The sequence below is a fragment of the Antennarius striatus genome, chromosome 13 (genome assembly GCF_040054535.1).
Source record: "Antennarius striatus isolate MH-2024 chromosome 13, ASM4005453v1, whole genome shotgun sequence".
NCBI lineage: Eukaryota > Metazoa > Chordata > Actinopteri > Lophiiformes > Antennariidae > Antennarius > Antennarius striatus.
Window position 1 is genome coordinate 4,443,209 of NC_090788.1, and position 144,179 is coordinate 4,587,387.

The 144,179-nt window shown below is 42.6% G+C and overlaps 4 protein-coding genes across 4 annotated transcripts; 3 read left to right on the forward strand and 1 right to left on the reverse strand.

The window, feature by feature from the left end:
* Positions 1-281: 281 nt before the first annotated feature.
* On the reverse strand, positions 282-11,465 carry map6a (microtubule-associated protein 6a). The gene is made up of 5 exons (XM_068331448.1): positions 10,496-11,465; positions 5,428-5,641; positions 5,030-5,247; positions 1,795-1,905; positions 282-696 (listed from the first exon to the last, which is right to left on the reverse strand). Exons 1-5 carry the CDS (start codon positions 11,200-11,202, stop codon positions 549-551), a joined length of 1,398 nt encoding a protein of 465 aa, XP_068187549.1. The 5' UTR covers positions 11,203-11,465; the 3' UTR covers positions 282-548.
* A 2,319-nt stretch (positions 11,466-13,784) lies between these two features.
* mogat2 (monoacylglycerol O-acyltransferase 2) lies at positions 13,785-21,651 on the forward strand. The gene is made up of 6 exons (XM_068331703.1): positions 13,785-13,962; positions 14,906-15,084; positions 19,935-20,139; positions 20,224-20,398; positions 20,670-20,869; positions 20,960-21,651. Exons 1-6 carry the CDS (start codon positions 13,869-13,871, stop codon positions 21,112-21,114), a joined length of 1,008 nt encoding a protein of 335 aa, XP_068187804.1. The 5' UTR covers positions 13,785-13,868; the 3' UTR covers positions 21,115-21,651.
* Positions 21,652-25,267: 3,616 nt separating this feature from the next.
* On the forward strand, positions 25,268-34,773 carry dgat2 (diacylglycerol O-acyltransferase 2). Its single transcript, XM_068331218.1, has 8 exons — positions 25,268-25,569; positions 27,067-27,195; positions 27,401-27,508; positions 28,232-28,302; positions 30,310-30,514; positions 31,593-31,767; positions 32,924-33,126; positions 33,244-34,773. The coding sequence occupies exons 1-8, from the start codon at positions 25,530-25,532 to the stop codon at positions 33,396-33,398; spliced, it is 1,086 nt and encodes a 361-aa protein (XP_068187319.1). The 5' UTR covers positions 25,268-25,529; the 3' UTR covers positions 33,399-34,773.
* Positions 34,774-36,156: 1,383 nt separating this feature from the next.
* On the forward strand, positions 36,157-106,294 carry uvrag (UV radiation resistance associated gene). The gene is made up of 15 exons (XM_068331336.1): positions 36,157-36,466; positions 38,963-39,080; positions 39,237-39,271; positions 40,182-40,343; positions 41,873-41,947; positions 42,082-42,167; positions 46,717-46,822; positions 49,810-49,936; positions 54,902-54,986; positions 56,806-56,893; positions 57,275-57,335; positions 60,157-60,322; positions 72,243-72,318; positions 94,158-94,249; positions 104,070-106,294. The coding sequence occupies exons 1-15, from the start codon at positions 36,362-36,364 to the stop codon at positions 104,845-104,847; spliced, it is 2,160 nt and encodes a 719-aa protein (XP_068187437.1). The 5' UTR covers positions 36,157-36,361; the 3' UTR covers positions 104,848-106,294.
* The last annotated feature ends 37,885 nt before the right edge of the window (positions 106,295-144,179 follow it).

Genomic DNA, 144,179 nt, shown 5'->3' on the forward strand with positions numbered 1-144,179 from the left:
CTTGTTCTCTATTTTTCTTCCACCCTCAGCTGGGAATGAGTTTGAGTCTGAACAACTGGGATCTTCTCTTAAGTGAATAAAGATATCTGTACAAAACTTTAGATACATAACTCCAGGCGTCTTCTTGGTTCTCCTAGTGAAAAATGATGATTCTAGTCTTGCTATTCTGACTCCAACTGATGCTAAATTCTACACCCAGTTTAAAAATGACTGATGACAATACGGCGATCCGCATGTTATTCTTATTTATTTACACTAAAACCAATCAATGAACAGTACATCTTTATGTATTTGCAGTGTAAGGACTTAATGGTGTGGTATTTCTACTAAATATGACACATCCTTTCAAAATAAATTGCATGAAACCAGAGAAAATGATGTAGCACCTTTGCCATCAACAGCTGTGACTTCAGAGCCAAAACCTGTCTCAAACATGCATTTCAAAAATTGTGAAGAACCTTTTCCTAAATCCAACTTATTTGCAAATATTAAAATTTTTTTCACAGCACAGAGCTGACGTCTCTGTGTAGCTGCCTCTGCAGGACGGACTAATCCGTCTGGTTGCCGTCTAGAGCGAAGCGAACGACTCCCCCGCTCTTCCGAGGTCCGGCTCTCTCCAGCGGTGGTTGTGGTTCTCCTCCAGCAGCACCCTGGGAATGATGATGACTGGGTCGGAGAACCTCGTCTTTAGCATCTCTAGGAGGCAGCACATGGTTAAGACACCAGAGCAGAAGGAGACAGAGAAGAGACACAGGATGAGGCATTTCTGTCGTTGGGGTTGAGCTGAGCTGAACGCCCTGTGACCACTCATTTCAGGGTTGTTGTTCAGGCTGAAAACGCAAAGTTGTGTGTTTTACGCCACAATGTGTTGTATAGATTTGAATATTTTACAGAACTATAAATCTGTTGGGACAAAAGTGGATATAATGAATGTTTCCTGCATTAATTCTTATGATTTATTGGATGTTTTAGATCCATACAGGCCATTGAAGTAAATCTATGCTTTGGCCTTTTCAATCAGTCAAAGTGGTTTTACAAACAGGATGGAAATAGTCCAATGAGGGTCTCGGGGTGTTCTGTGAACTAATGGATCGATCCAAAAATCACATCCGGATTGGATTTAATTGACAAAATAAAAGAGAAGATCGTTAACATGCACTTACAATTTCATCCGAGCTCTCTCTGAAACAGAGCCGCTTCCTTCATTCCATTCATACTCACCCGTCATCTTACAGCCAAGCTAACACACTAGATCAAAGTAAGCATAGCATCAGATTGCAGGTCCAACAGAAAACAGTGGCAGCATGCTTCTACAAACTAAAGCACACAATGACACTTTTTATCCTGACATAATCAACTGAAATGCTTCGATTTACAAATCAATCCAAGTAGAGATCTCCGCCTCTCCTCCTGGATAACTCGACATGCAGTTTGTCTTAATTCATGGAGAGAGTGCATCACAGCAGATGGCTGGAGATGATTGGACAAAACCCGAGGCCTCCTTAAGAAAAAGCCTTCTTAAGGAACCTCTCGTGTGGGATGCGACAGCAGCCGGTCGGACGGCCGCCCCCTCACCCGTCCGATCCTGCTACTCTAGCGTCCATATGGAAGAGAAATACAGAAGAGCTGTGACCCGAGGAGTCGATCGGAGATAATGTGGTGGTTCACCAGAAAAAGAACAAAACAAAACTGTGCCACTGGAATTGAAAACAAAAAGGAAGTCACAAGTATGTATGAATGGTGATGAGTGGCGTTCGTGGCCTACTTCCTGTCACCTCGGTGGTGATTGATTACCTGGGATTGGGTAGCGCACAGCCCCACAGGTGTTGCTTTAGAGTCTGCACCCAGCCAATATCTCGGATTGGCTGGCAGAGTTGTATGTAGTGGTACTGTTTTAGCACAACCCTTCAAATAAATCAGAATGTCACTCATTAGCACACGACAAACTGGACACAAATGAGAGATCCTTAAATACTCTAACCAAGACTAGGTGTGAGAAACAACAGCGTGGTCTCTGTAAATCTAATATCACACATTTGTGGGGGTTTTTTCTTTTTTTTTTTTGCAGGAAGGAGCATCATTTGTACAATAAATAAAAAAAATCAAGGAAGCACATGACATCATATTCTGGAATAAATCTCTGGACATCCTTTGACATGCATATCGCTCAGGAAGTCGGAGGGGTTCATGGAATATATTAGAGGAAGGATGCAAAAAATAATATATTCTTCCATTCTCACATGCATGACCTTGCAGAGGATGTCGAGACTCGTGCCAGAATGTGTTGCGATATTTGGGAAAAACATACAAATAAGTTGTAAGAGCGCAATTCTCTTCCATGTGGATTTATTTCATGTCGACTGGGACAGGAGAAATGTCGACAGATACCTGCAACCGCTAATCTTTCAACATTTGTTTTTCTTCTTTTACACAAAAAAGCAAGAAGACACTGCTTTTTTCTGCTTTTGGCATTTATTTGTAATGTTTCATTAAATATGAGCAAGCAAATAGAAACACAAGCACGTCACAAGTCAGTTTGAACTTTGCCCAAGACAGAACTTTCTTTACCACACTTTCATATTTCTATCCGTATTTGCCTAATAATCACAGATATAATACAGGGTGTGTGAGGTGTGATATGCACCATTTATAGCTAAGACACCCCCCCTCCCTAGAGTTACATAGAAAATGCCCCCCCCCCCACCAAAGGCTGCAAAATGCTAATGAGTTGGGCCCTGATCCCTGATGGAGCAGCTCGGATAGACGTGGCAGGCACGGCGATGGAGTCGACCACTCAGAGTGGAGGGTAGGATGCTGGGTAGCACAGCTAATGAAAGTGATGGTGTGTGTGTGTGTGTGTGTGTGTGTGTGTGTGTGTGTGTGTGTGTGTGTGTGTGTGTGTGCGTGTGCAAGGGTGTGGGGATGGGGCAGGACGATAGGTCGACCCATGACAAGACAGTGATCTACTAATGCAAAAAAAAGAAGTGTCTCCCTCGTTTTCAAGTTAAAAGTCATATTGTAACGCTATTTCTTTACCCTTTCAAAAATTAAACTTCGATGTTTCTGTGTATATTTCCAATTTGCAGCTACGTTATGTAGAATGAGGGTGGCAAAATTTTGTTATGTAGCAAAACTTGTGAGCAAAATGTGAACGCTAGGAGTTGTCTATTAAAGGTTTTTGCAAAAGTTGATGCAAAAGGTAAAAATATACTAGTGTGTACGTCCCTGCTGTGCACTGACATTATAGGGCCACTTGCAATAATGAATGAAAACATGAAGCTAGTTGCTATGTAGCCTGAGCTTTAGCTTTTAGTCTGTGTAGCAGAGCATGTGTTCTCTATTTTTTCCTTCCTTTTGTCTTTCAGGTTAAATATACAGATAATTTGCTCCAAAGTGTGTTATTTATTATCGAGTAATAAATAACCTCTGACCCACCCTCAGTCCAACATCATCGTTTGACCTGCTGACCTGAACTAACTCAACTCCTCAACCTGCACAAACCAACACAAGGGAGGTTATAATATAATAACAACATACTAGTTCCCTTTAAGTTCATAGGCTTAAACCACAATTTAAACATTAAACACACACACACACGTGCCCACACACACACACACACACACACACACACACACACACACACACACACACACACACACACACACACACGCACACATTATCAACAATCAAACGTTCCTCTTTTGAATTTGATCTAGAATGTTGGCAAATCTGGACTGAGAAAAACTAAAACACAATAAATACTGATGGATTAACAGAGGAAACTGAAGTAGTTACTTTACTATTATGTGTCATATTAGAAGAAAATTATCCTTATTTCTAAAGAAGTCTCTTTTCCTAATTTTGTTTCAGATCTCGGCCATGAATTCTTCATTGCAGTATTTATCTGAAAATATTCTTCTTCCATCTTTAAAGGTAGCACCACATGTGTTACTGAACCACATGTGTTACTGAACACACCAGGAGTGTGTTGAGTGTGTGTTTCTATAGCAGGATCGCTGTGGGTTTTAAACCCAAACCACTCAGCACAACGTTTTCCAACTCATCTGAATTAATCCCGTTTTAATTCTGAGGACTATTTTAACTCTACTGTTGAATGTCTTTATGATATTACTTAATTCAGTGGGACGACTCATCTGCTTTGCTAATGACCGATGTCTAATGCATGATCAGTGTAGTGTGACCCAGATTTTTGGTCGGCATCTAATTGCGTGTTACAAACTCGTGGGCTTCACACGTCAAACGGAGCGAATGAGAGAACAAGCTGTTAAGGAACATTTTTAAGTGGTTTTACAACAGTTTAAAAATAAAATCGACACTGCATGGAAAATCACATTTAACAAAGCAGATATTGTTAAGTTGCATCATGAACAGAGAACACCAGCAGAGATGGCAGAGCAGGTACAGAACAAGCCGTGGATGGGACGCTCATTTATCAAAGATGATGTCCCAAAAAATAAACCGTATCCAAAGTGCCAATTTAATTTGAAAAAATAAATAAATAAAAGAGGGGGAACAAAATCCTTGATAAACTCAACAAACAATCTGCTCAGCTGAACGACAACCCTTTCAGATTTGTTTGTCGGTGGGCTCATGCAACCAGAGCCATCTATTGGACGGCTGACGGTAGCTATGGCAACCTGGAGATGGAGGCGAGCAGAGTGGGGGTGGTGGACGGCATCGAATGGCGGAGGAAGAGGATTCTCCCTCCCACTCATTAGCAGTGGCGATTTGACACAGCGTGACATGAGGGGAGCGCCGGGGTGCCGTCTCTAAAACCCGTCTTTCATTTTCATTATTATCGTACAAATGGAGCCAAGAGGTAGTGAAAGAGGACGGAGAGGAGGGACGAGTGGAAGGAGAGACTGAAAGGAGAGAAGAAGAAGAAGAAGAAGAAGAGCGAAGCCGGAGGAAAAGATGAGAATAAAGACGAGAATTAATTTTGCAGCCTCTGTCTCTGATCTCCCCCAAAAGATAAGAAAGAAAAGAAGTAGTGCTAAATGATTTTTACTCTTTTGCCTCAGCCAGTTTGTTGTTCATCTCTTTACTTTTCTCCTTGTCCCCCACCGCCGCCGGCCGGTTCTCGGACTGGTTCTCCGAGGTCGTCTTCCTGGAGCCCTTGAGTGCGGCGCTCTGCTTATCTTTGGCTTTCCTGGGGGGTTTACCCTGGGCCGATCCGGTGGCTCCAGACTTTTTGGGTTTAGAGCGAGGGACGCTATACCTGTCAACCTACGGATGTCGGATAGCGGAGATGGGATTACTGAGATGAAATGCGTCTGATTTCTAAAAAACTTAAATGTAATGAGATGAGAATGACAGGAAATTCATGATATCACAGTGAGATGAAGGTGAGTTCACCTCCCCTTTAATCTGAAACCATAAAAACCAAGTTGGTGCGCTCCAGTTCACCTGTTTGGAGGGGTCTATGTAAGGCTCGCTGTACAAACTGCGTATCCTCCTCCTCTCCAGGGCCTTGTTGTTGGTCGGCTGCAGCGGCGCCTGACCCTTGAAGTTGGCGCTGTAGCTGGTTTCTAGACTGGTCTTCTCATCTGGAGGGAGGTACTGGGACTTGGCCCGGATCATCTTCGCCGGCTTCACGTCTCTGTAAGCCTTGTACTCGGTTCTGATGAGGACAAAAGGGACGCCGGTTACCACGGGAACAGACATTATGATGTATAGATTTTTAAATAAAACGGTTGGTAATGGGAGCAAAGGTAAAACTGATGAGTAATTACTTTTTGTCAATGCTTCTGATAAAAAGAGTTAAGAACCAATAAATAGGAAGCTGAAAACTAAAGTTAATCTCCTGCAGTTGCTTCTGGTTGCCCGGCAACCTTCAAGGCGAAACAAGAAGGTCACAGCAAGTAAATAAAACAAAATCTGGCTCATAAATCATAAATAATTCCTTCAACAACTCATAAATAATTAGTTTTCTGTTCACAACGAGAACAATAGATGGATAAGTAATGAAATGTAGAGAAGAAACTGAACCCGCATGACACGGCTGCTTTAGAATCAAGGTGTTTTAGAGGTGGGTGGGAGGCGGCACGCGCCATAATCTGCTGGCGTGACATTCTGTAGTACCCCCCCCCCCCCACAGCAGCTCTGAAGAAGGTCAGCGGTGTGACATTCACACAGAGCGGACCGGCCTGCAGCGTTAAAAACACAACTGAACCACACAGAACCAACGGCAGCAGCTTTAGTTGAGAACATCACAGCTTCCATCATCACCATAAGCCCAAAGCTGCAAATCTGCCTCCGAGGCCTCGGTCAGGAGTCTCCCTCCTCTGCAGAAGATGAGGCAGCATCTCTAAGCGTGGCCTGGGAAACGAAGGGGGTGGGGGGGCTGATCTGGAGCCTCATTAGAACAACGTGACAGACAGAGTCATGCGAAAAGACTCAGGATCAATAACTTGCAGCTACCGGACAAAGTGGGTGTAGCTGCATGTCAGACGCCCATGTCAGATGGTTACTGTTAGGTTAGGAATGGGTTAACACTGGCGACAGCTACAGAGTGAAGAACACGGAATCATCTGTAATAATTCAGGATGATGATACAAAGTGGGCCAAAACGGTTTGGACCTGACCTCTGAAGTCATGGACGTGTAAATGTCTTCATCTTCCAACGGATTTCAATCATCTGTGAATTCTCCTGACGTCTGACATCATTCCACCGATTCACATCAGTCTGAGCCTAAATTGGCCGTCAGCAAACCGAGGCCTAATCGGTGTGTTTACCACAGCATGAAAAAAAAAATCTATTCACGACACGCTGCTGGTGACAGTGACATGATGACTGAATACACAAACCCCTCCAGCGGCGCAGACGAGGGGCAAAAATTAAGATGATTACATAACAAGACGTCCAAGTTCCCCTACTGGACCGGAACCGGGGAGCTGCGATGGAGAAGGGTTATACAAACATCATCCAAGAGCACTTAGATGACATCACAGCCTGAATGCATGTGAGGAGGACATGCACACAATGTGCAATCACACCGGTATGGTCGGTAACGTCGCTGTTATTCATATGACTGAGTAACAGTAAGGCTTGTGTCTCAGCAGCCGGAGCGTACTGTACTAGTTCAACATGAGTTCTCACAAAGCGTCCTTTGCTTCAGCTGTTGTCATGGCAGGGAGCTGCGTGGTGAAAACACAACAGTGTGGCGTTCACACGAGGTCGTTCCCTTCCAGTTCTGGAGGTACTGGAGAATAATAAACACTGACTGTATTGAAATGTATTTGAAATCGTAGGAGATGTTGTCATCTTTCTTATATTGTAAATATAACCACGCAACCAAATTATCATCTTTGAGAATAGTTCACCTAAAAATCTCATCAAATACAAAATGAACCAATAGTAAATACATCTACAAGACAAATATGAATCATCATAAATATTTAAAAAAATCAACTACAAACAGATAAAGGGCGCTGAGGGGAAGCTTGTAATTATCAGTCTGACCTGCAGGGGTCAGGGTTTCACCCTTTTGTTTCGTTTATTTGCTGGTCAGCACAGATTCCAAGAAACTTCCATGACTTTGGTACGGATGAAGGAAGACAGGAAGAATTTTATATTTCAAATTTATCTTTACAAAATGAATGGATCATAAATACAAAACCTTTCTCCTATTAGTCTCCATGCTAACAGAAAAACAAACCAAACAGATTACAAATAATATCCACAATATTTTGTGCCACAGCTGAACTCTCAATAATACATGTTAAATAAACAGCCTCCTCTTCCACTGACACTTTCTCTTTTTGTGTTTGTGCTGGTTGTGAGTCACTCAGACCCACAGCTGACTGTTCTGACCCGCTGTGGTGCAGTGAAAGCCTCCATCACTACGACCGAACACTGGCACTGACTGGGATGGAACCACGCCAATGCACAGCGCCGCTAAGCTTCCTGCAAACCCGGTCTAACTCGCCGCAATCTGGACCGCACTGCAAGAGCCACAAAACACAGAAAAACAAAAAGTTCAAATGATGTTTCTATGGTTTCCTAAGTTAAAGCTGCAGATTTAAATGAACCGTTCTCAAGAAATGATGCATCCTTCACTAAGAATAGTTTGTACAAAGGTTCAAAACACATTTTTCTTAAAAAAAAAAAAAAAAGCATTATGTAACCTACTTGGTTCCTCAACCAGTCAGAATCCAGATTATTCAAAAACCAGGACAGAAAAACTAGCCCAGAATAATTAAAATCAAAATGATTCCTATTCCTAGTATCAACATAAATATTTGTAATTTCTCTGCAATGTGACTTACTGATTATTTCCTGAGAACTTAAGGAAAGTTGACCTAAGAGAACAGAAAGATTCTCCGTAATTGTAATTTCTTAATAAAAAGGTTTATTCTCCTCTGTGTTTACGTCACGTGATTTGAAATCCAGAATGTGAACCTCTATCCTGATTCACACTGGATTCATATTCAAACATCATGTAAATAAAAGTAAATAAACTAATAATTACACAACTGGCTCTCCTGTCTGTGGTCACATCAGTGGAAACACGTGAGAGAAACTCCTTTTCACTTCTTTTAGTGAAGGAATGAAGGAAATTCACCTCAGCATTTTTTATTTTTACAATATCGATGGAGTCAGTTTGTCCCACAGAGAGGATTTCCTGTAATATTATTCAGTTACAGTCACAACTGTTTGAAGGGGCCTCTCTTACATAACTCATTCACATCCTGAAGACATTTGCTCTGCGTTTAATGTAATCAGATATAACATAGATTACATAAGAGTCGTTAGCTTTAACCGGAGCCCTGCACCGATGCAGCAGATTAATCCGGAATATCAGCTGATATATTTTAGTCTAAACTCACAAAAGAAAATGAGTTTGGGATGTATCTTATGAAAGAAATTGTGCTGCAGAATGGATATCTATGCAAAACACTTCAGACTCTGTTGAAGGTTAAATCTTGTAGGGTGATGGAGCGTCGTCGCCTGGGAGACGGGAGGTTTAATGCTTTTAGGTGAGACACAGGAGGAGAGAAAGAAGCTCCTGGCGTTCAGCCGTGACGTGACACATTAAAAATTCAGTCTCTCCCTCTTGAACTCATTGAACCTGCCCGACTGCCGGCAAAGCAACTCCGCTCACGTTCCCTTAATCTTCACTCCTGCTTTATTCCTTTCAAGAGACGCCAAATGTCTCATGATGGAAGAAACAAAGCTGCCAGAATGAAGAACGTCTTTTGTCTTTTACAGTAGTGAAGAAACAAAGACTCTGGCAGCTTCTGTCTGACACTCATTCTCATGCAAACAGCGGCATTTTGAACATAATGCAGGGAGTCGGCGTTGAGATGGAGGCTGGATGGATGGAGGATGATGGCTGCAGATGATGCACCGATTCAAACAGAGGAGCAGAGAACAGCTCCAAACTTGGTGGAAGATTAGTGTTTCTGCTGCTGTGTGTGTGTGTGTGTGTGTGTGTGTGTGTGTGTGTGTGTGTGTGTGTGTGTGTGTGTGCTGTTTAACCCACAGACAACCTGCTCGGAGTCGTCAGGGGGCTTCTGCTGGTTTCATCATGCGGGATGAAGGCGCCCCAGGCTGCACCCCGCTGACTGCTCAGCAACACCAACACAACAGCGACGCACCAGGAAGTAGTCAGACCCGCTGATCTAACCTCTGCTGGACTAATCACATGACAGCCAGGCTTCCTTCATCAACACAGTCCTGCTCTCTGTGACAACAGTGAGATGTAATATAATAACCTGCGTCTAAACACACACACACACACACACACACACATCACAGATGATGAGCACAAAAGCAACTAAACACACTAGAGACGTGTGTGACTCCATGCTCATCCATCCACCAGACCCTCATCATCCTCAGGAACGTTGCATAACAGGACAGAGATTAGCCTCGTGGACCTTGACATCACGCCGCCGCCGCCGACCTTCACGTTTGATTTTGACTACCTTCTGCTGGGTTAATATGACTTCTCCTTCCTGTGTGGCGAATTCAGGCCTGCATTGTGAGAAAATTCACACTTTTCTCCAAGCAATAATAAAGAAGAATACAATAAAATAGAAAAATTATTAATTCTGCTTATTCATATATACTGTATATATATACACATATATACATAGTTTTTATATATAGTTTACCTATCACTCATCTCCTTCATTATTTAATCAATTCATTTCATAGTAGTTAATTACATTTTTTAACATTTTATTTGTGTATCTGTTGCCTTTTTATGCTTTTATTTATAACTATTGTGGGGAGGGGGTAGCAGTTTCATAAATAGGAGGGTCCAAAAGAAAATCCTGTAACACTAATGGGAGAGAAAACTCTCCCACCACCACAATAAATGTGAACAAAATGAATTATTTGCCTTCTTTAACATTAATGATCGTGATCTTTATGACTGTTACCTTTCCCTATATCCATTAATTCAGCTGTAACGACCCCCCCTACCCCCACACCCCCCACCAGGTGGCTGGGGGGCCCTGAACTCACTTGTAAGAGCTTCCGGACGTGATCTCCTCTCTGATCTGCCGGTTCACCGCGTCCGCCGCCGCCCTCCCTTTGCCGTCTCCTTCCACCTTCAGGACTACTTTCTTGACCCCCTCCTGCCTGCTGGCCTTGTGTTTCCTCTCCTGCTCCTGCAGGAGGTCTTTCTCCTGCACCTTATCAGCAATCGCGCTCTTCTCCACACCAGGATCCGCGTCGGACAGCGTCACCTGCTTCCTAGCCCGCCTGGAGCGCTCCGGTGCGCGGCTGTCGGCTGCAGGTTTGGGGATCCACGGGTGGTCGTACCTTTTGGGGATGGGCCAGGGCTTGAAGTCCTTCTGGTACTGGGTCTCGCTGTTGAACGGTGTTTCCGGTCCGTGGTACTGGTTCTTGGGTTTACAGCTCGGTTCAGGCCGCACTTTCCAGTGCTTGAAGTCCTCCCGCATCACCGAGCTGCAGACGCGCTCCTCGGACACGCACCTTCGCGGCGCGCGTGTCGCGGTGGTAGTAGCGCGGGATTCGGCGCGAGACGGTTGCGTTTCTATGGCGACTCGGGCCTGGGGAGGATGGAGAGGAGGCTGCAGCTGGATGTGCTGCATCTCAGAGACGTCCGTGTACTTGGTGAACACCAGAGGCACCGCAATGTCAGCCTTGTCCAGCTGGTTCCAGAAGCGGGCCATGCAGCACGCCCTGCTGATGCAGGGCCACGCCATGGTGAGCTGAGGGAGCCCCGGTAAATTACAACCTGGGCCCGAAATAAATATAAATAAATAATTCTATGCACTCCGGAGATAATTACAAAAACAAGATGTCAGGCTGCACGAAAGGTTCCGGTAGTCCGCTGCTGGCGTTAGATTTGAGGCTCAGAGAAATCCATGTTGCGTCTAAGCAAATTGTAAAGAGTTGATGGATTAAAACCCAACCGGACCGAGGTTCGCTCCGTTCCCCTCCGTACTCCGTAGGTCCCGTAGGTCCTGCTTCATCACTACACGGCAGGGTGCTGCAAGGAAGACGGCCCCGCCCTCCTGCTCAGCATCCCGGAAACGCTGAAAAATAAAATAAAAGACGAGTCCGAAAGAATTGTTCTTCTGTATCCGAAAGACGCTCTTTGGAGGGAGAAGATTAAAAGACAACACTCTTCATAGAGTTCAAATATACAAATAAATTCTCTTCACGGTCTGTATCCATAAACTCAGACACTCAAAGAGGGTTTATGCTTTTATTTTGAAATGTGAACATTAATTTCCGATGTACGGCCAATAAACATTTGACGCAAACGACTTTGTTTACGTACAACAGTGGAATCTGTCGTACGAGAAAAGTCTCTTTATGTTTGTCTGGACATTTTGATATCTGTTAATTTTGCTAACCTTGATCACAGATGAGCTTTAACGTCTGCAGATGAACTAAAAACTGTTAGTTACAAGAGAATAAAGGAAATGACACCAGATTATTATGCTCAAAAATTAAAAAAAAAAAAAAAGTCAAGGATTTACTTTATAAAAGCCATGAAAAGCTTTTAAATGTCATCTATGATTCATGCAAAATTGTCATTCAGGGAAAAGAAAAAGCCTGACTGGCAGATTGGGCCAACAAATAATGAATAATGCCAACTCATTAAACACCCCGAGGGCCCGTTTCACATGAGACGACAAGACATCTGAGAGTGGAGAATATTCTATAAATGGAGGCTTTAATAATGAAGATTTTCAGCTCCTACTAGAAGAAATCATGAATTTAAAGCATAATAATCCCCTTATGTACTACGATGGCTTTAAATATTAGTATTATAATGTTATCCTCTTAGTTTGTGTGTAAAACATGAACTGAATGCCTGTGAAGAGATCGAGGTGTTAATGAGGTCATCATCCTTGAATGAAGCAATAATTTATATATAAGTAATCAAAAGGCAGTTGAATTTTATGGCTTTGGAAAATATCACACTAGCTAATGAGGAAACAGATTAAAGTAGAAGGGTCCTTAGGGAGGGCATTCCCCCCATGAGGCCAGTAATTCCCTCTTCCATGCAAATGTGTGTGTGGATGGTTTCCAAAAGTCTCACAATCATGTCATAATGTTATGTGTAGTTGAAGCATCAAATTCTAGGAATCTCCCATGATGCATTGGAGTGTGTGGATCCATCTGCAGTGTCTTTATGTAGCTCTTATTCCTGTTTTTGTGCGTCTGCATGAACTAGTGTGCATCTCTTGCCCCTGTTGGCTGATCTGTTGTCGCTGCCTGCTGCCTGTTTGTGCTTGTTTACAGTCAGGGGAGATGTTAAATTAAATTACCCTTTAAGGATGAATAAAATTGTACTTTTATTTACTGTCTTGGGGACATTTCCTTGCTGCAGGTTTTTCTGTGGAGATTTTTGTTCATCAGTTTTATCCATCTACACACAGCAACAAGATTCAAATTGGAAAGCTACACATCAGGATTGAAACCCCAGAACCTTCCAGCAGTGAGACAACACTGCTAACTATGCTAACAGGTAACTGCAACAACTAACTCCACGCCTGCTGAGAATGCAGCTATGATGGAAGAGTCAGAAAGTTTGATTTTAGTTTGACTTATTGTTTACATATAGCATCTGATGAGGAAGAGGAAGGAGTATGATGTAAATTTGAGGGATTAATTGCTTAATACAACTTGAATGATGAGGAAGAGAAAGGTGAATGTGAGTTAAGTATTAAGGATGAAGCTCATGACAGTCCTGTGAGCATTTCTTCTGAGGAAAAAGAGGGAGGTATGATAAAGGAATAGATGAGATGACAACATCCTCCTGTAGATGTGTTCTGATGTGGAAGAGGAGGGTAAGTATGAGGTACACATCAGAGATGAAGATGAGCACATTCTTCCATAGATATCTTCAGATGAGTAAGATGAGGGTGAGTGTGAAGCTACAAAGTAATGAATAAGTTGAAAAAAATATTGAATTTAAATTAATGAATGTTTCATGATGAAGTCATTTGTATTGTTTTTTTTAAACAAATATCTAAAACGTTTCCCGGATGCTGTTCTATTGTTTCTCCACCAGATGGCGGTGCCTTCACACCACATATAACACACTAACGTCACTAACTTACTAACTATACTAACTTACCACAGATTCTTCCATGCAGGGTAGAAAAAAACACAGGAAAATGAAAAGCGCCATTCACATTTAATTTTGCACTAAATTATTATTAATTTTCAATGCTACGCTGTGCAGTTCAGCTAAGGTCAAAGGTCAAATGTGCTGATATGACTCAACTTTATATTGAGTATGGAGATAAGATCTGGTGACTGTAGGGAGGTGAGACAGACAGACTTCGAACCCCCTGCATTTGCCCTTCTTCTTCTCCACCGACGGCTTCGTTTCTCTTCCCTTTGGTACAAAATGAAGATTGCTTTCGCGCCGCTGAACACACCCTTGCACAGGAGGCTGCAGACGGCTGCCGTGCTGCAGTGGGTCTTCTCCTTCCTTGCCCTGGGTGAGTGTGCATTATGCTAATGTTTCATGTGTTCCTGAGAAACGGTGGTGTGAATGGGATAGCACCATGATTAATGTACAACTATTTATAATTTATTTTACAGTAGTTGTTTAAAGTCATGGGATTTTGCTGTGTAACAGAAACTACTGAATTTGAGAGCTGATGTGATGCGGACCGTTGAATGACCAGAGGAGGGTGCTAAAGAGCTTCTTCTTGACTCCTTGACTTATTCTGTATTTAATTTGCACGACAACCAAATGAAGACTAAGAAGATTCTGTGCATTACCTATCCACACCTGGATTAAACATTCTGCTCTTTGCTACTTTAAAAAAGCTCTTAAATGTAGCACGATGCGTTCAGGTGTAATGAATGAGTTCAGTTGACGGGAGGTGTGTCCCAAATTTTCAGTTCTGTGATGATAAAAATCACCCTCACATCATAGTTATTGATAGTTATTGAGCCACAAAAGGCTCAATTGGACTCAAACTGTTCAGCTATGAGGGAAATTCACTTCCTGTCTACTCAAAGAAATCCTGATTGAAGGTCTGGTGAAATTTCTTTGTATAGAATCGGATGGGTAATTGTCTTTAAATGTAAAGCAACAACTTGTAGACTTACACTTGTAGTGTAAATAATTTATATACAAATCAATTTAGAATCTTTAAATTAATGTGGAGAGAAACCAGTCGCAGCTAGCCAGTCCGTTTCATCCTTGCAGTGTTGGACTGTTCTGAAACGAGCCACAGGTCACCTCTGCTGTCACCAACCACAAAACCCACTCATGATGAAATCTGCAGCAGAACTGATGCTAAACAGACCCCACTATTCGTAAAATGACTGAATCCACCGAGGCACATGATCCTCTTGTGAGGATTGGCGTAGAATCCGTGGTGATGTGTGTGGTCGACTCGTTCATAGCGTGTTCTGTCTTTCTCTCCTCAGCCCCCACCTGCATCCTCTTGTTCTTTTACCTGCTGTTCACTCGCTTCTGGCTGGTCAGCGTGCTCTACGCCGTCTGGTGGTTCTTTGACTATGACACTCCTTCTCGGGGAGGTCGCAAGTTACCCTACCTGTGTGGCCTCAAAGTCTGGGAATACATGCGGGACTACTTCCCCATCAAGGTGAGCTTTGGGACGATGTGTGTGTTTCACATATCAGTCCCTGCGTGTAGTCTGAGCATGAATCTTAAGGTCCAACCATGATAAATACATATCATATCCCCCATATCCGTCACATGCACACCCAAGCTTTACACATGTTTTTTTATTACACAGTATTTTTCATTAAGATTTTCACATAAAAGTCAACGGCAAGGCATTTGACAGCCATTTGAATTGGTCACAGGCACTCACAAGATGCTGCTGCGAAACGGAAATACTTAAATGTGTGGAAGAACTGATCAGTGAAACACAGAAGTCTGTTCAAAATGGACATGAAAAAGCCGTTTGTTCCAGATGTGTGTTAATGATGAAGTGCACACCACGCTGACGATGAAGAAGAATCTCTACAAATCTTATGATTGCGAAGTCTGACTGGCTGTCGCTGGTTTCACAGACAGCGAGTCAAGGTCGGCGTGGATAATACAGTTAATACAGGGATTAAAACTATTTACTCAGTAAGATCCTTTTTGGAATTGCTTTTACCACTGTCAGATTCAGCTGAAATCATTTCAATGACAGGAATTTCCGTGGAATTTTATCATAGAAAATTACTTTAATGGGTCACATTCAATGAAATCCCATCTTGTCATGTTGAGTAAGAGTTTAATATCTTCAGTGTGACAGAATAAAGCATTTTAAATGTGTTCTTTTAGGTTTTATGCTACTTAAGTTTATTTCGAGATTCCCCTTAATATGTAATACCAGAAAAATCAATTAGTATTTATGATTGGAAAAACATAATTATATTTCCATTTATACCAGGTGGAGGTATTAGACTAATATGCAAATGTATATTTAATCAAACAGCTTTTTTCTATTAATTAGGCAACTTTTTTTCAGCATAGCAGAAAACATTGCCTCTGAGCAACTTAACCTTTGGACTGTGCTGATAAACCAGAGTGCAACAACAACATCAACACGAGAAACTGAACATTTTACACTGATTGCTAAAGTGACACTTGTTACATATGTATTTATTATAACCTTGTATTCAAAGGCTTGTATAATGAAAAAAGTAGACGTGCAAATGAACAGAAGGAAAATGTCTGGACATGTAGGACCATGTAAGCAGAATTTACAGCTTCAAACGAGCTTAGAACGGATCAGAAATCTTACCCCCGATTGGCTCCACGGCCTGATTTGAGTTATTCCGTCTCATATGTAACTCTGGGTAATCTGTCTTTACATAAATTAGTCCTTATAGCCACAAAATAACAGTACAAGAGTCTGTATTATCCACTTAAGGAAAACTAGATGATCTAATTTACTTTAATTCATTAATATACGTTTTATTGCAGAGAATAAAAGCTTCTTAAATTATATTTTAATAACAGACATGACATTAAAGCTGCATCATTGGACTTTATTTACGTTGGTGGCTTTAACACACCGCACATGTTCCTGCTGGACAGCAGCAGTGAAACAAAAAATAGATCATAAAAAAAGAGCAATGGCAGGTTAACAACAGTGAGAACCATAAAAATAGCACCATAAAAGTAAAAGACAGGAGCAGACAGGTACAGAAGTAATAACGCTGGAACAACAGCTATAATAAATGAAGAGAAATTAATATTAATCACATGATAAAACGTAAGAAAAAGACGTGAAACAACCACAAACAGGGGAAACGACTCGCATCAAATGAATGTTCAGGATACTAATAATATGTGAATTTCCCAGTTTGGGATCAGTAGAGTATAATGATCTATTATCTATCCATCTATAAAGTAACTTCTTGGAATCATCCGGTGTGTTGTCGAGTCTCGCTCCGGGTGGCTGAGTCACATCCGAATGTGAAAACTTAAACCTTCCTGTTTCCTCCTGATGTGACATTCTCTTACCTTCAACAAAGTGAACCACTTCCATTATCATCTGACTGTACGCCGCATTAAGCCTCAAGAGAGGAGCCAGTGTTGGCCTAAAGAGGAACTCTGTCCTCTGCAGAACCCAATTAGTTTCATTGGTGCATTTTTACCCACTGTTGCTAATTACAGTATCATGAACCAAACGGACATCCAGCAGCTGATGGTTCCTGCTGTTCAGGAGGCTACGCTGCACATGCAGGAAGGACACCAAGAAACGAGCATGCAGTATGAGATTAATGGACTCCTATTCATAAGGCTGGGCTGTGACAAATACTTTATATAGAGAGTACTTTTCTTGATAAAGAGTCCTCATAAGGGAAAGATGAGGAAATTACTGACTTTGAGCAGAAGTCTTAGAAGGAATTAAATGCTGGTGTGGGAGTTATGTGGAGGTCATGATTTATTTATGCTAAAAATAAAGTTTAACCACAAGATATTGTTGTGTACTATGTGAATTTAATTATTAATGGTGCAATACATGTGGGAAGTATTCATAGCGCTTCATTTTTTTTATGTTAGTCTCATTTCAATAATGGAATATGTAAAAAAATTTTTTATCAAATTTCTGCACACATCCCTCTATAATGACAACCTGAAATATTTTTAAACACAGTATTTTCTGCACTATAAGGTGCACCTAAAAGCCTGTAATTTTTTTCAAAAAACCAACAGTGCGCCTTATAATCTAACGCGCCTTACAGGTATATATGGAAAAAGTTTTAGAATAGGCCATTCGTTGAAGGCACGGCTTATAGTCCAGTGCGCCTTGTAGTGCGGAAAAATATTGTACTTGTAAATTTATTCAAAATAAAAATGTATGTAAGTATTCACAGCCTTTGCCACAAAGCTCACTTTTGAGCTCCTGGTTCCACTCATCATCCACATGTAAAAAAATAAATACTTTTTTCATGTTGTCATTATGATGGTTGAGTAAAAATGGGAATTTATTCCATTTTGTATAGCAGCAGAAACAAATAGCAGCAGAAACAATATGTACTGCAAAACAAACAGGTTCATATGACATGCGACCCCTGATCCCCGGAAGTGACCTTTAGCTCCTCTCACTCTCTCCTCCATCCCTGTTTTGGGCAGGAGGAGGTGAGCAAACAACACTCCTCTGGTGAGATAACATATCGGGCTTTTACAGCTGATGATCTCAGATGATTATTTCTGACATAGTGGATAAACACCGAACAGAAAAGCACCGGTTTTGACTGTTTTAACTATTCCTAGAAGTCAGTGTCAGTAGAGTTCAGTTTGCAGGTGAAAAGGGATCCTAATTGATTTACAGACTTTAATTGTGTAAACAGTTGTTTTTGCTGTATTTTGCATTTCCTCACAGTTCACCGTCCTCAAACGAAACACCCGACACAGCCTGTTGTGTTTCCACATCCAATCCCTTCTTGCATCCACATCTCATCCACATGCAAAACCTGCACTTTGACCTCTGCGACCGGCCGTCTCGCCACAGGAGCTGATAAACAGGAAATGTTCATCACAAAAACAGATTTAGAGAAACAAAAAAACAAAAAACAAAACAAAACAAAAACCAAGATATTAGGAAACCAAACCAAAACAATTAAAATAAAAAGCAGGAGATGTGAGTTTTCTGATTTATTTTATATGACCTCATCAATATGTTGATATGATGCATTCATGGAGGAAGGCTGAACTCGGAGCTACTGTTGACTACTTTATGTGTTTAGATGGTTCAGTCAGGTAACTCCTAACCTAGATGCTGACAATTTTAGCTCCACAAATATTTGATAGTTTGTGATCCTCAGACAGTTTTGCCAATGATTTAAAGGTCAATACTAACAATTCTTTTAGCTGTTCATGTGTTTTGTGTGCATAATGGTCATCTGAAAAGTAGCCAGGATAATACAGAATTAGAGGTTTACCTCCGAAATCTAGTGGAGTTGAAGGATTAAGTAACATAAAATGGAAATGTTTTAAAATATCTCAAATTGTACTCAATTATTATCAATGGTGGATTATCAATCCACCGATGACGCTATCTCCTCTGTGGTCCACACTTCCCTCTCCCATCTGGAGAGCAGGGACTCATACATCCGCCTGCTCTTCCTGGATTTCACCTCTGCTTTTAACACCATTATCCCACAGACCCTGGTGCAGAAACTGTTAGAGCTGGGTGCTCAGCCCCCTCCTGTTCGCCCTACTGACATATGACTGCTCGGCGAAACACCCGAGCTGTCATGTAGTAAAGTTCGCAGACGACACAGTCGTGGTGGGACGCATCCAGTACGATGATGAATCCAATACAGAGAGGAGGTGGAGCACCTGGTGCACTGGTGCAGACACAACAACCTCTGCATCGACGTGGGGAAGACCAAGGAGATGGTGGTGGACATCAGGAGGAAAAGGCATTCCCCCCCCCCCCCCCAATGCACATTGGAGGAGCAGCTATGGAGGTGGTCTCCAGCTAGAGGTACTTGGGGGTTCATCTCACTGAGGGCCTCACCTGGAGCTGTAACACCTCCTACCTGCTCAGGAAGGCCTCAGGCAGGAGACTACGGAGCATCTGGAGCAGGACCACCAAGCTGAGAAACAGCTTCTTTCCATATATATCTTACTTTTTTTAAAAACTTTTCTCTGTTGTCTTTTCTTATTTATCTTACATTTGAAACTTTTTTTTTCTTGTTTTTCTTAACTTATCTTATTTATCTTATTTATCGACCGGGCTTACTGGGACCTTCAGAGACGTATTTTGTATTGTCAAATGTGAAAACGTGTGTCAGCATGACAAATAAAGACTCTGATTCTGATTCTGATTCTCTGATGATGCTACAACCAAGAGAAATGAACATGAAAGTATAGTTGAAACTGGGATATGGAGACACAGCACATCACTGCCTGCATCTCCAGAGGAATCCACATCAGATAATTTAGTAATTTTCCTGTTGTTCTTTTACTTTCTTCCTCCAGCTGGTGAAGACGGCCGATCTGAACCCGAAGCACAACTACATCCTGGGCTTCCATCCTCACGGCGTCCTGGTGGCGGGAGCCTTCACCAACTTCTGCAGCTTCGCTACAGGCTTCACACATCTGTATCCTGGCATCAAGAGCTACCTGCTCATGTTGCCCCTTTGGTTCAGGGCCCCGTTCTTCAGAGACTACATCATGTTTGCAGGTTGGATCCATCTCTACCTTCTTGAATTTAAAGCTGCGCTCGATCATTTTATTTTCATCGATTATGAACGTTTCCTGTTTGCAGGTTTGATTCCGTCTGACAAAGAGAGTGCCAGCTACCCGCTCTCCCAAAGGGGTGGTGGCAACGCCGTGGTGATAGCAGTCGGTGGGGCCCCGGAGGCCCTTGATGCACACCCTGGGACCTACAATGTTCTTTTAGCCAAGAAGAAAGGCTTCATCAAAATGGCCATGGAGCACGGGTGAGAGACCCCTGAGGGGAGGAGGGAAGTCTCCTGTTAAGTTCGACTCTGACGTCTTGTGACTTCCCGAGATTTTTGTGTTTATCTGCTCATTTTATGTTTCATGCAACTTAAAAGTGGCCGGTTGAAACAGAGCCTCATTCAAGGCCTAACCATGGAGTTTCCTAGGAAAGCACCCGGTTGATTATGAGATCGATTTAGAAAATGAAGTCATCATAAAAAGCACAAGAGTTTGAAACACGTGGATGACGCTATTTCCTGATTGTTTCAGCGCTCATCTGGTGCCAGTTTTCTCCTTCGGAGAGAACGAAGTGTTTGATCAAGTGGAAAACCCACGAGGAACGTGGCTTCGATGGACACAGGAACGACTGCAAAGCATCATGGGTATCTCCCTGCCCCTCTTCCATGCACGTGGGATTTTTCAGTACTCCTTTGGCCTCATGCCTTACAGAAAACCCATCAGCACAGTCGGTGAGATGTCAAGCAGTTTGATGCCTATAATTTAGAGATAAAAATGTATTAAATCTATGTGCCGTCCTAAATTTCCTCATCTCTTGGCAGTCGGACGCCCTATTAAGGTTGAGAAGAAGGAGAAGCCGACCACCGAGGAGCTGGACGCCCTCCACCAGCTCTACATGGACGAGCTCAGCGATCTGTTTGAGGAGCACAAAGGGAACTATGGAGTGAACAAGGACACACACCTGAACTTTGTCTGAAGTGCCACTGGAGCGGATTTCGATGCCCATCTATTAGTAAAGTGCTAGCGCTGCAGATTTCAGCTGTTTGATTGGCTCTGTACGTCTGACTCAACAGGCTGCTGTATTAGTACCAGACACACTGTACTTTATATAAGTCATGATTCAGCGTCTGTATTTTAAGAGTGGAGTTTGAATGTTCCATGTAAATACTGAATCGTGTCGATTTTCATGGCTGTGTGGGACAAAATTACACAAGTGGATGTTTGATTTTCTGAATCTCCATCTGTCTGGGTTTTTTTTTTTTTTTTTTTGCAATACTGGAATCTTTTGGAGAGGCTGACAGAACACCAAATATGTCAATATCAAGTAACTTTGTTATAAACATGGAAAATAAAATTCTTTATACATAATTTGTGTTTTTTTAAAGAATAATTCAATTTTATACTGATGAAGTAACTTGCACGAAAGAATACTACAGCAAAGCTCATTTATAAGGTACTTTATTAGCGTTAGCTTCTAATACTACAGAAGATGGCTTACATTTTTAATTTTTTTATAAAGAATGTTACTGGAAATGTCCAAAATTAAATCAACTTATGTACATATACAATGAAAAAAAATCCACATGTTGGAAATAAAAAACAAATAAATAAAAATAATACATTATAATTTACATTTATCATCCAATATAACCCGCTTCAACTTGCCTGATCACTTGTCAAATCCAAATGATCAATATTCATGACGATCCACTGTAGATAAAATTAATACAGTACACAAAAGCTTCCAATTTCTATACAACAAGAGCAACCCTGACAACAACCAGCAAAAACTACTGCACAAATTATTTTTCATTAATTTAATTTAATCTTTAGTTTTAATTGCAGGTGTTTATTTTTATGCAAAATTAGATGTGGCTCTACACTGACAAGGAATAATGTTGGCTGGATATATTTATTTTATTTTGTAAAGTGGTTGCACAAAATAACCTGTAAGTTTAGAGAGTTTAACTTGCTTATATCTTTCTTAGGTAACTGTATTAATAATATTGGCACACCTCCAGAACAAAGTGGCTGCATGTTTCTGCAGACATGAGGTGGGGAAACACTATTGGATCATATCATCATTCAAATGACTTTTAAATGGGTGAAATGAATTTGTTTCGGCAAAGGCAGGACATTTATTTATTTTATTTCCCCCCCCAAAAAACCATCTATTAGAATAAAACAGATTAAAATATTAATCAGTAGGGGGTTTTTTTTGGACAGAAAGAATGAGCTGAGTCCTTGTATTTTCGAAAATTACACGGTATTAATTAACATCTACTTAAAACAAAATATTAGATTTCGCTAAATTCTGAAATCAATTGCAAAGATGACATCTGATGAAACCCAGTGAAATGAGTCTGTGCATGAACTCAGCCGGGGTTGAGAGTGGACTGGGTTACATGTTCTTCACGTTCTACACTGTGTGTCCAAACTTGGGTCGTTTCCAAATGATAAGCCTCTGTTTGAGCTTTGGCAGACATTTTTACTTCTGAAATTTGAAATGGACTCAACCCAATCCTTTTATCACCACCTGGATCTGATAGAATGCAGACTAAGAGCAAAACCTACCAGTGGACACGTGATTCAACTGAGACAGTTCAAATATTCTATTTATTAATGCAAAAAAAAAAAGAAAAAGCAGGCAGTGAAATGTAACCTTCCAGCCCCATAGATTCAGGCTGAATCTATCTATCTTTCCGAATAAATTCACACAATCCCCATCATGAAGTTGAAATTGAAATTATTTTGATGGACCTTTGATAACAATTACAGCCTCAAGCCTTTTTGAATATGATGCCACAGACTTGACACGCCTGTGAGTTTCCCAGTTTGGGAGCCGGTTTTGGATCTGCAGAAATGTTCCATCAGATTCTGGTCTGGGGTCTGACTGGACCACTCAAGGACTTCCACAGATTTGTACTGAAGCTCCTCCTTCGATATCTTGACTGTGTGCGTGGGGTCGTTGTCCCACTGAAAGATGAACTCTCAATCGTGATGACTAACATCCCCATAGCGTGATGCGTCCACCACCATGCTTCACCGTAGACCAGCTGATGAGCGTTGCCTGGTTTCCGTCAAATGTGACGCCTGGAATCCACACCAAAGAGTTCAATATTTGTCTCATCAGACCAGAGAATTGTCTTACTCATGGTCTGGTTGTCCTTCTGGATGATTCTCCTCTTTCCATATACGTATATATATATTATGGACGCACTGGTGACAATGCAGCTGAAAGGTGACAACTGCAGAAGAGGTCTGAGTAACAACAATATTGATTATTATTTTAGATTAGTGTGGTCAAAGTACAAAAGAATCAATGCCCTTTGGTCTATGAATCCTTATCTTTAAATTACTTTAAAATAAAAAAAAATGTTAAAGGTATAAACTTATTGTTGACATGTTGATATTTTTTTAAAAATAAATTGGATATTTCAGTAAAGCAAATACAGAGAGGAAGCTTGATGATAAGAAAGTCATATAGTTGTAGATGATTTGGCATCAGCTCTACGAATACAGTAGTTCGGTGCAGTATTATATAAGGATGTGGAAAACTGAGAAACACACAGATAAATAATAGATAATAGATAAATTGTGAGATAAATTGAAGTATTACATCACACCTACAGAAGGAACACCTGAACTTTTCAAATTATTACATAATCGGAGGATAATGAGGAATTAGTGATAAAAAATATATAGTTTAAACAAAATTTACAAAAAAAGTAAAGCATTTTAGAAGTGGGTCACTGAGTCTACAGTGTAATATTGCATAATCACAGGATTGATGCGCCAAATTAATATGAGTTTACATTTCTCAACAACAGTCTTGTGTCAAGGACCGTATGATTAATTCTATCCAAAGCTAGTTTTCATTGGGCCTGGTTCCATTTCATAGATCGGTTTCATGTTTTTGGGACAAATTGCAGCAGGTAAAGTACGAAAAGTCAAGTCCAGGAATCTACAGCTGGGAAATAATATTTAGTTTGATGAAATGTGGGACGTGAACATAAACTGGGTCTGGCGCTGAAAGATTCTGGGAATCATCTGGAGAATCTTTACTCCAAATAAACACACAAGCTTATATTTGTTAATTAAACTGGGAACTGAATTAATTCATTTGGGGCCATTTTGGAATCTGGGCATTACATTGAAACTGGTTGTTTTTAGGGTCAGAGCGCTGAATTTTAAATTCAGATCTGGGCCTGACTTAAACATGACTTTAATCTCAAGACTTGAGTTTTATTCAATACAAAGATGAATTGACTAGAACCAGGAGAACACAGCCTACAAGCACTACTTGTACTGGACTTTCTAATTAATTTCATGTCAAAGGAAAACATTTTGCTTTCTACTCAGCAATAATCACCCAACAGCTGCAGATAAATATTTCTACCCTAGTCTAGTGGTTCACAAACATTTTGACCTGTGCCCTATTTCTAAGGTTTCAGGGTTTTTTAACCACACACCAAGACCCTATAAACCTCTGGCCAACAACCAATTAATCAATAATCCTCCAATGTATTTCATAATAAACCAAATATTACAAACCTTTCAAATGCATCCAGCTGATTCTTGTCTTATTTCCTTGCTCATTAATCATCCAACCAGCCCACCAGCACCACCACCAGTTGTGTAAAATAACTCCAGAGACACAGATGTGACTTACCAGCATCAATAATGTTATTTAAAATAGTGAAATTATCTTTTTTCCCCCCAAAAGAATGAAATATTTTTGCTGTTACTTGAGTGCTGTTGCTCAAAGTAGTTGAATGCAGAAGCAGAACAGTATCATCTGATTGAAATTTGTGCTGTTTTTTCAGTTATTGCCATTCAAATTTCAACGAAAGATGATAAATATAAAATTTTACCAATAAAACCTGCAGAAAACAGATTTTCTTTCAGTTGTAAAAATGAAAGAAAAGTGTAAATCTGGATGCCCCCTTTTGGATAAATAGCAGATTTCTCTCTGACATGTGGGATGTGTGATCACAGGTCACAACACGCCCTTTGACCCTGACCTTCACCTGGAGCAGAGGTGAGGCAGGTTGATGGTCAACGTGGATTTGGTGTTTTTCAAAAATAGCGCGCCCACGTGACTTCACCAATAAAAACACAAGGAGGAGCGCAGGGGTAGATCACTTTCTCTCCCGTCCACAGTCCGTGGTGTAGTAGATGCGTGGGTTTCCTGCACCGGTCTCCGTGTTCGAGGCTCCTCCCCGCACCGATTAAATGCGCGCAGGGCGCAGCAGCCGGCTGCAGTAGGAGGCGGTGGAGACAGAAGAGTTGGACGGGGTCCGGGTTTCTGTCATCCCCACGTCAAACCAGCATCCCACTTCTCTTTCTCGGGCCACCCCCGCCCCCCACGCCACCCGACAAGCCCCAGCCATGAAGACCATCCTCGCTGCGTACTCGGGTGTCCTGAAAGGTAAGATCGGTGGAGATGGATCAGGTCCAGCATGTCAAACAAATCCAGAGTCGATCTAATAGATGGGAAGAAACCTAAAATAAAACGAGTTTCTGTAATAAAAAAGTCTAATGGTTTCTTTATAATATATTATTACAGGTGACAGCAAAGAGTGTGAAATGTTCTTTCTTGGATTTACAAAATCTTAGCACCAGTTGTGGCTGTTAATACCACCTTCCCCATGCTGGTTCTAAGAAAACTGAAAGTGAATTTTATTTTATTGATTACTTTACAATCCTTAGGGAATTGCTTTCCAATAAAATTACTTCTATTGAGGAAAAAATACAAGAAACTTCTACACATACAGAACTACCAACAAAGAACATCTCGGTTGCATATAATCTAAATTATGACATAGAAACCAGCCTTTATTGTAGATCCAGGGGTTTCACTTTGTATGCTGGATTTTTTTTTTCATTTCTCTGCAGTTATTTAAGCAAAATGAACTTTATCCAACATAGATATGAGGTCTGCATTGAACATAATCGTCAGCAGGAGAAGCTGCAGACTATGTCCACAAGTTGTCTCCAAACTACTGCGTCTCTCCCTTCCCTGTTCTTGTTTTTAGGGGCGTCAGATTGTTCAGGATGTGTTTTCTGTTGTTGAATTGATGGTTATAATGTGGTTGTCAAATGTCAGCCGACGTATTTAATGTCAACATGTGGACTTGACATCTTATCCTTGAAGACGGGTGCAGTGGGGTCAGAGATCATTGACCAACATTCCCTTAAGCCGGACCTTTTTAAGTCGTGCTCTGCTGTCCGAACACGAGCCAGAAATGAACCCGACGTCCACCTGGTGGCTTCAGCTGCTGGAGCTAATGGTGTTTGATCACCTCTGACCAGCTCACAGTGGGGCTCAGAGAGCACACACACACACACACACACACACACTGGAAGCAGGCAGAATTAGCCGTCGCCAATTGTATCCTGTCTCTGTTCATCCATCAGCGGTGCTGATCCATGCAGTGATATCTTTCAGGTGGTCATAGCATCATAGTTTAGCGCTAACACCCCCCCCCCCCTCTACTCAGCTTTGTGTTGGGTTATTTTCAGAATGCACCCACAGGATTAGACGACCTCGTTCTCCTGGACGGGGGATCTTCCTCCTTATTGGCTTTCAGCAGTATGAGCTGGACTAGCTTTAGTGGTTCTTAGTATTTCTGTTTCTGTACGCCCTCCTCTGCTCTCCTGGAGCCGGGTGTCTTCTCTCAGGAGACTGGAAGGAGCTGGCGAGAAGCAGGTGGAAACCCGGTAGGTCGCAGGTTTAGATTGCGTTCTAGGAAATCATTAATCCCTTTGTTTTGTTTGTCCACCTTCAGGTCGGTTGAGCTCAGGACTAGGAGCTCTCTAACGGCATCATTTTCATTTTTGAGGCTTCTCCTCTCCATCTATTAAAGCCTCGGACCGATATCTGAATGTCGTTTCTGTCTCCTCTCCCAAACCTTCTCGTCTCCAGGCACTGGCTCCAGCATCCTCTCTGCCCTGCAGGACGTCCCCTCGGCATTCTGGCCCTGCAGGTCCAAGATGGAGAAACATCTGCAGGCCATCTCTGTGCTTCAGTGGGTCATTTCCTTCTTAGCCATGGGTGAGTGTGTGTTTCTCTACTTTCTTTTTAAGCCTCAAGGAAGCAGAGAAATGCAGAGGAGTGAGTTTGTCCTCTCATTAGTCCCATAAGGAGGTCAGGTCTTTTTTTTAAATCCTGATTATGCTCCAAGTGTTGAACTGGGTTTGTTAGACAGTGAATAATTCCAGTCATGCTTGATCGCAGTGAGTTTCTTCTCCCATCGCAGGCGCTGCTTGTACCGTCCTCCTGATTTACATGTTCTGCACCGACTGCTGGCTTATCGCCGCCATGTACACCGCGTGGCTCATCGTCGACTGGAACACGCCGAAGCGAGGCAAGATATGAAGGACGTCCTTCTTCACTTTCATCCCCATGTGGAGGAGGAATGACTGGTCTGATGATGGCGTTGAAAAATAATGTTCAGGCTGCGTGTTTGAAAACTTCTTAAAAAAAAAATAAATTAAAAAAAGATGAAGTTTTTTCCCCTCTAAATCTGATTACGCATTAAAATAATAAACCAGTTCTAGTTTTCAAATAGTGTGGCAGCAGATAAAAGAATGTCCTGAGACTTACTTCTGTGCTACGTAAGCACGATTAGCACGAACAATGACTGCTTTATATTTTAGAGGGAGTTCCATTCATTTCTTTCCAACCCAACAAAAAGGATGGAGGCAGTTTTCAACCACATCTCTCATTTTCATTTGCGCCGACTGTTCCTGAACACTTCATCCAAAAATTTGATTCAGACGTTTGTGATTCCCACAGGCGGAATATCATCGATTAGAGCGACCAAGATTATTCTAATTTAGAGTTAGAATAAACTAATTCAGGCTAATGTTAGCACACCTGCTAACATTAGCCTGCTAGCCCCTTGATGGCCATTTCACATTCTGCTCTCCAACGGGGGAATACTTGAACTTTCCATAGTTTTTATTACTTTTTAATATTTTGTGAATCTAAAGCACATTTTACCAGATACTGCACTTTGGTTTTGTATAGCAGTGCCGTAATCACATTAATGGATCATGATTTTTCTGATGTGTGATGTTCTCCTCAGGTGGAAGGAGGTCCTCCTGGGTGAGGAGCTGGACCGTGTGGACGTACTTCAGAGATTACTTCCCAATCAGGGTAGGTGATGTCATTTCCGGGTCTATTTCTAATATATCAAACTTCAGTAAACTAGAGGAATAATGTCCAGTCAGAACCAGTAGAAACCAGCGTGAACTTGTCTGATTTAGTTTCTTTTTCGCTCATTGTGGATCTCATAACCAGTTAGTCCAGCCATCTACTTTTGAGATAACTTATCTGGGGTGGACCTGACTGCTTTCAGCTGCTCCTTGTCTCATGTTGATTATGATGACCCCTTAAGATGTTGGTGTTGAATATTAGACTTTGTCCCATCTGATAGGTTGAGAGCTTGTTTTGCCAAGCTCAGGTATTTCCCACTGCATTTAGTGGTGAGAGGACTGTGTAAGACTGGCACACGCATGGCTGCACACACACTCTGCATGCAAGGGTAGAAGGTGTGTGGCTGAACGGCTGGTGAAGAAACCAGAAGTCAAGGTCGGGCAGGGTGTGTTCAAATGGAGAATGTGTGTCTGACTGATTTTGGGACTTCACTGAATCTTCACGTTTGTTCAAACCAGAGCTGCACCAGCTGGTAATCGATCAGCGGGTGGCTGCAAAAATAAGCTTTTGATAATGAAAAGCTTGATTTCCCTTCAAACCACCGTTTCGGTTCTAACAAACAGATCAGCTGATCTCATACAAGAACCAGTCTCAATAGATGTCAGTACTTGAAATAATGTCATGAATTTAAAATCAATATGGAAATAAAGGGGAGCGGCCAGAATTGACATCATGTGAAAATTTTCTCTTGGTTCAGGTGATTTTTATCCTGTGATGTTCATGCACAGAAATTATGGTGCAAAATCTCAAAGAACAAGAAATGGGATCTTGTTTTTATTAACTTCAGCGGGTAGAAACTCGACGGAACAATCAGAAGTAGGCTGGCAGTTCGCTTGCAGGGCTCTGATACTGAAGGCTGTAAATTTCTTGTGAACCTGGGAGGTCAACGTGGCCCCAATTCAACAAAATCAATCTGGCAACACTAAATATACAGATAACACACAGCTCCGTGTCTACTGAAGAAGAGGAGGTGCTTTCCAGTTTGTGGTTGAAGTTTGAAGCCTTCATTGAACAGAGAAGTTAATTTATGTTAAAAAAAACCACCACGGGAATGCATCGAATTCCTGTCTGATCCGCTCAGGTGTTGATGATCTTATCTACTGTACGTTGTTCAGTCCCAACAGCTGAACTTTGGTCACATTGATCCGTGTGCACTGTGTTTACCAGAGGTTGATCAGACTGATCGTTTCAGACGTGTCTCTGGTTTTATCAGACTGTTGACCAGGGTGATGGTTTTTGATTGCAGTCCTTGACCAGATCATCCAAAGTGATCTTTTCCTTCTCTGTTCCTCAAAATACATCCGCAGGAGCCTTTTTATTCATCGTAGGACACGTGTTCCTGTCTGGCGCTAACATACTTTACAACTTTTATAATCGAGTATTAGTTACCAAATGTTCAACAGTCAAACCAACCTTGAAATTAGGACTAGTCAGAAGTCTGACTGTTTTGAGAACAGTTATGTGAACATCCATGTAAATCTGTTTTGAAGCCAGAAACAAAGCCTCCTGTGTTCCGTTGGTGCTCGCCGTCACCAGTCGGTTTGGTCCCAGTCTAGCCGCATTACGTCCGCCATGCCAACCACCCGAAGACCAGCGACGCCGTTTGGGATCATGAATGTGATGTTCCCTTTGCTAATGCGCTTATGCAACTGCAGTGTTTGACCAGCTACTAATTGTGCGTTGTGTCCACATCGAGATGAAGCTAAGCTACGGCACGGAGGCCGTGCAGTCGGCCTCTGCAGACATTTATGGCCGCCAGCCTGAACATGTGGTCAGCTGGGTCATTATTTTATGGCCATGCATGAACAGTCGTGTTTGATTTACGATTCGATTATGAAGCTCTGCTGCAGTTTTACTAAAATATAGACAGACTTCAATGTGTGCAACAGGCTAATTGTTACAATCAGGCTGTTTACTATGTTTCCTCTCTGTGTTCTCTTCATCCAGCTAATTAAAACCCACAACCTGCTGCCCAGCCGGAACTACATTTTCGGCTACCACCCCCACGGCATCTTTTGTTTCGGCGCCTTTTGTAACTTCGGGACCGAGGCAACGGGCTTCTCCAAGAAATTCCCAGGCATCAAGCCCTCCCTGGCAACGCTGGCAGGAAACTTCCGCCTGCCCGTACTTCGTGACTACCTGATGTCTGGAGGTCAGATGATTTGAGAAACTATGGAGTTGTGCAATGAGTGATCAAATTGATGTATTTCTGTAAGAGAGAAGACCTTTGCTCTATTGTACAGCCGAAATAGCTTCTGTTTACTCAAACCTATTGATAGAACTTTAACTGTACAGGAAGAATGTTTGCTGTCCTAGACCTCATCTTTGCCCATCCATGGTTAATGTGGGTTGTTTGGGTTGGGTGCATGGAGTGCAGGGGTGTTAAACTCATTTTCACCAAGGGCCACATCAGCAGAACGGCTGTCCTCAAAGGGCCAGATGTAACTTATAAATGTAACTCAATGTAATGTAAAATGAATCTAACTACCGGTACTCCCTAATGTTAAATAACTCTTAATTTATTACCTATTTAAGTTACAAGCATTACAGTTAGACAGGAAAAAATATGTTTACTTGTTTCTCTGTTATAACCTAGATTCTTTTAATTTATCAGGTTATTAAACCCACAGAACTCCATTAATCAAGGATCAAACTATCCAAGAGAATAAAGACAAATAACATCAAACACAAGTTAGAAAATTGACTTTGTTTTCTGTCAAAGTTAAAATGGGCTTCATTACTGCATTGTGGGAAATGTGGTTTTTGGTCAAAGCACACTTTTGACCTGTTTTTTTAGACGGCAGCCTTTTATGCTCTTGCGTGCCACATTAAATGATGTGGTGGGCCACATTTGGCCCCCGGGCCTTGAGTTTGACACATGTGATGTAGCGTGTTTTCAGGATGTTTCGTTAATATTTAATATAAGCAAATTCTTGCTGCAAAGTATTGAAACAATTCTTCTGATTTCAGCTGCATGTTTTACTTTTTTTTTTTTTAATTTTGAAGACAATGACGCACATCAGAAGGATTAGTGACTTGTAAATATGTAGAATTAGAATCTTTGCCGTCAGTATTTTCACTAAACCCGTTCGAAAAACGTTTGAAAATTTCTTTTGCACATTACAAAAGAAATTACACATAGCAGGTCTCCCTCCTGTACTCAAGTTCTTCAAATCAATTTTAAAAACCAGACTATATCTTTTTTTCCTTCCTCTTTTTTACCCTTTCAGGCATCTGTCCAGTGAACAAGAACTCCATCGACTACCTGCTGTCACGAAACGGGACAGGAAACGCTGTGATCATCGTTGTCGGAGGAGCTGCTGAGTCCCTGCAGTGTGCCCCGGGCATGAATTCCGTCACTCTGAAGAACCGTAAAGGTTTCGTCAGGCTGGCCCTGCAGAAAGGGTGAGCTGGCTGTGTGACATTCAAACAATGCTTGGAACAAAGCTGTTTGGAACGTGAACATCTTATTCTCAGGGCTTACATGACTCATTGAAATAAATCCTGGATTAATACTGGCAGAAATAACCCTTTTATTAATGTGCATTGTTGAACCTCATAAAGCTTTATGGCCTTTCTGCAGATCGGAGCCGCTCTATAACAAACAGACACGTAAAACGAAACAAACATCATCACCCAAATAAGCCATAAATGTCACAGGGTTCAGGGGCACCTCTTCCAAAGAAGCTTAGGGTTAGAAAAGACATCAAGTTATGCAGTTATTCACTCAAAACAACTCATAACATTCCAGCTTAGCTAAACCAGGACTGTGGATTGACAGAGGTTTCAATTCTCTCTCTGGAACCTTCACAGATAAATAAAGAATAAAGAATTTTTCTTTCCTGTTTTCCAAGGAAAATGGTTTAAAGTTCAGTTAGATTCCTTTGAAAATTTCAAATTTATTTTTAAAAAGTGATTTGATTTCGACAAAGTGGTGGAAATGCGTTATTGAACAATGGTGCTAAGAGGTCACATGACTATCAGTAAGCTCAGTCATTTAAGATATAATCAAAGTGTATGTTGTTTTATCTTCTTTGACATTCTTTTTGGAAAAAATCAAATGACACAGCTTGAGACGGCAATTCTGGAAATTTGCAATGGTACAGTTATATCAGTTCATGGAATTTCAACTAAATCAGGAACATACTTGCTATTTTGTCCAAATCATTTCAGCTTAAAATCTGTCACTCATCTAAGTTTTAGCAGAATTTAAGCCACCACAGGTTGCATGGGTAAATATCTAACTTGTTTTCATGTGTCCTGTAAAAAAAAGTCGACAATCAAACATTAGACTTAAAGCTTGGATACAACTCCAGGTAGATTTGAATAATATTTATCTAACAGCCGAGACAAAAACATGGCTGTTTCAGTAACGGTGGGTGTAGATACAGAAATGCATCTATGACCCTTGACTGATTCCTATTTGGCACACAAAGCAGCAACAAAAGCAACGCCCTCTGGTAGAAAACTCACATAAGAGATTTAGTTTTCCGAGACATACATTACTTGTTTGCATTTTTCTGTTGCAACATTGCTGAAGTGACCTCCTACGTTCCCTCAGGTCAGACCTGGTTCCAGTGTACTCCTTTGGGGAGAACGACGCCTACAAGCAGGTGATCTTTGACGAGGGAAGCTACTGGTCAAATCTCCAAAAGAGGTTTCAGAAGATACTTGGCTTCGCCCCGTGCCTTTTTCATGGATGTGGCCTCTTCTTCGGCAACTCATGGGGCTTTGTGCCTTATGGCAAGCCGATCACTACTATAGGCAAGTTTGTGTGCTAATGTTTAGTATGATGGTGATAGGTGCAGATTGAGGAGTGCATTAATGTTTAGCTCTGGTGGTTCTGGCTCACTGAATTAATTTCTTCCTCTCCTGGTATAGTTGGGGAGCCAATCACAGTCCCAAAGATTGAGGATCCAACTGAGGAGATGGTGGATCTGTATCATGCAATGTACATCAAGGCCCTCAACTGCCTCTTCGATAAGTACAAGACCCGCTTTGGGCTGAAAGAGAACGATGTCCTCCACATTCTGTGAATCAGGACGCTATGGAGCGCGGCAGCATCGTTAGAACCCTTCGCCACCGTGTCCCTGAACAATCTTGGTGCCTGGTTTGGATTATCTCAGGACTTCATCATACATACACATGAGCATGTTTGCAGAAGGAACCTTTGCTCTTTGTATCATTACACACACACACACACACACACACACACACACACACACACACACACACACACACACACACACACACACACACACACACACACACACACACACACACACACACACACAGTTCCCTTTTAGGAAATGGCAGGTTTGAGAGTAGCCACCTCTCCTTCGCTGCTGCTGTTTGAAAGTCAAAAACTCTCAGTTGGACCAAATCCCTCACCGAAAAACGTGCCTTTGCTTTGTTTTGTTTTTGTTTTTTTTATATTCACATTTCCCACTGAAGGAGATTAACTCTTGATCGGTGCAGATGGGGGTAAATTCCACAAGATGGAGGTGGAGTGTACCATGCAGGGACCAAAAGTGCCAACATATTCTTTCACTTGTGCATCAATGCAGTACCTCCAAAGCTCTTAAAAATCCTCCTGAATGCACAAACAATGCAGATAGAAGGTACCTCTTTATTATTGGGATAAAAAAACCCAACGATTAGTTCAACCAAAGACCAATGAGGCCCCCCCACATATACAGTATATGTATTATACTGTATATGTATTTCTACTCTATGAAAGCTAAAAGTGAAGCAATTCTGCCTGTCGAATTGATGGTGTAAATGCACATTATAAATGTGCCAATATTTGTTTGATGCCATAAAGTATTAATTCAAAAGAGGAAAATGCCTTTTAGAGTGCCTGTCCCTCAATGAATTCAATTTTTTGTATTTCTGATTAAATATGAGGTTTTCGTCTGAAGAAAATTGCCTTTATTAGAATTTTCCAAGATGGTGACGTGGTCCCTTTGTTCTACAGGTATCCAGATCTGGGTGATTGGGATTATTTTTATGTCTATGCAAAAAGAAAAACCTCTTGTGGCATAAGGAACCTTAAGAATTCTGTAAATTTTTGGGCTGCAGTTATGGAAGAGTAGGTTATAGAGATGAAACTGGTCTGACTATGGTATTACGTTATTGTTGAGGGTATCACTTGTACTTTTGTTTAATAGGAGTATGTGAGTGTACTGTGTGTTCTGGGATTCATGAAAATAAGTACAGTTGTTTCATGTTGATGGTGGGTAAATTATAAAATTGTCATTTAAAGAATGATTTCCTATTTTCATTATTGTGACTCATTAAGAGCAGAGTAATCCATGTGCAATAAATTTGCCGGCAATAAGCAGAGAGCTGTTTATAATGCAAAGGCATCATCCCTTAATATTTAAATAAAACTTTTATATGTTTTCAGAAGGAGACGTGTGTATGTGTCATTTTTGACATTTTTATAGCTTAATAAATTTACTCCTCAGTTATTACTTCTGTTGTATAGATTTGTCCAAGTTAATACAATAATGTGTCCATTTTCCTGATTCAGCACTAAGCACTGATTTGCTAAAAAGTTCCAGAAACATTCTATCATCGTGGAGATGAACAGGTAGTCTCTGGATTTTAATTTTCTTTTTGGTGTGAACTGTTCCTTTAATTGGCTTCAACACTCATTTATAATTATAAATAATTTAGAAAAATAGCATTTTGCTTTGAATCTGCAGTACTTTATATTACACAGGCTTTAAACTTCCATCTTGCTGACTGGTTTGATAAATGTTTAACAAATCCAGGATTTTATAACATTTCCCAGTTCTACAATGTTATGCTTCACATTCAGGCTACTTAAAGTGTTAAAAATTTAAGTCAATATTATAAACGACCTAGAGAGCACCAAACCAAACTTGCAGGACCTGTTAACCCAACACAAGACAGCTTATTTTCAGCAGTGATCAGTAGTTTTTGTTCATGTTCAATGACCCTGTAGAAACAGAGGGCGTCTGTAGGTAGGCTGCTGCCCCCTAATGGTTATTTATTTTAATGCAGTCAGGGGGACAGATGGACGGAATGTAATAAAGCTAAGAACAATAAAATGTATTTGACATCTGACATCGTAGATCCAAATTTTAATTAAGGTAGATATATACATTTCATGCATTTTGAGTATTAACCATCAAACAACATTACATGTTCCCTAGATTGCTGTACTGTATGTCAAACACCCCCTAATTACAGTATTGTAATGCTTTTATTGCATCAGCATAACTAGTAATCCAACAATATAGCCTAATTCACATTACATGTTTACAACTATTAGCCATGACTTATCTTGTAGTTGTCGTTCTCCTCCATTAACTGATCAGATTTTTTCACACTAGAATTGAACATAAGTACTTGCTATTCATTGTCAATGAAGGTTTAAACTTTAATGCTTGTATAGTTGGATGAAAGGAACATACAGTAAATACGAGTCACATTGACTCTCCATACGTCTGAGTTTGGAAGATGAAGAAAAGTTTTGAATTATTTACATGTATTTGTTAACGTTTTGAGAAAACTGAACCGGACTGTGTAAATAAGAAATGGCCTGCAGCTCACCGTCCTGGTCACCTGCACGTCACGTTGTGCGCTGCAAGCCTGCAACTTCCTCATATTTCGCAGCTCCGATATATCACAATGACACCCGCCCCATCCGGGAAGTTTAGCAGCTAAATCAACCAATAGCAACACGTATCCTCAACATTAAGTCCCGCCTTTACATAACATACGTTTCTTTCAACCAATCAGCAGCCGAGGTGTATCGCCCTCTTTCCGGAGACGGTGTGTAGCTCTACTTTGTTTACGTCCTGTTGGTTAGCTGACAGCTGTTCTAGCCCTTTAACCACGCATCTAATTGCGTCTACATGCGCCTGAGGGTTCCCTGCAACTTCGTAAACTTCAAACAGATTATCCTGGGAGTCCTGGACGGGTTGTTTTGTTGAATGAAGGGGAACCGCTAAATGCCGACGGGAGGATGAACTCCATCAACGGTCGGGTTCTCGCCATCCCCGCCGCTTCTGTCACTAACTCTGGAGCTTCATCCTCTCGAGCTTTACATGTCGAGCTCACATCCCAGCAGGTAAACCTTTACCCTTCCAACTCATGTCAATAAGAACCGAGTTTCAAGGAAAACTTACCTCTGTTCGATGTTATGCACAAGTTTCCAGCGTCTGTTTCGGCTGCTGTCATGATGAAACACGTCAGGCCCGTAAGGGCTAGCTAGTTAGCTTGCATCTGCTAGCTTACTTTTAGCTAGTTTGCTAGATAATAATGGAACGGACTGACAACACAGACACTTAAAAACAAGTTAGAGCATAGACAGGCATTTTCAGTCCCAGCTGTTCCGCACTACCGTTCAATTTTATGGCATTTAAAATAATCTGCGTTTAATTGGGTGCCATGGCAATAAGCCGCTAATGGTCATGTCAGAACGCAAATGACAGCTCAAGCGGTCGTTAAGGGAAGGGCGGCATGCGTTTTTACTGATGTTATATTGTCTCGTTTTGCTATTTTACTCTGATTTAAAAACGTCTAGACCGTGACAACCATGCAAAATAAAACTAAAGATTCTTTGGAGGTCTAAAAAAAAACCCACACAACTCCATCCATCTATCCGTTCATTCATTCTTTTGGAAACATGTACAAGTGTCGACCCGCCAATGGAGCAAAAGGTGATTCAAAGTCAAACGCGACAGATTTCAATACAGACGGAGAATCAGATGGATGTGGTGTAGCTTCAAGGGACACAAACATCCACAGCTGGGGTTTCCTGAAGTTGTGCGGTTTGACATTAAATCACCCCAGAGTTCACATCAGGGATCGATGTGCAGCAGATGCTCACAATATGTTGCTCCACATTCCACAATACATCACAATGTGATGCTGTCTTAGATTCTTGAACTGTTTTTGAGTGACTGAATGTGACAGGTTTTCTGTTCATGTGTTATTTTTTAGAATTAAATTAAATACTTAGTTGTGTAACTTTTGTTCTCATTGGAGACAACTTTGTTTCTCTAGAGAGTAACTCTCGTCGAATCTGTTTCCTTACACTAAAGAATGATGGCACTATTTTCCAGATGTTGAGACAAATATTTGATTAACTCAACACAGGTATAAGGGATTTAGGCAGATCCCCACATGCTGATATTGTTGTTAGACCTGAAATAAAAAAGGAGCTCTTTTGGTAATTTGCTGACATTCTTCTTACCTAAAAAACCCTGAACAGATGGGGTCTGTAGGTGCACACAGTTTCAGATCTGTGTTGAGATGGAACTTTTACTTCTGACTCATCTGCAGCTGTACCAATTCCCTGAGAGCGTCTATTTCTCTTCCTCAAAATATTCAAAACCTTCATAAATTGCATTTACACCTTGTATTTGCTTTACAAATACAAAACATTAGCAGCTGAAATAAAACTGAAATATGATCACTGTGGATAAATACAAAACATGTCCCAAATATCCTTTGTCTTTGCCTCTTATGTCATTGAATTGATTTGTGGCCATATAGATATTATAAACGGCTGTTGGCTATTAGTGATTTATGTTTGGGTTTTTTTGCAACAGCAATCCAGACACGCCAGCTGTGAAACAGGATTTCCAGATTTTAAATGACTGATTTTGATCTTGTGTTTTTTCACGCTGGCTTCAGTTTTACGAAACATTCCTGAGCCCAAGATATAACACAATTTATAAAATAATGACTTTCACCGAGTGGGTGACCTCACATGTCTGTTGTGTCACCGATTCAATATGGAGTCACTTTTGTTGGTCCATGCGTCACTAAATCACAGGGTATGGTTTGATCTACATCTAAAAAGCTGCTGGACTGAATTCAGTGAAATCTGCCCTCTAGTTAGAACATTCTGTCTGCCTGTGCTCCACATTAGCCTGTTCAGGTATGTGCATGGTGGGGGTTAAACATCCCCTAAAAAACAATCAGCGTTTTTGTTTCTGAAACCCTTAATCTTATAGGTCAACCCATGACTGTGTTTTACTCTGTGTGGCTGCAGGAGAGACGCCTGCTGGTTAAGACAGAGTTTGTGCAACAATGATGTGTTTGCAGGTTGTGGGAATTTGCCAAATAGTCTGTTTGTGGCCTTGTGTTAAGTTAATATTCAGGCCATGCATCCAGATGTGAACTGTCTCTGGATTCCTGGCGCACCGACTGTTACTTTGTGTGGAAAGTCACATGTTTCATAAACGCTTTTCCATCGTGGGGTTTGTCATGTGACCGATTATGCCTGGTGAGTTCACAGCCCGTGCAGCTCCACCGTATACATGTCAGGCCTCTGTTACGTGATTGGCCGATATCTACGAGACTGTCGCTTCTGGTGTCGCTTCTGTTCTTGTGAAATAAACTCAATTTGGGGCTGTTTAAATAACGGCTAGACATAACGTCATTTTACGTAATAAAGTTAGTGTTTTCAATCTTCAGAACAGCCTTGATGCCGTTTGCCAACTCCGATCATGTGACGGGGATGAAGTGGAATAGAACAGCTCTGAGGTCTGTCCTTTGCTCTCGCTCTATCCGTGGTCGACCTCCAACTCTTTCTGTGTTTTCCTCCACCAAACAGAGACGATTGCGTCATCTCCGGAGCATCGCTGCCAGGAACATTGTCAACAAGAATGGTTCCCCGTTGCTGGACACTTACTTCACCCTCCACCTCTGCTTAGGAGAACGCATATCTAGAGGTCAGCGTCCACACCTCCCACCCACAGTCGCCTTCCCTGCCTTGAATACCATTTTGACTATTTAGAATTGTTGTTTTTTTAATGTTTGACTCAATGTTTGATTCTATTTAAGTGTTTTCTACCTTTTTTAATCACCTTTTTCTGATGTTTTCTTAGACTTTTACAAGAGTGAAGTCATACGAGACTCCCTGGTGAGTACAGACCTCCTTGCGTTTCATCATGTCTGCCTCTGGGTCGAGGTTCAGGTTCTTATTACCTGCAACCGTGCTATTTAACTGTCATTAAATGCAGCGGTGGGATGACGACCGGCTTTCTGCACGTCGCCGCCGCCATTCCCCGTCACCGGCACTAATCCCTCAATGCTCCATTGATACACGGCGTATATTAAACCGGCCGTCTTTGCTCTTATTCGCCTGGCAGATGCAGCTCTGCAGAAGCAGCTGACGACAGCGAGCCGCTGAGACGTTAGCTGACCTAAGCTGCTGAGCAGACGGGCTCTATAACGCACTGCAGGAATCATGACTCCTGTCATCTCTGAGCCCAACTCCCTCCTGTTGAACTTAACATCCTTACTGACATTCTACCCCCCTCCTCCCTTTTCCTTTGTGATTCTTCTAGAGAAATGCTTCCTGATGGTCTTCCTGTTTTCATTCTACTTGTGCTTCCGGCTCTCACTAGTTTTTTTTTTTTTTCTTTAACCCCTCCCCTCGCTGTGCATTGTGCTTCTGCTTCTGCTTTTCCTACCCGTCCTTGAAAGTTGACCCAGCGACCCACAGATTTTCTCTCTGATGAAGGGAAATAGTAGATAATTGAATACTCGGTGCTGTCAGTCTGGAGGTTCAAGGACAGAGAACTAACTTTAGCTCAGATCAGACTTTGAGGTTAATGTCGAGCAGGATGATTCAATTACTCTGCAGAGAATACGGATCACATATTGGCTTTGATTTGACGGGGCTACCGCGTGGAGTTTGATTCAAGTTGTCCAGCATAAAAAGCACGCATGCTTCCCTGACAGAAGTTTAAGTTTGATTGTTACTGAACCCAATGAAGGTATTAATGTGTGTGTGTGTGCGTGCATGTGTGTGTGTGTGTGCTTGTCAGAATCCAACCTGGCGGAGCCTGGACTTTGGCATGCTGCCGGACCTGCTGGACACCTCGGTGTCCTGCTTCGTGGTGAGGATCTGGGGTGGACAGGAGGAGCAATACCAGCTCCTCATCGAGTGGAAGGTCAATCTGGACGGCCTCAGATACACAGGACAGCAGGTCAGAGCATGAAACCCACAGATATGGAGCAGATTATTGTATGACTGTCAGCGATGAATCATTTCCATGCAAAACTGATCAAATCCCAACATTTGACCCTAATTCCTTCCCGTAATTCGAGCAATAGTGACTGTGACTTTCTCTGATCTGTTAATCAGCAGGTTTTGCTTCAGATACATCCTGATGGAAGATTTAGATCAAACTTATGCATAATATTGCAGAGATAAGCTGCCTTTCCCCCAAAAGCACAATGAGTCTGAGTCATTTTCGATCCTGCTTATAATATGATGGCGGCTCTGGAGCAGATGCTTCTATGTAGGCCACGTTATACTGAGGGGAATCACACCGATCCTCCCAGACAGTTGGAGTTCAACTCTTGAACTGGTAAAGTGTTTGTTGTGCAAACCTCATCTGAACATGACTGGTTGGCAAAGTTTGAAACACAACCGGAGCCACGCAATTATATTGACTAACCTAATTACATTTTTTAAAATCCACAGCCAGGACTAGAATCTCGTCAACCTAATTTCGCAACAATTTTATCAAGTTTTTAACACAGGAAATGGAACATTCCTGATTTGAACCCATAAACTAACAGTCAATGAAAATTTCTTTTACATAACTGACTCAAATTTGGTGCACTGGAAACACAGAAAGAACAGCAACAGGTTTTCTTTATTTATTGAATGCTGTTCTGGTGTCATGTGACACTACGGCCGCTCAGGTGTCAATACTTCCAAACTGCTTGGAGGTGGAGTCACTGGTGGAATGAATTTTCCGTCAGGTATTCGTCCCACTGAGCCTGTAAAAGGGGGGCGTACCGACGTCACGATCCATCAGAACCAGTGGGACACATCGTGTTTTTATTACCACCATTCAAGTTCACCTTTCTTTTTCTGAAGTTTACCATCAAAATAATAAATAAAGACTATAACCTTTTCTGTAAGGAAACCTTTATGAGTCAAGTTTTCCACCAGACGTTCCAGCAAGTGTGTCATAGTCAGAACCTGGTTGAGAAATGAGGTTCTGTTCACTGACATGCTTTTTTTTTTTGTACTGGAAGCCGCACTTAAAGGTGAAATGAAGTGACTTTACTGCATCAGTTTGGCGTTTCTATTTTATCCTCAAAGATGCAGCAATATGCTGACCTGTAAAATTACATAAAATGACACTTTCCTCTGCTGCAACACACATTCCAACCTTTTAGTAGTAATAGAGGCTAGAAATGAAAATTTTCATTCATTTTCTGTTTGTTTGATGTTAAAATGAGGAGAAATGTTTGTAAGTGTTCGTCACGCTTCAGTGTGAGTGTTTAAACTCGACTCGAACATGTGATTCTGTCTTAAAACGATCCGAGTTTTGAGCCAAAACAGCGCGTAACATTTCAACATGATTGTCTTCCTTCCACAGCGACGCTGCTGAGGCTAACCGATAATGAGTCCGGGCTCGTACGCATCCAGCTGCTCGCTGTCCTTTTGTTCTGTCCATCTCTGATTCTACAACGAGCCATTGCTTGCTTTGTTTTGCAGATCCGATCCAGGAATCCAAATGAGATCATATTTGGGTTGAATGATGGCTACTATGCAGCTGACTTTGATCATAAGGTACGGCCCTTTGTACATTTTCCACAGCTGTTTCTTCATAACAGAATAACCAATCCTAATCTCATTAGCTTCATTTGGACACCGTTTGGCGTCTACAGCGTCCGTATTGAAACGATGTCATGTGTCTGTTCCAGGATCAGTCGGACCACAAGAAAAACAATCTGCTTCAGGTCGACCAGAGTTCAGTCAGGAACTCCTACAGTGTTTTCTCTTTGCTCAGGTAAGGCGCAGCACCTGTCGCAGAGCATCAAGCACATTCAGGTGATTGATGATAGTGTTTTGGGTTTTTTTTTTGAAAGAGAGCATGAGAAAATAATTTTACTTTCGCATGTTTAGACTTTTTTACTGAAGATTCACCTTTCAAATTTTACTACTGGCTTTTGTGTTGAGACTTCTTTCCCTGCCAAATACTTACATTTTATGTTCTGTCTCTAAAGTCAGTTATCAAATATGTGATGGGCATATATTGGAAGCTTTTGCTGTGGTTTTTTTTTTTTTGGAACTCTCTTCTGCTTTAATTGTGGCTATAGTCGTAGTTGGTGATTCCAGTAGATGGTGCCACAGGAGAGCTCACAACTTGTTCCACAATTATAGAAGCGCTTATGGCTTCTAGTTTAAGTCACAACTCCTGTGGTCTCCATGTAAAAAGATGCAACGTTAGTAGTGGTCTATTTAATGAAGGCTCTTTATGATTAGGACGATTGTATTGGAATTAAATCCTGATTTTGATTGTGATGTTGACTGGACACATGGATGCAGTACAAGCTCCAGCCACAAGAGGGAGACAGAAACGTGTGGAGTCAGTTTGCTTGGACGGGAAACCCTGGAACAGTCGTTAAGTTAAGAGCTTTGAGACGACACATGGCGGTTCTGGCATCTGTTGACAAACACTTGGTTGTTGTTTTCCATTTATATTTAAATGTGGTGGGACGTAAACGCCACTTTCAGCCTCGCTAGGGTTTCCCTCGAGGGAAACCCTCGTAATTACAATCGTTTTTTTGCTAAATGAGCCTGTATTTAGAAAGCTTAGTCAGTCGATTCCAAAAGAATCCTTTCATTAGGAGCATTTTTGAAGGCTTCCACTGGTATTTTCCAACTATAAGAATTAAATAGGGGTTCATAAATGTGTCACGGGCCTTTACTAGGTCAAGAAAAAGAATCCTGCTCCCTCGTCTAGAAGTTCTCCTGGTGAGAGCCGAACATCGCCTCCCCCAAAAAAAAACTCGCAGCAGAGAAGTCCCAGTTTGAATCATAATGTTTATGACCTCTGCTCTTGCTTCTTCTATTATTGCAGCCTTCTTCCACATCCTCTTCTTCTATGTATATCCAATGGGACTCGGTAGAGTTTAATACGGTTACATTCACCCCCCCCAACCCCCCCACAATTCCCACTCACTTCTCTGCCTGCAGCTCCTCACCCCTGTCACATTTTTGTTTTGTTTTTTTTTGCTTGGCTCAATGGACTCATATGCACATAGTTTATGATTATGCACTCCAGAATGATTCATCAGATACCCTACACTCCAACAGGGATTATCCTACCCCCCCGATATATACATATATATATACTACTCAGTTTCTGACCTGCAGAATGCAATCCTTTTCAAAATGCATCAACTTTGTTTGGTGCTTCACAGCAAAGGGGGGAGAGAAGGGGGGGGACACCCACAGTGTCAGATACTCTTTAGAACAATCTTGTAAGGACGCACTGATCTTGATTAATGGCGACTATTTGTCAGCAGATCCACTGTGGGCTTTTCAGGCCGATGCTGGTTGACAACAGCCGTCGCCTGCGTGAGTAGCAGAGTGATGATGAGGGCTCTGAGATGGAGAGATGAAGAGGGGAGAGTACAGGTCATCAATCAGCAAGTCTTTTCTCTTCCAGAGAGTCTTCCGAGCTCAGATAGAGGCTTAGCCACATCCTATGAGGAGCTGGGGCCCCCGCCTGGATGCGACGAAAGCCAAGAAAACAGTGATGAAGATAAACCAGCTGTTCAACAAAGTAGTTTCCCCCCCCCCATTGTAGAGACTTTTAAGACAGGTTGAGACATCTCTCAACCTCCCAACACACTCCTTACCAGGGGAGAGGTTTTATGTGCGAGCGGCGAGAGGGGAAGGACAACCTGAGGGGTCTCACGGTGGAACCGACAGACGGTGATCACATGACTTGTTTTATGGTATCAAAAAGAGGAAAAGCTGAATGGGTTTAGGGATAAGAGTCAGAGGCCTTGAAAAATGGCCCCTGTGTGTTCTCCAATGTCACACTCAAGTGGCGTGTAAGAGGAAGTGTGAGAGGCTGCTGCTTCTAAATGTCGGCGTCATGACAGTCAATGTTGCTGATGCTGGATGTTGAAGTCTGAGGTTCTGCTGTGACATCATCCCCATAACGCAGCTGTCTGGGCTGTATTTTTAGCCAATCGGTTTTATTCCCAAGCTGTAAATGTTCTTCTTCCCATCATCAGAGTCACATGGTGCTCGTGTTTCTGGATTTGCTTTGACATGTTGTTGTGCGGCGTACGCACGCACGCACGTACTGTACGTACCGTACGATGGTGTTAATGCTTTCCTGCAGGTGGCCCTTCAGCCTCCGGTCTGCTGATCAGAAGCCGCTGACGCAAAACACATCGGAGGAACGCCGTTGTGTTCCTGCTTCAACCGGGCGGGAAGCATCGAGAAAGTTCCATCGCAGATGAAGCAGACTGTCTTTTATTTAGGCTCTGCAGTTTACCATAAAAGGAGCGTTTAGTGCTCCTCCTTACTAAATGTTCAGGTTTGGGTCGCTCATTTAATGCGATGTGAAAGTCATGACCCCAATTTCAAAATTCATGCAACCTTGTAAATTAGATTAAGAAAGGAAAAACAACTCTCTGGTTTTCAATGTGGCCTTCTTGTGGTTTCCTGCTTATTGTCTCTGAGAGGAACGGCAGATCTTCTTCATATCCCATGTCTATCACTGGCTTATTTATCTTTGCGAGCCAGATGATTCATGCCGATTCCTTGTCTGCCCTGATTGCAAAAATTGCCCACTCTGGAACACAAAACAACGTGTAAACCGTGGCAAATATTTATTTCAATATAATCAGAAATGAACAGAAAACAAAAGACTTGAGTCAAAGAGTCTGCCAGGGCTTCTGTCCTCCAGCTGCACCGGAGGAAAGATTTAAAAGGGGTCATCATTTTTAATCCGTTTGTGTTAACGTGATTGCACATCTTAACATTTACCACTTGAACTTTGTTTTACTACACTCAAACGCCCGTAGTAAAGATTTCTCCACAAGATGTTTTTCTGTTTATCAAAAAAATCTGCATGTTTCAAACGCTCAAGTTTCATATGACACTCCTGTAGGATCTAGAGCTACGCTCAAAGGAGAAAATGTTTTTCTGATGTTTATCAGTATCAAGGGTTTCTTGCACAGACTCAGTCATAACTTCCTGCAAATAGCATGTGGCAAAGTGCTAAGTTACCCCTCTCGCCTCGGCTGCGGAAGGTTGCCGCGGCTTCGTGAGAAGGAATTCTCCGGATCGTCGTCTGCAGGTTAAACCGCTGCGTTGTCCGTGCTTCCTTCTGGTCCACATGCTGTGATGGAGCCTGATGGGCAGGCATTAGGCCAAGACTCAGGCAAGTGATAAGGGGGCAGACATGCGTGAAAAGGAGCGAGGAGATAAGTATTCTCACCTGGGGGGGGGGGGGGGGGGCATATCAGATTCAACCATCGCAATCACCAAAACAGATGAAGCTGTCAAAACACATTTGCCCCGATGTTCCAAAGGAACATCAACAACTGCCATCGCCGCCTCGCCTCAGACAGATTGAACACGGGGGCAGAAAATCTGAAATCATTTTTCAGAAGCTGTAACATCATGGAGTATATTCAAAGGAATTTAATTTCCCTGAGGATTTGTAAAATGACCCCACCTAGCTGGAAGCCTGTTAAAAAGATCCTCTTACACTAAACCCACTCAAGAGGCAATTTTTTTTTTTTTTTTTGAAGACTGAAAGCAAGTGCATACCGAAAGAAAACCCCATTCAGTGCAGCTCAAACCACAGGGTTAAGAGGCAAAGAAGCATGCTAGCAAGGACTAATTACGTCTTAACTGAGGCCCAGACGGTTCAGCCACAATTACTGTGCAATCCAACTGTCAAGCAGCGTGATTGGCATCCAGACATTTAGTGACGGCGATGGTCTTACTCCAGTCTGGACAGTGCGATGGTTAACTACTAGTTCTCATGTTAGTCTGATCCCTTAGCGGGATGGGCTAATCCTGCTAACGTCCTAGTGTTTTATGAACCTTTGATCTCGTATTGTGGTTACGTGATATATATTAAAAGTAACTGGGATCAAACCTTTGATATGTTTTTTGTAGTGTTTAAGAAAATTGGACCATCTGGTCCAATGAAGTGTAGAATCCAAGGTTGTAAATATTGTTTTTGTCCTTTTGTTTACAGTCAGAACTCGACAGTAACCTCTCATAGTCCGGGAGCAGCAGGCGAGCTGGAATTAAATTAGTTTAAAAAAAAAAAAGCCACAATGAACAAACTGTTCGACAACTCCTCCACATGTGGACAATCATAACTCACGCTGATCTCCAAACAGCCGTCGTAAACATCCACGCCAAAGTGAAACGAACGGCTGCTGTCGTCATCGCTCTCACACGGTTTCTGGAAGCGGGGGTTTCATTTTTTGTGGTTTGAGTGTGTGTGTGGTTAAGGAACAATGATCCAGACTGTGACTTTGTGTTTCCTCCTCCTTTTTTTTTTTTTTTTGCAGACTCCACACGGCCCAGAGAGCCATCAAGCAGACCCAAGTCACTGTGCAGAAGATCGGGAAGGAGATCGAGGAAAAGCTCAGGACGACGGCGGCGTGCACGGAGCGGGTGAGAGCAGGCGACGTTTTCCAACACGGCTTGAATTAAACGCATCACAAAAGTTTGTGAAGATATGAGCGGTTTAAATAAAGGTTCATTTACACTACCGAATAGTATTTCTACCTTGATAAACTTCTGCAGGTTGTGTGCGTTTTATTTAAGGTAAGAGAATAAAAAGATTCAACAAGATGCCTGAACTAATGCATCAAGAGCAGGAGGAAATCAGAAATCCTCCTTACTGAGTTCATCTCCAACGCTTCTGATGCTTTTGACGAAACTACTTTTGGAATACATACAGGTTATTATTGTTAATTAACATAAGCCAAATCAGTAATTATTTATCTGGGCAGCTCTATGTTGCTTTTTTTTTTTCTGTTCTCGATGACTGAGAATTAGAGCAACATCCCAAGTGACGACGTCACTGGCATCCGTGGTAAACTGCAAGAAAGCATATTTAACATTTTTGGAATGTGCAGCTCCCCAGTTGTGACAACCGGGTGCTGACCCCAGGTTTGACTTGATGTTTACAGTAAACGCTCCCTTCAAAGGCATCCTCTCTCCTCTGGTGTCTCAAAGGCCCCTGGAAACGACACTCCAGTCATTTTTATCTTCCTGGAAAAGCTTTATTCTGCTTGTAGGATGACACTCCTCACATGTCCGGTTGGGTTATCTTTACATCCAAGTGTTGTTACGAGTCTCAGGGATGTTTTCTGGCAATGATGCAAAATGAAACTTTTTCAAGTGTCTCTTCAGAGCACCTCTTTTAGCCAGCTGTTCCAGCTGTTTCTCTCCATTCTTCTCCACATCAGTTTTGGTTATGACTTTTTTTTTTTTGTTTCTTTCCCAGACCCTCACCCGGCCTATTAAAGCAGCTCCTCTGTAGCCTTCCTACAAAAACACTGAGGCTCCATTCTTTACCACAAAGGATCCCTTTCAAAAACCTGTCTCTGATATTTCCCCCACAGCGAAACATTCCTTAAAACCCCATTCAGGGCTCCCATCAGCTAATAAATCACATAATCCTTGTCCTCTACCTTTCTGCAAATCCCGGCAACTTGTAGTAAGTAGAGCATTGTGTGGTTCCTCTGAGGGTTCCCCCTCTTTGCCTTCAGAGAACTCTGTACTATCCTTCTCTGAGCATCATAGAGTACAGATCAAAGGGGGGGGACAGAGCAGAGGCCACCAACCTCAATGCATGGCCCCTTCACCCCCCCCCCCCACATGCTGCCATTAATCTGCTGGGTTATAACACGCTCCCACTCCAACCCAGCCCTGCTGCTTATTGACTCAGCTGACCCCAGTTGATGTTTGATGTTCAGTCGGAGTCAGACAGGGCCCCGGCGGTGGGTGTAAGGCCCTTCCCCAATGCCAAATGCGGCGCTAAGTGAAAGTGGAGGAGCCTGGCGGTTCGTGCCAAAAGCCGGTCGCGATCAGCATAGAGAGGGAGGCGCTATCAGCCCTCTCTCTGCCGCTGATATCCCTCTCTGTTATTCCCACAAACCTCTCAGAACTCTCCCAGAAGAATCCTATCTGTGTTTTCTCTGATCCAGGTCCCGATCGGTATCTGAATGCATGAGAGATTTCCCCCCCCAGTTACTGTTTGCAAACTGCAGGATGAATTTTAAAAAAAAAGGAAAAAAGAAGAAGAAGCAGAATCTCTCTAATCCTGCCAACAATCTCCCTCCATTATCGATGTCGTCCGCTGTCGCATCTCAAATATTTTCCTCTCCCAACTCAAATTACTTGCACATCATCCATGTCTTAATCTCTTAAAATCTCTCTTTGCGTGTTTTTTGAAGTTACCCCATCCCAGCTTATCATTCATGCATGTTTCTGTTTCTCCAATCTCTTCATCGACTGTACGCCGCATCCACATCCATCAGTCCCTGAGTCCCTGCTGCTGTTCCTCATTAGACAGTTAGCTCACTGCAGGCACAAAGCCTGATGAAGGGACACCCTATAGAGAGGGCAGCATGTTGATGAATGACTCGCTCCGCTGCTGCTTCTGGTCAGGGAGCATGTGGCGAGAGAGACACCGGCCAAGACCTGTGTGTACAGAGACGCTCATCTGGATGTGATGGGCTTCAATTCACAGTTTGTGTTTTTGGGTTTGTGCACATCTCCTTATAATGTTTTCTTCTGGATGTTACTGGGAGAGTTATTTCAAAACTCTCCCCAGTGAAAGATGATCAGAGACTCTCCATCCAGGAAACCACGGCGCTGAACCGACTTGCACAATACCAGGGCGGAAAAGGCTCCGCTAAAAGGGCACTTTACTATTCACACACGCCGTGTCAAAAAGGATTACAATGTTTAAAGTCGTATTAGGAAGATACCTGTGAAGCAACGTCTGAACACATCCTCACAGTCTGTTTCGAACTGGAAACCCCTGACGTGCCTTACACGTCTCTGTAAGGCGCGATCATGGCGCCTTACAGAGACATGCATTGTTAGATGTCTTTCTAAAGGACGCCCACGCTTCAAACGATCAGGCTAGGATGTTTAGCTGCAGCTTGTTTTTCAGAGGACTCCTGCTTGAACATGTGAATGTACTGTTGTGGGTGCGGCCATTTTTGACCTCCTGAGGTCCTCAGCAACTCACATGCAAAGTGAGAAAGATCAGATGAACTGTCGTCCAGGTAAACTCAGTGGACAGGGGGGGTGTAAGAAAACAGCGCTTCTCTTCATCTCCACTTATTACCATAACTGGAACTCATTTCTAAACTTTTCCCCTACACAGTCGATCCCAGGGCTCAGTGAGATGCATCTTTCTCCTTGTTAGCTGTTGAAAGTGCTTTATGAAATATTGACAGTGAGTTTTGGATCACTCCATGTACATTAAATTAATGCAACATGCGATCAGCCTGGGAAAACATGGTTTGCTTTTGCAGGAGCGAGTTGAGATTTCTGTTACAGAATAATAATATAATTTAGGGGTTTTATCATATTTTACTTCATCCTCTTTCCGTTTTCTTTCTGTATCGTTGTCTGTGCAGAAGAAAGAGCGAGAGTGCATGCAGCTGCGTATCGCCGTGCTGCACAGCGAACTGCATCGACAGCGGAAAGCTCTCGGTAGGGAGATGGACCTGCGGCAGAAGGAAAGGATGCAGCTTCACAAGAAAGGTAAATCTGATGAGAGCACGTGCATTAAGTGCCCCCACAAAAAAGATGGAATACAAAATGGGCCTTAATGATTATTAATGTTTATTATAGTAGCTCAGATTTAAATCTTCGAGGGTTTTACATTAGCTGTTTTTTAGATGGATAAACCGTATCTCAGTTCTGGTAGGTGACTAATTCCTCTAGGAATCCAGGGTTCGAAAGATCAGCTTGCTTTAACCGAAGAGCATCTTGCATAGGCATCCTCCTGTAGAAGGGCGTGGAAGTAATTAGCATGTCGTCTGTACATGCATGCAGGTACACACACTCACACAAAGAGAGAGAGCAGGTAAAAAGGGTTCAAGGTAAAGCCTCTTTTGTAGTGCGATCCTTTAAAAAAAACAGCCGTAATCCTCTGCCTCTTTACCTGTCACCACTCGGTCTGCAGCCAAAAAGAACCCGCCGCTCTCCTCCTGTGCACCTCATTGATGGCTTCTTTCCAGGGTGGACAAGTGCTTATTAAGAAACAGAAGAAGAAAAAAAATCCTTCAGCTGTTTTAAAAAGGGAAAAGGTATTTTGGGATAATTTGAAACGCTGCGACTGAATAGGCTGGTGCTGAAAAATCTTGTTGTTTTTTCCCAGACTCATAACTCAAAAGCCAAAAACCATATGCTGCAGAGTTCTGCCTTACTTCCAGCTTGTTGTTTAACTCTTGTAATTAGGCTGCACTTATTCATTTGTTTCACCGTCGGAAAAAACCCTGCATTAATTACAGACAGGATACCGTCGGAGACAGGTGTTTACAGCGTTTCATACAGCAGCTGATTTTGTGTCTTGATTATATTTAGATTGGCAGCACAACATGTTTTTTTTTTAATCCGATCTACTCTTCCATTTTGGAAACGCGTGATTTTTATCAGCTACAGCTTACATTTCGTTTTGAAACTCGCCTTCAGACGCCATTCATCTGCAGTCGTGCAGTTTTACGAGAATAAATTAGGATATGAATAATATAAAGAAAGATATAGTTATTTATACACCCTGAAAATAATTGCGTGCATTGTGTAGCCCTTGTGTCTGGGTGAAGGTGAACTGAGGCAGCAGGATAGCTGCAGCGCTACGGCCGCCGTCTTCGCGTTCGTTCTGTCGAGCTCAACATCTGGGAAACATTGTGCGTCAACTTTGACTGTGTTTGAGCACCAAGGATCATTGGTGTAAATACAGACCACTCCTCCCATCATCCTGCCGGAATCCTGTCTGGAGTATTGCACTCCATCAGCCGACACAGCAGTCTTTGATTTTATTTTTTTTTCCATTGCTTGAGTCCCATTTCAGCTATTTAATATTCCCGTAACCGGACATAAACCAACGAGCGTTGCGTTCATCCTGGATCGATTTTCTTCTCCTTGCGGGGCGATCAGGGTCATCTCATTTGAGCTAAAAAAAAACAAAAAACAAATAAGAAATTATGTCTCTCATAGGTAAAACATGTCTCAGCAAGACGGTTGAAACATATATAAATAAAACAGTGGCCTGTTTGAAGGTTCCACCGGCTACCCGATCCGTCTGCTTTGCTTTTTTCCCCAACATGGTGGATTATCTTGTTGTAACACACACACACATAATGTCAGTGCTGTTTCAGCTACAAACGCCTCCAGCGCTTATAAGCTACAGGTTTCATCCTACATGTTATTGACACTTTAACAGAGTGTGTGTATTTACATTGCTCTGCAGCATCGCCAGAGGACATCCCGCATAGGCGCTTAATCTCCATTCTTCGTCACACTCTCCAGGATCTCATCTGTGGCTGGCACTGTGGTCTGCCCATCTCTCACACACTCGTCGGGCCCATTAGGAAATAACTCTTATCAACCTGTTATTCCAGGAAACCGGGCCTCTTTCAAAACAAAAGGACCCAGAAAACCCAAACATACAGTCCAGGTTTCTGCAGGTGTGTGTGCTTCTTACACGTGAGCGAAGAGATAAAGACGAGATGAAAGTCGGAGCGTCTGCATTTTTTTTTTTGTAACGTTCCCATTAGAACGCTGTTGCAGACTTACCGGGGGCCTTTGTTCACATGTACAGGTATGCGTTTTCTTCGCCACCTTGGGCAGCGTTAGCATAATAAGCCATGAAAAACATCAGTGGTCGATATCATGCTGATGACAGGTTAACGACTGGCTGTTCAATGCGCTCTGATTTACTGTAATAGTCATGAAATCATAGCAGTAGTGTAGAGTAAAGCACGTATCCTGCTAAAGTATACATAGTCACACTAAGTCCACTTTTGTACAGTTCATAACACAGGGCATGTGAGCACGACCACAGGTTTTCTTTTTCGTCTTTACAGCTGTGAATTCAAAATAAAAGTCTTTCTTTCCTCCCCCTAGAATTAATGGCGTTGGTTTTCCTGGGGTCACACTCTTGTCACAATTTCCTCCTGTCTAATTTCCCTTCTTTCACCTTGTGTAGACGACATAAATCAAATCTGTGAAGGGCATTTATTGTACTAAAGTAACAGTAGTTATTCTCGTGCTCTGTAACATAGCCAGGACTCCCAACCAATAAATGTCAGTGGTTGGGTTTCTGAAGTGTTAGGAACACAGAATTTCTTCAAGGTATTTGTCACCATGGAGAAAAGGTCTCATATTGAAACTATCATCATTAAGTTGTTCAGCAGCACTTCAGTTTAACGTATTTTCAGCGCCGCGAATGAGTTTGTGACCCCCCTCATTTTTTTTATGCGTTTATCTAAAAAAAAAACTTTTATGTGAAACAAATTCAGCCAGAAAGAACACAGATTTAAATCTTTGAATATGTTATTTAATAAGAAAATGAGGTTATCCATTATCTGGATCGCCAGTGTGAAGAGGTGCTTTTGAAACTAAATCTAAACTTTGTTAATAACTGGCTCCAGCTGGACTAGACACACCCATGCCTGATTGCTACCAACCCTTATTTAATCACATCGTCTTCGAAATAAAAAATTTTCAGAAGCTGGAAGTTAGCTCGTAGCTCTCAGCGCTAACACACTTTGAAAAAATATAAAGAAAGATGGTTGAAATAAATAACTCTGAGTTTTAAAGCTATTTTAAAGGCTCTGGGACTCTTAAGATCATCACTCATGAGACACTTTCTCTGCAAAATGTACACTTGGAACAGTAGTGAAGCTTCCCAGAAATGGCCAACCTTCCAAAATTACTCATAGGTCATGATGGAAGTTTGTTCAGGAAGTCACAGAAGACCCAATCTGAGGAACTGCAGTATAGCAGTTAGTTACCAAAGTTTAACTAATTATAGCTGCATGAATAAGGAAATAAGAGCTCATATTGGTCAATATTTTATTGTGGTACACATCAGGTGTAATTACAAATGCCATATTTTCCTCATATTCTGCAGGTTTAGAAATAATCTGTCTTCAACCTTTGCAGCTTTTTGACGACACACATGGGACCTGCCCTCAGGAAACCGTTCAGTCAAAATGGGTTTTCCTGTCTGTTTAAATTGATCTAGTGGTGTTATTGTATATATCATCAAATGTCCATGAGTCACTGTACGTTAGCTGATGTTAATATTTTACGTCATTGTGAGTGAAGACCTTCTTGTGAATCAGCGTCACTGTTTATTTCGGCAGCATCTGTTCCAGACCTCACCACATCCACACCGGTATGAACACATCCCAATACCTGCGTGGTGGTTGTCCGTTTTGGAATCCCACAAACCTGCTGTCTGCTGTCAGAGAGACCACACTGTACATCATCTCATGTCCAAAATCAGATCAGCTCGCTGACTGATTTAGGGTCAGATCAGGATTTTTCTCATCAGGTTCACCAGCATTTTTATAGCCTTATAAAGACACGCCAAGTTTTTGGATCCCACAGCGATCACTCTTGTTTAGTTTGAAAGATAATGTATTGGTATTCGCTGACATTCGTCTGTCTGTATCATGATAGAAATGGGAACCAGTCAAAGGGATGAAAGACTGAGGAGATTGATGACGTGAACAGATACGACAGAGCTGGGCACAACATGAAAGCAAAGAGTGCAAACCAGGCGCACGGAGTGGGTGTTAAGATAATTTGTCATGTCGTCTGTCTCGCCCCGTCTGTCTTCCCAGCTCATCTGATAGAGATAGCTGCGAGTGGCTGTATGTTCTCCCTCCTGCTGTCTCTGTTAAGATATATCTTCATTCGCCCTCATGTCAGCGAATGTGAGTGGAAATATGTGATGGAAAGCAGCTCATCTGATCCAACGGATCACGAATGATTGGATTAATTTGCACAAAATACACTTTTCTTTCAGCGACTCCTCCCTTTTGACTGACAGTTGAAGTCATGGCTACTGGAATTTAAACCACCGCTTTTCCAAAGAGCTGCACATTTGAATCCCAATGCTCATTTGATTTATTCTGCCTTTTGAATAAAAATAATAATAATAGCATTATTCTCCTTGGTTATTTTTATCTGGTAATAGAGTTGTGTTGTTTACCGAATAAAAGAACAAAGGTGGTATTTTGTTGAATCATCAGTTTATCTATTCCTTTACGACCCATTACAATATTCGACCTCTTGCTTATTGGAATAACATTTGTACTTGCTTTTTGACCTTTTAGTAAAGTTTGTGACGCTTTATGAACACAGGAGTTTCTGCCAACACTAAACATTACTTTGCTTCTTTCTGGCAGTGCTGTTGTATTGTGCGTTTGCCAGTTCCAGCAATTCCACCAGCTCTTCAGTGTCCCTTCCATATTTGATTTTATGGATCTGCTCAACTCTGTATTTAAAGAGTCTGACAAAATTCCTGTAATTTGAATACATGTGTTGTTTGGTTTTATGTGGTGTCAAAAGGAAGCGCTTTTGGCCTGATCAAAAGAGCCGTTTGATCTCGCTGGAGTTTGAACCCAACACGAGCCCACCTGGATGTTCAGATAGAACGGAGAGCGCTCACGCCTCATAATTTACTGTTTTTTCTCTTTCTGTCCCCGTCAGAGGAAACGTTCTCCGCTCAGCACGAGAGTCTGAAGGAGGAGAAAGAATCTTTAACCAAGCTGCAGAAGGAATGCACTGCCAAAAGGTATGCACCAGCCTGTAATTAGCCATTGATGTATTTCTGCACAGAAAACACGCTTTTTAAATGCATTTCCTGTCAGCTAGACATTACACCAATCCCGCTGAAGGATGTGAGTCAAGGTGAATTAGACTCCCTCTCGCCACGCTCTTGCGAAACGTTGGGGATGTTTTAGTGTCTGGCACTCTCTGGGTGTTTTCAATGGGGATGTTGTACGTAGTGGATTTGTGCTGGCCTGCTGCGAGACGTGTGGTGGGTGCTGATCCAGGATGCGACTCTGCTTGAAAACCACCCAGCAGTTTGGGTGTAAACCAGAGCTCCAAGGAAGGCCAGTATGGATTAAGGGAGAAAACACACAGGAAATGAACGCTGGCTCTTGGTAAACGTTACGCTGAACAGACACGCCATTTTTCAGCCTTTTCCTCATTCTTGTTAAATATGTTACCTCCTGTTGTTGTTTATTAGTTTATTCCACAAACCTGGGGATACGTGGAGCCCTTCGCCCCTTCAGGGCGACATCAGTCCTTGTGTCTTTATTAATTTAATCAATTTCAACTGTTCACTCAAGATAACCACATTTTTATGGTACGATTCAACGCACTTTGCTTGAGTTTAAGAATGAAAACGAGGGCTTCGTCCCCCTCGTGGATGCTAACCTGAAGATCAATACTGCTTTCATATCTTTTACATGTAAAGCTAAATGTTAACTTAATTCTAAAACCCAGTGGGAAACCCGGTGAACAGCAGCAGCCTAACCTTTATTCATATTCTGTGAAATCTGCCCATCAGCGTCCTTTAAACTCACTCATTAGCGCATTCATTTTTACTTAGCATGTTTAATCCGTTAATGCGCTTTTTTTTTTTTTTTTTTTCTAAATTGTGCTAAGCTCTTAGTGCTGATTATACTTATGAGGCAGAATGAATCTGAATTGTATTTCTTTCACTGCTGCTGGTCACACGCCAGCATGAGTACATTAAGAAGTGAAGCTAATGGATGAATGAATAGCTTGAGCATTTTTATGGCACTAATAATATGGGGGGGTGGGGGGGGGGCTTCTGGATAGATGATCAATCTGCTCTTTCAAGCTGGGGGTAAAACAGATGTACCATTAATGACTAGATCAATGCTACATGTACAGCGTATAAATCCACTTGTGCTGTAAAGATTCAACAGGGCTTTTTTATATTAAAACACTGTGATTAAAATCATATATATATACAGCTTCAAAATCCATTTTTATGAGCAAGACTTTAATTAATTCACTGTTTTTAAAATCTCAATAATGATGGCAGTTTATCATTTTCTCCGCGGGCATCTGAATCTGTATCTGAAAAGTATTACTTTCGTCTGTTGCGGTTCTTGACATCTGTGGATGGAACAGTAATTGACCTCTTGGGTTTTATAGCCCAGCTGCAGATAAAAATCGCTGTCATATTATTATGGTTATAAATGAATGTTTATTTATTGTTATAAATAGTTAGGTTGCTCTCTTCCATGCGAGTCTGACAGAAAAGCAGATCGGCCTAATCCTCTGCTTGGAGCAGCACTAACCTTCTCTCACACATCATTACTCTGCATGAATACACTCTCCTCTCTGTTTCCACTGAATGTAATTACCTGTATGCCATCCAGTTGGTCCCTGTGGAGGGGTAAGTGGGCCTGAATGACTTCCACCACTCACTACCTCTTTCTCCACCTCCTCCGGCTACACTTACACTCTCATCCTCTTCTCTTCCTCTGGTGGCTCTCTGTACCTTACAGCTCTTTACGTCTGCCAGCCGCTAACCAAACGTGTCATCCTCACGTCTGCTTTTGTCTCTCCAGAGAGCAGTTCCTCAAGTCCAACGCCCAGCTCACCTTCCGCTGTCGTCAGCTCCTGTCTGAGCTTTCCTACATTTACCCCATTGATGTGGTGAGTAGGACATGTTGGAGCGCTGCTCAACTACACGCCGTTTCAAGGCAACTATATAGAATTATATGGATAAAAAAACAACAACCCAGAGCTTTGGTCAAACAGAATAATGTACATAGAATCCATTTCATTAGTGTGCAACAGTTCTGTTTATTCAGAAAAATAAGTACACAAGTTGTTTGGTCAGATCCAAAGATGAACTTCATGGGTTTTAAAGTATTTGGCATATGATGCTAAGTATTTCAAACCCTGACCCAAGTAGACAATGATGGAGTTATTTAAAGCGACTACCTCCGCCAGCGGCAAATTGGTTTTTCATGGGTTGCATCTTGTGTCAGTTTGTTTCTGCTGTTTGATCACTGTCTTAATGTAACTCCGCAGGCGAATCAGTCCGATTATGTCATCTGTGGAGTCAAGCTGCCAAACTCGGAAGACTTTCAAGGTAATTGTTGTCATCGCCACGGCGATTGTTTTCAACCGTTGTCTGTGAGTTTGTTTTCTGTTTGTTTGCTTTTTGATTATTAGCAGGATTAAACAAAATGCACTGAAACAATGAGCTGAAAACTTAGTGGGTGTTGGGCAGAACGTGCCGTGGCAACATACCATTAAAATTTTTGCGTGAGTATGATTAGACGGGCGGATCCAGACGTTATTATAATATTCCGACATGATGTAATTTTTAACTTTCTCCCTAATTATTCCTCAGGAAATAGTGCAAATAAATATGAATAAAAACCAAATAATAATGATAAAACCTAAAAGATAAAGTGAGTGTGTGTGTTGTGGTGGATAAAAATCTGTGCTTGATAAAGATTCTTTTTAATAATCAGGAGTGATCTGATCACCCCCAAACACATAGCGGCCACCACGGGGAGCTGAGATAACAGGGTGTGAGTCGTCTCCTACAGTTTTGGAAATTCATCCAGATGAGGATGAATCATTTTATGGGTTTTGGTGGAGCTCCAGACCTGGTTTATGTAAGACATGTGTAGGACTGTTGGGCCCCAGGGGAGTTATGCTCTTTTAATCAGTGCCATTCTCCTTTATTATGTGCCTGCTTGTGCGTTTCATGGTTACCAGAGGATACGTTGCGGTAAGTTATGCAGAACAAATGCTTTGGGCTTAACTTTAAACCCTTGTGGTCACCTGTAGCAAAGCAATTTGACATTTTAAATTTGATGGCTGATTTTGTTGGTACAGAGCCCATAAAACACATTTGGTGACTTCAGATGGCGGTTTGGCATCACTGTAGTAATAAAGTCTTCAACGTGCAGAGTGAGCAGACAGAACTAGACTGAATTGTGTGGATTTGTCTTTCTTTTTAATCTTTTTCATTTCTTTTCGGGTGTTGCGGGGGGTCTTTCAGTGTAACTGTCGTGACGGATGAGGAACACAATGACCTCATGACCCGTCAGAAGCTCAGACGAACAGGTCCGATTGAATAAACTGGTCTGTGTGCAGAGAACATACTGCTTCTCTTCATCCGAACCCATGATTCTAAAAGTCCACTCCCAACCTTTTTCTCCATGAATTATCCAGAAGTGACAGCCAGCCCATTTGTGTTTGCAGCAATCTCTTGTTCCCAAAAGGTGGAGGCCTGTTTCTGCTTCTGCCTCCCTGTTCTACGTAGGTGGACGTCCAGCAGTGAGTAAACTACTTAGCATGTGGCAGAAGATCAGAGGCCTAACAGAGTGCATCCTAATGCATTCACCGCTAACCACCTCTTCATGTATGCACGCCCTACTGGTCAGGAGGTTTATGAAAGGAAGAGGTACAATCCAATGACAATGTTCAACTTTAAACGTTAAAACGAGACTAGAATGCGCCCTGTCCGATCGCAGCTTGCCCCACGCTGGCAGATCACGACCAATTCTTCATAGTTTTGAATGGGGAGAAGAGGAAAAGCCATGAACTGATGTCTTTGCTCTTTGATTAATTGAAATGGAGCAAATATTTAACAACAATAAAAGTACAGAAGCTTCCTGCACCCTGTAGAGAAGATAAACTGTCTCGTCAAATTGAGCTGGTTTTAACTTGCAGGATTTCAGTGTCGAAGTTTCATCTCTCAGTTCTTGATTCTTAACAGAGTTTAGAGAGAGACGTTTCACAACGGGCAGTACAGTAGACACCTTAGAAAGAGAGGATGGAGAACCACACCTTTTACGCCTCCATTTCACCCCTTTGTCGACCCCCGTCCTCACGCTTGTGGTCTGCCTCGGAGAAAAGTGTGTGTCAAAGTCAGTTTAAATGGGCCCATGGGGCAGGATGTTCCATGTTAGAGACCAGGGTCAGGGTTAGTTAAAGTCCTAATCCAGTTCAGGGTCAAAGTGGAACAGGGCAGCTCTCTGCTGAGGCCTTTCAATTCTTTAAATTTAACTCAGCTCTCCTTGTCAGCTCAGCCTGACGAGATATCAGCAGTCTCCACTTGCACCCCGAGGTGTCACCTCTAGTTGTATGTCCTTTGGTTAACCTGTGTGGCATCATGTTAGACACACCGGCAGCCAGGAAGCGATTTACTCCAGGAGCCTTTGTTCAAATGCACTAAAAGAGGAATAATGATGCAAAGCAGGCTTTCTGCGTAAAGTTAAAAAAAAATGGTATAAACCAAGAAGTCACTCGCTCTCTGTCGCCGTCGTCTATTATTTCAAAGTGAGAAGATAAAAACCATTTATGATTTTTTTAGCCTTTGCCTCAAGCCGTGTCCCGCCGCGGAGTGAGAATGTGAAACCACTTAACGCGTTGTCTTCAAAAGAGTGTGCGTACTAAAATAAAGACGGTTTGCCGTTTCTTTCGCAGTCAGAAATGTTCACAAAGGCATCCAGTTTCCCACCCTTGACGCTGAAAGAGAAAAGATGTACGTGATGCTTTTGCAGCTTGAGCATATGTCTGAGAGACGTGGGGTATCCTGCTGCAGCCGCTGTTGGGTTTTACTTCCATAACACTTTCCCACATGAATGGAGCTGCTCGTCTTCGCTGTGAATTCCTGGTTAAGAAACTATCTTTGGTTGGATGTTTATACATTTTTGGTCGGATCGACATGACGTAAACACGGTTTATGTAAAGTCTATTTATTTTTCTATGTCATGACAGTACATTCCAAACAAATCAAATACTGCTGACTGGATTGGTTTGAAGTTCTGACTGACAAATCCTGCTGTTTTAAGTTTAATTTTGGATGTGTTGATGGACACTAAATTAATGGATTAACAATATTTCTTGCCTATTGAGCACAACTTAGTCTCTTTTTTTTTTTTTTCTTTCAGCAAAAGATGATGGGAGTGTGGCGGTTGCCCTGGGTTACACATCTCATCTGGTCCTGATGATCTCCTGCTTCCTGCAAGTCCCTCTTAGGTATCCGGTGATGCACAAGGGCTCACGATCCTCCATTAAGGACACGATCACTGACAGGCTGACCGAGAAGGAGAGAGAGTACGTAGACGCAACCGACACATGAAATACATCCTGAAACTGGTTTTTAACTCCAATGAAAACAGACTTTGAGTGTTGGAGCAGTGGAGGTGTTTTGCTTGAATTTATTTTTGAGGATTGTAAAAGCCTTCACGTTAGAAGTTTATACAACCATTAAATTAGCTGAATTCTCAAAGCACAGGAAGTTAGGATCAAATATTTCACGAGTCACCCTTGCTAGGGTGCGGGGAAATTTAAACCTCTAGAGCAGGGGTGTCAAACTCATTTTCACTGATGTCCACATCAGTAAATCCAACTATTCCTTAATGTTAAATAACTCTGAATTTATTACGTATTCAAGCTACAAACATTACAGTTGCTCCGGAAAGAAAATCTGCCTGTTTGTTACTCTGTTATAAATTAAATCCTTTTAATATGTCAGGTTATTAAACCCAGAGGACTCCATCAATCAAGGATCAGACTATCCAAATCAATAAAGAAAAATAACATCAAACACAAGTTAGGACATTAACTTTGTTCAAAACGTTGTCAGAGTTAAAACGGGTTAAATTACTGCATTGTGGGAAATGTAGTTTTTGCTCAAAGCACACTTTTGACCTGTTTATTTTTAGAGACTCTAGCCTTTTATGCTCTTGTGGGCCACATACAATGATATGGCGGGCCACGTTTGACCCCCCCCCCCCGGGCCTTGAGTTTGACACACGTGTTCTAGATCACCCTGATTGACAGTTACACATTTAATGTTTTTGGGGTTTTAAAACGTGCAAGGTGATAATAGAGTCCACTATCTAATTTGTATTGCCTGTGAGTGTCCTGTATGAAATGCCGCAGGTGGCACACACATCCATGTCACTTTCCCAGGAGAGCACCCCCCCCCCCCCTCAGTCGGACTGACCGGGCCAGATTTGTTCAGCCATGTAGTTATTGTCTCATTCCAAAGCATTAGTACATGTTCTTACACCACCTCAGTCTCCAGTTGACATGGAGTCACATGACGGAAATCACATGAGGCGGCGCGCTGCTCCGACTTACACGCTAATCTAATCTTTATCTGGTTGTGTGTGTACGTTTGAGATTAGACAGAGTCAAATCCGCTTTATTTGCATAAGTCAACCTGATTTAAAAAAATTGGTCGGAACTTTTCAAGTCGTGCAGTCTGAGACGTTCTTAAAACACGATCACAGCGCTCAGAATTTTGGCAGTCGCTGTGACCTTATTAGTGTATATGGAGGTAACACAGTGTAATAGAGTGTAACTTAAAAGATCAATCCACCACCTCATTATATCTTGAACACACTCTCTTTACTGTGTAATTATATGGATATGTAATTTAAGCGACTTCTTCGTGGAAAAAAAAAGCAAAATAATACAACAGACTTTTTGTGGTGAATCAGGAAGAATGAATTCTTTTCACTGCAGCTTCTTTCAATTTTCCAAACCGCTGCTTATTATATAGTTATATATGTTGAAAATACATCATTGTGCTCACAGAAAGGTCTCGCTGGTGACAGAGAGAAGCTATTGCCTGTAAAATCTGGGAGCTAATTTGAAAACTCGCTGGAAAAGAACGATCGTTAGACGAAAGGAGGGGGATTAGTCAGACGCCTCAGCTGGTGCTCATTTTTAAAACGGCAACCGTCAAGATTCAAAGAGTGTGAAACATTTGTTACCTCCTTAACGCTGTTCGGAACACCGTACATATGGTGAAAACCTAAAATACGTTCTAAATGTTTAACGTCTATCAACACTTAACGATAAATGCACATTTGATTTCCACACTTTTAGTAATCTATCAAACCAGAAGTGCTGCCAGATTTTGTGTCTGTGGAATAATTTTTAATACATTTTCAGCCTTTTATAAGGCCTTATGTCAATGATTTCACAAAATCAGAAGTGAATATTTAGTATAGTGTGTTATATTTAGTATGGAGTGTATGTAATATGTGGCCTCTAAACCTGTATCTGTAGATATGTGAGGCTGACAATGGAGAAAATTGAAAACATAGTGACTGAATATTTAGAGCGTTAATCTGTTATGTTATTTACAATATATTTCTGCAATGCGAATTCTAAACACTTTAATGAGTGAATTCTTTGCAAACTTTGATTTTATGGACCACAATATTCCTTGAGTAACTTCTATAATTTAATTATTGGAATTATTAATGAGATTAAGATTATTAGATTATTTTATTAGTATTTTATTAGATTATTCTTTAGATTTTTATTTAGAATTAGAAATGTGGATTTCCCAGTTTGGGATCATTAAAATATATCTATGTCTATTTAGCTTTCAAACCTTAGATTACCAAATTATTTAATTCTGATAAATCTAATTATTTTTCATGTCTAACCCATCACAAACACATCCATACTTCTGGTTTTAAATACAGTACCCTACATACTCTAATACCTTGTCTTCTAAAACAGCTTGGTAACCCAGGGTAACAAAATCCCCCCCTTTTTTTTTTGACGGCCGTTGTAATTTTCTAGGTATTCAGAGAATTCATAATGAAGCTTTGCTGAGACTGGAACCCAAAGTCCCCTTTCTTTACCAACATCTGAATTACGCCTGACGGTTGTAAACACTGTGTCTGTGTTCACAGCGTGGTTTAACATGTGTTCAGTCGGGAACATATTTGCGATTGAAGATACAACAACGTTAACGGGGAAGAAAAGCAAATGACAACCTGAAAGTCCAACCTCACCCGGGGCTTTGTCTCGCCCGTTTGTGTTAAGTTATGAGTCGTACAGGCACTGTAATTACACCAAGGCCCAACGTAATAAAATTATTATTTTGTATATGTTATGCTCCTGTAACTATGCATTAAGTCATAATATTTTTAAAAAACCCTGCTGTGTTCTGAAAATTGCACTTTAGGGTGCAGGAATGCAGGTGCTGAGGTTTGGCATTCCTCACATTTAAGACCTTCCTCGGTACGTGTGAGAGGGGGGGGTGAGGAAGACCATTCTAGAGAGAGCAGCATTACTAATCGGCTGGGAGGTGATTTCCCTTTCAGTGTCAGAGGGAATAGTCTGAGGAGGTTAAAAGCGTCTCGATGATGTCCAGATACAGATGTGGTGATATCAGCAGATTACTTTTCTTTATTTGAGTATTTTTCACTTCTTTTGAGTAGTGCTGGGAAGAATCTAAACAAATAATGGTAAATCCACTCACCGGCCTTTGTCTGTATCGTGTCTGAGCGTCTGTTGCGTCTTTCAGGTGACTCTGGACGAGTGATTTGGGCCTCGTTTTAAACCTGAAGTAACCTCATTATGGAGAATTACTGAAATTGGTTGGAGAAGAAATGCAGGCCACATGACAGTGTTAAATGAGGTCTTTATATAAGGACTCCAGACAAGAAAGGCTCACCAGCATCTACAGTTGATGTTCTATTTTCTGCAGCATGGCCGCCATCTTTCAGGTTGGGTGATTATAACGTGGCAGCAGCTGAAGAAGCTCAGCAGGAGGAGCGTCACCCATTTCCAACAGCATCCAGCATCGAAAAATAAACTCAAAGGCCATGTGGCTGCTGAGACACAACAACACAACGTCCCCCTAAGTGAGACCGATCCTCCACCCTCCCCTCCCCTTCATGTGTTTATGACCCCTGAGGTCCCGACGGGCTGCAGGCTCACATCAAAATGATGTGTGGGGAGATGGAAAGCAACTAGTGGCGCTCAAAACGTCTACAAAAAAGGGGTGATTAAAGTGTCGGAAAGAGGCGGCCGCTGGTGATAAGTGAGGTGGCACGGGATCAGTTGCTCACAGCGTGGTGGGATTAGCATCCAGTCAGCATAGCGTCCGAGGAGCCTTGTGCTTTTTCTGTTTGCATGATGCACTGCAGGATCTCGTTCAATGGTAATCGTCCTAACAATTTTGCCGTGCGATGAATGTCTGCTCCTTTCATACGACTGCATGCACCTTTAAAGTCAGGCTTGACACCCCCTTTCTGTGGCTGTACTGCAGCATTTAACTTGGAACCATATTTCCCATAATCCCTGGTGTTTATTTCTCAAAGCTCTGGGTGTAGCTGGTCTTTGTGATGTGAGGAGTGTGAATTTATTTCTCCTGGTCCGCCTGCAGGGTAGAGTAACTGCTGTATCACGTCGTCTGATTTTGCCACAGGGATTAAAGTCAGAGCACATGTTTATCTGTATCGCGTTACCCTTTGAGTTTGAAACTGTCCCTGCGAGAACGTTTGAAAGTAAGGAGTCCGTTATGGCTGTTGCTCCTCTCGGCACGTGATTTGGCCTTTTTCGGAATCCCTGACAATATCCTCCTCCCTGTCAGAGGCATTCTCTGAAATCATTCTAACGACATGTTTCGCCCACATTGCGTCCTGTGGAGAGCCCGGTCCCAGTGTTTCTGATTGCATGGGGGAGAAGTGAGGAGATGTGATCCAGATGTCCAGTGTCTGATTGAGAACAGAACCCAGCCATTAAAAAGCAAGCAGTGCCTCGAACAGTCAGCATTGAGGCAAATCATTTTTTTTTGCTGTTTCTTTATCACTAGCTAAAGGAAAATGGATGTAAGTGGGATTTACACATCACTGCTTGGTTCAAACACAAAATAAACTGTTGGTGGAGGTCGTGAATGTGAATGCCCAAAGTAAAGGGGTTGAGGGGGGCAGTTTAAGACAAGAAAAACCTGTGAGCTCCAAGAAAAGGGGCTTTTGTCCCAGGGTTTCAGCAGTTTCTTGTTCCTTAACATGGACCATGTGCACGGAAGGAGAAGAGAGCTGCACCCTGCTACCCTGTCCTGTACAGCAGGAAGGGGTAAGAGCATTGTGAAGCTACAGGACAGGCTAAACATCCCACTAAAAGATACAATATTCAAATTCATTCTAATTCAAAAAGCTTTATTAGTCCCCAAGGGGCAATTGAAAGCACATTAAGCAGGATAGGTGTAAAATATAATATATAAACATAAGTAATAATTAAATAATGACATAAATATAAATACAATGTTTCTGTTAAATAATCATTCAAAACCTAGTTAGTTTAGAACCTAATTTGTTCAAAACCTAATGGGTTAATTAGTTAGCCATCTAGTTCAGAAAATAGTTTCAAACTTAGTTTGTTATTTTAACTAATATATACTGTATGCATATGATATAGTAGAGAATACACACACACACGCGCACAACAGAATTTATTTGTACTGTACTCATGCAACAGCAGGTTTCATAACAACAATGAAGTTCATCCTCACAGATTTTGTGCCACCATGCTTTCCTTCCTTAAATGTCATCTTTCACAATTAATATAAAAAGTTTAAACAATTTAAAATATATATATCCTTCTAGTGAAATTTGGAACCTTTATCACTTTCTTGCGATGTTTAAGTCCATATTACAATGGCCATTAAGTCCAGATTAAAAAGATAAATGTCATTTTGAAGCTATTTGACGCACAAATGTTTGGTGGTTACTGTATTCATGGAGATGAAGGAGACGATTAAATTCAGAGCCAGTGAACTTGAATCAGCTTCCAACAAATAGTCCATTATTTAGGTCTGTATGTCAACTACAAAGGCGCCCTGGGACGGGACAAAAATGTTTACTTTCCTTTTGAGGTTTTCTGCCAAATCACTCAAGGACAGTGGCAGGAATGGTATGTTTCTGAAGAAGCCGGGAATTCTCTTCTGGGTTGACAGGTTAGTTGCATAAGCGGCCCTTCATCTTGGAGCCATGCCCATTTGAGTGGTCTTTGTTCATACTTAATTAAAATGATAATAAAAAGCATCTGTGCCGAACGACTCTCTGAAGCGCGCTGTAGGATGGAGGGGATGAGAACTCTCATGGTATGACTCGATGGGAAATGTGGATTCGTCTGCATACATGGAGAGACTGCTATAGAGGCTGCACAGATATTAATGCTACTCAGAGGATGAGACCCGCTGACCTCGGAGATTCTGTGACTTTCCTGTACCCTCAATATGACGTTTACCTTCAAGGAATGATGAATAATACTGTAAATACATTATGTGTATTACAAGAATTGTAAATTCCTCCTCTTTTCCTCGATCGCCATGAGAAGTTTGAATTTTCCGATACCTTGCGAGCCAAGTCTGTCCTGAGTAGTTAAAGCTCGGCTGTCATTCGGCATGCTAACACGCTAAATCAAGGCACCTGGATACGACTCTTCTTAGGATCTACGTGTTAGCATTCTCCTTGTGAACGTGGTTGTATATTTTACTGTACCACTTCACTAAGAGCGGTCTTTGCAGAGCAGGTTGCTGGGCTGCGAGCTCATCAGCTTGTCATGAGTCATGGTCTGCGTTGGGTTAGGTTTTTTCGTCAGTGAATTCTACGCAGAGCGCCGCTCAGATTGAGCCTCTTGCATCTCTGCTTATGATTAAAACAATGGAAGGAAACAAAGGAAGGAGAAAGAAAAAAGTGCGGGACTGAGAACTAGGGTCAGAGGACCTCTGGATATTCTTAAGAGCTGTGATGAAAACCCGACATGACAGAGCGAGGAACCACCGCACCACTCAGGAGATGCTTTAACGACACAGACCAAGATGGCGAAATGGTTATACCGGGGTCTTAAGTGCAGCAGCGGTCATTAAAATAGCTTTCACTGACAGATGCTCAGTGTAATCATTTCTCAGATATTGAAAATTACAGCTCAAAGTGATTTATATAGTAACCGCTGCCATTAGAGCCCCGACAGTTGCAAAGGCAGGTGTTTTTTTAAAAAGCAAGCTCGGATGATTTATGGTCCCCTGCCGTTTGAAAATGCACATTAAAGACATCGGGAAACTCACAGCCCCCACCAACCCCCCCCCCACCACCACCCTATTAAAGTACTGGCCAAGCCTCATCTCCAACATGAGCCAGAACTGTTGTTTTGCACATTTGGAGTATTAATTAGGATGTCTAAACAGGCAAGCCAACACATGTGGTGACCCTGGTCTGTGTATACATTCCGGCAGGTCATCCAGTCGTCTCACCGTTCTCTGGTGAACCACAGCGACCACCCACCTGCAAAGCCGTCCTCATTCATTTAATACAATTGACCCAAGAGGGAAATAAGAGGTGTCTAATATTCTATAACTGACTTAAATATACATACTGAAGAAGCACCCGCTGACCTCGTGGTCTTAGCTCTCTAATAATACCGTAGGAAGCCTATAAAAGAGCTGCCTGTTGGGACGTTGGCCATTTTAAGCCCAAATTGAGTCAGTGTGCTCCAGTTTTGGCTAGGCCATTGTTACACAACTCCAGTAACCAATTTCAGCCTTCAGTAGAGCCGTGTGAGTGCTTTTGCAAGGCTTTAAGTGTCCTTCTGGCTGTGGTAAGCTAACAGTTTCTCTTTGCACAAATAGCCCACAAACGCGGCTGTTTCACTGGAGGCGAGAAAAGACGTCATGCGCCCCGGTTACACCTGCCAGGAGACCCCGGAGTGCAGTCCAAGCAGACAGCCTAGACACCGGTGGTGATGGATCACGAGCAATTAGAACCCAGCCTGCTATTAACGGATCCCTCGACAGGAATTTAGGAGAGGGCGTGAAATGTTTTTAAGAAAGGAAGTGGACCAGAAAGAAGCGAAAATGATCTGATTACCTCATCTCATCATTGTAGTTACAGTATATGTTTAATGGCGGTTTCCTCCTAGCAGGAGCCACTACGTTGTGTCTCGACCTTACTGTTAAGGAGCTGCCTCCTGGGCGGGGGCACAGATATTCTGCCTCATAAAGATGGGGGGGGACTTTCCTGTGAGGAGCAGCTTTTGTCTTCTCACCATGTCTTGGCTTCACACATATTAATTACAGATTTTTGTGTCTGCACGCAGAGGCCAGCGCTCGCACGTTAACGATCCTGTGGTGAGATTGAAAAAAGTGACAGGTTTACTTCTGCTTTCAACTCACTGTCATTCCTTTTTTCATCTTTTCGTCCAGCGTGCACAGAGTTGAATATTAGCTGAACGAAAGCAGATTTCATGTCTCAGCAATCAGTCTCTGAGGCGGACGCTAAAGCGAATGGGTGCGTTGATTATGGGTCCTGTCATATTCGGTTTGCAGTGTTAGTTTCGCGGACATGACCCTTCATCGGAGCTGTTGCTAGGGAGTTGGAGGGGGGGATGTGAGGGAGGGATGTGCTGACGGAAGAAACAGCTTGATTGAGGAAAGCGAACAAATCTGTTGGGGGCTGCTGAGATGGGAATGATTCGATTTGATTTATATGTACAACAGAATTAAACAAAGAGAAACAACTTCGTTGCATATGAGGTGCAAGAGGCAAAGTAAGCATGATGTCACTCGCAGCAAAACAAAAACAAATAGTCACGAGCCAATGGGAAAGCAAAATTAGTGAAGCAGACACAAACTCCTCAGCCGGTGTGTGAATCTGTGGTTTGTCTGTTTATGGTGAACTTTCCACCCTGACGGACTGGCATGCGTTTTCCTCTAAGATTGTCATTCATTTGGTCACATCTAGATTTAAAATGAGTTTTCATTTCTTCATCTTCATTTTGTCTTAACAATCTGGGCTGAGTTGGGTTTGGTTTGTCTTTATCTTCGTCCCGTTTCTCAGTGAGGACACTTGGTCGTGACGATTCTTTCTGACCAATCAGTGATCGGTGGTGATCAGATTTGTATTGCTTTGGTTCTTTGGGAACTGTGACAGAAGTGATACCAAAAAAAAAAAAAAAAGCAGAAGGGACCAGATTCGCGATGTTAATGCAAAAAAACAAACAAAAAAAACAACCACAAGTCCACGCGAGAGGAGGTGATACCATTGGTGTAAAAGGGCCATTAGATAATACATACCGGTAACTATGAAATGTGTTGAATGAGTCACACACTCTCAAACACCCACCCTCAGGCCTCCTGACTACATCCTCGCCGCCAATGTGTAACAATATATTTAACTCTATTGGACGTCCCCAGGAGAAATTCTTGGTGTTTAGTGAACCCCAGTCTCTCCAGTGTGATTTCAGACGCGGTGGACAGCAGTCATTAATCACTTTACCGTAATCGAGCCTGTGTGTGCGTGTGTGTCCCCGCGCTCTTGCAGGAGTGTGTGTGTTGGAAGTTGGTCTGTTTTCCTTCTCATGCAATCATCAGCAAACAAATCCTATCTGTCCGTGAGGAAGTGATATTGGAAATGCCAGCAGTGCAAGGGGAATGTCTTTATTGTTGGTCTTCCTCTCGGTGTTAGTTATTTCCTTTTGCTGAGATATGGCCTCTGGCATGTCACTTTCTCTCCGGGGGCCCCGGCTGCACGTCAGGGGGCTACGAAGGACCAAATTGGCCGACTGTGTGGCCCCCAGGCTGCAGCGTTCCACTCTTTACTTCCCAGCCTACGTAGCAACATCCTGTTAGAATTCATCCCAGGGTAAGAATGATCTCCATCTGTTAAGGGTTTACTTCTTTACCTTCCTGGAGAGATACAGTGTGTGAGTGAAGAGGTGTTTATAGTAGGCATGGAGTCCGAATGTGTTCCGATGTCTTCGGACAGCTCAGATATGAGGAGGGGAAAACAAACACGCAAGTAAAGGATTTAAACCAAATAGAAGATATAAGGACCTCATGTTGGAAGTCCTTGGCCAAGTTCATCTAATCAAGAGCAAATGCTTTCGCAGCTGAGACGCTGAAATGTGGGTGTCATCAACGATCAGTCCGGAATCTAAACCTAAAGATCTGAGAGTGAATCTGACCTTCGAAACATCACAAACTATTAGCGTGATTTCAGTTGATGGTAAATGAGTGCTATCGCTGAGGGAGGGTGTTTTCTGCTGTATTCTCCCGTCACCTGAGGCACCAATAGATCACAGTAGGAGGAGGTGAAGAACACCATACCTGCCCTCACTCAGGATTAACAGAAGACCAAACCCCAGTCCCTGGGGGGGTTGGGGGGCGCACACCACACAGAGACATGTGAAAGTGTTCAGCACATTTCTGCACATTCTGTACACAAAGCATCAGCTGCCTCTGGCAGTAGAACAACAGGGGCTCTTAAGTTACGGATATTAGTTGTTAAGCGTTACATCTTTTATTTCTCAATACTTCCGTCTTCTAACCACGATGAACTATTTGTCCAGGGCACACCTGGCAACCAGAAAATTCAAGCTTTAACAATCTTTACACGTATACAAGTTGCAAATTGTGATGTTTTTAGTTTTAGTCTAATTTTATGTGTTTTATTACATTAAAAGATAATTTATAGTGTGATGGTTGATCATCTTCAGATCTCTCGTCTCACTTTATGGAGCATATGTTGCATACTGAGGGATGTCATCTACAGATGTTGTTAAAAGTTGTATGGATGCGTTTGTGCCACATTTTGGAATTTTTGTGGTTAATATCCTCCTTAAACCACAGCTCTTGTGAAAAAAAATAGATCATAACTCAATCAAAATGCCTTCCCCCTTCTTTTTTACATCCCCAAGTCCAACTAGGAAATAGGCAGTCACAGACTGCAACATCCCACGACACCCCTGAATTCAAAATTTTGCCCTGACCTACTTTCATAGGTCAGGGTCATTTAGTAAAAGACCCATGATCCAACTAGTGCATATGGAGAAGGCCAGTGTGAGCAAGACCATAGATCAAAGCTAGTGCATAGGTAGATCAAAGCACTAGTTTTGATCTGTGGTCTTACACTGGCCTTCTCCCTCGTCTTTCTATCCTGTCCGGTTCCTGAGTGTACAAAAGTTGAAATTTGACCGTGACCTACGTTCTCATGGTCATGATCATCATCTCACTTTCATCCCCTTTGCTTCCCCAGAAATGTGCTTTTTGTTTCATCTTTCTATCTACAGTGGTTGCAAAGATATTTGGTGGACGGACGGACGGACACAGAAACACTGAAAATTACAATACATTCCCTTCGCAGGACGTAATAATAAATTAATCACATCAAAAATGAATTACTCACTCGTTCAAATTATGATTTTTTTTTACCATCTGTTCTATAGAAGCTACATCTTGTGTCCTTGTGTATATATGACTTGTTAATATTTGGCGTCTCACAATTTTGGATTGTTAGTCTTTACAACTATCAGATCTCAGTTTCAACCAGTGAAAATCCTCCAAAACGAGGACATGCCCCCCTCACATCCCCCCACCAACCCACCCACCTCTGTGAAAGCACTATTTCAGTGAGAGGTTAAGAAGGATTAAGTTAAGGTTACTCTGAAGGTGAAGGTGAAGTATTTAGAGACAGAGTTTAGACAGGGATAAGATATGAATGTGGATAACAAAGGTCATCACACTTGTGTGTTGATGCAAGACCAGACCAAAGCCCTGCTCGGCTCATGGTGCTGCTTTCCCAAATATTCAGTCCTTTTTAAGACACCAGCAGACATAAGCTCATAATGACAGGAGGAGATGAGTCCAGGGTTACATCCCCGGTAACAAATGGATGTCTCTACCCAAACACACGGTGGATGTCGTTCCAATCCTTCGTGATTGCTTTCGATGGGACTTTCCCACCGTGTTGAAAGCAGACATTCTCTTTGTGTTCCTGCTCTGTGGAGAATGGATAGTCTGTTTGGACGCCTCCGCTCCTGTTTGATATCTGGGTTTTTACAGGGCATCAGTGGGCTGGGATCATAGGTCCAGTCCCTGCAGGTGTAATAATCTATAAACACTGTGTGAAGAGAAGTCACTTTCACTTTTGGAAGGACATTTGTCAAAATAAATTCTAAAGAAGAAATTAGTGTCTTATTACCAGAATTATTATTATACCAGAATTTGAGAGTATCAACCAGATCTCTCGTAAGGGTTTAATAATGTTATCAGTTTTTCTGTGCATATGTGGTTTGTGTGTGTGTGTGTGTGTGTGTGTGTGTGTGTGTGTGTGTGTGTGTGTGTGTGTGTGTGTTTGGAAGGTCTTGACACACTGTTTGTAATGGATCAAGGGGAATAAATCAGCTGTTTCCTGTGTAACGCCGTGCTTTTCCTTCACAGATTCCCTTTGTACTCCAGAGGAGAGCGGTTTCATTTTGAATATGGTGTCTACTTACTCAACAAGAACATTGCCCAGGTATATTTATGCATACACACACATATAACATTCACACAATGTTGTCAGAAATGCATCTAGTGTGTGTTATGGTCAGCACAATGGCCACAACATGCCAACATGCATTGGGGATGGGTTGTGCAACTTTGTGCTCACACATGCATTCATCTTGAAAGCAAGGGTGATAATTTTTTTAGTTGTTTTGATTTCTCCTTGTTTTTGTAATCTGTGGGAGTATCATCCTGGAACTGCTGGAGTTTGGTCAACATTTGTAATATCCAAGCTAATTATATTTCTAGCTTCAGATTTATTGCTCAAAAAAATCAACGGACCCCTGAAGGTGCCTTTGAAAAAGCAGATAGTCATGAAATACTATCTTCCCAAGATGAATTAATCTTCTAAATTGGTTCCTCTCTTTTTAACTCTACATGCCTCCCGAATACAAAGACCTCAGGAGAGGATTGAACTCTTGACCCGTCCATGCTTATTAAAGTACACCTAATGTGTTGACCTGAGTTACTCCCACCGCTCATCCTTCAGACTCATAGCAATGACTTTAACAATTTGCATTCCATTCCCTGCTGCCCTCCTGATCCGTTCAAGCAGACAGGAAGGAAGGAAGGAAGGAACGGCTTCTCCATGGAATAAAAACGGCTAGCATTAAGTTAGCCCTAGCAGGTGGCCTGACCTTAAACCACTGCTCTATGGGAGGGTTTAGTTCTAATATGTGAGTTTGTTGGGTTTTGAAAAACATTCTCTGTTGCTCAGTACAAACTGGTGCGTATCCCTAAACTCTAATCAGATACTTATGGCATCAGGTCAGGTCCATTCTAATCTACATTTAGACCCATAAATATATCTGTGTATACCCACGTATTGACATGGGTATGTGTTTGCACCATTACAACATTGAGCAGACACCTTGTATGACCTGGATCAAATTTTGCAGTGAAGTTCCAAGTATTTTTTTTTTTGTCTTTCCAATTTTTTCCACATGTTTACACAGAACATGTTGTAGTTTGTGACACTGACTTTAGTGTATGAGTAAACTATCTATTTATAGACTAACTCAGCTTGTAAAACCATCAAAGACCATCTTAACAGTAAATATATCAGCAAAACATATTTTTTTCTTTCTAAACATAATCACACACTGTAATTTGTTTAATCACCATAGAAAGAGACAGATTTAAATGTGTACAACTCCACATGGAGGTTATTAACCTCACAATCCATTTGGGGCACGTTTCTACCTTTCAGCTCACATACACTTTCACTGGTGATCCTTTTTATCAAAGCTCTACATCATGATCTAAACTTTGTGAAGTCTGCTTCGTGAATGTCAACCATATGGTGCCATCACAGAGATCTACTGTCTATTCCATGCAATACGATCTCCAGTAATATTTCTAAAATTGTTTTATCATCAAATTTGATACATTAATGGTTGAACAGATGTCTTTTTGTGCAGAACATTCATAAGACACGAGAGTCCTCATAAAAATGGCTGCCTCAAAGTAAAAAAAAGTCTATAGTTCAAACTGCGGATGAAAAATGGGATCCAGACAGCAGCATGTTGTCACGTATGTCCATGAAATTTTCCCAACATTTAGCTGTCCATTCAGAAAGATTCAAACTCAGGATTTTGAAACCAGATGTGGACCCTCGGCTGTAACACAGAAGGTACGTGACGAGGGCATGATAACTTTGTCAAAGCAATCTGGGGAATGATAAGTTGGTCAGAACGGCATTCCTCTTATTATTTATGAGTACGCAGCATCAGTTTTGACTTCTGTAAATCTCATTGACAGAAAGGGTGTGCGCCAAGCTAAACATAGCCCGTGCACTTTGAAAATACAAATTAAATAAAAGGTCACATGGAGGAAAAGTCAGGTTTTTCTTATTTTTCCTGAATCCAACATACTCTGCTTTTAACAGCTTAGTAGAGCATCAGTATTTGTTGGATGAAATTTCAGCTTTCATTCAAAGTCCCGTCTGATGCTTTCCATGTGTGCCTGACTAGGTTCACATTAAGGATGAGTTATCAGTTGACTGAAAAACAGTATAATGTTGCCACATGAGTCCAGCTCCATATGATAGTGATAATAGACCATTGTTTAAAAAGTGAAGACAATGAAAACATGCCACAGTTGATAATATATAACCTATGGAAAACAAAGCTTCCCCATCCTGGTTTGGCTGATTCCTGCAAACTGGATTCAAGTGCGCTCTCCCAAGAGTCTGTTTCTTTGGATCTCACATAGCTAATACTCAGGTTTGTGATTTAAGGCTGTGAAAAGCATGAAGCAGGAGAAGTTTCAATTATATGTCGGAATGGATGAGCAACTCATCACCTTCATTTTTATTTATGTTGTAGGGTTCCAATGTTTTTGCCCAGTGTTGAATCAGGTCCTCCACCTAAGTCCAAACAGCATTCCTGACCCTTTCCTTCTCATCCACTTTATCAGTGACACTTTGTATTTTTCCTCCTCTGCTATGCTTCTAAATGGTTGCTTTATCCTTTACTGGCTCATTTTCCTTTGAGCCCAGAACTTAGACTGTATATGTTTTACCAAAATGCAGCATTTTATTTCCAAGTTATTATTGAGCTTATTTTAATTGTACTTGTGTGTTTAATTGCTTCCTTTGTTTGAGCCAAGTGTGTCCACAGCTCAGATGACAAATTTTATATGATAACCATCCCAGAAATTGTGTCCCATCAATCACAGTCATTCATGGGACATCTTTTGCTCTGCACTGAGTCGGGTGGGTGGAGTGTTTTTGAGACTGCATGTGTGAAATTCTCATTCTCTACTCTAATAATTCCTGGCATGATGACCATCAAATTTAACATCCATGTTTGCTGTGGAGAAGGTAACCCTAAACTGTTTGGTGTCTGGCTCTGCAGTACGAAGCAGAGGTCTGGTTTCAGAGCAGTCGGCAGATTGGCTGATTTGACGGGGTGAGTGTCGAGAGGCCGTGTGGGAGACATTAACAGTCCCATCACTTATTAAATTGCGTTGTGTGGCTGCCTTTGAAAGTGATACAGCGAAGCTGGCAAATGATCAGGGCCGCTGCGGGTCGACCCCGCTTTCATGTGGCGAGGAGGGAAGTTTGGTTTTATTAGGCCTCATGTCGTGACGCCAGGGGCAAAGATGAGGCGGCTGCTCGGAGCATCTTGGGTGTCAGGTGGAATTACAGATCTTTATTACCCCCTCAGCTTCTAATCAGCAATTTTAGCTTCTTCTCATTTCTCTAAGTACTTTCTACACTGTCGTTTTTGTTTCTCAGTCGTTGTTAACTTGGCACTAGAACATGTGATTTATGATGAATATGTCTTCCTGTCAGCGTAATTGTTAAATGAATAGTATCTGGTTGCTGCTTTGCCCAGACATTACTGGACAGAGGTAACTAACAGGGCTTGAGGTACCATTCTCACTGAGACAAATTAACCATGTTAGTAAAGTTGCTTCCAAAGGAGTCAGCCTGTTTTTGTCTGGAGGAAAGTTGTGTGTGTTGAATTTGCCATGCTATCCGGCTATGTTGTTGTGAAGCAGGCATGTGGGCCTGATTAGTTGACAACTGATGCTACACTAAAATGTTGAGGTATTTTCGATGAGGGGGTGGGCAACAACAATTAGTTCTCAGTCACTGAGCTTGGTGTATCATATTTTGTGGGCCTCAGGCACAGGAAACGCAGTATTGGGAATTAAAGCACCGCAAATCTGTTGTGGGCCAGCCGGGTCACCTTTGGGTTCACCTTTACTTCTGTCTATCAGGGAAAGTTTACTGCAGTCTCCTACCTTCCAACTCTCGGGGAAACTTCACAGCATGATCTGCAGTCAGACTGCCTTTCTGGTGGTCTGGAGCATACGTCACAGCACCCGCGACCATTAAGAATGGCAACTGTGGCTCTATAAAATATGGCTATGACTCCACTGCGTTTAGTGGTTAGTGGAGGTGGCAGCAAGCTGAACAGGAGCTAGCTGGAAGGTGATATTCTCTGTAAATCTTTGGAATTGTTGTACGTCCTCCAGCAAGAACCGACTTTTTTTTTTTACATTGCAGTAAAAATGAACAAGTATTAGCATTTCCCACAAGGCCACAATCAGTTTTAGTCATTATAGGTACTGAATGGTGCATTGCATGCCACCTGCAGTGAGTTCATTAGCACAGCAAAGAATGCATTGTATTTATATTAATTTTTTACCTCATATTAAATATATCAAATTAACGAAATATGTGAGATTCCCCAAAGCAAAACCCAGATTCTGAGCTTTTGCTATAATTAGATAGTATTACAAAAACAGAGTAACAACAGATATTGTCTTTTCTTTCTTCCTCTGACATCAGTGACACTGAGGCCTAGCATAAGCGTAACTGAAACTGTCTGGGACATCAATCTTTGCTAACAATAGTTTTGAAACACCGTTCAACACGTGCATCATCAGGTTTGGTGAGGTGACTGCACAAAAACCCATTCACCTCCTCGCTTTCTCTTTTCTCATCTGAAGCCATTCACCTCTGCTACAAAGCTCGTGACCCCACTCAGAAGAGATACGGCGTAGTCTTGGCGTAGTTCCTCACGACCGTTAGCTCATGTAATTATGCTTCGATAAAAACCATATGACCCCAGAATAGACATGCAAAAAGTGAACATTACACAGCTCCCTTCCACCTCATAACTCCCCTCCACCTCAGACTGTTGTCATGGCTTTCAAGCTTCTCCAATGAAAACTATCTCCACCTATTGCTGTACTTCCTTTCTTCTTTAATGCGAGTGTTGGCGATATCACAGTCTGCAAATCGCTTTTGATTGGCCGTAGTGAAACCGTTGCACGTGAGCTGCATCTTTGAAGGATTTCTGGAGTTTACATTCCTGTTAGAAGACATTTGTTGACTCTGTCAGTCCACAAGGCTGTGAATCTGCAAGGTACAAGGACTGATTGAATAATAGCAAGATGTAGGATCCTAAAGTATGTGCTTACATTCTCTGTGTGATATACTCTACTCTGCTTCCGGTTACTTTTGCCACATTTTGACAACCTTTCTTGAGATCTGCTAAATATCCATTCAGCGTTAAACTGGAGAGGATTGAATGAGATAGTCCTGATTATGATCTCAATCATTTTATTCCCCATTTGTTTCTCATTCGTTGCCTGATTTCCTTCAGGCTGTTTCTCGGCATGATCCTTCCTAGAACTGGAACACTTTTAGACAGACCTATTCCAGGTGTCCCTCAGAAGCCTGTTGGCTTTCTCGTCTCGTCCTGCTGAGGCTTGCGGTTCATTACTTCTTGTTGCGTTCCAGAGAAACAGCCGACTGTCAACCTCTGGACAACAGCAAGCATTCTTCTGCCGCCCATGTATGCAGAAACCTCACCTTAACAGACTCCTCAATGTTCACAGATTCAAATGCAGTTTGTTTATGTGGTCCCTGTACCAAGGTTCCTGAAGCTCTGACTATCACTATCCCAACACGGACAGGGAAGCTGGAAGCGATCAGGCCATTTCAGCCGCCTGCTGCCGCTCATTGTCTTCATCCTTCCATAACAGCCACATCCGTTTTACATTTAAAGGCAGGGATATGATACAACACATCATGGGCGGGACAGGCACCAGAAATCGTACAGCCCAAGTCAGTGTAATATCCCTCGCTTTCACCCTCAATGGGAACGAGGAAAGAAGAAATGAGGCACTGACGTTCCATTTTCGGCCCGGCCATAAATGTGTCTGTTTTCGCTTAAGCCCATTGAAGAATATCCTGAACGTGTATGCTCTGAGCATTTTTTCCCACATGGCCACATGCTGTACAAATGTTGGATAATCATCCCCTTATATCTAATAGAGGATAAGTTTGTCTGACAATGTGTTTTGTATTTGAACACCATTAAGGTGCCACTTTTAACAAGATCTTTGCTCTCATCTGACAGTAAAAAACAGCTCATTTGCATTCTGTATTTATCCTGTTTCAGGAAAGAAATTAGAAGTGGCAGGTCATAAGTGGGTCAAATTGAGACTTGCATTGTGAGGTTGTTAGCAGTCTGACAGGAGCAAAGACGGTAGGCTGATGGCTGGCTGCTCTCCGTCTGTGATGGATGGTGAGAGAGGAGGGAAACTACTGTGTCAATGGTGTTATATTTAAGATTGCATCTGTCAGAAAGGATGTAATCTCAAGCCAACAACGCTTCCTTATCTAAATTGGATTATGTGGTGTATGTATTGCATAGACAGTATCTGAATGTGCCAGACGCGGGTGTTTGTTTGTATTAAATACTACAGATTACAGGTGAGTTATCCTCAAATGTAGCAGCACGTTTCATCCACCCTTTAATTGCAGTATGCAGAGATGCCTCCTCAAACTTTATTAATAATCACGGAGGTGCAATAATAAATGCTGCCCTACTCAACTAAAGTGATTATGTTTTAAGGAGTAACCTGGGGTTTATGTGTCTTGGCTCAGGGCAGCCAAAAGATGTGTGAGGAGAAACCAGAGCAGCTGTCTACACTGTTACAGGATGAATTGCTCCTGAGATATTCCATTTAGATAAGAACACTCTCTCTGCTCTGTAGAAACAGCCTGGAGGGGAAAACAAGCGCCTGGTGGTTTAGTCGTCCGGCGGTTCTCTAGCTATCTATTAACCAAACCCAGGCCTTGACATACACGTCTCTATGCCCACGGGTTTTCGCAGCCTTACTATGTGGTTTCTGTTTTCCATCACAACTTTGTGTTGCTAGCTACAGCTCTCATCCAGTGCCACTTATTGGTCATATTGAGATCTTGTTGGCACCATTTTTTTTCTTTAACAAGCAAAAGTTGGAACACCCTTTCCCAAAAACAGATATTTACCAGTTAGTGGTGCATCAGAGTGTTTGCGGCGCAGAAACAGAATGACCGTGGTGTTGTGCTCATTAAGCCTTAAGCATACTGAAGGTTCTTTTTTTGATAAGAATTGTGGAGGTGATGGATATTCCATTCCTGACCAGTACAACAGAGAGAACGGTCTTTATAGCCTGTCAACTTGCCATCGGCCAGAGGTTGCGTTTTCTAAGCAGCGCTCGGACCACAGTAAGCTTGTGTCCCTGTTGTGTAGTTTCCAGCCTTGGGTGTGTGTCTGTAGCGAGGCCGTCAGTGTGCTACGATTATGTCTGTGCTCCAGGGTTTTATGGGAATTCCTTTGGACAGCCACCTATGACTTTATGAAACACTTAAATTCGTCTAATTGAATTTCCACATTTTGTGGCTGGTAATTCCAGGTTTGCCCATCACCGCAAAGAGGTACCAGAGGAGCTAGTTCCACTAAATATAAGGGTAAAAGTAAACGTTAATCCTATGTCTGTGTGTAAAATGTGTGTCCCTCTAAGATAGAGGGAAAGTGAATGATTGGAGGGAATCTCTTGCGCCAAAGTACTCATTTATTTTGGTTATTTTAGCCTTGACAAATGTTTGGTGTCACCAGGCGACTGAGGTGAGCCAAAATGTCTTGTATTTGTAGATCTTGATGAAGGCAAAGAAGTGATATGACATGAAAGGACGGTCTTTTATTGAATGATTGAATAATTGGATCCACATCCAGAGATCATGCTTCACATTTACGAGTGCCCCGCTAGTCTTCTTTAAATCGATCAACATAGTCATGTTACAATCATCATCTGGAATATTTTCTTCCCACAGGTCTGTCTGTGGGTTTTCCTGGCAACCTATAATGCAAATGAGGAACTTGCTGTGATTCTAAATGTTAAGGGGTTGGCTGCTCTGCTCCATCATTGACTTAATAGTGCGTCTTCAGTTTCCGGCTGGTTGGAATTTGTAGCTGAGGTCTATTTGTTTGAAGTCTCCTGTTGTCTTCACTGCTTGAGTCCTGTGGACTCTAAAGGCCCTTCACTTATTCATCCTGCCTAGCTTTTGATTTCCACCTTAATATAAAGGAGGTGTTAGAGTTTGATTGAGTGGAGTGTCTAGGTGGGAACTGGAGAGATGTTGTGCAAGTTTAAATCATAAACAACAACCGTTTTGTCTTGTTCTTATTTCTAACCTTCCATGGAATGAAGTAACTCCTCTCAAAAGCAGCTGATTCTGTACGTAATCTTTATAAAGTCTTTTGAGAACTTGTGGTTTGTAAACAAGATTACATGGAACGCTGAAGAGTAGGACATTGGTGCTCCATGAAAATAGAGCTATTTAATTTGATGTTCTTTTTTCCATAATGTTTTTATTTTGGAGGTCGGTTTAGGAATGCTATGTACTACATAATATATTTAGATAAACTCAACCTTGTGATATCTGACAGTGTTGCCATGGGTTGATTCGAAGCTAACCGCTAAATAGCTCAAAGGAAAAAGAAACCCCTTCAGACGGTCTCTTACTTTCTTCTTCACCAGGAATTATATCTGGTTTTGATACATGCTTATGTCATCATCTGCTAAAATACATATAGTTTTTCAATGCATTCTGTTAGTGAAGTAGGGGGACTTAAACAAAATAATTCTGGTTACTTATGGAACGTTTTTGTCTGTCCGGGCTTACCTCCTGAGGCCCCATCAACTAGTCTTCCGAGAGCAGAGACCAAGCACATTTTATGTCAGCAAGTTTGGAAAAACTTGTTTTTCTTGTTATTTCATCAAACCCTGTGTGCTGTCATGCGGGTGTTTGGGAGTAGAGTTATTCCATCATGACTGCAGACCTTATTGAGGCTCTTTGACATTAAACTGCTCTCAGAATAAAACAATGCTGGCCCCATCTGGTCACTATTTGAAAAAGTATCAGCCTTCTATCCAGAGCTGTTCTTGCTTCCATGTGGATTTCATTACTGCTCTGTGACGCTGGCCAATCGGCAGCTTTTCTTCAGAATTAGCACGTCGGCCCTCACGGACTTCTTTCAATGGCACTCATCACCGAGTTAAGAGAGTCAGTGTCTCCTTCTCCTAATTTGGTTTTGTCAGCTTAATCTCAGGATCAGCCTCTTTTTCCGAACGTCAGTCGATCCAACACTTCACTCCATCAAATAAGGTCTCACCTCATTAGTTTGTGTCTCTCAGACAACTCCTGATGTCATCCTCAATTACTCTGCCGGGTGGGGAGGATGTGGGGAGGGTGTCCTCGCTGTCATGTCGCCATCGATGCCATCCTCCCACAGTTTTCTCTTTATTAATGAAGTGTCTGTGATGAGCCCAGGCCTGTTGTCCCAGAGGCCAAATAATTGTTTTACAGTTATTGGGTTAAAGAGGCTAAGGGGCTCATGAAATCAGCGGTTAAATAAACACCAGATCGAGTTTTAAAGGCTGTGAAGGAGTTCTTTGTTCCTCTGTCTTTGAAATGATTAGTGTAAGCTATTTTAATCCACACAGTTTTTAAATGTACTAAAGTTATGATATGAAGTGCATGAAGAATGTTCATGTGACACCTACAATATAGGTAGTAAAAATTAGTATAGACAGTATAAATTATGGTATAATTCTGGATGCTATCAGCCAATAGGTAATGCGCATACGGTATCACATGACTATCTACTACAAGTCCGCAATAAGGTGAAGCCGGGCATCTTGAAGCCCGAATGCACGAGGGATGACTGTATGTATGTATATATGTGCAGTATTTATGCATATATCTGTATTTATATGTATACATGTACATACTGTATGTGTAAATATATATGTGAATATTTGTGTATGTATATGCATGTATGTATGTACATATACAGTATATGCATATATGAGTATGTGTATATGTATGCCTATGTGAGTGTGTATATGTGTGTCTGTATGTATAGACACACTTGTACACACACACTCATAGGTATGTATATATGAGTGTATGTATATGTGTGTGTATATATAGTGGCTGTGTATGTATGTATGTGTATATATATGTGTATGTGTGTATATATATATATATATATATATATATATATATATAGATATAGATATGTGAGAGAGATAGAGAGTCTGTGTGTATATACACGTCAATATAACAAGACAATAGCTGCTGAGTCAGTGAAGTCACTGCTAAATGATCAGTTCCAGTTACACACTCGTTTACACCGTATGGTTAGATTCAGTTTGATTACATCTTAACTGTTTGGGTTGTTGTCGCGCTCCAGGCTGTTATGCACACATTATGATGCCAAGTGGGCATCTCTTAAGTTCTAGCGGGCAAATTATTGCTAATACTGTTGTTGTCTCCATGGATACAGACCCATTTTTAGGTGAAAACAAACCCCCGGCCAAGTCGTTGGCTCGTGCCTTTTGGAGTAATTAGGATGCTGTCCACAGAAATGGAACGCTGCCTTACCCAAGTATGCAACCAAATACAAATAAACATAAATGCACATGCTTTAATTATATTATGTAGAGCATGTGATTGGCTTTTATGGAGAAGCAGTTTGGAGCATGTTTTTCTTGAGAGGAGGAAAGGGTTGCTCCTTCCCGCGGCCGTAAGAACCAAGCAGCCAAAGAAGTTCACCTGTCAGCACCAGTGTCGTAATTCACCTCCTCCATCTATCCCGACATGGCTTTCTCCCCTGACTTATAATCAATAAATACAACTAATGAGAAGTGCTGAGTGAAAAGTTGTTTGAATTGGTTTTAGATTATTTCACTTGACTCTCAGTTCTGTTTTTTTTCCATTTCTATTAATGCATCTAATAAAGTCTTACTTTTTTTATATTATCCAGCTGGCATTCGATATAATGTTCTACAGCTAATTTTTCTAAAGCTAAATGTTCTCAGTTTACACGAATTGGCTGCAGTGAGAGTCATATTGACCCCTATTTCACTATAACCTTTGATTCAATTCAGCAGTGGCCTTCCTCCAGCTCATTAGAGAGTTAGAAACCACACAGTCAACCTCACACTCTTTCCCTCATGCTAAATTAACGGAACAATCCACATAGTTGGCCACCAAAAGTGTTTGGGGGGTGAGGGAAAACGTAAGTGCACAATAGCTATTTGTTTCTTGTTCGTCTTTCTGCTTCGGCTTCTCTCTCGGAGTCCTAATCAGATTTGGTTCCTTGAGAATTAGGTCACATTTCAAATGCTGGTTCCACGCAGCCAGTAATGGTACTTTTCATTTATTATGAAAACCTCTGTTGAGACGAGAGTAATGCAGTAAATGACTCCAATAATTTTATCATTGGAAATAAAAATGAAGAGCTGTTACAGTATAAGCACTTCGTTTTTTTCTTGTATTGTGAACTCTAGACGGCACTGCGGACGTTATGAGCCAGTCTAGTCACGTTATGCCTCTTTATCTGCTTTTAAATCAGTTTTTTTTAATATTCTAGATGGCATTTTACCCACAAGTATTACAGGGCTTTCTAGGTAAAACTAAATATTGTGTACAGAATACTGCATCTTTGCAGCGACCAGTCCGTGATACTGATCAGCAATTCATTATATGAAAATATTTCCGCATTGGGCTGTGTCTGACTTGCTTCCAAAACACCGTAGTCCAGCAATGCAAAAAAACAAATCAAAAGTTTTAACAGCATTTAACACTATGCAGGGTCACAGTTGAAAAACCCCAGATGTCCAGAGAATGCTCCAGGCTCTCCAAAGTAAACCGGACACAACCTATGCTCTTCCCATAATGTGACAGGTTTCAGTTTGATGCTTGGAACCAATGGAGAAGAAAGCCAAGACCGTGTCTTTTCTCCTGTTTATGTACCGTTATGCTGCTTTTGCATTTTTGCTCCCTTCTCATGGGAATCCATCAAGAAACCGTTTTCATCACCGCTGTATTTGCTGAACATGTATACAGTGTTTATATAGTTACTGACTGGACACAGTGCATTTAGAATCTTAACCTTTGTGTTCCACAAGCTGGGTCAAGATGATTATTTGGTCCTTTTTTACAAGCAGAACTCCATAGTCGTCATGTTCTTTTGTTGTCATCACATACGTTGTACAAGTTGTACATTATCTTTTACTGTTCTCATACAGTAGTTCTCCCAGGCGTAATGTTTGTCTTTGCCAGCAGTTCTGAGAAATGCTGAACGCAATCTCAGATCTATTCTGCAAGAGTTCGGACAAAGTTGATCTTTTAGCTTACAACCAGGAGGCCTGGTAATACTTAATATGTTCCTGAACTTATCCTGGTGACTCAATATGGCTTTCACACAAATACACATTTTCACTGATGTGTCCAAAAATCTGAATCTTGTAAGTCTGCGGTATGAGCCTTTGTGTATGAATGCGCAGTGAATAAACGTACAGCATGTAATGCACAGCTAAATCCTTCACCATGCCGATGTATGCGTTTGCCACCCAAATTCCTCCCTAGATTGGTTTGATGATGCATATGTTATCTTGGTGGAATGGCAACAGGATCTGTCTGGAAATCCATTTGAACTCTGTCAAGTAATGGAAGTCAGGGCTCTAATCTGGGCCTGCTGCTTTTGATAGGGCACATACTCCGCCAGTCAGTTGCACCGTAGCTCCAGACATGTTCATTTTGCTGTCATCGAGGTTGCATTCGTACTTGACAAACTGTTCCTATGAAGCCAACCGAGGAAGGTTTACACTCCAACAGTCTTTGCCAGATGCAAATGTTTGATATTTTTATGCAGCGAGAAACAACCAAACTGAAGTTATTCTTCATTCTTCATTTTATGTCACACCTCCCTCACTCGTTTCGCTTGTTAAAACAGACAGTTAAAACAAGCAAACATTTGCACAAGTACCTCTCAACAACCATCACTTTGAAACCAATACGTTTATAAGTTAGTACTCAGATGTATGAGAAGGAATGGACATAGTTTGCCAGCCCAGGCTCTCCCTGTGACCCCCAGTCCAGTGGTAACACTAATAGAAATTCTCAGTCGTAAAGCCATCCACAAAATAAAGAGTAAACGAAAAGAAAATAATATGTCCATTCACAAGGAGTGGAAGGGAGTGAAAGTGTGGGCAGCATGAAGCCGGGATAGGCACCTGCCCACAAACCATATATTCATCCTCCTCTCTGGCCTACTATTTTCCTTGGGGCCTTGTGGAAACGCAACACACATATAAAAAAAGATTTCCCTTGTAAAATACCACAACACTTTTATTCCAAATAATAAAATGTGCCATCAGACTCTTAAAATAATGTTTTAATGACCATATTATTGAAAAGGCATTCTACAAGTAGGGCAAAGTTTCTTGTGCTTGTTCTGGAACAGCTACCTTCATTACCCTTCCTCGCTCAGGAGAAGACATTAGACCTGTGCTGACTCTCAGATCCTTCTGTTTATGTTACGTGACTCATCACACGTCTTTTACCTTTCACCATTTGGCACCATTCACTATTTAGACCACAAGAGCATCTCTGTATGCTTTGAATTTTAATCTACAAAGCAGTGAATTAGCATGTTCTGTTGGTGTGCCTCATCCTAGTACCAAGAGCTGCCATTGAGGATTGATGACAGTCCAGCATGCCAATGCTGCTAACAGGAAGTTGACCTCGGTGTTGTGACTTCACAGATGGGGTCAGCCTTGTTGGTGTTGGGTTACTTCGCTGCGGTAGCTCAGCTGGAGTGCCGGGGGTCGTTAAACCTGAGGGCCGCCTCACCTCGAGGACTGTGACTCGTCCAATAGGTGTCACTGTGGCACATTTGTAGGCTTTTCCTTGCTGACATGTCCTCACACCATATAAATAACCGCATCATGAAGGGTTAAGACTGCTGGCATGGCCGTACCCACCTTGGACCCTCCCTAGAGTGATTAGGGTAAGAGGAGACCATAGCTGATCTCTTGTCACCGGTTGTCCCCCCTAACTGAATTTCCTTTTCATCTCACACAGTCTTTCCCCTAATTATGTAAATCTGTTGACCGAACTTGGCGGCAACACGATACCCACCAAAGTGTAACAACAAGTAATGCGACGGAACAATCTGGTTTGAATTAGGGCCGCATTTGATTCGGACTCCAGCACAGTGAATACACCACACCTGTATTGCATTACCACAGAGTGGAGGAGACAGAAAAGGAGGGGAGAGCAGAGAGAATAAATGCAGCACAGTTAAAGTATGTTAAATGAAGTGGAAGAACTGCAATATTAAAAACTGTTTTATTACACGCTTGTTTGACATGGCAAGACAGACAGGAAGTACAAAGAATATTACATTTCATCTTTCAAGGAAATGGTTAAACATATAGAAAATGACGTACATAGTTCCCATGGACATGCAAATGATGGATTTACTTTGTTTCCTAAATCTCTCAAAATGATAAGGTAGCTGCCGAAGTCAATGGCTTAGTCAAACACCCTAATCTTAAGCACACTGCTCCGTTATCTACAATCTGTTCGTCTGGAGGTGTGGATGTTTTTCTGAATGTGAAAGATTTGGAGAGCTTCTCTGGAAGTCAATAAATGTCACAGTTGGAAAGAATGTACTTTTCATGGCCTGTGTGACGTCATCCTGGAGGCGTGGTAGGATGGTCGACCAGGAATGTCACCAGATTTCTGCCTTGTAGAAGTGGCACCAACTAAAGGCCATCTTTTCAGCTGCCTTGTTTGAAATACCTGGACACACCAATAGTGAATATGAGATTGTATGTTCTGTTAAATGATTGCAAATCTCAGAATTCTGTATTAAAGAATTCACTGTGTAGACATTGTACAATTTAATTTATAATACAGTATTTTCCGCATTATAAGGCAAACCTAAAAGCCTTTATAATTTTCTCAAAAACCGACAGTGCGTCTTATAATCCAGTGGGCCTTATTTGTGAAATTTTTTTGAAATAGGCCATTCATTGAAGGTGCACCTTACTGTATAGTCCAGTGTGCCTTATAGTGCAGAAAATACTGTACTTAAATCCAAATCTAATATAATTTCATTGATGGACTAATGTTTAAATGTATACTGTGTTTATCATTCAAACTAAATTAAGAATTTCCAATTATTAAAACTGCATTTAAAAAACAACACTCATGTAATTTCATTTACACATATTGACTCCGCGTGGTTTAAAAAAAAAAAAACAGACTTGAGTATGACCCAAATGTACTATAGTAATAGAAGTGAATGTCAAATGTGCATGTATTTAAAATGAATAGTTTTGGCCTGATAAAAGCCGTAGACTATCAGTCACTTTTTGATGGGCCTGTGATTGTTAATGGCCACCTCCATTAATCATGCCGGTCCCTTTGAAAGCTGTTTCTCATATGCTTCCTTGTTTACACTGAGGACTGCTCAGCCGATGTTTGGCTTTGGTTGCTACATCCTGAAAGTATTATTTATCCTTATCTTTTCCAAAGTCTACTGCAGGTGGTTGTTTCAGTCGAGATGATTGAATGAGTTATATTCACAGTAATTAAAACAATGTTTTAAAGACAGCTTAGCTGGGGTCAATTATTTCTATTTATCACTAATGTCGACACATTTCTGGACCTGACAGGAGCACTTTAACACAGAGTCAATATTTAATATAAACAAGAATGACTTTATCTAACTTCTGTCCAATCAGTGCGAAAAACACAAGAAGCTGGCAAATAGAAATCTTTCAGTTTGATTTTAAAGTAATCTCTTACCATTGCCGGTTTTAAAGAGTTTCTACACTATGCTTGTGTTGGATGTTCCTTCCTTTAAATATTTTTATAAAAGTAAACTCCACACGTAGCCTCTTGGAACATTTAAGCCAGGATGGCCAGTCATTTCTCTTCAGGTCTCTGCTGTAGCGATCATGTTAAACTGTCAACATTTGTCTCAGATTATGTGGAGATGTTGATTTTATTCAAGTTCTAGTTCAGAAAATGAGTAACAGTTTTTGCGAGCCACGTATTAGATGCCGTGGAATCTTCCCTTTCTAAATATGTGGGAAGATACTGTCTCTTGTAAGCAAAGTCTGTGGTATTTATGACTCCAGATTGCCAGTTTGGCCTAAAGAGATGACGATGGCGATGATGATGACTGCAGCATTTCTTCAAGGCCGGGGAAGCAAATGTGCGCTATGAATAAATTGCACGACTCTAGCCCAACTCAAACAACTTTTCAGCTCCATTTTGTATATTTACTGAGACACATGAAAGGCCGCAGTGATTAATCAAGTTGGATTTCATATTCCTTGCTCTACCACATGATTGTTGTGGTTTTGAGCCTCGATTGCACCATGTGGGGTTTTACCCACCGTTATCCAACACCAAGCCAGACATGTAAAATCTAAAATAAGCAGGTCAGCCAACAAAAACCAAGAATAATGATGATAATGACAAATAATATTTTTATTTTCATTCTGTTGTATCAAATTTTATATTCTTTCACTTCAAGCCACAGCTTCCATTTTGTTTGCAGAAATTTCAGAGGCATCCTGGTAAATATTTTACCGTCAATTATTGAACAGATGAGTGAAGGCTGCATGCAGGATTTCTTGCAATCATACAAGCACTGCACTCCAAACACAATCAAGGATGTGTCAAATCTACCCATCATGTGTCGTATTAATTAATAGAAACAAACATGGGAGTCTAAATGGTTCCTGTCTGCTGTAGATCCAAAAGCAGTTTGAAATATGGACTCATCAGGCCACAAGTTACTTTTGCAAATTGCATTTTATAGACACAGCGATGAACTGTCTTTACCGGGAATGTCTTTCTGAAGGCTCTCAGAGCCCAAGCAGTAAAACCCTGTCAATCGTCATAGCTTTTAATGTCTGACAAATCAAAGGTCTGGGGCATTCTTTGTTGGATTATCTGATTTTTTTAAACCATATTTTTCATTGAAGATTGTAAAATCCTTACATTCCTTGAAATTTAGCCTCGGGAAATGTTCAGAAAGTCTTGCACTATTTGCCCATGCCATTTGGGAACCTCTCTCAATCCTTGTTAGTGAGCAACTAATCCTTTTATGTATGTTCCTTTCATACTCAACCATGATGCTTTCACCTGTTACCAATTAACCTGTTGCCTTGTGGAATGTTCTACACAAGTGTTTTTTGAACATTCCCAACTTTCCCAGTCATTTTGTTGTCCCAGTGTGGGACAGAGTGATTAGTAAGTCCCTGGATTCTGGTTTTATTTAGCCAGCATCTTAACTTTTTTGAACCAGGTTTATTGGTAAATGTTTCAAAAGGTCTTGTGTTTTAATTTCTCTTAAGGAATGATTTTGTTGCACCTGGTTCCTAGAATTTCTTAGTCACAAGATAAAAGCAACTGATAGCCGCTTGTTTTGTGTTAGGAAGGATTATGGGGAAAAATGACATCTGAATATCTTTAATGTACTTCCTCAAGGCCACTTTCATTCATTTTATCCAAATCCATTCGGATTAAATGTTTGGGTAACATTGTTTGTTTCATATAACTCACATATGTGTCAAAATGCTAGAAGCTTAACTAAATTAGTGTGCAACTTAATGCACAACTTCCAGAGTGAACACCTCCTCCAGGGCCAGATGTTTCTTCACGTCTTGTTAGTCTGCTTGGGCCAGTGGTAGTGCAGTAGTTTCTATATCATTTAGACATTTCTTTACCTTTTTTAAAAAAAAAAATCAAGGATCTGCAACAAAGGTCATGCTTTCTTTCCCTTCACATGACTGGTCAACTAAACGTTGTGGAAATCTGTCCAGTAGTGTTTGGATTAATCCTCAGGTAATACCTTGATTGATGAGTTCAGCCGGTTATTGAAATATCGAAACAATAAATCATTCAGAAGCCTCTGTGTACAAACATCCAGTGTTGCGTCTACTGAGTTGAGATATCTATTTTCTCAAAGACACTCGCCATGAAAAATTTGGCAGGATCTGTGGTGCTATCCGTCATTTTTCTCTGCATCGGTATCATTCACTTTTAAAATATTCTTCCTTCAGCCGTGTTTTTTTTTTTGTTGTTGTTGCATTTGCTGCTCGTATGTCAGATCACTCACCTTAACCAGAGGAGGCAAAGCCCTGAAATATTGTCAGTGACAGGTTATCTCCCAAAGCTCCAGCTCTGTACATGGATCCATGCATGAAGACTAATGTCTGCCGCCAGCCCACAGCTCCACCAGAGGGATGGTGGAGGGAGGGACACCTGGTTAGCCCCTCTATAGCACACCGTCATAGGATCTAATGAGCTCCCTGATTATCCTCCCCAGGGAGGATATAAAACCTATGTATCCCGTAAAATAACTAGTTCTATTTTTGCCCCAGTGGACAGAAACCTGCTGATTGTAAATCACAAGGTAATTGTATCAGGATTCTCCTGAGTTTGATTTGGAGAATTTTAAAAACCCCTTGACAAGTAAATCACGGGGCTCTTGATGGAAATGTCTTCAGTTGCTCATCTTCAAAGATAGAAGACCGCTTGTCAAGCGATGCTAATCATGTGCATCAGTTGAACCTTTGTAGCTCCCACGCTGACCTCATAGCGTAATAGGCAGGGAGAGGGAGGCGTGCAGTTACCTGGGCCACCCTCCTGCACAACTTCATCAGCAATAGAGCTCAAATTTCTCCTACATCCCTCCCACATTCATGGTCCGATCTGAGGGTGATTAATACTGACAAACTGGAGGAAACAGTAATACCAGGCAGAAGCCAGGCTGTGTTTGTTTAGCATCTGTACAGAGCTCAAGGCAAACAAGCACACTTTGCCAAATGATGGGTGGCATGTGCTGTAAACTGACTGGTTCCCGGCGGCTCTAGTCTGTTTGAATGTGTTTATGTGTGGTCATGGCTCCAGTGGATTGGCGAGCTGGGACTGTATATTCTGCTGCATTCTTTGGGTTGTTATTTTATCATCGAGGGGGAAGAGGATGAGTCCTCAGCTTCTAAGATGTGACAGGTCAGTTGAACATCTTGTACCAAACCGTGCAGTTGATTACCCACCAGGTATTCTAAGAGACTCTGAGTGGGTCTTGTTGAATAGGCAAACAGGGAAGGGAGTGTCCAGACACAAAGGTGTGAGCAGGAACGAGGAGACCTGGCCAGATCTGTTTCACTATGTCATCATGTGAAAAGATCCCCGGTGAGTGCCCCCCTGCTCCGCCCCCTCCCGTCCGAACGCCTCTCGCCTTTCAGCTGACCTCAATGGGCCCTGGGAATTTCTCACCACGATCTGGTAAGCCCCATTACAAAGAACCCCGTGGCCAGCTTGAAAGCACTCTTCCATGCACACATACTCACGCAAAGGAGTCCACCGGCATTCATCACAGTGATGTATGAAAGGGAAACCAGAAATGACAAGCTGTCTCAAGTGGACAGATTCGGAGCAATTTGTATAATCTGGTCTGGAGATGTTGACATAGAAACATTCGGTTTCTCGTTGCCGTGTTTGTATAAAAACTCAACATAATTCTTATTCAACTGGGTTGGGAAGTTATGCACAAATTTTGATTTCAGAAAATTTGTTTTCACTTCATGTCTGGTACAAGACATGAGCTTATATCAGTTGGAAATAACTCCTAAAGATTGGTTTGTGTTTACAGTAACAATCTGAACGCTTGGCTGTTTCCATCCGGCAGTTAAAGCTATTGTAGAACAGAAGATTGGAAGGCGAACTTTGTCTCATGAAGCTCCATTTCTTCCTCTTTCCCAACACTCTCTTCTCGCTCTTCCTCCAGATGACACTGCTGGGTTACTAATGTATGTTTTTCTGCTTGTGAGCGGGGAAAGAAAGGAAGGAGGGGGTGTTCGATGGCTGCATATTTGACGGCTAGCATCCAGGATATATGCCTTCCCAGGACGAAGGCCACGATCAGCATGCATATATACACATAGAGTGCACTCTGAGGAGAAACCTAGTGCAGCTTCCTTCAGGGAGGGCCGTAGCAGTTTATGAATATTGATGGAGTCTGGCTGCTCAGTGTTGGGTCAGCTGTCGGACTGCAGGATTCAGTCTTCCATACTTTTTGAATATGTTTAACACATGTCATGACAAAGACACTGTGAAGCATCAGTCACCTCAGCACTGTTGGCTCCAATTTGCTGCCAATCACACACTTAGCTCAAGTGTTGATGGTGCCCACTGGCAGAGGTTTGGCAAAAGCCCGAGCGAACATGTAGGTAGCGTAACGAACCTCTCCAAGTTCGCTTGTCGGAGACATCCATTATGAAGGATCTAGGAGTTACTAAGCATCTGCTAACATCCGCCTATTTTTTAATTCCCTTCAATGGGCTCCATAGTAATGAAGTGTGCCCAGAGCATGCCAGTGATGTCACCCATCACTCTCTTGTCTTCACCCATATCCAGTTTCTGGGTGCTAGGCGCTTGGCAAGATCTATTCCCACAAGGAAAATAATAGCAGGCACATGTACAAATGCACACTCATGCTCCTTCTCTCTCCCACACACTATCACACACACACACACACACACAGCCATGTAATTTGACATAGGGCTTCTTTCAGACACGCACTGTGGTTATTACACACACCTCAGAGTTCAGGCCAAGTAATGGGACTTAAAGATAGCATTTTGTTACGCTCGCTAACTGAGAATCAAAGAAAGCACACACTACGTCAATCAAATGACATCCACCTTGGCTGAAGACGTATTTATTCTTTACTAATATCTGATTTCTGATTCATACTAACTGTAACCTTGAGATTTCCACGGGACTGAGGTATTCCTTTTTTTAGCATCTGGCCGCAGAACAAGCAAGCCCCCCTGCCTGATTTTTGCTATGCTCTTTCAGTCTCCAAACTCGTGCCATTATTGATCTTGGCTTTCCGTTTCAAACCCAATTCCGTTCAGCCATCCCTGTGGACGGCGGAGCGCCGTCATTTGGTCAGACCCCGCGGTTTTACTCCAAGCCATGAATAGATCTCTATGTTGTTCTCATAGTTTTTGGATCCTTCCATCACCAGCTGCGCTCCAACGTGACACTCCTTGTCCGACGCCCTCTATCTGAGCCTCTTTTGATAAAGCCCTCCTGATACCGTCGTGACTGTTGTTCCTATGGCGCCTTAATAGACGCGGATTGTTCAAGGCCAGAACACACGTGTACAAACATACAGGATCACTGATACAAAGATGTGAAGACTTTGTGCATGTTTTATTAATAACATGCAGTTTATTAGGATATACTGTATATTTCAGCATGTTTGAAGAAAACAGTTGGTGATACGTTTAAAGGTCATGTGACCACATCTTTGCAGGCTGCTTAATTTCTTTGAGGTGCATTGTTCCTTTGCAGTCCATCTCCTCACCAGAAGTATGTGTGTGTGTGTGTGTGTGTGTAAGAACCAAACATGTTGCCATGGCGCCCGGGTGGAAACAAACAGATGTCAGCTGGTGCAGGCGGTGTGTGTGACAGAGAGGCCTGGGAGAGATACGCCGGACGTGCGGCGTGATGCTCCTCTGCTGTTCGGCGATATAGGTTAAATAAACTCCCCGGACAAGAGTTGGTTTGCTGTGACATCACTCAACTGTTAGTGGAGATATTTCTGGCACCAGCGCTGGATTTAAAATAAGCTCTTCTTGTTTTTTAACATCAGATTTGATGCTGGCGTCATGGAATAAAGCACTCCGCTGAAGAAGCGAGCTCTTAATCCCAAAATCTAGTCCTCAGTCGACCAAAGAGAGATGGGAGATCACTTGAGGGTGCAATGGGGTTTCTATTGGGATCTCCTTGCCCCATTTCATCCAGATGTTTAATGCTGAGTTTGGTTTTCTCGCCACCCGCATCCCATCCCCTGTCTTTCCACACACCTTACATATTAGTGTCTCTTATCGGGGACGGCTGCCCATTGTGTGTCCAGATGAGTAATAGTCTCGTGGGGAGAGTTGAAGTGTGTCATGGTGAAGGAATGCAGACATTCCCCGTAGGTGGTATTTCTTTCTTCTCCGAGCGATATCCAAACACGGCGAACCTGCATATGTCTGAGTGATTCTCACTGGTGTTAAGTCCACCACACGATAGGGAGGCGGCTTGAGGTTAATTACTCTGCATGCTTCCCTTTTCTCTTGCAGCTCCGGTATCAACATGGCTTGACCACGCCAGACCTGCAGCAGACGCTACCCAACCTGAAGCACTTCCTGGAGCATGGCCTGCTGGTCCGATGGTGAGTCTCACAAAGACACTCAGATATTCCTGAGTGACATCTGTATTGACAGATGAACAGATCAACAAACAGATGAAAAAGCATCAATGCAACAAGTAGGTCAACAAATGGGATGTTATTTTTCATTGCATTTATTTAGAGTTCCTATAAAATACCAGGTTTTGTCCATGTCCTCGTTTAATTCAATTCAATTCAATTGAATTCAAGAAACTTTATTTGTCCCCAAGGGGCAATTGAAAGCACATAAAGCAGTAAAATACACCATAAACAGAAATGTATAATATCAACAGGTATGTTCAACGAGCTAATAAATATATAAAAACAGTAAATATGTAAAACTAGAAAGGTTTTGGGTGATGATACTTTTGGCCTGAGGTAATGGAAATCCACACAAAGGCCTAAGTTGTTGAATTTACCACACACGGTTGATCTGGAATAATAAGTGGCCTAAACAAGAAATATAATAAAAGCTATTAATGTTTGAACTCAAACGTTTGGATTCCCTAAAGTGAAAGCCTCAGACTGCAGGTGTACGAGTCGTCATGTCCCAACAGTCCTTTGACTTACACGAGCTGATAACAGCCGGTCATAGAATTCTTTATTGGTCATCTGCTCCAGGCACACGATGTCTCCCCAGAACAGGAATACGCCCATCCATCCACTCCGCCTGTCTGCTGTTATGAAGGTGATTTATAGCGACTTCAACCAGGACTCTGATGTGGATCCTATTTTATGGAGAAAATATTTTCTGGTTTCCCTCTGATGTCTGTGGGAGCTCAGTGGGAATTCTGTGATTTACAGTGGGTACTGATGGACAGATGGACAGCTTTACTTGAAGTAGAAGTAACAAAGTCCTAACCATAGCCACCGCTGGCTAGTTAGCACATATAGCCATTTAGTTGGTGGTCCTTTGCGGAATCGCCTCGCTCTTGTCCAGTGGCACTTCAAGCTCCCAATCCAAGCAGAGTACGTTGATGGGATGGCATCTGCATGACTAGTGGAGCTAAACAGCCAACAGTCTAAGCTATCAGCCTGTAAAGAGTTATTTTATACATAAGCTACAAGCTACTGTCTAGTTCCTCCGAAAACAGAGGAACTAGATAGTAGCAGATCAAGAGGAGCTCTTCCAACAGAATGTTGGTCCGACACAGAACGATTTCTAAATATTTTTTTTGACCTTTGTAACGAGCCGCACACATTACCCTTTCAAAAGGCAAAGTTTGATGAGATTTGCAGCAGCTACTTTGTCCCAGTGAAGTGGAATGCTTAGATCTCTGCCTCTGGCCTGTAAGTAACCCTTCACCAAACCTGGGGAGTTGGTCTTTGTCAGGCTTCAGCTCCACTGCCCTATAAAAGAGAAAGACCTCTTTGATCTCTACCCCTCTCCCAGGGTCAGCAAAGGGGAAAATGTGTATTACACACATTAATTGAATAATCTTTTGTTTTGAAATGAAAGAAGTCTTGAAAAGCCTGAGCTCTACGCCAACCCCCCGCCCCCCAATTTAATGGGAAGTGGAAGGGCCCAAAGATAGATGAGATGAAAGTGTGGCTCGTGAATGCTGAAGATGTGTGTATGTGTGTGTGTTTGTGTGTGTGTGGTTGCTGGATGATGATGTTATAAGGTCAAAGACACACTCCTGTGTAACGATGACACAACAGGAACTGGTACAACAGCTTGTCTGACCTGAGATCAGCTGGGAATGAAGAAAAAAAAAACCCCCACAGAGCTTCAGTTGATCACACTGACATCACGTAATGTCAAGTCTTATACTTCTAATTCTCTCTTATTATATCAAGTCTTAAAAAAGTCAGAGGAAATGACATTTTCTTAATTTCCTTGATAAATCAAATCAAATAATAAACTATCCATCCATCCATCCATTCTCTTCCGCTTATCCGGGGTCGGGTCGCGGGGGCAGCAGCTTAAGCAGGGAAGCCCAGACTTCCCTCTCCCTAGCCACTTCATCCAGCTCCTCCGGGAGAATCCCAAGGCGTTCCCAGGCCAGCCGGGAGACATAGTCTCTCCAGCGTGTCCTGGGTCGTCCCCGGGGCCTCCTCCCGGTAGGACGTGCCCGGAACACCTCACCAGGGAGGCGTCCAGGAGGCATCCTAACCAGATGCCCGAGCCACCTCATCTGGCTCCTCTCGATGCGGAGGAGCAGCGGCTCGACTCTAAGTCCCTCCCGGATGGCCGAACTCCTCACCCTATCTCTAAGGGAGAGTCCGGACACCCTACGGAGGAAACTCATTTCGGCCGCTTGTATCCGGGATCTCGTTCTTTCGGTCACGACCCATAGCTCGTGACCATAGGTGAGGGTAGGAACGTAGATCGACCGGTAAATCGAGAGCTTTGCCTTTCGGCTCAGCTCCTTCTTCACCACGACAGACCGATACAGAGTCCGCATCACTGCAGACGCTGCACCGATCCGCCTGTCGATCTCCCGTTCCATTGTACCCTCACTCGTGAACGAGACCCCAAGATACTTGAACTCCTCCACTTGGGGCAGGATCTCATCCCCAACCTGGAGAGGGCACTCCACCCTTTTCCGACTGAGGACCATGGTCTCAGATTTGGAGGTGCTGATTCTCATCCCAACCGCTTCACACTCGGCTGCGAACCGTTCCAGTGAGAGTTGGAGATCACGGCTTGATGAAGCCAACAGCACCACGTCGTCTGCAAAAAGCAGAGACGCGATACTGAGGCCACCAAACCGAACACCCTCAACGCCTTGGCTGCGCCTAGAAATTCTGTCCATAAAAGTTATGAACAGAATCGGCCATAGGCCGCAGTTCGATGATCGACTTTGTGGTCGTGTCATCGGACTTGCGGCCGCATGTCTTGGACACTCGGGTGAAGAGAGGGGCGGAGCTGTCAACCGATCACCACCTGGTGGTGTGTTGGCTCCGATGGTGGGGGAAGATGCCGGTCCGACCTGGCAGACCCAAACGTATTGTGAGGGTCTGCTGGGAACGCCTGGCGGAATCCCCTGTCAGAAGGAGTTTCAACTCCCACCTCCGGCAGAACTTCACTCACGTTCCGGGGGAGGCGGGGGACATTGAGTCTGAGTGGACCATGTTCCGCGCCTCCATTGTCGAGGCGGCCGACCGCAGCTGCGGCCGTAAGGTGGTCGGTGCCTGTCGTGGCGGCAACCCCAGAACCCGTTGGTGGACATCAGCGGTAAGGGATGCCGTCAGGCTGAAGAAGGAGTCCTATCGGGCCTTTTTGGCCTGTGGGACTCCTGAAGCAGCTGATAGGTACCGGCAGGCCAAGCGGAATGCGGCTTTGGTGGTTGCTGAGGCAAAAACCCGGGCGTGGGAGGAGTTCGGTGAGGCCTTGGAGGACGACTTCAAGACGGCTTCGAAGAGATTCTGGTCCACCATCAGGCGTCTCGGGAGGGGGAAGCAGTGCAGCATCCACACTGTATATAGTGGGGATGGGGAGCTGCTGACCTCAACTCGGGACGTTGTGACTCGGTGGGGAGAATACTTCGAAGACCTCCTCAATCCCGCAGACACGCCTTCCCATGAGGAAGCAGAGTCTGGGTTCTCTGAGGCGGGCTCTCCTATCTCTGGGGTTGAGGTCACCGAGGTAGTTAAAAAGCTCCTCGGCGGCAGGGCCCCGGGGGTGGATGAGATCCGCCCGGAGTTCCTAAAGGCTCTGGATGTTGTGGGGCTGTCCTGGTTGACACGCCTCTGCAACATCGCGTGGACTTCGGGGACAGTGCCTCTGGATTGGCAGACTGGGGTGGTGGTCCCCCTTTTTAAGAAGGGGGACAGGAGGGTGTGCTCCAACTACAGGGGCATCACACTCCTCAGCCTCCCTGGTAAGGTCTATTCAGGGGTTCTGGAGAGGAGGGTCCGTCGGGAAGTCGAATCTCGGATTCAGGAGGAGCAGTGTGGTTTTCGTCCTGGCCGTGGAACAGTGGACCAGCTCTACACCCTCCGCAGGGTCCTTGAGGGGGCATGGGAGTTCGCCCAACCAGTCTACATGTGTTTTGTGGACTTGGAGAAGGCGTTCGACCGTGTTCCTCGGGGGGTTCTGTGGGGGGTGCTTCGGGAGTATGGGGTACCGGACCCCTTGATAAGGGCTGTTCGGTCCCTGTACGACCAATGTCAGAGTTTGGTCCGCGTTGCCGGCAGTAAGTCGGATTCGTTTCCAGTGAGGGTTGGACTCCGCCAAGGCTGCCCTTTGTCACCGATTCTGTTCAAATAATAAACTACCGGTAAATAAAATAATATAATCAATAATAAATAAACTATATCATTAACTTAAAGATTCTTCCTGGACCCTTTGAGCTCCTGCAGGCTAGCTGTACGAGCTGAACGAGTGACATGTTTTTCTTTGGAGGTAAAATAAATTGCAGATATTGCCCAGAAATAATAGCTGATAGCCAACATATTCATCCAGTCACCAAACCTTAATTGATGCAAATGAATCACATCGAATCATATTTACATCTTTTTGTTTGCTAAGTTAGATATAATGCGTGTAAAAAATTAGCATTGTCTCGCATCACTTATTTGTTTGTTGCTTTTAAAACAGGACAGTACAACACGTGGTGTTTTTTCTTTCTCTTCAATGATCATGAAGATCGGCTCAGTTGCAGTGGATCAATTTGCTGTACTGTCATCTTAAATCCACTCGTGTTTCGTGTCCTCTCTAACCGGAAGACTCCAGACAGAACGAGGAGGTGACCACGTCATTGTAGCGTGTAACAAGGAGGATATACACTCTGATTTTTTTGCTTTTTGCTTTTTGCTTTTCCAAAATCAGTTCCAGTCCTCATTTCACTTTTATTATCCACTCGACATAAAACATGGTGGGGTTATATTTTCAATGGTATGTTTTGATAAAGCCTGAGTTTATGTACATTTTCCAGCACTGGGACCCAACTTATGAACCATGGATGCATCAACAAGCTGCAGGTTATTTTGTTATAGGCTTTCAGTGAGAGGCTAATCTGCTTCCTCCATTCCGAACCTGGCCTTTCTTCCTTCCACGCATCCAAACAGGTATAATGTGATGAAGAGTATGGCCGAGGGCAGTCCTTCCAGAACTGATTTGGAATCTGTTCCTGTAGAACTAATTCAGCATAGATCCAGTCTGCAGGGAGAGCCTTTCCCACAGCGCCAAGAACTCCACAAAGAGAGCGTAGTGGGTTCATCTCAGACATTTTACTCAAACTGGATTGAATAAGGGAGGAAAGCAGAGTTCATGTATGGAAAATGTACGACAAAGTAATTTTTGTACAGCGCGATGCTCGTCTGGCTCACCGTAGATCATATCTGCATTCGTTCCTAAACAGCACTGTCTCAGAAACACATCATAACATGTCATAATGTATACAGTCCAGCTCTGGTGAAAAATTGGCAGTGTTGTCTTTTTTTTTTAATCTTGCTGAAGGATAAGAAGCAGTGGGGGAAATGGTGAATCTATTACTAGGAGGCAGACAGAGACAGTACCAGAAACAGTCTTTGTAAAGTCTGTTGACATCAAAGCAAACGCGTTCAACATGCTCCCATTTGCCGCTCGGCATCCGCTGAAGGCCTGGCAGAGGTTCACAGGGCGCTAATCCAACGCCGGTGCCTGGAAGCAGGGACACCACACGGGGGGGAGTTAAGGTGTGGCACGGTGCCTGGTCGGGCAGATTGATCAGTGCATCTTGGAGATGTGAGCTTCACGGTGTGACCCACCCCCCCAATAGTGTTGTTGTCCTCTGGTCGGAAACAATGTGAACAAAGACTTTTAGCAACATCTAAAAAGTTGTTTTATCACCAGTTCATTTCGTTTGTTTCACAATTCCAAACGTTGGTGCTTCAACATGTTTATAATGGAATTAATGAAGCCCCATGTGTAATAATAATAATAATAATAATAATACATTTTATTTAAAGGATACCATGAGTTTAATAGTGGGTGTTAATTTTGGAGGGATAGGTCAAGAATAGGGACTTCATTGTGCTTGTTTGCCATGTAAAGATATTGTTGCCTTGTGATGAACAGAAGCTCCAGCCCCCCCCCCCCCCCCCCCAACTTCCACCATCACCCAGCACGAGATAAACGGTTACAGAAAATGTTCAGATGGATGGAAGATATTGGTGTTAATAGTCTCCTAAATAGAGAATGATGTCACATCGTCTTAATGTGTGCTGTAGCGTGAACTCCCCTTTGATTTGGAAGCCAAGACGACTGCATGTTTATCCTTTTGTGTGTGTGTGTGTGTGTGTGTGTGTGTGTGTGTGTGTGTGTGTGTGTGTGTGTGTGTGTGTGTTGTGTTTGTGTACTAGTACTGCTTTTCCTAGTTTTTCGCAGTTCCAAGTTGTGCAGGTGGCTGGATTTAAAAAAATCCTGTCATACAGCATCAGCAAAATATAGGAAACAACTGTTTGGTGTGTGTTTGGTGTTAGATGTGTGTTTGGTATTAGATGCGTGTTTGGTGTTAGATGTGTGTTTGGTATTAGATGCGTGTTTGGTGTTAGATGTGTGTTTGGTATTAGATGTGTGTTTGGTGTTAGATGTGTGTTTGGTGTTAGATGTGTGTTTGGTATTAGATGTGTGTTTGGTGTTAGATGTGTGTTTGGTATTAGATGCGTGTCTGGTGTTAGATGCGTGTTTGGGGTTAGATGTGTGTTTGGTGTTAGATGCATGTTTGGTGTTAGATGCGTGTTTGGTGTTAGATGCGTTTGGTGGTAGATGCGTGTTTGGTATTAGATGCGTGTTTGGTATTAGATGTGTGTTTGGTGTTAGATGTGTGTTTGGTGTTAGATGTGTGTTTGGTATTAGATGCGTGTTTGGTGTTAGATGCGTGTTTGGTGTTAGATGCGTGTTTGGTGTTAGATGCGTTTGGTGGTAGATGCGTGTTTGGTATTAGATGCGTGTTTGGTATTAGATGCGTGTTTGGTGTTAAATGTGTGTTTGGTATTAGATGCGTGTTTGGTGTTAGATGTGTGTTTGGTATTAGATGTGTGTTTGGTGTTAGATGTGTGTTTGGTGTTAGATGTGTGTTTGGTGTTAGATGCGTGTTTGGTGTTAAATGCGTGTTTGGTGTTAGATGCGTGTTTGGTGTTAAATGCGTGTTTGGTGTTAGATGTGTGTTTGGTGTTAAATGCGTGTTTGGTGTTAGATGCGCGTTTGGTGTTAAATGCGTGTTTGGTGTTAGATGCGTGTTTGATGTTAGATGTGTGTTTGGCATTACATGTGTGTTTGGTATTAGACGTGACGTGTCAGATAAAGCCCCACTGACTGCTATGAGGGGCTGCATTGTCTGCTTGTTGATGCTGTTGTCGTGCTGCGCTGCGGTGATTCCCTGTCTGCAAAAGGCCAGACAGTCAACAAGTCCTCTTCTGTTAAATCAAAAGTTTCCGCCGTGGTGTGTATCAAATATTTCATAATGTTTGCACGAGTGTTTTCACAGGGATTTCCCGTCGCCGCATCAAACGACCAAATCTTATCTGCTGTTGTTTCTTTTGGCCCTGAAATCGCAGCTCGTTTTCAGGCTCTGGACATGAACGGGGGGGCCTTGTTGCGAAGCCTTTCGAGGGACCGGACAGTGGAAAGGTCTGGATCGCCGAATTCTTGAGTCAGCTTGAAGTACATCAGGTTTAACATCAGTGATGGAAATGAAAAGAGCAGGTACAACAGCTTTGGAGGAGTGAGGGCTATTTCTGGTTCAGCATATCAAGTTTTGATGATTTAGGCAGAGGACTCATAGCAGCATTTACAATGTGCGACAAAATTGTTGTCAGGGTAATGCAAGGGAGCCTGGGGCCACTTAAACCTGCAGACTTACTATAGGTAGGTAGCATGGGATACCAGTGGAGAGAACCCATCACTGCACAGCTGTGAGTCACACATTAGGGATGAGCAACAGGCCTTATTCCCATTAACATGTGTGTGGAGCTGCAGTCATGAATGCCAAAGGAAAAGTCAAAGCTGTCCAGGAAGTTCAAATTCTGTGTCATAAAAAAAAAAAAATGAAATGAGAAATGCTAAAGACGTGGCCAATGGCATCATTACATGCACAATAACAACTGCTAGCAGCATCTCAATAGAACAATAAACGTAGGTTAGCTTGGCTGCAGACATCGATGACACACCCGTTACGCTGCTGCACGATTTGACGCAAACGTAGAACCAACTTAGTGGAACAGGACATCATGGTTCGAAGGAGAGATTCCTCATTATGCAAAAAGAGATTTGGTGTGATGACATTGATTGACCTTGGCATCGATGAAATGGATTACATGTTAGACACAGCTGGGGGGGGAGGAATAGAGGAAAAATGAAAAATCAAAGCCATCAACTCAGCCGTTGCCGTAAGGACGTTACTCAAACTTTAAGAAAAAAAAAGTACACAATTATCTTGTTATAAATGATGCATTAAACTTTTCACTTGGCGCTCGTCGTCTCCACTTTCCAAACCTGTATTGTGTTTCAAAGAGAGACTGAACCACATTTTCCACTTACTTAAATGATAATTGACTTCTCGTGACATCTGTCTTTATTCCTTCCTGCCAAATCTGGTTTAGGATTTTTTTTTGGAAGCGGCTTCCAGAGAGAACACATGACGGTTCGATCTGGAAAGTCGCAGATACGTGTTTGAGATGGCAAATCATTCAGCTCCTCCCTGTTTGTTCTTTTTCATTTTTCTGCCCAAGAAAAGTAGGTGTTAAAGAGCATTTTTGTTTCTGTTTTTACCCCAGAATGCTTTGCTGCAGAATTAAGCACGCGCTTAATTCTTAAATGATGTGTTTTGATGGATCTGCCAAGTAAAACATGGGTCTGCTCTCCTAATAGGACCGCCTTTGTGGGATCAGGTTGTTACCCCATGCTTTTATTTTGTTAATCCCAACCTTGGTTGTCCATCCCATGTTTGCATCCACTTGCCTCCAGTTAGCTTCAATCTCATTCGTGAGGGACAGAATGTACAAATTGTTATCCCAGGCTGCTTCACGCTGCAGCTTCAGAGCGTGGATGGTTCTCATTTACTATGTCATTGGCAGTTTGAAGCTTGACGTGTTCCTCTTGAAGCTGCACAGGCTTCTTAGTGTAGCGTCCTGCCTGTCAACCATGTCAAGACCACCTCAGCAGGGTGTCTGCAGGGGTCAAGGTCAGGGCTCCCCTCCTTTTTTTTAATTTGTTTTTTTTACAAGCCGTCACGTGTGCAGCGATGGAACGGATCGGGAAGCGTGTTTAATCCACAATAACGTGTTGAATATTCAGTACTGATGTGTATGTTTCACGTTGCCAAGAGGCGGGGGGGGGGGACTGACTAGGACATCTGTTGTGGCTGCATGTGCTGCTAAACAAGTGGAGATTTGTCCTCGGGTCTTTAGCAAACACATGTGGACGTCCACAGATCTCTGGGAACCCCTGCTTTACCTTTGACCCCAACAGCTCACTGCCTCGGCGGCTCGGATAGCGCGATGGTCACGTTAAGCAAACCGCTAAATCCTTCTGGGATCCTGGCCTTGGCTATCGGAAGAGGCAGGGAGGCCTCCATTTAAGTAAATTTATGGCTCTAGTGCTGGGATGGGGTGGGGTATCCCGAAACCACAGTCTGTTATCTGTTATGGAGGAAAATGTCTGACATACTTGGGTGGACACATACTGCGAGCTAAGAGCTGCAGCTGTTTCTGTCCAGGATCAAGGGAAGAGCGTTGGGTGCTGGGGGTGGAAAAGGGGGTGCAAATGACATCAACGGACTACCGGGTACTCGGGTCGTACCGATCGTTTCTGTGGGCCATCGATGAATTTAAACAGAATCCTGGTCGCCATTGCTCACATTTACGTCCTTGTCTTTCTCTGTCTTCTCCTCAGTGACAGACATCACGTCTCCAGCGCCATCCCAGTGCCGAACAAATCGCAGCTTGGTTTGTCTGCCGCCTCCGACATCGGCTACCCCTGTCACACCAGCTCTCCGGACCGAGGCCTGAGGAAGAGGGCGAGCTCCGAGGCAGACAAGCCCAAATGCAAGCCGACTCCCCCGCCCAGCTACAACACAGCCACGGCTGAAGACCATGCCCCGATGGGTTTGGAACCCCCCTCGCCTTCGGCCGGACTGCTGTCGTCCCTTGCCGCCGACATGGCGTCGCTTAGCCAAGCCAAGACTGTAGATGCCAAAAAGGGGGCAGAAGAGGAGGAAGGTGGGGAGGCGGTGGATGTGGAAAGAAACCGAAGCACTGATAGCGAGACTAAAGAGGAAGACACTGAAGAGCAACCAGTTCGTCGAACAAGCAAGCCCATCTCTTCTGGTGAGGAAACGGTGGCCCCCAGCCTGCACACGGGTGCCATGAACGGCTGTTTGATAGCAGATAAAGCGTCTGTCAGCCTGGTCCCAGAGCTGTGCTGCACTGTGGAACAAGCTGAGGAAATCATGGGCACAGAGGCCACCAGTTTAGGATCGGGGCTGTCGGACGAGGCCCGAATGGAAGACTTCCGCTCCATCCCCGTGGAACACGCCGTTGCCGTTGACAGCGATGAACAGGTGCTGGGCGAGCTGGACGTCGCCGGCTTCGAGGAGTTCTCCAGGCGCATCTGCGCGCTAAACAAGAACATGTCCAGCTTCCGCAGACCAAGAAAGAGCTCGGATAAGTGAGTCGGACGACCCGAGTGGAGAGGAAGGCGTAGAAAAAGTTGCACATGGACAGATAGGAATTAAGGACGAGAGTGATTTCGCCATTATATTATAGCAGCATCAAAAATGATTGGAACTATTATGGAATAAGGTTCAACTTGCACTTATTGTAAACATTTCCATTGCAGTCTTTAAAACATCACAGAGAAGTGTAAGTATTGGGACAGCAGGCTTTAGGTTTTTTTTTTAACAATTGATCAAAAATAAACCATAAATCAAACATAGACAAATTATTCAGCCTCCAATTGTACTCCAGTAGTTGTCAGTGATTGTGGGACCATTAATGAACAGAAAATGCACAAAACAATGCAAATCACTGGCACTTTGTTTTTCAAAAACTTGCTGCAGTAACAGCTGTCAAAAATACAAAAATCCTCTCTAAATTGCAAATAAGCAGTAAATCAAGAAGCAGGAACCAAAGGTGACTGAAACGGTAAATCAATCATCAGCTCGTCTTGGCAGCTCCATCACAAAGCCTGCTGTCCCAGTACTAAACCAGTGCGTGAACACTTCCTGTTTCAGGGTATATGACGGGTGTGTGGAGGAGGATGGGATGCATACGTCACTGGTTTCTATCGATCCCACCAATGACCTTCAACATGGCAGGATTTTCCTTCCATAAAGCGAGGTGGGAACGGAAGCCCCGGTAGTCCAGCCGGAGACCCCCTCAGCTGGGACAGTGTTCATCTCCTCCTGACCCGACGCGCAGTTGTTTCTCATTCAGGGCTTAAGACTGTGGAGGGCGGAGCTTACTGCACAAGCAGGGATACGGTGCAATTGCCTTTCCATCTCCCACGCCCCCTTTTTTTTTTTTTTTTTCTTTTAATAACAATGTTAATATAAAGTCCGCTGATTATCATGTTTGTACACCAAAAAATTGAATTGAGTTTTTTGTTCTGTCGGAACGTCTCACTCAGGCTCTACCGTGTTAATACCGAGTCCCTCGATCCCGTTGTGGTTTTATCCCTTTGTGCTGAATGCTTTCTTGCACTGGTGTTCAAATTCATTGCATAATTTATGTCTCTCAACAACTGTGTGATTTGTTTCGGACGACACCAACAACTTGTTGTATTTTCACTCATTATAATTACTGTTAATTGTTATACTGACATCATAACCGGCGTCTGGGTCCTGATGTGGACAGCTGCTTTGCATCGGTCGCCTTGGTAAATTAGGACTTTCTGCAAGAGATCCAGTTCTGCGGTCCAGGTCCAGCTTTGTGATCCGGATCCAGCTCTGTGGTCGCTGACTGCTGAGAAGTATTGTATTTACAAGTAAAAAGATAAGCCAGGCTTGATCATTTCCATAAACTGCTACACAGTTCAGTAAGTGACCATGTAAATATACTTTTGTATGGATTTGTTTTTGTTATTAAAGACGTACAGTCCAATGGCATGTATGTAGCCCCCTTTAAGAGTGGTCTGACTGTTTGTGTGGGTGTCCTCAGCTCAGGATAAATTAATCCGAATATTTGGGACATGGTGGAAGTGATAAAGATGAAGAAAAGCTTTCTTGAAAACTCAAAGCGAGAGTCCAGTCTTGCTAACTGCTGTCAGGATGATGCATCAGCTAACGTCTTTGATGTTTTTATTGTGATCACATTTATATTGGAGTGATTTATTTTGTCCGAACACCTATAGTCATCTAGTTTAATGCAAAACAGCAAAAAAATCAAATGCAGAAACCTCAGCATTCTTAATCTTAATGCTTCTTTAATTCTAACTAATCCTTTACCTGTGCAGGTAAATTTATCAGGACATAAACAGCAGTTCAGCTGCAGAGTTGATTCCTTTAGCGGTTATTAAAACGCTCTTTCTTTAGAGTCATTTAAGGACGAGATTCCAGTTTCATCCTCTGCACCACCTACAACATTCATCTGGAAGGACTGGAATCCTAATCTTCCACGCTTCAAACATCACATCTGGAATATTTTACATGTAGTTCAATATAATCCAATCAGATAAGAGGCGTTTCAGAAACACGCTGCACCTTACATTCCTGTTCATTACCAGATAGGATCAATTTCAGTTGCTTCAAATACAACTCTGTTATAAAATGTCCGTTTTAATCACCACTGAGTCGGAAAAAGCCCCAAACGTGGATTTTCAATCCAGAAAAGCAGATATTTTGAGACAGGCGCTGGGATTCTATCCATGGTTCCGTGTTATTCTGGTGACCGGTCATTTCACCAGAGGAACGATGGATGATCCTCTGGTTTATTTTAGATTCCCATCATCTATGACCTCCACCTATGACGATATATTTTGGTTGGTTTGTCAGCAGGATTACACAAAAACTCCTGGACAGAATTCCACAGGTCATGGTGGAAGGATGGAGCGTGCTCCAGGAAAGAACCCATTAAATTCTAGTGCAGCTCCAGATAATAAAGCAGATCTACGGCCTGGAGATAGAGCACTTTTTAATACTTTTCCCAATTAGACAAAACCCACAGAACCAATTTCCCTGAACCAGACTTGTTCTGACCCGGTGGAGGAATCACTGGAGCGGCTTCAGTCGCTTCTAAATCTCTTTCCCTTCGCTCACATGTGGCTGTAACATGTGACTAACCTTAATAATGAAGTAAGCCCTTCTGCATTCCTTTACCTCATTATGCAAAGTCCATCCTTTCTTGTGGTATTACCTTGTCGCTGTGTTGTCAGGGCTGCAGGTAATGCTCCAATTTGTTCCCATTAAGCAGCGGGGAAAAAAAAAACCAGCAAGCGAAAGCGTTTGGAGCTCGTGATTCATCTCGGTTTTTGGTGGCGATTAAGGTAGCATCAGCTGGCTTTCTCTTTTAGAACCACCTGTCAGCTTTTCCTCATCGTCAGTCATTCTCATTAGGAATTTCAATCATGCAGATGATTGCCCAGTCTGTCCTTCACTGCTTTTCTTTTTCCAGAGTCACATAAAGCGGATTCCTGCTCTATAAGCTCCTCGTGTTGCTCTGCACACTGTTTGCTTTCACCGCTAAAGCCTCTGCAGGTGCCTCAAGGCCTCGACGCTCCGTCTTCTGGGAATGACATTCCATCCCACCAGAGATGGGGACATTTGTGCCCATCGTGGAAAGCAGACCTGCTCTAATCGTAGGATATGAATGCATGCACCTTTGCACAGGTGCATTGGCAGCAAGTTTGCAAATTATTATTGTAGTTTAACGTTTATGAGAGCAAGAAGTGAGGCATTGAGAGTGAGAGTAGACAGGACTTGTTTCCTTACAAAGCCATCTTCATATTTTGGAGCTGAGTGCTCAGTTTCAAGAGTTCAGCACCGTGGCGATGTATAGTCTGCTGTACTGTTCATCATCACAGGCACCTCACAAAATACACACCAGCCAAAGCAGCACTGCTGGCTGTCTAAGCCCCAGTCTCTGGTCTTTACACCATAATGTGCGTCTGTGTATATGTTTGACAGTAAAGAATGAATCCATACGCTCCGTCTTTCCCCTTCCTGCCGTCTCTTCATTATGGATTTAAAAAGTCAGCAGCCAAATTGTCCAATCCGTCTCTTGATGATGACCGTCCTGCGATAACAGCCGAATCCATCTCCTGCAAACATCGTAAGTAGGATTAGGAGTGTGTGCAGTCCATCAGCACCTCGTTTATAAGCAGCCGTATCGTCTGACACGCCGACAGTCCCGGGTCAAAGTCATTCGCCGTCATTCTTGGGTTGCAGTGATACTCTATACTCTTGTCATTACCTGCCCTTCATCATACAGTAGATCCCTCGTCGTTATTGCTTGCGGGTGTCGCTCATTTAGTGTAATCCAGTCGCCGCTACACGTCGGGTTTAACGGCATGAGAGGCGCACTTATTTTTGGAAATCTGGGAACAAACAGATGTCGGGAAAAAAAATCAAGAGTATCTGATGGCTGTGTTGCCTTGTAGTGTATGATAAACGACTATCATGTATCCCCCCGGGGGGGGGGGGGGGGCACGGCCCCAACGCCAGGGGGAGGAGATATGTTTGAGTGTAAATAATTCCTTGTAGGCAGTTTGGACTTGTTTCTTTGCAGATGACTTTAGATTCTTCTGCAATAAAGCTGCAAGAAAGACGGAAGGGGGAGGAGTCTGTAATTTGACACCTGGAAGTGTCAGATTCCAACAGCCAATCACAGTCAGTCAATCACCGCCAGCTACAGGTGCACAAAGTGTGGCATAGACTCATCCACCGCCGATCGAGTCACAATTTTATCGGCAAATCTCAAATTTTATTTCTCATTTAGCTAATTTCTTGGGTCTTGCGCTGACTTCCTGGTTAATATTTCCAGCGTGATGAAACCACTTGTGAAGTCTAGTTATTTAGTCCTGTTTCACAAAAGAAGCACTAATCCTGTAGTTATAACATGTCTTTATGACTAAGATCGCTTTCCCTTTTTGACAGCTAGCTGCTTGTTGCTAAGCTAATTCCGTTTGTTGATATTCTGTTATCGTCTAACTCTTAGAAATAAAGCAAAAATGTTTTTAAAATCTACATTATTCAGGATACGACCTGACTCTGTCTCCGCTCATGTCTTGGCCCACGTTTGAACGTGGCGATGGGGGCAGGGGTCGGGTGTCGGTCCTGGCCGGCGTTCAGCTCCGCGGTTCAGGGGCGACACAAAGGCACGAAGTAGTTTCTCTTTCATTAGCAGCAGGAGACTGTAAATATTTATAGGTGTGTTATAGTCATGTAAAGTTGGGGGGGAGGGGATGGCGTTAGCAAGTCCGATGTCCCTGATTCGTCCCGGACCCTGACCCAGCTCAGATGCTTAAACCATCCCAGAAACGACTCTGTTGGCCTGGATGAAGTCCCAGTCACCTCTCACCCTCCTAACCACCGCTCCTCGTGTTTTCCTTTTTAAAAAGCCCCCCCAAACCTCCTCCAGCCTTTTCGGCGAACCCTTTTATGGGCCGCTCATTCCGTCCACATGGTCCAGTTGCACAGCTTAATGAAAGTCGGTGCCGTCCAGCCGATTTCATCACAGTCATTTCAATAGTGCACAAGTTAGGGTAAAAAAATTCATATTGACCATGACAGTTTTACGACAGAACTTGTGAAATTAAAACCAATTGCTGAGCGCTGATGTCATTCTGCGCATGAGAAGACAAATCTGAGCTACAAGACGTTGGCTATCTATAATTACCTTTTGAGCATTTTGAATGACGTAATTGACACCTTACGGAGGGAAATACTCCCCAAACACACAATGGGCCCTAACAACGGTCTCCCTACAGCAAGTAGAGCGGAACAATAAGAAAAAAAACGTATCAGAGCACGGAGGGAAATATTAGATTCCAACCGGATGACCGTTTGCTTTGTGCGAACACGTTTGGAGGTGGATGTTCTTCTTCGTCTTTTTCTCCTCTCCTGTTACTGAATGATGACTTTCTCTCTGAGGTACAGCCATGCATGGATTGAAGGTCTGATCCCGTGACTGAAGCCCCGGCTGGACATGGGTTTCCTCACACAGCGTCCTGCTGAGCTGCGATCAGGGATTACATACCAGAGCATCCGATGACACCAGACTGGAAACAGATTCAACTCATTAGAAATTGAACAGATTTGAGACTAAAAAGGTTCATTTTTCTAATCTTTGCATTTAATGACTCAGCGTGTTATTTAATCCTTTAATACTCGATAGGCTCCAGCATAACCTGTGTTTTTTGAAAAGGGATTAAAAAACACTTGTTTTAAGAATGATTTATGCTTTTTTTCAAATTTTTTTGAACTGCCGTCAGGATTAAAATAAGTCATCAAATTCTCCTTCTACGGGTCCGACCGCCGTTCAACTTTACGATTTTATTCCCAGAACTCGACGCCCGTCTCCATCCGACGGCTTCTCCTCACCCTCTGCCGATGCAGGAGGTAACGTTTAGCGCCTGGATGAGACACACAAGGCTTTAATGTTCCTCCATTTGAAACACATCCCAGTCAATATGAGAACAGAGCAGAACAACGCAACACAAAGCCAGAACTTCCCCAGAGGTGTGGAGGTCAGTGCTGAGCGGGGGGGGGGGGGGGCGATTTCCACACACAAACGCGTCCAAATGAGTGTGTTTGGATGGGTCATACAAAATCATGTGACCCTGAACCTCATCCAGAAGTTCCTGTGACTGAAGTGGGCTGACATGCTTCACGCTAAACGCATCAACAGCGTGCGTTGAAAAGTCATCAAGATAAATCGGTCTAACTTTAAGCGGCGTCCAGTTTTGACAGCAGCTGCTGCAGCGTAGCGACTTTCTCCACGGCTAAACTCCGTTTTTCACTTCCAGCACGGAAAGAGGAGTCCGTCTGAGCCAAGGCCAAAGCCACATCTTAGCTCAGCAAACGGGGTCTTCTGATAATGGGACACACATGGCCACCGTCACTGATAATCACTGAAATACCAGCTTTTAATGAGGAGATCTTCAAGGTTCCTAAATTGGCCCGATGTTCCCCTGACTAATTGCCTTTCCATGTGTCTAATTGTCTCTTCTTGTACATCACAGGTGCATTCAGGCCTTTAGATCCCAGCAGCAATTACAGCATTACACACATCTGATGCTCATTGTGTCTCAGTGAGGGCAGTTACCCAAAGGAGCGAGAGGAAGTGAGGAGGGGAGAGGAGTGAAACGTGTGTGTGTGTGTGTGTGTGTGCGAGTCACATCGGTGCTAAGTAGCGGAGGTGAGATTTCCAAGGAGGGGCTTGGGGGGGGCCCTCACAGCCTTCACTAGAAATCCTCCCAGCAGGTATTTACTTCCTGCTGCATTGGAGCATAAAAGCTTCCCTCTGTTAGAAGACGGAACGACGTCGTCCCGACTTCTGCAAAACGCTTTCAGACACCTGGAAACAGCGTCTGATTGGGCCGGAACACGGCCTCTGAATTACCGTCTTCCTGTCCGCGCCGCGCTAAAAACCCAAAACGCGTTCTCACCTCTCAAACGTTTAAACTCAGGGACGGTTTTATGCGATCGTCGTATTTTGGGTTGAGGATCGTATCATCAAGATTTCACCAAAACCTTTCCTCAACGTGTCGGATTCACTTCTGACTGAATCGTTAAGTTATCGGCTCCTTCTTGCCAACACGCAGCTCTGGTAGCGTTTAATGATGACCTCACTGATGATGTCATTACGGAGACACAACATTAGCAGGGACAACGCCACAACTAGAGTTTGGAACCTGCCAGAAGGCCCAGCTGTTGTTCGGTGTCTGTGATTTCGGACAGTTTCCGTGACGCTAATGACGCATCTGGTTGACTCTAACTAGCTGGATCCACATCCAGTTCTACTCATGAGTCGTATTACAGACGGGTTCCCACTGTGTTTACTCATCTAAATTTAGCTTTTAATGAATACATAAAAATCTTGGAGCTATTTTGGATTCCATAAAAATGTCGCTTGACTTGGCGTTGACGACGAGCGGAGGCCGGTTTACACATTCCAGACGGATAAATCTGAATCACAAGGTGGATTTGAAGACAATGGATCTAGATGTTTTATATAATTTGGGCTTTTATTGGAATAAAATCTTCTTCTCTTGCTTTTGCATCAATTTATCCAACACAGAAGTCAATCTGCTTTCGACACACGCGCTCAGAAACGCACTTTTTTTTGTGCCTCCATCAGCTCCACTTAATCAGAAGGTGAAACGTCTGCCTGCAGACACAGCCCATTACCAAGTCCAATGAGATTCCAGAGATCAAACCTCCATCTGTCGACTTCAGGAACACATCTCTACCCAGAACCGGGGGGGGGGGGGGGAGGACAGCTCAGAATTAGCTCCAGCGCTAACATCCAGCGAGACGCATGCCTTCGTGCCCACCGGAGCACCTGACAGATGTGTGAGTGAAGGACATCTGATCAAAAGCTTTCATAATTCCCCGACAGCGAGCTCCGTTCAAAATGTCCTGCTTCCTGTCCAGCCATGTGAGTGGTCACTTAGCAACATGTGCTACGTGTCAGCGCCGGGCATGTTAAAATGAAACAGGACCCTCCTGCTCACAGAACTGTACAGGCTGTACTGCGAGGGGATTCATTTCAAATTAAATGTTGGACCTGTTTGACGGGTTTGTGTCCAGAAAGGCTGGAGCAACAACCGTTAAAACGTTTCGTGACTAATAGTTTCTATCTTTGTTTCGCTGGACAGATGCTTTACTCAAACATCAAATGTCCAGAAAATGATCAGTGCCAGTCAAGGCCAGATATATTGGTTTGGTGAGGTAAAAGAAATTGTGAAGGAAATTAATCTGCGCTCCACATTAAAACCAGTCGTACTTCCAGACGTACAGTGAAGTCATTCACAGCTATGGAGTCAGGTTTTAATCGTAAACCTTCTGATCTATATTTGAGAGTTGGGTTTTTCTAACTATATTCACATTTTTTCTGTCATTTGTGCGTTCTTTCTGTTTCTGGTCCGAGCTGTTGCATTCAGTTTAGTACAAAACCAGGCCTATAAAAGCGCTGTTTATAAGGTTCACACAGAGTTGCCACTTCATAAGTGTTTCTGTGGCTTTCACTGCCTCTTAAAGCTCCAGTGTGTGGCATCCACAGGCAGGGATGGGATATAATAATATGATATTCACGCTGGTGTTTAAGTTTTAATTCGTTTGTTTGATATAAGGAGAAGGATTCAGTCTCATTTAATCACTTCTATGCAGGCTGCGTTTTATTTTGAGACGTTTTTTCTCTTGTACCTTTTTTTTTTTAAGGTCTGCCGTGTAAAGCTTAACACTGCTGAAGCGCTGTATGATGTATGAACACCACAGAAGAAGAAGCTCATGTCAAGAGACATGAATGCCAGGAAGTCACATGATCAGTCCAGCGTCAGCCTTGTTGTTGCGATGAAGAGGGCAGCGTTTTATCAATCCCCACATTCTTCAGAGTCGTGCCGCAGACAAAATCCACATACTCCCCTATTGTGTGATACAAGGAGGATTATTTTTGCTTCAGGCATTCTCTGTTATTCTAGAGGGCCTCACAGTCTAGTTTTTCAATGGGGGGGGGGAGAGAGAGAGACATGGTGGGCCTGTTTTTAAGGGCCTTCCAGAAATCTGTTCCAGGGCTGCAGCTCTGCCGCCGCGCTGACAAACAGCCACAACCGCCCCGACCTTCCCCGACCAACTTCCTCTGGAGAGGAACCCAAACAAATGTTGTTATTCATGGCCTAATAATATTCTGCTGCAAACAGGGGTGTAGCAAGTTTGCGTTTTAAAGAGCACCGAATAACATGAAACGGAGAAGCGGCGGAGTTGTGTCTTTAAAAAAAAAACTTAATTCTGAGCTGGTTGAGAGGAGAATCGAGTTTAAATACGATTCTAGAAAAGATCCAACCCGAAAAAACCACCCACAGACCAAACATTTCTTTAAATTGCTGGGATTTTTCTTACGTTCTTATTGAGTTACCTGTAAAATTACATGTTTTTGAAAAGTTATATCATAATAAAGCATTTGTACATTGACAGCAGCACATTATAATATTAGTGTCGTAACGTATTCCTGACATGGAACAGAATTTTTCTTTGTGGAAAATCAGAAAATTACAGACCTGACAAATCGTTATGGTGCGTTTATATTTCAAAATAAAAGCTTGAATTCTGGCATCTATATTTCTCTGAATCCATTTATTGGGATAAAATTGTCATTCAAAAACACCTAAAATGCTAAAATCGGCAGAAAAAACCCCAACCTGAAATATGCAAATTAGTCTTCTCAGTGTCCTCAGTGGGTAGAGGTTTATATGTGTTTATATGGGGTGACCAATTGGTCTGTATGGTTAACGACAAATCTTGGGTACCATCCTAGTTGGGATGCGTATTCCTGTATTTTAAATGTTGTTTTTTTTATCTCATAGCCCTCAGCTGGCAGCACGTGTTTTGTTCAGTCGCTGCGTATTTCTGTAAAAAGAGACCTGGAACATTCCTCTGTCACACCAGTAGTCCATTAGCAGCCCCTTGAAATCGATACGGCTTCCCTCCACCTTAAAACGGTGGTATTACGCCATTAGTTTGACTCTGATCGGTTTACCGCTGATATCAGAAACTCTATCAAAGCCTTCAGTAAATGTGAAGAATGACAAATTAGACAATGTCATCTCCACAAAGCTGAAGAAAGCACATAACAAGTCCTTTTTAGGCGTCATTCTGCGACTTGTAGTTTCCATCATAATTCTATTTTAATGTGTGCAATCAGCCGATCCTCCAGAGGGAAATGACCGCATGTTTTGGAGATTGCTGTGTCCTGGAAATATTTAGCATTTGCCCTCTGGTTTTACGTTATTGTTGGCGATGTCCATGAAAAACATCCCGAACTCGGATGCAGCGTACGCGTTTGAACGAATCCTTTCGGTTTGTTTGAGAATAGACCTGAAGGAGTTCAATAATTTCTTAACTTTTTTTATCCACAATGTCATCCAGTCTTTTTCTTTTCCAAATACTTTAGAGAAGATATCTGCAAAAAATATTCATAAATGGCTAATGTTAGCAGTGGAGCATTGTCGGCAAATTGGAGGGAAATGACGAGATAAGAGGTTGTATCATCCTTAAGGTGAAACAATGATTCTGGACGAGGAATTTCCACCACAACGTTGGGCTTAGCTGGAGCGAAGCGGCCTGAATGAGACCAGGCTTTGAGCGGGGATGAAAAGCCCACGGAGAGGCAGCGTGTGTCAGTGAGCGCTACATAGAACAGGCAGCGTGCAACGTCACAACGTGCACAGAGAAAACACGGGTTGCCTGTGGCTAACCCAAAGGTATACTTTTCAGTTATAAATGGCCGAATCAGAAATAGTGCACAGGGTGCCGTGCAGCTGTTACAAAGCGCTTATTCAGACATGATAAACCAAAGTTCATGTAACACTTACTGAACTATCTGACAGAGAAATAACATTTTTCAAAGCTTTAAAACTGACTGGTATTCTCCATAAATATTCTAAGCAGCTTATTCCAGTGACAAGAAGTTCTGTTCCAGCCATCCGTCGGATAAGAGTCACTTTAATTGGTACCAGTGGTCGACCTGATTTTATCGTCTGCATATATAGAGAGCGTAGACTCCACGCGTCGCCTCCTAAATAGAGATTGATGCATTTAATCAAATGTTCCTTTGGCTGTTGCCATTCCAAGGATTCTGTCCTGGTTATCATAACAGTAATGTCTAATGATGTTAAAATGGCCAACTCAGGGGCAAAGGGGCAAAATCCTTTCAATCTATCAAGAGTGCATTAAAGTAAATGTACGCTGATGAATCGACGAGTCACACATAAGTCACACATGTACAGTAAAACAACACTAAGACATATTAAAGTCTGATTAGAGCCTAATGAGGAGAGCAGTCGGAGGACAGATTGCCGCTCCATTAGTCCAACATCAGACAAATGTACTGGAGTCCCAGGCTGCAGGAACATCAGCAAATGTGCTTATTTTCATGCCCCAGAAGGAAACTCCTTTTAGATTAAAGGAGCGCTTTGCTCATTTTCAACTTTATTTCCATGTGTCATAGTTACTGTAATAAGGTATCGTGTTCTCTGCATGGCTGCTGCCAGCTGGAGCTGCTTCACTCCTCCTGTCTGCTGACATATTATCACAGCAGTGGATGGCAGAGTAATTATACTAATTGTGCTGAAGTTAAAGGCGCTTGTCTGAGCTACCGGGGGGGTTTACTCCACAGCAGCAATTTAAATGTTATAGACAAAGACAGCAGGAGGAGGAGGAGGAGGATACTTCTTCTATTTTTTTTATTTTTTTACTGTTGTCTTTATCTGATGATCTGTATATTTGAATATGGCATCAGTGGATCCACGTCTGGGACCGGCAATTAGGGATGGAGCGGCTCATGCAGTGTGTATATATATAATGAGGTGTAGAAATATGGAGCTAAATTCTTGCCAAATATAGAGGGAGCTCTTGCTGATCTCACATGTTCGAGTTCCTGTACCCGCTTTAGACAGGGTTCGTTATAACACTTCATGAATTAGACAATATCATCCTGGAAAAGTCCATTTAAGGTCTTATTTTGTAGATTTCCTCAAATAGCGCTACTTTAATCTGTGCTATCATCCAATTCTTGAGGGTGCATGGTAACACTTTTAGCTTTGATGCCAGAAATACAATGTAAAAAAAAGTATTCTCAAAACATTTTAGAATCTCTTTAAGACTGCAACATTTTTAAAGTTATGCGTCCTCATATTGTCTTTCTTTACTCTATTAAATAAACTATTTCAGTAAAATAGTTCAGAGGAAACTTGGATAAATAAATAGGAGTGAAAACACACCTAATGCGCTGTCCAGTAGGAAATCAGCGATTCAGGACACACAATCAGAGGTCTGGATTCAGGTACGTTCTGTTTGGTTAGTAAATCCCTGCTGGGATGGGTCAACGGAGCTGCAGGCTGCTCTCTGCAGTGAAAATAAATGCGATGCGACGCACACGTGCTCCTACACCTGTAAAACACTGGATGCATTTTTTTTTTTTTTTTTAAAACAGAAAAATATTGGACCCGTGGGGAATGTGGAGCTCAGAGAGGACTGATAAATAAATATTTTTCAAGCAAGGCTCAGGAAGAAATCAGCCGTCCAGGCCAAATTTACTCGCTTCACGTACCTGAAACAAGTTCTGTTTGTGCATGAATTGCAAATTAGAATGAATTAAAAACACATATATTATCAGGGAAGTACCACCAACAAATATTTCCTGTGCTTCACTCTGGTCATGATCAAACCGTTTTCAACTTGTGCTGCTCTGCAGAGAAGCTGAGCACGTCAGTTTTTGGTCTCACGGCGACTCATCCATCAGCTGAGGTGAGCTATTTGTTGTTTGAGGGCTGGTGGGGCTCGTCAGGGGTGGAGGGGGTGGGGGGGTGGGGGGTAAATGCTGTGGGGATTCCAAAGCTGGATGAGCAGGAGCTGGTGCAGATGAGATGGATGAGATAGAGGCTGATGGAGCGGAGGAGAACCGAGGGGTCGGCCTTAGGAGCCCAGAGGGTCGCTGCATTGATCTTGAGATGTCTCCTTCATATCCCCCGTATGACTAATATTGACTTTGCCAGATTTAGATCTCTGTCTTGTGATCTTTTGTGGCTGTAGCAATGTCAACTTTGACCTCCAGCTCTACGGCACCTTTTATTAGAGGCATATGTGGCTGCGTTAATGGAATGGTAGCTCTTCCTCGTAGGAATGCACCACAGCTTCTTTCCTGGTTCAAGTCCAAAAGATTATTTTTTTTCTTACCTGTAGTTCTGCTGCTAAAGAGTTTTTAAAAGACGTGTGAATTCATGCTTGCTACAAATAAATGACCTTAATAAAACCAGGTCTAATTAATTCTGGTGGATGAAACGCGTCTGATTGGCTCAGCCCCCTCCAGGACGGACTCGTTGCACAATCGAGGATCTTTAACTGGAGCAGGAAGAGGAATGCCTCACTTGTTTGTTGCAGGGAAGTATTGTATTACAGGTGAACAAACACACTCAGTCCAGATGGCGTGCAGCAGGGGGACAGGGGGTCAAACTGCTCCACGAAATGAAGCTATTACACCTGATACCCCACCCCTCCGGCCCCCCACCCTAGTGATGATCTCCACCTTGAGGCGACGCTGCTCGATGGTCAGACCGACTCGACTTTGGCTTCTGAGCTTTGGGAGCTTTTAGTCTGGTTCTGTTGAACACAAGTTTATGATGCGTTCAGTGTTCGCTCCGCCGTTTGGGCTTCATTCCCTTCATTCCCACTCATGCGCTTTGTGTGGATCACAGGTAACAACTTTATTTTATTGTTTAAATACAACACAGAATAAGTCAAAAGCTTCATCTCCTTGAACCGAATTACTACCATAATTTGATTTCTGTTTATTTGACAACAAATTTAAATATTTGTGACCTAATTTGAGAATAAATCCCAAGATAAAGAGCTAATCAATGCAGTATAACACCCACAAATATGATTTTATACATTTTTAAACACATTTTCCCCAGAATCAAGCAAAAATATGCTCGATCTAAAGTGTGACACACTTTGGATAAATCATTTTCTAGTATTTTTATTTCACTAAATCCATCCCCAGTATCCAGAATAAATGATGCAACATCTGTTTTCTGCAAACCACAGATACGTCGGTGTGTGTCTCTGTACGCCATCACATGTTGCTTCAGCTCCGTGTTTAACCTCCGGTTAGCTTTAGACACAAAAACCACTCACTTAGGCTTTGGAGGAGATCATGCTTTGGCTTACCTGAGTCTGACACCACAAACTGCTGCAAATTGTCCTGACATCTTGTTAAAAATATCCAGTATCCCCACCACAGACGTGTCGGATGGAAATGAACCTGGGCAGTGGTCTCTCTCCACACCAACACCCTCCTCCTCCTCCTCTTCTTCCTCCTGATAAGAAAATCAGTTCATGTACCCGTAATATGAGCCTAATATGAAGCATATTGTAGAAACATCATGATGCTAATGCACAAAGCTAAAATACCTGTGGTGGAATCAGGCAGTGCCAGTGTTTATCCTGTCAGCCGCATTCATGTTGCACAATCAGAATGCAAAAGTGCACTTTCCAGTCACTAAACGGATTTAACTTCTTTAAAATCTGTAGAATTGATGAAGAAACAGCTTAATCTCCTCGAACCTGATGCCTGCTGAAGATTAGGACAAAAGAATAAAGACTGGAAACCTGCAAAAACAATCAAGAATAAAATAACCCCTAAACAGCTTAAAAAAAAAAAAAAGTACAGATAATATCTCTCTGGTTTAAAAATGAAAGTTTTGTTTTTATTTGCTCGACTGTTTCTTTGGCAGCGACTCGATGATGAGGCCCCAGGAAGTCACAGAACCGGAGAGGTGCTGATAAGTCCATTTCTATTTATTAATCGTGCTGGTGGGCTCCAGGTTTTATACCAGTATAATCAAAATTGTTCCACAACTGTTCCGTCAAGCAGATGAATGACTAAAGTTATCACAACTAATGCCACAATAAATATCCCTATCCCCCCAGTCTCCGCTGGCTCCATCGAACCACTACGTAACACCGACCGCGACTACTCTGCTTGTTAGGACGTCTGGAACTCCCATTGACTGACCTGCGGTCGCCCGCGGCAACGGACGCCGTAGCGGTTGTATGGTCCACAATAGACGACATGTCACCGTAATCCCGGCTACAATACAGCCAAGAATAGAACCCAAGTGGAAACCGGAGACGAGGAGGAACAAAGACGAAGGACGACGAATGTTTCTTTCGGCTTCGACAAGGTTTTGACGTCCTGAACACCAGATTCTGCTCACCTTTTAATGGTTTTTACAGATTTGTGGCCTCCGGACACACCCAATGATTGAATAACCTTCTGATTCTGGACGAGGTCCAGTTCTGGTTGCTGCCAGGTCTCAAGTTTAATGTAAAGTTTCATCCGTTAATGGCGATCCTACCGACTGTTAGCGCTGGAGCTAAAGCTTCCTGTTTGTTCGGAAACACAGAAACGCTTTCGGGTTCGATCTACAAACCACTGATATGAAAACGGAATCTGCTGATTGTTGGGTCAGAAATTATCTCTGACCTTTTTTGGACTCTTAACAAATGTCTCCCAAGACATCGGGAGCAGCAGTCACATCCGATGTTCTGCTCTGTCCATGCGAGACACATGTGCTACAACTTAAGTCAGAGGAATAAATCATCATGTATGAGGGGAATGAGGAGGATTTTACATTAACCCTTGAATGCCTTGTACTCGCATGGGATCTCCCTCTCCGGCTGCAGGGATAAATAACATCCAGGGAGTCCTATAAACTCCATCGCAGCCAAAGGATTTATTCTCCTTGAATTCCGCCGGCTTGAACGGTAACGAGATCAGCCGTTTTTTTTTTTTGCGGGGAATGTGTCGGGTATGAATGTCAGGTGACGTAAGTGCAACGGGAAAACAATGCAAGACAGCAGGGGCCTCTGGCGGAGCGCCGCTATACCTGTTGCCCCCCGCACGTCCACCACCACCACCACCACCACCAGCAGCAGCAGCTGCCGCACATCCTTCAAGGTGGGACGACCTTTTGCACCCGGTGGAAATAAATCAACTGCGAGGGTGGCAGCTCGGAGGTGTCAAATGCTGGGTTGAGGAGTAAAACACAAAGGAAGAAGACAAATGAAGATGGAAGGGGAGTGAGCCGGAGTGGACGGGTGGAAATCCACCCAGGTGCAATGTGGGAAAGCTATGAGACGTTTTCCCAGGGTGCATCGGTTGTGTTTGAGCCGACCCTCTGCTTTAAATACATCGTCATATACTATATATGTATGCTGCAGCTACACAAAGGCAGGGGAGGGGGTTAGGTTTAATGTTGGTGGGGGGGGGGGGGCATGTGAAGTAGCTCTGTGTGCCTCGCCGTAATGCTTTTCCATCTGCTGCTGTAACTTTAACTGCGTCCCGTCAAGAGCAGCGCTCAGCGGCCTGTCAGTGCCGAGACAGCAGCGTTTAAGAAGTGTCACGTTGTGCACATAGAGCCCAGTGTGCAGCTGGAACCCCGCACACACACACACACACACACACACACACACACACACACACACACACACACACACACTGTCCGTCTGCATGTCACTTTGTCAGACAGGGACAAAGACACAGTGTGGGTTCGACCGTCTGAGGCGAAACGGTCAGGTGAGACGTTTGATGGGATAAACAAAACCTGGAGGGAAATTAGTGAATGGGAGAGAAAGTTAAGCGAGAGGGTGAACAGGAAGGATTAGATTATGGAAAGGAGTGGTGGTGGGAGAGGGGGGGGGTGCAAACATGTAAGAAATCTGGAAAAGAAGGCAAGACGGGAAGGAAGTAGGATAATCTAAGGCCTGATCCCAGTTCTCCACCTGAGCTCTGCCTCTCGTTTGGGGCGTCCCGTTTCTTTAGGCAATGGAGGGGTAGGAGTCATCTAGTCCTCCAAACAGGAGCAGACTCAAATCAGTAGGAAACAGAAGCAAAAAAAAATCCCAGAATGCTTTGCAAACAGAGGCAGAGTGTGTATATGTAAGGTTTTATATCTTCACAAATAACCATGAGAAATGTTGAAACTTCTGGTTTATTTGTGTGTTTTTCACCTGTTCTGTTGTTCTGTCCGGTAAATGAGGTCAAACTTGTCACTAGTTGTTAACAAGCTTCTGTGGAACTACAATACTGCCATGTTTTCAAGGGACACCTGAACAAACCAGGAATCTAATCTGATTCCCAGCAGAAACAACAAACCTGCTGCCGACCTGCTGCGAGGGAGACCATCCTGACCGTTTGGGTTTTGTTCGCTGACGTAGAAATGTCTGCGATAACAGCTTATCTCTCGATGACGCGTTTCCTACTGAATAATTTCCTCCAAAACAAGGAAGGGGGGCGTGGGGGGGGCGTGGTTGAAAACAGGAAGTGGGATCGGACCTATAGGAGGAAAGAAAAGAGGTGAGAGAATGAACCCCAAACCGTGGTTACTGCCACTGATTCGCCCCTTATCGTCCAGCTGACGCCTCCGGCTCCCTTCTCTTGGCTTCCTCCCCCAGCAGCACCCTTGTTCTCTCTCTCTCTCTCTCTTCTGATTGGCCGGCGCTGCAGCTCAGACTAACCGCTTCTGTCATCTCCAGACAGGAATTCATTCTAGCGCCTGTGATCGCAGCAGGCCGGGATCTGAAGCTACATAGAAGCACGTTATTATTATTTTTGTAGACGCACCGTCCGGGCCTCCCCGTCCCGGATCCCTCTGTGCAGCAGGTTCAGGTTATTTTTTTTAAAATCCTGTCCTGTAAAAATACATTATGGGATCATACAGCATCACTGTTAGGAGGATCGGCTACTCGAGCTGCTGACGCTGTAGCCCGACCTTTCTTGTTTGGGTTACTCCGCCTGGAGGGCCGCACCGCCGAGGATGAACCCCTGGGACGTAAACACTGAAGCCGCATACGTAGGTGTGTGTGGCCTGGCTCGCTTTCACACCCCACCCAGCCCATCGCTGGTTGCTAAGCCGGGGGAAGGTGACCATGAACTAATAACAGCATTCACCCCTCATGCAAACATACATGCACACACTCATCCCAGGTGGGTCCCAGCTGTTGAAGGAACCGCTCCGCATTTGCTCCGAAAATACCGGCGTTGACACCGGGAGATAAACAAAAAAGCAAATTAATGAAGCCCCCTTTCTGTCCTGATTTAGTGCAGCCAGCGCTGCCGGTGTTTCCACATCCTGTGAGATCTCATTCAGAGAATACCTTACACCCCCCCCCCCACTTTAAACCATTTTTCAACATTATGAGCTGAGCTGCCCCCGCTGTGAGAAATGAGACAGAGCCCTCCAGGCCTGTGGCACCCCCCTGGTTCATCGGTCATAGAGAGGAGGAACACCGTCGGTGCAGCTGGTATCACCGTCCCAGAGAGCTCCGACTGGTTTTTATGAACATCAGGAATGGGAGAGTGAAAGATGGGTGGGTTGGAATTAATGGTTTTTCAGCTGTACCTCTAAGAACAGCAGGATTTTCCACTGTGGGAACACATGTCAGGCTTAGCTGTAATGCAGCGTAATGAGATCTGAGAGGGACCCTAGAGTGTGAAGGGGCTGTGTGCGCTGCAGGCTCCCTTTATGGGCTGCGAGAAAGACGAGATCAGGCTGGCACCGCAGGTCAACAACTGTGTGTGTGTGTGTGTGTGTGTGTGTGTGTGTGTGTGTGTGTGTGTGTGTGTATAGCGTGGGAGGCCGGAACATCCCATCCTCAATTAAAACAGCATCCCATCCTTTTTTGGTCGCAGGTGGGAAAGTTGCACATTTTAAACTTTCCGCTCTGTTGTAAAAACTAATAAAGCTGCCTTTTATTTTTATTTGACACACACACACACACACACACACACACACCTAAAGACCAACAGCAGCGTTCCTTGATCAGAATGGCCGTTACGCGCTGGAGGGTGTTTACTCGGCTGTGGAAAGCGCAGGAAACGCGCGCGTAAATACGCACCCACGCACAGGGGGCACGGAGGAACGGAGCTGAGTGATCATTAGAGGTCACCCGGGTGATAGCTGGCACAGGTCACACGCCGCAGGGCTGCAGCTACAGGACGCTGATCGCACACACTGAACGTGGAAAACGCTGAGAAACCGAGCGAAGGGCGTCGCGCCGGAACGAATGGCTCTCCAAACAGGATCTGCAGTGTAACAAGTGTGGTATGCTATAAAATCTCTTGTCAACATGCAACTACATTTACACTAGGGAATGGGGATGAAAATGCCTCGATGGTTATCTGGAGTTTGTTATAGCATCCAGCGTGGCTGTGGTTGTGTTTTTTGAGCGCGTTGGGGTTCAAACTTGGGATACTTTACTTAAAGAAATCACCTTGAACAAGACAAGCCTGCGTGATTATTTGAAGCTGCTCCCAAAACCGTGAAGTATATAAACATGAACACATCTGGTCTGTTAGTAGGAGAAATTGTTTTTACAACACATGAAAGGGAGATAAATTTCTCTCGCAGTAAAAAAAAAAAAAAAAAAATCAACAAAAAAAACAAAAGCGAAGGCCTTTCTGAGCGCAGTGCGCGTCCCGCGTCCAGCGCCTGTGGAAAAGTGAATGCCTTTTCAACAGGTCATCTACTGGCACATCGGCTCCACACCCTCCTGGTAGTCAGAGCGATAAAAGCAGATAGTCCGTTGCATGTGTGAGATGAGTAACATATTTATATGATTGCAAGTCAATGTGCGTAAAGTCATTGCTCCAAATGTAACGTCCAGGATGTCCATCTGTGAGACACTTGACTCACACTATAAAGCCATAAAAATACATTTTTGGAGACCCCTGTTGTAAACCGTTTATCCCTTTGGCCCAATTTTTTATCTCCTGGATGAAAGGAATGGGCTCGTCCGTCTGTCCACCACGTTGCATTTCAAGCGTTTTATTATATTTTTTTCCACATAACTTTCCATTCCTTGTCCATCAAAACATGAAGAGGTGTTTTTTTGTTTTTTTTCCCCAACTATGCAAGTGTTTGTTTTTGTTCCCATGGTGACAGATTGAGTTTGGGATCATTGGTGGAGTGGGTGCAGGAGAATGATGCTCTCAGAATGATCATTTAAAGGATTGTGTTTCTTACAGTTTGTCACCTTTTAGGTCACTTCCTGGGTAATCAGGGACTTACAACTGAATTGAATTCTATCTAAAAGCTCGGTTTTAAAAGCAGTTGTGCGTTAGAATCAATCAGATGTGGCTCAAGGCTGTGGTGAGCTTCTTACTGAGCTCCAGAGTTCAGTCAAACCTTCCTCCGTCTGTTAACTGTATCCTTCAAGTTCACTTCAAACAGTCTGTGTTTGGTCAGCATCACTTATCAATTACATCTCAAATTGGGAGACAATTCTAAAATTGTCCGTTCTGTTCGATCGTTATTTTGGGTCAGCATCAAATTTGCACTGTAATTCCAAGAGATGGAAACCTTGTGAATATTTTTGGAACATTTCTGGCTTTTTTCTTTTCCTTCACTATGAAACGCAGCCAAGTGAGATTGGCGTTGGAACTGAAAACCGATATTAGTACCATATGTCTTTGGACCTGCAGTCACTTTAAGGGTGTTATAAAGGTATTAATTTCAAAATATTAGATTTTATGGTGGAAGTTCAGGTTTTGGAATGAATTATGGCCAATATTTATTGAAAAAACAATTCCTATGGAGATATTAATTTAGAGTTTGACAAGTGGGTTTTTGGCAGGAGGGTCTCTGCTTCCAGTCAGCAACGCGAGGGTTTTCTGGACACAGCCAATGCGGATCACGGTGCCCAAAAGCAAGGCACTTAGCAACAGTTGCACCAGTCCCGCAGTTTCCAAATGAGGACATGTGCAGCTGATTAGGAGTCAAAAAGTCCTTTAAAGTCCAGCTGGGGGGGGGGTCCAGACGTGGGTTTTAAATTTGCTCTTTTAGAGAACATTTAGCTGCAAGTTTTTTGTCCCGATGCATCAGATACATCAAATTTTGTATTTACAGTGAAATAGTTACAAAAACCCAGTGAATATTAAAGCTGTTATTATGACTCAGGTGTTTTAACTGCTTCAACTCTGTAGGAAACACACGCAGGGAACTATGTAAGCATTCAGAACCACATGGAAGCCAACTAGTGTCTGGCATGTAGGGAAGCTTAATCACATTTCTCCACATTAAAATATCTTAGAGGGCAATTCATCACATTTTCTTCACTTTAAGGGCGACTATTAGTGGACTTTACCACACAGTGAGCACCAGAGGCAGACACCAGTGTGCATTTCACCTTGTTTTCTCCACTGGAACAAACCCAGAGAATTCTTTATCATGTGTTTTCTGCTGGATTAACACCTTGGAGGCCACATTGTCATGTTTTCACTGCTGAAGAGCTCATCATCCCATTTTTCTCCGCTGGAGGACAATTGGTCATATTCCTCACTGTAAGGACATCCTAAAGGCTGCTTTACCCTCCTAAATGGTGCTTTTGCTGCATTTTTTTTCCCCCAAACACAATTTCACCAATAAGAGCAAAAGAACTGTAAAAGAAAAAATTGCAGAGGTAAAACTTTTACAATCTGTGAAAACAGTTCAGGTTCTGCCCACCTCAGGGCCAGATATTTTCCACTCCTTAGCATCTCTGCCATTAATACAGTCCCTCTGAAGCTGTTCTCCTCCTCCTCCTCCTTTTTTTTTTTTTTTTTTTAACTTCACTTTGCATTTTCCTCTTCACCAGAAAGAGCTATCACCTGACGCCTGACATGGCATTTGCAGGACCAGCAACAGGAAAGAGAAGAGGTCGCGTGTTGATGTGACCTGCAGCCGTGGCGGAGATATAGACCAGGTCTGTCGTTCCGTAGTCAAACATGGGTGTGGCGTCCCCTCGGTCAGCCCAGTGGCTTCTGGGTAGAGAAGTGAAGTTTTGGTGTTTTTCTAGATTCTGAAACATAATGAAATGGAAGAAGACACAGTAAAAAAAACACACAAAAAAAAAACAGAAAGGCTTACTCTGGTGCTTCAGGGATTAGAAAAATAAACCGTGACATCGCCGATCCTTTGGAGCATGTAATTTCTTATTTTTCTCTCCTATCATTTTCCCAACATATCTTTATTTTCACAATATAGCATAACACGCGCTCAATTATTATTATTACTGTAGAAGCAGTGGAGGGGGATGACTGGTGCTGATGGGGACAGTCGTTTCTCACAGCATATTTGACTGAGTGGACTAAATAGATTTAAGGGACTACCTTTCCAACTATTTATTCTTCCTAAGTGATATGTGGTCGCGTCTGGCATTTCTTTGCAGGAGATAAATCAGACAGCTTTTCTGCCATGAACAAGTAGGAACTATTTTCCCTGTTGTGACAGGAGGTGAAGGCGCGGGGCAATAAAAGTCACGGCGCAGTGAATTTACGCCAGGTATGAAAGGATTCACGTCACCCGCCCATAAAAGTGACATCAGATAACTGAAGGGAAGTTTTATCTTTTTTTTTTTGTCCATTTGGTTTAAAGCTGAGACTCAAGTCCCTGATTTACAAAACAGATTAAACAAGGATGAAAGTTTCCACGGATGCCAGAAGCTGAACTGTGTCGGTTCGATACGGAAGCACAATTTGGCTTCTTGACTCGTAACAAATAAGGCCAAGCAACATGTTGCATGTGTACTTCTGACAGTAATGCGATGGGGTAATTATTCCGGGAGGGGTTCTGTGTACCTGCCTCCCTTCACTTGGGTTCAGGGGTGGGTGGGGGGGCTTTAAATCACAGGGGATTTTCTGAGCTGAGCTGTGCTGAGTCCTCCTTCAGAGCAGAGCATGTAGATTTGGACGTGGATGAATCAGACTATTATTAATTATCCAGCACACAGGTCAGCGGCGCCATAAATAACCATCAGCTGACAGACAGATTTTAACCAGAAAAACAGGCAGGGTTGTTGGGGAGGGATGTGGATTATAAGAATGCTGTATTTTTTTAAAAATATTTTTTTTATTTTTTTGGAGGATTTCTGTTAAACTCCATTCAGTGAATAATAATAACAAAGAGGATACAAAACAAAACAAATATCTTTCCCAAGTTTCAACTCTTTTCTCTCTCGGCTGCACCTAAATTGCACGTTTTGTGTCTGAATAAGGAAATTTCACAGCAGAGAATTTTGACTTTATTTTTCCACTGGTCATGTCATGTCATGTCATGTTATATATTTTCTCACTGAATTCACGGCCTTTAAAGTCTTTTAAATCTGACCGGGGTGCAGCTCAAATCTATGAAACTGCCCCCATTCATGGGTTATTGTACATTTAAAGAAAGACTTGCTTGTTTTTCATTCATAAGCTGGAATTTGTGGCAGCCAGTGTGATCGTACAGAATCCTGTAATTTTAATGGTATGCTTCAAAAAATAACTGCTAAAAAGCTCCCCGTGAAATTTGAACACAACAACGTCTCAGTGTTGTTGCTCCAAACCAGCCCTGGGCCCGCTCTGGTTTTGTTTTTCCCACCCACCAAGGCAAACAGAAGGCATGTGGGACTTCAAAGGGCCAACATGCCCTCAGGGCACCCAGGGGCCAAACCATATCTGAGTTCAGGGAACATTTCACTCATACAAATCACCTCCTGATAATATCTGTGTCAGCTTTCTCCATCCGAGCTGTCGGTCGTTCTCTAGCAGGAGTATTGATTAGGGTGAAGTCAGCATTATGAAGTCTGAGATGCAAATAAATCCAGATACTCATTTGTTGACTTAGTTCGGGTCTTAATTTGTATGTCTGCTTATGGTCAGCACAAGTCAAACATGAGGTCAGTATATTTTGAATCCACAACCTCCATTTCAACCCCCCCCCCCCCAGCCCCCCTGGAGGTGTAACAGCGCTTTCTGCATCGCATTCAGTCCAACAAACAAGTCATTCCATCTTTCCAGCCTCAAGGCGTTCATTGTCATGCACACAGTTACAGACGATTATAATTTTATTAAGCATAATAGAAGAAAAAACCTGTTGGCCTTCCTGTGTCAAAACATTTATCCAGCATGTTATAAAATTAAAAAAAAAAAAAAAAAAAGGGCCCGTGGTTTTTACCAGCGGTCGGGGGAGAAAGACGTGACTTTTATTTTAGTCTCGGGCCACGCCGCCTCACTCCTTCCACAGCAGGACAAAGGCAGCATTTAGCGGAAGAGCCGCAGAAGCTCCGTCAACTGTCTGAGTACGTGTGTGTGTGTGTGTGTGTGTGCGGTGGGCTGGGGTGGGGGTTCATGCTGGGGGGGTTGAAGGCGAGAAGATGAAACACCTGCACTGTCGTCCCGTCATCATCGATAGCTGAGTTCACCGTGAGATCGATCATGAGGTAAAAGTAAAAGGAAGGAGCCTCTCTTATATTCAATAGTTCCATTTTTGTCACTGTTGGGTTTTTTTCTGGTATTTATACTTCCTTTAATCAGAAATTCACTGATTTCACCTTTTGTAACATGAAATAAAACACGTTATTAATCTGATTAAAAGTCACCAGTACATACCAAATGGTTTCATTCCATTTCTTCCTCATCGTGGCTGAGAGGATGTTTTTACAACCTTCTTTAACACAACAAAAAAAAGACGTTCACTCAAAATAGAGAGAAAGAGCATCTGAACTCCTTGTCATGATAATTTTAATCGGTTAAATTTCTCAACGGTTTTCTCAGCGATGTCAATTCCTTTCCTCCATCTTTGATCTGTTCCCACATCTAGAAGCGGGAATAATTAGTCTGCGATAAGACGCGTTGGATTGTTTGCGGCTGCATGACACAAATTTGCCAAAACGATGTCCATATTTCTGTCAAGTCAAACAATCAGTGCTTGGCCGACTGTTTTTCTGTTTATTTTCAGTGCGAGATGAGCCGAAAATGTTTACAGCAGACAATCTCAGATGCCTTTTGTTGCACACGTGATTGACGTCTGTTTATAACGTACAAACTGCAACCAAATGAGATTATTGTGTTTCAGCTGAGTGTGAAGTGTGTTTCACAGTAATTCTTGTGTGGGTTTGATCGCTCTAATTACGGAACATCTCGTTTAAACAGCTATCCATCAGCGCGCTGACAGATCGTGCTTGTGTTTGGGCCTGATGTGAGTTGAGCTGGCAGCTTAATCGCTGCTAAATCAGTACAATACTGGAGAAATTTTTTTTTTTTTTTTTGTGGTAGAGCTATAAATTTCATTCATGGAACAAAATGCTAATAAAACGTGATCAGAGTGCACTGAGGCATTGAACCTTTGAAGACACGGAAAGCCTTTTTGCCTTAATGAATCTATAAATTTGACTTATTCTGTATTATTTACACTCAGATTTCCTTTGGGGGAATTTTCCTGTATCATTAACTCTAAAGGATCAGTTCCCCTAGAAATGACAATTCATCAGTTTTCAAGCTCATAAATTTGTACTCCAAGTGGAACACATGCTAATATTGTTAGCTTAGCATCCACAGCTAAGAATTTACTTCAAACGTGCGGCATGCCTGAGCAGTCCGTCTAACTGGAGTGAGTTATGGTCGCATTCCAGTCCAGAAATTCCCAGTTGGAAGTTGGAAGGTCGGAATTCTGCACTGGAAAGTCGGAGGAGCCTCATCACCTCATCATCCAGTGTGTGTTTTAATAGCATTCCTGATTTATTTCTTGTTGCTATCTTGTTTCCTGACTTACTGTTTTTGCCAGAATTGGGTAATTCCCTGCTCCAACTTCAGATTTCCCAGGTAACTTGAATGCACCATATCTGCTGGAGCAGCTCCGGGTTTCTGCCTGTTACAGGCAGGTTTTCCTTGCTGCTGATTACATGTTTCTGTTCACGGGGGCTTATAGGGTCTCTATAGATAAAAAGATCGCCTCAACTCTTTCTTTATATTGCGATTTGGCACTAGATTAATGATTTGACTTGACTTGGATTTCACCACATGAGCTGCGTTGGAGTCATTTTCTTTTATCATGTTGGAGATTTGCTACTATGCTGTTTTGCTGTGACTTTCCAGAAATATATTATGGATTTAATTTTCCATCGGCGTGGGGGTGAGCAGATAATGACTGAATTTTCCGGTTTGGTTTCATATCATCTGTGTTGGTCGGATAAATATTAGGGAGTACATCCTGATGAAATCTTCTGGCTCTACTGCGGTAGCCATTAGCCAACGGATCAGCACCGGCCGCCGTGACGTTCTGTGTTTACCCAGTCATTACGTTAGTCAGAGGAAATCTTCTCAGCATTATCAGAAAATGATACCTCTCACAGCAGCACATGGAAAAAGTGAAGGAAAAAGAAAATAAAGTCTTTAACATGCTGAGAAGAAGGAGTTGCGTTCCTTTGCTCTGGTTGTTCAACACGAGGCCACTGGCGATCTAACAAGGACGACATGCCAGAGTTCTTTTTTTTATTAAACACGGGAATGTGTTGAACATTGACACCAAATGTGATTTCTGGAACTGTTGAAGATTTACACACACAAAAAAAGTGCAAATAAACCAAATTGTTTGAAATGTGATGTTCTGTCTTTTTTCAAAGAGCTGCCGCCACAGCTTCACGCATCCGTGGTTTTGAGTAGGTACAGCGGTTAATGTCACCAGTAGTATTTTTTTTCATGAATTATTAACAGATTCTGTTTCTGTCTTTTTGTTTTAAACCTAAACGGAGATGTCAGAAGCAAAGAATCCGAGTGCGAGCCGTGGAACTGAGTAGAATCAAGGCCACGGAAAATGCTGTATGTTCGCCATGTGCTGGCAGCCATGTTGGGTGAAAGTCCAAACCTGTGGCCATTGGAATAAAAGAAATTAACATGCTTTACTGTTTTGTGTGAATATGAGGTTACGTAAGATGAGCGCCGATCAATCAAAACCGCAACTTTGAAATAACACTAACATGTTTGAGTCTGGCAACGGAGCAAAGAGAAAGAACAATGCAAATATCAAGTCTTTTGTCTGAGATGTTCCTGGAGCTGTCTCACCATTGTCCACAGTGGACCTTAATGTTTTCCAGCTGTGTTGTAGCCTCTCTATTCTGTTGTGCACTACATTGTATATTCTGTTAGAGTCCATTTACAGCCTTCAAATAAGTGAATCCAGTTTCCTTACTGTCATCCCTTTGGGTACAAGTTTTGTTTTTGGTGTCTTTGCTGCTCGTTCTGTTTAAATTTGATTACAAAAGCAGATTTTAGATCGGACGGAGCAGACTTGTTGGCATGCTTTTGTGACTTCTCAGCGCGTGAGTCACAACGTATCAGTTTTCCTACGATATGTGTCGTGTTTGTGTCTCTGTAAATTATCCAGGGTTTTGAGCTTCGCCCACGTTTGCATCCAGTCAAAGGTCCGTTTGCTGCGGTTAATCTGTTTCCTGTGAAGGTCTGGTGAAAAAGGGGATGAACAACACTGAGGGGAGGGAGTCTTGTTGAGAGCTTACAAACAAGTCCTCAATAGTACCTGGTAATCCCAATCCTTTTGCATCATTGGGATCCTTTGTCGATGTTGCTTTCCGCAACAGCGGGGGACGTTTCCCTGCAGCGGGAGCAATCAGGAGCTCCTGCAGATGTGATCAACAGAAGCAGAGAGCCCAGATTGAGTCAGAGAAGGGCTGTCTTGAGGCTAACGACAGGCCACAGCAGGCACCTGACCCATCTATTTCCATGCAATAAAGTCAAACTTTCAGCTCGGGCCCCTGAGGCTTCAAAGAAAGCGTTAGCTTAATCCAGGCTAACCCCGCTGGTCACGGCCGGAGAAGAAACCATGGGAATCAGCCGTGGAAGATGTCTGCCTGTCTGTCTCTCTGTTGCTCAATCTGTCTTCCTGATAATGACACTAGCGACACGCAGCTCTATTTGTGACCCTGACGGCCAAGTTACAGAACATGAGGTTCTCCAGAGGTCAAGGAGGGCGGTCAGCAGGCTGTATTGATGTAGCTGACCTCTGACCTTTTGTCTCTTAAAGAGGGTGGGGTGCCATTAAGCTCCTGGCAGCATGTGTCCACTGCCTGACCTGAAACCAGAGTCTTCCACTGGCTAAAAGTCTCCATCAGGCACCATCACAGTGTCCGGACTGAAGGAGTCTCCCATTCAGGTTCCTCCAATATGAGTCACTCAGGACGTGATATACAGTCTTCATTTAGCACCTGCCTCCTCTGGAACAATGTAAACACTTTGGGAATTCAGAGAGGAGAGGGTAGCTGTAAGAAAACAAAAGTGGCAGGCTTTGACGAACCGAAGAGGAAATACCACATTTAGATGAAGTGGCACCACCAGGATATTAGGTGATTGCCACGGTAGTCAGGAGAAACTTTTCTCTGTGAATTGGTCTGCATAAAGTCAACAGTCAGGACAGACATGAGAAATAACAGACCTTTTTTTTTTTTTTTTTTTAGTATGTAACATGCGCTGTCCCCTCGGGCAAAATATAGCATTGAACATTAAATATACATATCAGAATGTGCTTGAAAATTTTTTTCCGAGAAATGTGCCCAACATTTTTTTTTAACCGCAGTGGTCCATATGTGTCAGCTCGAACCCCACAGCTTTAGGTCAGTTTTACTGGTTTGGGGGACAATTATTTAGCATCATTTCACAAACGTTAAGAAAATTTTTGCAGAAAATTCTAATGGAAATAACCTAGAATTAAATCCAACACAACACTGAACCTGCTTTCAGCCTCACAGAGCTGCTGGTATGACTGATGGTGAGCCTTGAAGGGTGATTTTGAATTGACCGGACTTCTGTTTGGACTTTGAAGACATGTCACCTCATATCCAAGATGCTTCTTCTACTTTTGACTCAACTGACTGTTGAGCACTTGATTTAAGTGCATGATTTAAAAAAAATTAAAAAATCCATAGATAAACCTGATGTCGTAAGTCTGATGTCACATTATGGGCTGTGATCACAGACATGTTATTGTTTAGTTTTTTGCACTTCATTCATTTTCTGACGCTAAAACAACTCGACAAATGAAAATAACAACAAAACTAATTGTAGAAAATATGATTTATAAATTTTATACCTAATACATATATATATATATTAATATACAGTGCACCCTCGTTCTTTGCGTTTAATGCGTTGCAGGAACCACACACAACTAACGAATTCCGCATTAGAGCGACGAACTACCTTATTATTCATGGTAATTTAAACGTTTATGAACCCTCCCCATATTGATATTAAACCACCTTCTATCTGTATTACCTTTTCCCACACTCTTACCGACTTTTTAAAGCACTTTTGTGTCTCACGTAAGTCCGAGACTCACCGAACCGAGCGCACTTCCGGATGCCGTCAACCAATAGAATGAGCGTACAGTATCACGTGACTGCCCATCAAATCTCCACGATGAGGTGAAGTCGCAAGTTTTGAGGGCGCGCTGTAAATGTTGCTGCAGCAAGAGCAGATCGTGCAGCTTGTGTTATACTAATTTGACTTGGTTCATTGCAGAAGATAAGGCGTTTATTTCCATTACTATATTATTACTCTGATGTAGTTATATTATCATCTACGACCCGTAGTGGGAAAATCATGTGGAAGCTTCAGCTTTAATACCAACAAATGCTAACATCATGAAGACCTTAAAATCTTCTCCAACATTTACACTAATTCCTGAATCTCAACCAAAAGAACGACACATCAGTTACATCCTGGCCAAAAAACCCCCCTTTTATACAACTAAGCTGTGTTTCATGCCAGTTGTGCAAAACCTCGTCCTGGAGCTGCAGGGCTTTCCTGAACACGAGTTTAAACTCTAATGGACTAGTGTAGATACCAGCAGATGTATCCCATAACTTGAGACAGGCTATAATAACAATCAATTGTGAGGAAGTGCATCTGACAGAGGTATGCAGCCAGCTTTTTAATCCGCGGTAAGAAAGGAATATTTATCCCATCAACACTGTGGCAGCATGGCAACAACATGATGAAATTATAACGCAATATCGCTCTGAAAAATAAATAAAGATACACACACTCCACTATTACACAAATATTCAAGTTGGAAGTGATGCCAGTCAGACTGGAGTCTCTTTCGGCGTTGGCTTTGTCAGATTGCTGCATCACGCCGGGACCACCGGTCTACCTGGAAGCTGATTTATGGCTCCTCATTTGGAGCGTACAATTAGGATCCATAAACTTGCCTCAAAAACAATGAGGGCTTGTACTTCTGGACTTTTTAGCGGCGTGCCGAGCCTCGGGCGATGGCTTTGAATGCTCTGACGGTAACCGCTCCCCCACAGCGATGCTGGATAACACACAGCGAGCAGCATGACGACCTCTTGCCTCCCCTATCAGGAGCCACAGCAGCTCTGGGGAAGAGGCACACTTGGAGAGCGGGGAGGACGTTCGTCATGGCCGATAAGGTCAGCCAAGCAAGCAAGCAAAGCGGAACTCATGTATTTTTGATTTCGCAATCATGGGAAAGCATATGCATGTGAGGCCATATTTGGTTATGTGATTGGAGTTTATATTGATTGATGTTCTTCATATTCCATCACCAGGGACCAGAAAAGGTCTTTGTGAAAACACCCACAGCTGGATTCCAGTGGTCTCACTTGCCTCCTCCTCTGTTTTCCCACACTGTCATTACACCTTCTGCAACATCAGAGGTAGAGGAATAAAAGAAAAAGACAAGGAAAGAGAAGAAGAGATAGATCTAATCCAGCACAGACAACCGGGCTGACCTGAAACTACGATCCGAGGCCAAGTTGGATTGAGGGGATTCTTGTTTTGCCAGTTTGGCTTGATCGTAGCGTTGGATTGTGTTCACAAGCACGCACACGCATGAAGAACAATAGAAGATCAGCCATCAGTGAAATGTTTGAGCTTTGCTGTCCGGTGTAGTCAAACACCTGTTGGATCTCGTCCTGTGGCAGATGCTTTGCTTTCTGAGCATCTCTGGTCGGCGGGTGTCGGCATGTGACCTTTCCCTCTGATCGGAGCAAGTTAAACAAACCATCCCTAAACCGCGGTCCTGGGTGTTCTGGCTCGGGTTCTCGGCTAATAAGTCATTTAACAGATGGAAAGTCTGACTTAAAGCAAAGCAGCACGGTTCTAACAGTCAAGACACTCCTTATCTATTCAATCAGAGTGTTAGTGTGACATCAGCTGAATGATTTCGGACCGGCAGGTATTGAAGCTGAACGAAATCTATTTCTCTGCAGGTGGTGTTCGTTCCTTTGTCCTTTCAGGTGCGGTTATTAACTACTCATGTTAAGTACACATTTCCTCTCATATTTATTACAAAGGAACCACTGTTAGCAGCTGTTACTGGAAAAGTGAAAACACATCATTTCCTGTGAAACACAGGACTTTTCCCAAAGAAGCCTGTTCAGGCATGTTCGACGGACCAAACGTAAACCCTTTCGAACACATGATAGGTTCAAGAACAGTTTGTCAAACTAGAAATGAGCAACAGAAGAGCATTGAGATGTTAGGTATGCCAATCTGCAGGGTAAAGGGACCATCAGGACCAGCCTGACCTCCACGGATCATTCCAGTTCACCCAGTAATCCCACCACAGCAGGGACAGAAACTCTCCGCAGGAATGGATCCCAGGAAAATGTCTTTGTTCCCCCCCAGTCAGCGCTAAACTCAGATCCTCCCCAATGACGGGGCTTCAAGGGAAGCTTAATACCTTTGGACCGCTTTCTCCTGCCGCCCTTTGTTACAGGATTGAAAGGAGAGCATACAGATTCATTAGGCCGCTCCAACCCGAAAAAAGAACCTCTTTTCTCTTATCTTCATTACGATTGTCGTCACAACTTCAGTCTCAGATTGTTACTGTGGTCTCTATTTATGTTTGCCAGATAAATCACATTTATTCAACGTTTTAAGTGCTTCAGGGCTGCGAATAGCTAGTGTGTCATTTCACATTGGCTGGCTCCTGTGAACTTATGCTAATGATATAGCCACAACAAGTCCTACTGCTCATTATGATGTTATATTAGTATTAAGTTACTGATTACTTGTATAATTAACTGAAGCAACACACAGACGGAAGTTGAAGGAAACAATAGATTTAGATAACCATTAAAAGAAAGTTTGATTAGTCTTTTTTAGATGGACAACATTACCCTTTGTTTTTTCTTGTCTTCCATTGTTAGAAACTCGTTGAATGTTTTATTTTTTGACAAAAGAAACAATTTGATTATGTGCTGTTGGGTGAAATTTCACTGTTTGAGTTAATAGAATCACTTTTTGAAATTGTTGGTTAACGATTTACTGGGGGATCGACTGATGGATTACAAAAATATAAAATGAATTTTGTTCATTTTAATGGCTATTACTTGTAAATAATTAAAGACGACCCCATGATATTCAAATATTCACCTTGGCCCAAACATTACATAGAGACAAAGATATTTGCTGGATATAATTTATAAAATGCACAAACACAGTAAAACATGTCTCTGCCGTTACTCAGAATATGACACTGTTATTCCACCTTCCTCACCGTTATTAGTCGTATTCTTCACAGGTAGATGTGCTCTTAACCACACACTAATCACACCATGAGGTAGCGTGTGATTACGCAGAAATGTGAATTCTCATCCTGAGAGGTAATGGTGAAGCGATGTTTTGCTCATGTCTGTTGCTATGGAGATCAAAGATGAGTGTTTATTGATAAGTACCAGAGGAACGGCCTTGTCAGCTGCATAGTTTGGCAGACGACGTGCCACAACCTTCTAATTAGCACATCTGACTTTTGGAAGCACTTTGCAAAGCGGGAAGGAATTTGATTTGACAGCACCAATAATCATAATAGTTGTTCATCGTCTCTCTGTGTGCTATTATGACAGAAAGGACTACAAGCAGGGCAAGCAGCAGAATGATCCCATTTGTTGATGATCTTGAGGATGAATCTATTTACATCTTTTGGATTCGTCGGCGTGTGAGAGAGGAGAGGGCACCAGGAGAACAATGGAGGCAGTAAATATTTGATCCATATTTCCTCTCTGCTGTGTCTAACTGTCATTACAAATAGAGGCTGAGATGCAAAAAAAAAAAAAAGGCGGTGATCGAGAGCGTAATGACTCATAAATAGCTTATGTGAGAAATGAAATATGGTTTTATTGAAGTATAAATGTTTATGGCAGCGTAGGAAATATCAAAGCCATGACTGATGCGGTGTTTACCACTGTAGCCGCTATCAGAGACGACTAATAATGTTTACTCAAGGTGATGACCGCAGTTTCATCGCTGCATTTTTCAAACAAGCAAACACACATCTGCCTGAATGGCTGTCTGTCAATATGACGCATCTTTACATCCACTAGTCCTCATTCTGGACGGCCTCTATTGGAGAGACAATCCAAGATGGTAGCAGACCCAAAACCACAAGCGCAGAGACACACGAAGCAACAATCAGCAGCGGCTGACCCTGATTGGCTGAAGGAGAATGAGTCGACATGACATCCTGGGATTGTTTATGAAAGCTTTTCACGTTCTTGTTCGCTGAATACCTCGGAGTTCCGTGTGAAGGATCTGCAGAGTGATTTCAGATTCAGCTGAAGGAGGAAAGATTCTCAGTTTAACACCAATAGCCGTGGAGCTGATGGTGGTTCAGTTTGAATTAATGTGATGAATAAAGTATAAACCTGTTTTTAAGGTGCATCATTTCAGATCATTTGCGCGTAAATTAATATTATTTCAGTTTTAGAGTCCAGAAAGAAAGTCAGTTGCTGTCTGGTTAACTTTAGATCTAAAACATTTGTGCTTTATTTAAAAAAAAAAAAAAGATAATGCTTTGTTTAGAATAAGTCTTTTGTACATATAATTAAAATGTTAAATAAGTAACCCTGAAGTTAAAACGGATAATTATGGTTTCTGTTCCAGCACTCTCCTGGTCTGGTGAACTCTTCTGTTCGGCTCGTCCATCGCCTCTATGTGAAGATTTCCATCTTTATATTTCATCACCAGACGGTTCTGACTCGACTTTTACATCAAAAATCAGAAAATCAGGATAGTTTTTAAGAACAGATGAAAAACCCAAACGTGCATCATGACGCTGATGTGTTGCTTGTCTCGGTGAGGTGTTGATGTCTTTATGTTATGACAGCATACAGTACATCAGCAACAGACATGCCTGAGGATTCGACACACAACATATTCATTATATATCATATTTCATTATATAGTGTCACTGCAACACACGTTATGTCAGGATGTGATTCTGCTCAGAGATCAGAAGACAGGATGTATATTCTGTAATATTGAACCAAAGAGCTGCATCTAATCCACCATCCTCTAATCCAGATTACATACATTTTGATATAATCATATTTGTACTCTATTATTTATTCAAACTACATTATTAAGATTTTGCCTTTATTTTAGATACATTTCTTTTATTTAGCCTGTTTTTCTTTTAATTCCCTCCTTGAGCTGCATATTTCTTCTCTGTGGGACTACTGTAATAAAGAATAATTTTATACAAAAATAATTATTTGAAATTGAAATAACATATATTTAGAGTGGATATATTTAAACAACTTTATTTAATCGTTGGGTTAGGTAACAATATGCAGAAATAGGTTATATTAGTTTGTTTAAATTAGTAGTTCTATGGGGGTGTCAAACTACTGTATTTTTAAAAAAAAGAGATTTCCGAATGCCGGACATAAACATTGTCCTGAGTGATCTTCATGAGATGGATCATATAATGTACGGACAAAGACAAACGACTGTTGTTAGCGATCTCCCCCGATGTGGATTATTCACCCTATTTATGAAAAATCTAATTATACACATGCTGACGCTACAGCCAGATGTGAGCCCAGCATCCTCTTTACATATTTTTTGCTGTGTAGCTTGTGGCATCCAGCGAGGTTCTACGTTCCCAGAAGTGTGGATTATTTCCATGAGCATGTGGGCAAACAAGTGACCGCAGGAGATCTCGTGTTTCTGTCAGTAATAACATCTCAATTTGTTACTTGTCTTAATATCACATGGTAACCGCGGCAGCAGCGAATCAGCTTGTGTTATAAAAAGCTACGGTTGTCTGAATGTATGCCCTCACAGACAGATTATTTCTGCTCTATGAGTTTTTAATGATCAGATTCCAGCTAATCAAGAGCTGAACATATGCCTATGGAAATGCTGGCTCAAATTTCCAAACTTTGTATATGTGTATTTTTTTGTTAAAATATTTTCACCGTTTGAGGAATTTGAAATATATTTTCACTGTTTTGACCAACCAAATATTTTATGTTCAAATCTCCACTCAGCTGAACCATTTAGTCCTGGATTCACATGGACAGACAGCAGGTCAGCTGCAACCAGTTAAGTGGAAATTATTAGTTTAGTTAGTCTCTGTTAGATTAGCAGGGGGGGATCAGTAACTAAATCACCTTGAACAGATTTTAACAACATTATAAACTAAACTAACAATTACATACTGTCATTTTATACTGTATTATATTATATTGAATTGTATTGTATTGTATTGTATTATTTTATTATATTATATTATATTATATTATATTATATTATATTATATTATATTATATTATATTATATTATATTATATTATATTATATTATATTATATTATATTATATTATATTATATTATACAGATAGTCCCCAATTTTGGAACATTCGGAGACATACCAGACTATTGTCATGCAGTTCTGCTTTCTGCCACAACCTCCAAGGGAGGCAGTGCTGCTGTGTTCCTGTAGCTCCAACACTCGTCTCCCCCTCTTGTTGTCTTGTTGTTGTCTCTGTGAGCATCTCAGAACTTCCTGCTTCCTTCCTTGGTTACTTTACTGTTTATCATGGATGATAAAGTAAAGACTAATGAAGATAGTGGTAGTGGTGACCATCACTGATGACAACTCTGACTCTGACCAACACTAACTACTCCTTCCTCCTTTTCCTTCACTCTAAAGGTAAACCACATGCTACATGCTACATGCTAAAGTACAGTAGAGCACCTGTGGTCTAAAGAAGTAAACAGTAGGTTTCCACATATCTGTATCACAGAAAATCATTTCAATATAATTGCATGTTTTAGCCTTTTTTATTTATAGTAACATGATATTATGTGCTTTTAATGGTTGTCTTGTGATTTTAAGAGTATATTTGTGGTGTACAGACACTAAGTTGGGTGACTTATTGGTCGAGTTAACTGAGAAACTTAATTAAATAAAACATCAGCGCATCATTCACGTCAGTGTGGTGGAATACCTCTGTGAATTAAAGTCTAAAGATTAAATAGATTTAGTCTCTACACCCCCAAGAATAAAATTAATCCGGTAGAGGTAGAGATGTTAAAGTTACATTACGGTACTGTAGTATTTTATTCATTTATGTGTTGTTTTCATTTATGTCACATTGTTGTTTCTGGTATTTCTTAGCGTATATTACTTTAGTATTTAGAGTAGTAATGGAATTTAAATAGCTTCAAATGGCGATTATAAATTGGCCTTAAATAAGTAACGACTTACGAGCAACCTCTCGCAACCAGTTATGTTCGGAAGTTGAGGACTACCTGTATTATATGATTTTAAATTATTCTTTATTAACATGGTTTGATTACTGGACAAGATAAATTTCTTCTGTAAAAAAATGGAAATTCACCATTGCTACAACATACAATTCTTAATTATAATCAAATTCCTGCATATTTAATAGCATCTCTTGGATTATCAGCAGAAGTACTGACTGTACAATCCCATTTCACTGTTATACTTTTGATTATATATTATGATTGCCAATTTGTCAACATGTAAAAATTAAGTTTAGTGTTTGACTTATTTGTATTTTTCTATCTAAGTTACCCGCTGTTATATAATTCTGGGTACTCGGTGTGTTATTTAAATCATCAGATCTTGACCATGTGGTTTTTATGTCAAATCCTAATTCATACACAAACTAGACTGCTGTGAGAAAGCAATTGAATTTAGTGAGGTGAAAAGTTCAATACTTCTCTTCATAGTAGTAACTCTAGCAGTAACATTGTGAGTAGCAGACCCAATGTCGGTATAACATAGTATTTCATCCCTGTCATAATATTTCCAAGTGGCTCTCTATAGGGCATTTATTAACCACATGTTTTATGTCAGCTTCTGAATGTTTTACAGTCAAGACACTGGAAATAATTGTGCTATTATTTATGCTGTTTGGACAGCTCAATAGCATCCAAATGGTGCTCATTCGTTTAATTTACTTAATTTTATTGCATTGCATTTCATTTTATGGAATACAAGCTAATATCACCTGACATTTTGAGAGGCTTGTATTTAATTCCTGGTAGATTAAACACAGATGGGGAAAAAAAAGTTCATTAGATAATAATTTGTATTTGAAAGTAATGTTCCCCACTGTTGGCAGGCAGGCAGAATGCAGCCAGGGGGATTAGAGCCTCTGTCAGCAAGAGAAAGGGCAAAGGGGTGCACAGGAAATGATCCTGGCCCTGTGGAGGTAAGTCAGAGGCCAGTGCTGCCAGTCCTGCTGCTGGAACCCAGCACTGAGTGGAAACAAGGAAAATGCAAGGTCAGTAGAGCATTCAGAGAAAAAGAGAGGCTGAACACAAAGAGCCACAAGAGAAAAACACTCCGAGAGGCCACGTGGAGAGAGAATAGGACTCCGAAAGAAGGAAACGGGCAGAGACAAACACTAATAATCTGAAACTTAAAGGCTGGGAGAATAATGTTGAGATTACAGTTAAAAAATGTCAGAATTGTTAAATAACCTTGTCCTCCTGGGTGCAGATGATAGGCGCTCATAAATCATGCAGTATGCACTGGCCGGACACATCGCTCAGTCATGTGGAGAAGGAGGAAGTACACTAGTTTGATTCCCCCGCAAGTCACTCCATGTAGAACCGAGGTGTTTTCTGACTCATTGAGCTTTTATTAGAAGCGGCCACAACTGAAAATCTACATCTCATAGTCCAACCAGCATCTGAGCGTTAGCGGCTGATGTAGACATTGTTTTTACCTGATTTTGAAGGATTGTTGCCATGGCAAATGCACCTAATCAATATCCAGTTCTGTCATTCCTGTCATTCGTCCCATATTGGAACAATCCGACTTCAGTTCTCCCACTCCAACGTGTCCGCCACGTCGAATGGGAAGAGCAGGCAGAGCTGAAAACCCTCTCAGGCAAACTGACTATCATCTATCAAAACAAAAACCGAAAACTAACAGCGATGCAGTTTGAGACTCCGACAGAGCAGACATGAAATAGTTTCTCCCGGCGAGGGCCAGTGTGGTGATTAAAACAAAAAACAGACAGGGTCTTTCATGTGGGGACCATCTCATGTGGCCCTCTCAGTTTCAAGGCCAAAACATCTCTTTCTTCTAAGTGGCGGAGACACAGACAGATAATTCCTTCCGCTACACCCTCCAACCCAGATTTAAGCTCGGGACGAGAAGCATCAGTGCCAACAATTAGTTTCTCTCGTCTCGGCGCTGCCACGGTTAAAATCCCTCAGAAACCCTCTGGTTTGGCAGAGAGAAGGACGAATCTGAGAGCAATTGAGGTCTTGGCATTTTCAGCATTACAACCTGGATTCGCATCCATCTCCTTCTCTCAGTCTATTTACCTTCAGCAGAAGGTTAAGGAAAAGGGATTTCCTTTGCTTAGTTTTCAGGCTCAGATGTTCATATCTAATTTTACAAATTGTTACAAATGCATACTGATGGAGGACTAGCCGAAGGAGTGAAGGAGGAAAATTCAGAGAGAATAAACTTCACCGAATGTGCTGAAATTGAGAGGGATGAACTATCAGAGAGCTGAGAGAGAGAAGGAATGAATGCAGGACTTTTAGCTCCTCGCATGCAGTCCAAATTGTCTCCAGTCATCCATTTGTCATCTGTTAATCAGCCTCCATTAAAGTCGTTTGAGTGGCATCTGCGCTCCGACCTTCACCTCGACGGAAACCAGCCCAATGAAAGCGAGCGCACATGTGCAACAGAGAAAACCAGGAGTGCACATGCATAATACAAACTTTTAAAACTCCTTTCATGCCAGCAAACACCTAAAATGCTGCCAAGGTGAGAATATAAATACGCAGACTCAAGTCCGGCTAAATCATTCTGATAAACCAAAGGCATATCTGTGAAATATTGCACGGATGAATGATTCGGAGATTAATTCCAAAGTCCTCTTCAAAGCCTCCTCAAGTACCCCAGCAGGAATAGAGCCGGACACACAGCTGCCCCTCATTGTGGGGTTGGCTTGATTTAATCTGAGCTAAACATGATCTAATTTTAAGCAAATATGGCCCTTGTGTGGCCGATGGACTGCAAAACTTCAAGCAATCAAGCTGATAAGAAGAAGTGATCTCTGCTGAAAACTGAACAACCAATCCCTCCCTGGCTCTCCACGTTGGCTTTTATTCCCTTACTAGAATAAAACTTGTCCTTCATCACATCACCAAATTCAATATAGCTGGCCTGC

What these genes read in the sequence shown, in the direction of transcription:
- mogat2 (XM_068331703.1), top strand. Translation starts at nt 13,869, where the DNA reads ATGAAGATTGCTTTCGCGCCGCTGAACACACCCTTGCACAGGAGGCTG. An exon ending in AGACTACATCATGTTTGCAG is followed by an intron (nt 20,140 to 20,223) that starts GTTGGATCCATC and finishes TCCTGTTTGCAG; the next exon opens with GTTTGATTCCGTCTGACAAA. An exon ending in AAAACCCATCAGCACAGTCG is followed by an intron (nt 20,870 to 20,959) that starts GTGAGATGTCAA and finishes ATCTCTTGGCAG; the next exon opens with TCGGACGCCCTATTAAGGTT.
- uvrag (XM_068331336.1), top strand. Translation starts at nt 36,362, where the DNA reads ATGAACTCCATCAACGGTCGGGTTCTCGCCATCCCCGCCGCTTCTGTC. An exon ending in AGTGTTTTCTCTTTGCTCAG is followed by an intron (nt 42,168 to 46,716) that starts GTAAGGCGCAGC and finishes TTTTTTTTGCAG; the next exon opens with ACTCCACACGGCCCAGAGAG. An exon ending in CATGGCCTGCTGGTCCGATG is followed by an intron (nt 94,250 to 104,069) that starts GTGAGTCTCACA and finishes TCTTCTCCTCAG; the next exon opens with TGACAGACATCACGTCTCCA.
- dgat2 (XM_068331218.1), top strand. Translation starts at nt 25,530, where the DNA reads ATGAAGACCATCCTCGCTGCGTACTCGGGTGTCCTGAAAG. An exon ending in GTACTCGGGTGTCCTGAAAG is followed by an intron (nt 25,570 to 27,066) that starts GTAAGATCGGTG and finishes TCTCGTCTCCAG; the next exon opens with GCACTGGCTCCAGCATCCTC. An exon ending in CTGGAACACGCCGAAGCGAG is followed by an intron (nt 27,509 to 28,231) that starts GCAAGATATGAA and finishes TGTTCTCCTCAG; the next exon opens with GTGGAAGGAGGTCCTCCTGG.
- map6a (XM_068331448.1), bottom strand. Translation starts at nt 11,202, where the DNA reads ATGGCGTGGCCCTGCATCAGCAGGGCGTGCTGCATGGCCCGCTTCTGG. An exon ending in AAACTGGCTGAGGCAAAAGA is followed by an intron (nt 1,906 to 5,029) that starts GTAAAAATCATT and finishes ATTTATTTGAAG; the next exon opens with GGTTGTGCTAAAACAGTACC. An exon ending in TGTGCGCTACCCAATCCCAG is followed by an intron (nt 697 to 1,794) that starts GTAATCAATCAC and finishes GCTGCCTCCTAG; the next exon opens with AGATGCTAAAGACGAGGTTC.